The sequence below is a fragment of the Archocentrus centrarchus genome, chromosome 2, assembly GCF_007364275.1.
Source record: "Archocentrus centrarchus isolate MPI-CPG fArcCen1 chromosome 2, fArcCen1, whole genome shotgun sequence".
Classification (NCBI taxonomy): Eukaryota; Metazoa; Chordata; class Actinopteri; order Cichliformes; family Cichlidae; genus Archocentrus; species Archocentrus centrarchus.
Window position 1 is genome coordinate 9755115 of NC_044347.1, and position 131465 is coordinate 9886579.

Genomic DNA, 131465 nt, shown 5'->3' on the forward strand with positions numbered 1-131465 from the left:
GGTGGCTGTAATTAAACCGCTACTTAAAAAGCCATCACTGACCCAGCTGTCTTAGCTAATTATAGGCCAATCTCCAACCTCTGTTTTATGTTTGAAGTTTTTATCACTGCATCTTTCAGTGGCAGCTGCTGTATTTTCGTATGCTGTATGTAGCATTTTTTTAGTTAGGTTTTCACACAAAGTTTTATTTCATTAATCATAAATGTTCCTGGTTGAGCAGAAGGAGAGTCAGAGTGAGGATCAGTTCAGTTCAAGCTGTAGATGTGTTTTCTACTGAAAGCAGACAGCAGCAGAGTAGAAGACAGAGCTGAAAGTTTCTGCCTCTTTTATTTTTTATGCTGTTTATTAATGAAGCTCTGCTGAGTCAGTGTAGCTCAGCCAGTCTCTGTTTCTCTCAATTTATTTCATCTGGATCTCCGTGTTTAAGTGAATGGATAACACATGCTGATATTTACAATCAGCCCTGACCGGCAGCATGTTTGTATCAGCCGGTACTCGGTGCTATTTAAGCCGTTTCTGACGTGTGCTTCACAGCTGTGCTATCAAACACTGACAGGTCCAAACATCTTTGGCTCCACTTCCTGTTTGTTGCTTAAGACAGACATGCAGTTCTTTTCCTCATAGGTGAGCAGCTGTTCACCACCACATCAGCATGCGTTATTGGATCAGTCAGCTACAGCTACTGATGTAAATTATTTGGAGTATATCATGAAGTTTAAAAGAAGACCGGACTAAATACACGGATCGTTTTTAAACGAATGGAGATGCCGGGGATTGAACCCGGGACCTCATACATGCAAAGCATGCGCTCTACCACTGAGCTACATCCCCATTAAAATGTGTGTGACAGATCGGAAACGGAAACAGAAACTGTCAGGACGCATCAGCATCAATGTGAACGAGCTGGGCTGGATTGATCATAATGTGGAGCATAGAGCGGGTACAATAACGCAGACTCACAAAGATTCTTGTAAAACAGCTCATTTTAATTGATTTTATATATAAGCCCTTTATAAATCCTGCTGACCACAGTCTGTTTGCCGAAATAAACAAAGATATTAAACATAAATTACAAACAGAAATCAGATTTTGGAGCGACCCCGGCTCTGATAACAGGATGGCTTTCTGCCATCTAGCGGTCACAAGTGGGAACTACAAAAACAGAAAAGTTAGAATAGTTATACACGAACACTAGATGCTGTTAGCTCTTTAGCGCTAAATTACACTCAAGTTCATTGTTTCTGACCAAAGTATTACAGCTCGGCTTTATCTGACACTTAATGGCAATGTTTTCAATATTTATGTGTAATAAGGGAGGACATTTTATGTAGAAAAGTTCTCTCTCTGCAGGCTAAGTTAGCTCTGGCTAACTAGTGTAAGCTAACCCACAGAATAACAGTGGAAACTGAGCTGTAATTAGCACTAGCTTCACTGCTGACTCGGGTTCATTTCTGTAGCAGCGTTAGTTTAAAGGGTGAAACAGCCGATAATCACATGAATTACAGCAACAGCCTCACTGGCCAGAGCTGTCCTGCCCTCTTGTGGCCACAAGGTGGAACGACAACTGAACCGTCAAGCTGGAGAAATCACATATAGCAAGAACTTCCTGTGAGACCTTTCAAAATTAAAGGAAGCAGCTGTAGGTACGGGCAGTAACCACTAGAGGGGGTGTATCCTCGTGAGGAAACAGTTTTTCTAACAGCAGAAAAGTAATTCTCACTTCTCTTAATGCAGATCTCACGTGAGTGACGCATTCCCGCCCACATCCAACTTTCTCGTTGTTTTCATACACACTGCTATTGTTTCTAGGCTTCAGTGCTAATTGTTACTGTATTGTTGCATAAACTCACCAGTTTATACTTTTATGAGTCACAACTTTAGATTGCTCACTTTCAGTCTATTAAATGTCCGTCAGTTATCAGTCCCATAAGTATGGTTCAGACTGGCCCTCCTGCACCTACTAATAACGGCCATACAGACTGATAATGTTTGAAGCAGGTGATGCTGTCCAGCGTTGCATTAGTGTGTTCAGTCAAATTACTTGAAACTTTTTCACGCATGTGTGACAGCTGGGAAAGGCTCCCTTGATTGGCCGATTAGATGGTTACATTGTTAACGAATAGCTGAACAGGTGTACCTAATAAAGTGGCTGCTGCATGACTTCACAGCTTTGCTCTCAGATTGTTTCTATTTGTTTTGTCTGGTTTCTGATGCAGTTTCATGAGGATTATTTTTTTGCTTTTCTCCATTTCAGCAGTTTTGTAAAGTTTCAAATAAATTCTTCACATTTCATTTTTGTGTCTGAACACTTTTTTCTGCATCGGGCCTCATTTCTGCAGCTCTCTTTCCAAAGTCGGTCAGCTTTGATAAAAGTTCAAAACCATCTGATGTGTGAGTCTTAAAGCGGTGTTCACAGCTTTTATTCATTCATCAGTGACTGACTGACTCTTCATGTTCTGACATGTGAAATCTTGCATTGATCAACATGTAAACTCTTTGGTTTCGGTTGCCTCGGACATGTGGTTACTCATAATTTGGACTGTACAATACACTTTAAAAATGCATTGTATATGTAACAACTGGAGATGCCGGGGATTGAACCCGGGACCTCATACACGCGAAGCATGCGCGTAGTCAACCAAGTATAAAAAAAATAATCCAATAAGTATAAAATATAGAACAAAAGTATAGAAGCTTATGAAGCTTCTGTTGTCAGGCAGAATGTATTTTACTTCTTGTTTTAATCGTCCTGCTGCTACTCAACAGCGAGAACACTGCAAACAAATGACTTTCAAATAAATTCAGTGCTGTTGTTAGTGTGCTCTTTAAGTTAAAAGTGAAGAAAACTGAGAAATGGGACTCTCAGAGTTTTACTGAGGAGCAGCAGGCTGCTGTGAGCCTTCATTTCTGCAGGAAGACTTTGGTTTGTTTTTAGGTGATCAGCAAATTTAATTCATTAAACTACAAAACTAAAGATGCTGAGGAGCTGAAAGGAGGAGAAACATTTCATCTGACAGATTGAGTGCAGATCTCCTCACATTTACCTGCCAAATAATAAAGATTTCCTCTGGCATGAGTGAGGTCATCACTGAGAGTCTCCACTGTGTCTATTTTCTAGTTGGACTTCAAACCTGAAATAATCCAGCAGCACAAACAGCACAGCTGCTGCAGAAGAACTCACATGTTTTATATATTTATTTAAACAGAATCACAAAACATCTATTTCACTGTGTTGCATTACACAAACCAAAGTAAGATACCACTGAAGGTGACTTTTAATTTTGTAAAACAAACTTTTTACTGTTTTAGTTGATCAAAGAAGAGACATTCAGTCTGTTTTATTGTTGGTAAAATTATTCTACGGTCTCATGAAGACATTTACAAAATACACCAAAAACCTGATTAAAAGTAGTTTCATTTATGAGATAATTAATATACACAAAAAAGGAGATTATTAGGTTGCACTTACACCACTCAAAATGAGCTCACCATAAGAAACCCTTCGTATGTGCATGTGTGAAAACACAAACCCTTCAGAAACAATAATCCAAATCCAGTCATCAGTTTATAACTGTTCTTATTAAAAATTAAAATAAGAAAAATAACTCCAGTCAACTTATTTTTCTTGGAAAAAACATGAACAACTCAAATTAAGAGCAGTAAATAGTTAATCTAGGATTGCATGATTTATTTTTACTCATAACACTAACAGACATTCTCTTGCTGATTGTTATTTCATCTGGATTTTCTCTCTGGATTTCTTTGCTGTCTGTTCATTGACTTTCTCTTTCCTGTCTCACAGCCAGGCCATTGTACAGTTTCAGGAAAATGAGCTGCTAGCTTTGAGGAACCATCTGCAGGCTGTGGACAGAGAGGCTGAGAGGTTGAAGGATGATATGGAGGAGCAGGAGATTCTGCTTGGTGCCCTGAGGTCTGAGGAGGAAAAAGCCAAAGTCTGCCTGCAGGACATTTCCCTCATGGACTCAAACCTGTTATCCCTTTTTACCAAGAACGTGCAGCATGGGTGGAGGAAGGCGAGGATACCAGGATAATAATTAACACCAAGGTCACAGACTGCTGACCCCTTCATAAACAGGCTCCCTCCTCAGAGTCTGGAGAATATTTGGGGGGGAGGGGGGGCAGTGGGTTGGTTTTCTCCCTTTAGGTCTGGGTTGTTCAGAAAAAGGCCGACCCTGCTGACACACTGTTGACTCCTTTGGTGATTAAGCTGAAACACTTTGTCTCCAACCGAGTTTATTATAGTTAACGAAAACAAATGAAATAAAAACTGAAATTGAAAAAAACATTTAAAGTAACTGAAATAAATAAAAATGATAATTAAAAGGAAAAAACAATAACTAACTGAAATGAACTAAAACAAACTGAAATTACAGATAAAATGTTCATTTTTGTGTTTGTCAGTTTATTTAAAAGCCTTCTGGACTGATATGAAATAATTTTTTCCCACTCTAGCAGTTTTAGCTGGAAGCATGATATAGTACCTCACTCTGTGTGTGTGTGTCTGCTCACCGTACTGGTCCGCTTTCTCAGCAGCTGTCTCTACCGAGAAAGCAGCAGAGTCCCATGTGGGGTTTCTTTGAGTACAATAGTGAGACAGATATAAACGAGTGTCTTGTTGTGAATGATGAAAAAATGCCACAGCTGATGTCTGAGAGGTAAACTGGTTTTAATGGTAACAAAGATGCTGCTGCATTTTCACAGCACACCTCATTTCATGCTCTTGAGTGAAACCTTTGGACCTAAAGGGGACTGACACAGACGTTGTAAACTCAGTTGTTCATCAATGATACAATCCCACCATCTCTCTCAAACTGTCATTTTCTCTGCACAAAAATGAGGAAAATCTCATAACATTGTTGTAGAAAGAAAGAAAATGACCATTATCACCCATATCACTTAATATAAAATATGAACTAAAAATAAGAGACATGTTTATATATTTAGGATCATTTCTTCCAGTTGTAAACGTGGTTTTCTCCTGAGTGTTCACTTATTGCATCGTTACTCTGAGAAGTCTTTATAGAGTCTCTCTACTCTGTCCTGACTGAAACATGCAGAACAGAATAAACACAGTTATCACAAAAGTACTGAGAAAATAAATGAGGTCGGCTCACAGCACTGATAGGACAGTGATGGATTCTTTGTTTGGTCTCAATAAGAAAATCAGCATCATCACAGCAGCATCAGATCATCATCAAAGCTCCTCTGACCTAATGTCACTGTATCCTACACTGATGACTCCATGAACACAGCATCAGCGCTCACACTCCATCCAATACTTTAATGTAATGATGACGAGAAGAGAGGAAACCAACGACTCCCTGATGATGATGATGATGATGATGATGATGATGACGACTGCTTCAGATCTCAAACTGCTCGTGTTCCTTAAAGGCTGCTCTGTGCACGATGTTGTTGCTGAAGAGTCTAGAAAGAGACCAAAGCAGAGAGCAAAGGTCACTCATTCACACAGAACAACATGAATTCATGTGAGCTCAGACTGAGAATGATTCCTCTGAGAGTCTGAGGAGAAGCTTCTTCACTGATGGTGCACTGATTCATGTTGGCTCACCGCACACAGTTAATGGAGGGGTTGATGGAGAGCAGCTGGAGTAACACAGCAGTCGAAGCATCAGTGAGCAGATTGTGACTCAGACTGTAACACAAACACAACAAGTGACACTGATTTATCACCACACTTTATACTATTGTAATGTGTGTGTGTGTGAACAGGGCTGATGTTTATTTGTTCCTCCCAGAGAAGGATCAGTGTGTGACACTCACTCCAGGACTTGGACTTTGTGCAGATGTGTGATGAGAGTGAGCAACAGCTGGTCAGTGAGATAACAGTGACTGAGGTCCAGCTCTGTCAGACCTTCGCACGAGTCCAGCATCTGGACCAAAGCCCCACAGACCCTCTGATCCAGGGTGGTGTGGCTGAGATCCAGCTCTCCACCCAGAGCTTTGCACAGGGACACCGCCCGCCTCACTGTGTCCCTCTCACTGTTCACAGGAACCAGAGACAGCAGCTTGAGGAGGACAGTTTTACTGACTCTAAACAGGACAAACAGAGCAAAGAGAAACTGTCAGGATGCATCAGCAATAATGTGAACAAGCTTCTCTCTGGTTTAGGTTCTTCAGTGGTCTCTCCCACCTGAGGCGAACCCGGTGGAGGACAGGAAACAGCAGGTCCAGCACGCTGCCCTCCACCTCACAGTCTCGTAGGTCGAGCTGTGTGTCCTGGCTGCTGTGTCTCAGGATGGTGGAGATGGCCCTGCAGTCATCAGCTTTCAGACTCAGAGGCTCGGTCTGATCCTCCTCTGGTAGCTCCACACAGGAGGAGCAGGACAGATCCAAGCTGTGCTGCAGAGCTCTCAGCAGGCCTGGTGCTGCCTCCTGCTGGGCATCACAGGCAGCACAGCAGTGGATGAACCTCAGCAGCTGATTCCTGTCAACACTGCCAGGAAAACACATAGAGACATAAAACAAGCCACACTCGTATAGTATTATGATGTATATCTCAGCTGATCAGTTACTGATATGAGCTTCAAATACATCCATCCATTTACTTCCACTTATCCTGTTCAGGGTCACTGGAGCCTATCCCAGCTGTCATAGGGCGAGAGGCAGGGTACACCCTGAACAGGTCACCAGCCAGGGCTAACACAGAGACACAAACAACCTTTCACACTCACACCTATAGGCAATTTAAAGTAGCCAATTAACCTAACCCCATTAAGTGCATGTCTTTGGAATGTGGCAGGAAACCGGAGTACCCAGAAGAAACCCACGCAAACACGGGGAGAACATGCAAACTCCACACAGTTCAAAGGTGGAATCGAACCCAGGCCTTCCAGACGGTATTCTAACTGTGAGGCAGCAGTGCTAACCACTGCGCCACCGTACTGCCCACTTCAAATACAAATATTGTAAAGGATATTTAACATCCATAATTCTGTCCATTACAGTGAACTGCCACCACAGTAATGGCAGCTTGTTTGTAAACCAGTGTACTGTAAGAATATTAAAAACATGTAAGCAAAGGCCCGCAGCCACCACTAAAGAAAATATCAATAATACTGCTGTTTTGAAATGAAATAAGAAACACAATCATTAGATGGCTTCTGTCATCTGAAGAATTAATGTTGTGGCATCTAATACAGCCAAACACCGATGATCAGAAGTTTGCATCATTTGTTTCTGTAAAATCCAACATGGTCCAAGAACAGCTGAGTCATATCTGCATGTTGTACAACAATGATATACTTGCAGCACTGAGAAACAAGCACTGATATCTGACCTGAGATAAGAAACTTTGTGCAGTATGAAGAGGATGGACTCCATTCCCTCTGTTGGTATGGAGGTCCACAGGAGGTTCAGTTTAACTCTGTCTCCATGTTTGAGGATGAAGATCAGAGCAGCACAGTCCACTGAGTCCAGCTGTCTGCTGCTCAGGTTGATCACATGATCAAATGACCTCAGGAAACTGGGTACAGTATGACTGGCATGAGCTTTATGGAGCTCTCTGATGGAGGTCATCACAAAGCTGGGACTGGGCCTGAAAACATACAGTTTATTTCCAAGAACACTTTGTTTAAAGGATCCATAAACTGCTGATTAAAGATGAGACACAGCATTTCAAATCCTCATTTTTAAACAGGATAAACTGTGTATTTGGTAAAAGATCAAACTAAATTCACCACCTTTTAAACACAATCCTGTCCAGAAAGGGAAGCAGACGTGTGGTTTCCTCCTGTAAGAATAGGTTCTTCCTCAGGTTCACAGTGATGGTCTGAGCTGACGACTGCTGCAGCAGATAGAGAAGCAGCTCCCAGTTCAGACAGCAGGAGCTCAGGTCTCCACCAAGCTTACTCAAGAAGGACAAAGTCAAGTTCTTGTCCTGGATTTCATGGAGGAGGACCAGAAGCTGCTGGAAGTTCTTTTCACTCAGTCTGAAGAGATCAGAATAAAGAATATCATTTCTTAAATCTACTTTCTGTTTGGTTCATAAAGTTCAGGAAAGACATTTACTTGATTGTCAGAGGACCATCATGAAGCAGCAGTGTAATGAGACACTGAGCAGGGATGCAGGTCTCAGTCAGGTCTAACCGTCCGACTGTCCAGTATCTCAGCAGGGAAGCCAAACTACTGACAGCCTTCAGCAATACTCTCTCTGATGGTTGGACTTTCTCAGGCACGAGAGAAAGCTCTTCAACAGCCAGTGGACAGACCACTCTGCCTCTTCTTACCCACTGAGACAGGAGCAAGGACATGCCAATGGAAAGCCTGAAGATCAAAGAGAGAAAAGAGCAGAAATGAGCAATAACTAAGGTTTGAAAATGGACAGAAGATAAAAAAATTGTTATATGAATAAGTTAATTATTTTGATTCCTGCCTCAGACTGTGCAGCTGTGTTGTGTGTCTAAAGAGGACAGCGGCCCCTCTGACAGACATCTTGCTGGGTGTGAGGATGAGATCCACTTTAGAGCCACACAGTTTGAGAACTCTGCCCACAGAGCAGCAGGTTCTCCTGTGTAACTGTCCTGTTAACAGCAGCTGGAACCCCAGGAGCTGCAGCAGAGACTCCAGCTGCTGGGCCTCCTCTCTGGATCTGACAGAGATGGATGTACACACTCTCTGGAAGAACTCTGGACCAGAGCTAAAACACAGAGAAGATAAAATGTGAAAACAGAGGCTGAGCTCCTCACATTAATGCAAACAATATTATGTGGATTTTTTTAAATTCATGGATGGACAAGCTGATAAAGCAGAATGAAAACAGTCCATCTGTATGTAAACTATTTGTTCTTGGAATGACCCCAAAACTAAGTAAAATTTCACCTTTATACTTTTAATATTTTCAGTTACAGGCCCTCAGAATACACATGGATGGATTTATTCCTTTTTTTCATGATTTTTGATCCTTGTAATTAAATTAACGACATGAAAATTTGCAGTTCCCCACTCATTAAATGTTAGATTCTGTGTGAGTGAGCACTGTGCATGTATACAGCATGTACAAAAGTGTCGTTTTGAAGTCATTTTGACAGCTTTCTGATTTCGTGAGCAACTTGCCCATACTTCATAATCATGATGAATCAGTACTCTGTATGGGTTTATTAAATCTACTAAAATTACTATAGAAATATGACCTTTGCCCCTCTGTGTGCATCTGTCTGTTTTCAATTCAATTCAATTTAATTTATATAGTGCAAATCACAACAAACAGTTGCCTCAAGGTGCTTTGTATTGTGGGTAAAGACCCTACAATAATACAGAGAAAACTCAACAGTCAAAACGACCCCCTATGAACAGCACTTGGTGACAGTGGGAAGGGAAAACTCCCTTTTAACAGGAAGAAACCTCCAGCAGAACCAGGCTCAGGGAGGGGGGGGTCATCTGCTGTGACTGTTTGGGCTGAGGGGAGAGAAAAAAAGACATGCTACACAGAGATTAATAACAATTAATGATTAAATGCAGAGTGGAGTACAAACAAAGTAAATAAGGTGAATGAAATGAAAGTACATTATGGGAACCCTCCAGCAGCCTAGGCCTATATCAGCATAACTAAGGGGTGGTTCAGGGTCACCTGATTCAGCCCTAACTATAAGCTTGATCATAAAGCCTAATCTTAAAAATAGAGAGGGTGTCTGTCTCCTGAATCCAAGCTGGGAGCTGGTTCCACAGAAGAGAGGCCTGAAAGCTGAAGGCTCTGCCTCCCATTCTACTCTTAAGTATCCGAGGAACCACAAGTAAGCCAGCAGTCTGAGAGCGAAGTGCTCTGTTGGGGTGATATGGTACTATAAGGTCTTTAAGACAAGATGGGGCCTGATTATTCAGGCGAGTCTTCTTTCCTGTGCTTTTCCATGCTGGCGCACCTGTGGCTCATCCATCAGTAACTCACCTGCTGCAACACCAGCCAAAAACGTCAAAGTCATAAATGTCAAAAACGTGAAGTTGTATGGATCAATCCTGGGATGATTTCACAGCAATATATCATGAAATAATTACTCAATTTATATGTCATTTGTTTACATTTTAAAGCTGTAAATGAGAAGTTGCTCATTTCCAAAATAGTGGTGACTAAGTATTAGTTTCATGTACCTGAGTTGTGAGATATAAGGCAGACACTGAAGGAAACTCCTCACTTCACTCTCTTCATGTGAGCAGCCTCTCAGCTTCACTTGTTTCTTCTCTGGTTGGAGTTTCAGCACTTCCAGGAGGATGGAGGTCTTTCTCTCTGAGAGGTTTATGAACCAGACTGCAGGAGCTGACTGGAAAACTGACTGTAATGATGGAAGGACACTCAGACCTGTTTTAGTCTCATAGTCCTTCACATGGGAGCACAGATCTAGCAGGAAATTACACTTATATTGATCATCTATGTCTCTGTCCTTAAAAGGGAATGTTTCATATGTGCACACTGATGATAACATCTCCAGTATTTTCTCTCCTGTCTGCTGTTCTCTCTCTGCTGCTGCACAAAACAGACTCCCAAAGAACTTGGCTGCTTCATCTGACAACAGAGTAAAGAAACTGGTAAAAAAAAGAAGAAAGAAGAAAATATTTAGTGATGATTTGATCTCAGCTGCATAAATACAACCACACACTACTGATGGACTCCATCCTTCCAGTGGAACAACAACTAAACTTCATATCTCGTACAACAGCAGCTTCACCTGCTGCTCAGATGACACATTTGTAAATCACAGTTATTCTACATTACATCTGCAGGTGGAAGTGATGAAAACTCTCTGCTTTCTCTCATCATGTTCATTAAAGTTCACTGCAGTCAAAAAGACGGCTAAATACAAAATTCCGTGTTTAACAAAGTTTTTAGATGCTCAGCTATTTAAAGAGATGTTTTGTCAGTGCATTAACATGTTTATTATTTACATTTATTTTAATTTCAAAGCACCAGTGTTATGTAAAAAGCTGATTCCATTTTTAGATAAATTTGTATTATTCACATAATTTAATTATTCTCAATTTCTTTGAACTTTTCTTTTTCAAGGATGAAATGATTGTACAGCATAGATCTTTAATAACTTTAAAAACAAGAATTAGGTGCACAAGTTTTAATTTATTTTATATTTTCTCCAGTCCACACAGGATCAAATGTATACATGCATTCACTTAAATCATTTTATAAGCGGTGCTGAAGGTTCTGCAATTTCTTTTAACTTGGTGAGACCAAACTGCTTGTTAGTGATCATGATTGAGTACAACTGGTAGTTTGTCTTTGCCAGCATAAAAAGGGCCTGACAGCCTTCACTGGATTGACCAACACTCAGAACAATGGGAAAGTCCAAGGACGTCTGTGAAGATCTAAAAAGGAGAATTGTAGATTTGCACAAGTTGTGAACTCTCTTGGAGCCATTTCTAAACAACTGCAGATCCCAAGATCATCAGTTCAAACAAGTGCATGTAATTATAAGTTATTCAGATGTGTCACCACTTTGCAAAGGTCTGGAAGAAGACCCAAACTGCCACCCTCAGACAAGAGGAAATTAGTTAAGATGTTAAGAAACAACCCAGGAACCACCTAGACTCAAACTGCAAGAACACCAGTGTCACTGGCCAGTCTTACAGAGACCAAGAAAGAAGCTCCTGCTCCAAAACCAACTCTACCAATTCTGCCAAGAAAAGTGGTCAGATCTGCAGCCAGGATTATGCCAGAAACTTGTTAAAGGCTATCAAAACTGTCTGGTTGAGATGCACCTTGCTAAGGGACATGTAACCAAATATTAGTGTATGTATATATTTGAGCCTGTATGTAAAAAATATTAGTGTATGTATATATTTGAGCCTGTATGTATATTTTGACCCTGTGTGGATTTTTCTAAGTCATTAAAATGCTGTACAATCATTCCACTCTGGAAAAAGAACAGTTCAAAGAAATTATTAAAAGCTCAAAATTACCACGATGTTCATGTTCATGTTCAGTGTGTGCACATTTCAGACTCCTTCAGTCAAATACTTCAAATAATAAATTCTGTGTGCTCCACACTCTTCAGTGATTCAGTCTCACAGTGACCTTCATTAACTTAGACCAACAACTGACTGAAAACAGACTTGATTTAAATATTCAAAATTAATGAATTATTATACCTATGAAAAAACATTATGAGCATTTGAAATAATTACTTGTTTTAATTGATAAGGCATCAGTTTTATGAACTGATCACATCTATTTAAAATATCAGCCTTCAATGCAACAAAGAACTGAAAACAGAGCAAATAAACACAGTGAAGTACAGAGTACAATATTTCCCTCTGAAATTAAAGGCAAAGAAAATCCGTGAAGTAATGGCGTTAAATTTATTTTATTTGTTTATATATATTTAAGGGTTTATAAACCTTTCCCAGTCTCTTACTACAACGGTAATGATGAAGATGATGAATTATGTAGCTGTGCAGTACTGATGGCGATGAAGGTGATGACAGTGAGATGAATGTACAGCACTGCACAGCCAAGAAGAGCATTACAGCTCTTCTGAAGGCACCACCTCATCAGGCGGTGCAGGATCTTCAACCTCGGCCTTAACTTCTATTTCCGATAAAGGCGTAGGCATAACTGATCTCTTTGTCCGAGTGATGAACATAGTTATGGTGACTTATATCTATATACCAAAACATCACGTGATATAGTGAAAACTCCACAATTAAAAAAAAAAAAAATCAGATTTTATAAAATAGATAGATTTTTAAAAAACCCAGTGAAGCTGCAATAAGTGAATTGTGATATAGTGAGACATGACTGTATCAACATTTAAAATTGCTAAAAACTATAGTAAAAATTATGGAAATTAAAATATTTCTACTACTGATTGAACTCATTTACCTGAGCTGTGAGATATAAGGCAGACACTGAAGGAAATTCCTCACTTCACTCTCTTCATGTGAGCAGCCTGTCAGCTTCACTTGTTTCTTCACTGGTTGGAGTTTCAGCACTTCCAGGAGGATGGAGGTCTTTCTCTCTGAGAGGTTTATGGACCAGACTGCAGGAGCTGAAAGAACTGACTGTAATGATGGAAGGACACTCAGACCTGTTTAGTCTCACAGTCCTTCACATGGGACCACAGATCCAGCAGGAAACCACTCTGATAGTGATCATATAGGTATCTGTCATCAACAGGGAATGTTTGATATGTGCACACTGATGATAACAGCTCCAGTATCTTCTCTCCTGTCTGCTGTTCTCTCTCTGCTGCTGCACAGAACAGATTCACAAAGAACCTGACTGCTTTATGAAGATCTGACCTCTGAGGAACAACACTGGAACAATAAGAAGGAAACATTTAGTGATGATTTGATCTCAGCTGCATAAACACAACCACACACTACTGATGGACTCCATCTTGCCCATGTGTGTCCTGTATATAATGAAAGTCCATTTTAAAGCCATCTTCCATCAGAGCAGCTGAACATTGTTTTTAGACTGTTACTGACTCACAACACAAACACTAATCCTGTGTGTGAAATCACTGCGTACTGAACTGTAACTGTCATTTTATTTGCTGTCTGACTTTAGAGAGTCAAACACTAAATATCAACAATATAGAAACACACAGAGTGGAACAACAACATCTACACTTCATGTCTTGGACAACAGCAGCTTCACCTGCTGCTGAGATCACACACGTGTAAATCACACTTATTCTAAACATATTCAATCTGATTGAAATAAATTGCTAAATGTTAGTTCATCTGTATACTAACAAATGTTGGGGGGGCTCCAGTTCGTTAGTACTTCCCAGAAGTACATTTTTACTAGCAAACAGGAAACATGCATTTGCTACAATGATTATAGTAAATGATGAGGACGCTTCAACATGATTGTGTTGTTGTTACTGACATACAGTGTTCTTATTATTCACATTTCATTGTTTTCATGGAGGGAACAGATTATCACATGTTTTCAGACTCCTTCAGTCAAATACTTCAAATAATAAATTCTGTGTGCTCCACACTCTTCAGTGATTCAGTCTCACAGTGACCTTCATTAACTTAGACCAACAACTGACTGAAAACAGACTTGATTTAAATATTCAAAATTAATGAATTATTATACCTATGAAAAAACATTATGAGCATTTTGAAATAATTACTTGTTTTAATTGATAAGGCATCAGTTTTATGAACTGATCACATCTATTTAAAATATCAGCCTTCAATGCAACAAAGAACTGAAACAGAGCAAATAAACACAGTGAAGTACAGAGTACAATATTTCCCTCTGAAATTAAAGGCAAAGAAAATCCGTGAAGTAATGGCGTTAAATTTATTTTATTTGTTTATATATATTTAAGGGTTTATAAACCTTTCCCAGTCTCTTACTACAACGGTAATGATGAAGATGATGAATTATGTAGCTGTGCAGTACTGATGGCGATGAAGGTGATGACAGTGAGATGAATGTACAGCACTGCACAGCCAAGAAGAGCATTACAGCTCTTCTGAAGGCACCACCTCATCAGGCGGTGCAGGATCTTCAACCTCGGCCTTAACTTCTATTTCCGATAAAGGCGTAGGCATAGCTCATCTCTTTGTCCGAGTGATGAACATAGTTATGGTGACTTATATAAATATCTATATACCACAACATCACGCGATATAGCGAAAACTCCACAATTAAAAAAAAAAAAATCTGATGTTATAATACAGTTAGATTTTTAAAAACCCAGTGAAGCTGCAATAAGTGAATTGTGATATAGTGAGACATGACTGTATCAACATTTAAAATTGCTAAAAACTATAGTAAAAATTATGGAAATTAAAATATTTCTACTACTGATTGAACTCATTTACCTGAGCTGTGAGATATAAGGCAGACACTGAAGGAAACTCCTCACTTCACTCTCTTCATGTGAGCAGCCTGTCAGCTTCACTTGTTTCTTCACTGGTTGGAGTTTCAGCACTTCCAGGAGGATGGAGGTCTTTCTCTCTGAGAGGTTTATGGACCAGACTGCAGGAGCTGAAAGAACTGACTGTAATGATGGAAGGACACTCAGGCCTGTTTTAGTCTCACAGTCCTTCACATGGGAGTACAGATCCAGTAGGAAATCCCTCTGATATTCATCATCCATGTATCTCTCATTAACAGGGAATGTTTGATATGTGCACGCTGATGATAACAGCTCCAGTATCTTCTCTCCTGTCTGCTGTTCTCTCTCTGCTGCTGCACAGAACAGATTCACAAAGAACCTGACTGCTTCATGAAGATCTGACCTCTGAGGAACAACACTGGAACAATAAGAAGGAAACATTAGTGATGATTTGATCTCAGCTGCATAAACACAACCACACACTACTGATGGACTCCATCTTGCCCATGTGTGTCCTGTATATAATGAAAGTCCATTTTAAAACCATCTTCCATCAGAGCAGCTGAACATTGTTTTTAGACTGTTACTGACTCACAACACAAACACTAATCCTGTGTGTGAAATCACTGCGTACTGAACTGTAACTGTCATTTTATTTGCTGTCTGACTTTAGAGAGTCAAACACTAAATATCAACAATATAGAAACACACAGAGTGGAACAACAACATCTACACTTCATGTCTTGGACAACAGCAGCTTCACCTGCTGCTGAGATCACACACGTGTAAATCAAACTTATTCTAAACATTTTCAATCTGATTGAAATAAATTGCTAAATGTTAGTTCATCTGTATACTAACAGATGTTTGGGGGGCTCCAGTTTGTTAGTACTTCCTAGAAGTACATTTTTACTAGCAAACAGGAAACATTGCTACAATGATTACTGTAAATGATCAGGACGCTTCAACATGATTGTGTTGTTGTTACTGAGCTACAGTGTTCTTCAGGGAGCAGATTATCACATATTTTCAGACTCCTTTATTCAAATACTTCAAATAATAAAATCTGTGTGCTCCACACTCTTCAGTGATTCACTTGTTCAGTTTCACAGTGACCTTCATTAACTTAGACCAACTGATAATAACTGACTGAAAACAGACTTGATTTAAATATTCAAAATTAATGATTTGTTACACCTATGAAAAAACATCATGAACATTCTGAAATAATTACTTGTTTTAATTGATAAGGCATCAGTTTTATGAACTGATCACATCTATTTAAAATATCAGCCTTCAATGCAACAAAGAACTGAAACAGAGCAAATAAACACAGTGAAGTACAGAGTACAATATTTCCCTCTGAAATTAAAGGCAAAGAAAATCCGTGAAGTAATGGCGTTAAATTTATTTTATTTGTTTATATATATTTAAGGGTTTATAAACCTTTCCCAGTCTCTTACTACAACGGTAATGATGAAGATGATGAATTATGTAGCTGTGCAGTACTGATGGCGATGAAGGTGATGACAGTGAGATGAATGTACAGCACTGCACAGCCAAGAAGAGCATTACAGCTCTTCTGAAGGCACCACCTCATCAGGCGGTGCAGGATCTTCAACCTCGGCCTTAACTTCTATTTCCGATAAAGGCGTAGGCATAGCTGATCTCTTTGTCCGAGTGATGAACATAGTTATGGTGACTTATATCTATATACCAAAACATCACGTGATATAGTGAAAACTCCACAATTAAAAAAAAAAAAAATCAGATTTTATAAAATAGATAGATTTTTAAAAAACCCAGTGAAGCTGCAATAAGTGAATTGTGATATAGTGAGACATGACTGTATCAACATTTAAAGTTGCTAAAAACTATAGTAAAGTTTATGGAAATTAAAATATTTCTCTTACTGATTTAATTCATGTACCTGAGCTGTGAGATATAAGGCAGACACTGAAGGAAACTCAGCACTTCACTCTCTTCATGTGAACAGACTGTCAGCTCCACTTGTTTCTTCTCTGGTTGCAGTTTCAGCACTTCCAGGAGGATGGAGGTCTTTCTCTCTGAGAGGTTTATGGACCAGACTGAAGGAGCTGAAAGAACTGACTGTAATGATGGAAGGACACTCAGGCCTGTTTTAGTCTCACAGTCCTTCACATGGGACCACAGATCCAGCAGGAAACCACTCTGATAGTGATCATATAGGTATCTGTCCTCAAAAGGGACTGTTTCATATCTGCACATTGATGATAACAGCTCCAGTATCTTCTCTCCTGTCTGCTGTTCTCTCTCTGTTGCTGCACAGAACAGATTCACAAAGAACCTGACTGCTTCATCTCGCATCTCATGAATAACCCTGGAACAATAAGAAGGAAACATTTAGTGATGGTTTGATCTCAGCTGCATAAACACAACCACACACTACTGATGGACTCCATCTTGTCCATGTGTGTCCTGTATATAATGTAACATCTCAGACCTTTTCACCTTGGGTTTGTGGACCTAAAGTGCTTTCTTCTTTTCAAGATTCAATTAACATCTCCTTCCATGTAATTAGGAAGCGGCTTCACCTGTTTGGGAGCCCAAGATGGTGGCCCCCCCTCACATGGCTGACACCTTTCAGGCATCCAACTTATGTTTCCTTTTACTTTGGTTTGATTGTGTTGTAGTATTTCAAAGTTCAGTCACATGTTGGGTATAGGTTAGCACTCAGTTTTCTTTTGTTCTCCTTTGTCTGAGTTTATGATTAATAAATGGGACTGATGAAAACTGTTGCTGTGTGGATCTCCCTTCTTTGTTAACGTCCTGAATGAGTCGAGCATAACAAATGGAGGCTCGTTCATTCCTAAGTCTTTAAAATCCTCGAATGTTTAACTCTGTGATACTGGCTTGGGAAAACCCTAGTGACAGTCTTCTGATTGACTCAGATCTGGTAGGGTGGTTATTTTAGTGTTAAACTCCTATCAGGCTGCATGTCCAAAACTGATTTGTAAGTGTTGGTCATGCATTATACAGCCTTGGTGGCAGGATAACTGCATCTTTTTGCTGTCTAGCTGGAGCTTTTTTTATGTCCCTTGGAGAGTTAATGGCAGCAACTGTTTCATAAAGAAACATTGCTGCAGCTGTTTTTTCAAGGCTGTTTGTTGTTTTTGTGTGTTGTCTGTGCAGTTGAAGCATTTTGGTTGGGAGCATCCCAGAGAATTGGCTGGAACATTTTTGTCTTCCCCAGTAAAGACAGTTTGCAGGTGCATAAATACCCACCACCAGTACACACATGAAGATGTTAGAGCTGCACAGACAGGGGGGATGCTCTTGGATATTTAATTTTTATTTTTATTTTATTTTTTTGTGTGTCTGTATATTTTTTTGGCTTAACTTCTTGTTGCATGGTGCAAGGAAACTTGCCAGTTTGGATACTGCCCATGGTAATGCATTGGTCTCTGAGTTTCTTAAGAGGCCCTCTTGCACCACTTTGTCTCAGTTTACAAAGGTTAATTTGGGAGATTTAGCAGTACACACAGGCTAGTCACAACCTGGAAAGATCCCCAAAAAGGCTGAATTGAGGAGTATTGTTAAAGGACTTTAAACTTCTGTCAAGCAAACTTTTGCAGGCAATTCAGGCTCCAGTGACATCAGGTTTAGAACTCATTATATTTTGATGGGGACATGCAAACAGAGAATTAAAAAGGTAAAAACTGAGGAGCAGGGATTTCAGTTTGAGTTGGAGCACGAAAGGCTTGGGGTTGAAGCAGTGTTAGAGATGGGAAAAAGTAAAAGTGGAACAATTAATACTGGAACTGCTAAAGGAGGAAAAGACAGATGATTCATTCATTTTTGGAAACAAGACTCAGTGCAGTGGTTTCAGTTCTGAGTTTAGTGTCAGAGGAGGCTTGAGAACTAATATGAAGTTGTGCATATATAAGTGAAACTTTGCAAATTTTAAAGTGTTTTGGTTACGTTCTTTCTCGCCTACGCTCCTTCCTGTTTTTACCATGTGCTCTTATGTATAAAATGGCACCAAGAAAGCTGTTCAGGGAGCTTATGCTGATATTATTTGCTCCTTAATTTCTTGCAAGAAATTAAAAGATCTTTGACGGAGACTGATCGTGTGAAGTCTGGTCCTTGATAACTTTTTGAATTTATCCAACAGCTGAGTCTGTGGTAATTCAAGCATCTGAAACACACACTACTCCTGTGTTGGATCTTTCTGTGTGAGAGATCTATAGTAATGCCGCTTTTCACTAGTAACGACTCAGCTCTGCTCGACTTGACTCAGATTACCAGGTACTTTTTTTTAGTACCCACTCAGCCAGGGTTCCACACAATCTGAGTTGAGCCAAAAATGTGACTCAACAGAATGCATGCCACTGATTGGCCAGGCAGTGAAATCAGTAGATGAGTCATGAGAGCAACTCTTTCACAAGAATAAAACCTGCCATTTTTTAAAAGCCTGGCAATGAGAGAAATGATCAAATTCAGTCTGAAGGTGAGCTCACTAGTGTTCCTATTTTATTTATTTATTTTTTTTACATGATGCGTTGCTCTTAAGAATGTGGGCCACCATAGTTAATGGGGTACAGGTGGACAGAGTCATTCAGGTAATGGTGCCCTCAAAGTTATTTATGTCCTGAATGGGCAAGGCATAACAATAATGAAAGTCCATTTTAAAGCCATCTTCCATCAGAGCAGCTGAACATTGTTTTTAGACTGTTACTGACTCACAACACAAACACTAATCCTGTGTGTGAAATCACTGCGTACTGAACTGTAACTGTCATTTTATTTACTGTCTGACTTTAGAGAGTCAAACACTAAATATCAACAATATAGAAACACACAGAGTGGAACAACAACATCTACACTTCATATCTTGGACAACAGCAGCTTTACCTGCTGCTGAGATCACACACGTGTAAATCACACTTATTCTACACATTTTCAAATCTGATAGAAGAAAATTCATCTATATACAAACAGATGTTTGTTTATTTTTTATTTCTTTATTTTTTTTAACTTAATGCTAGTGAATTATTTAAAAAATCAGTTTGGACCTCCAGTTTGTTAGTACTTCCTAGAAGTACATTTTTACTAGCAAAAAAGAAACATGCATTTGCTACAATCATTATAGCAAATGATGAGGACGCTTCAACATGATTGTGTTGTTGTTACTGAGCTACAGTGTTCTTATTATTGACATTTCATTGTTTTCATACATGGAAAAGATTGAGACTCTTTCAAATAATAAAATCTGTGTGCTCCACACTCCTCAGTGTTTCACTTGTTCAGTCTCACAGTGACCTTCATTAATTTAGACCAACTGATAACAACTGACTGAAAACAGACTTGATTTCAAAATTCAAAATTAATGAATTACTACACTTATGAAAAAGCATTATGAGCATTTTGAAACAAACAAATTACTTGTTTTAATTGATAATAAGGCATGTATTTAAAATAACAGCCTTTAATGCAACAAAGAACTGAAACAGATCAAATAAATACAGTGAAGTACAGAGAACAATGTTTCCCTCTGAAATTAGACAGAATGTAACTGCAATTTGACCCCATAACAATGTGTGAAATCTATACTGAAGACAAGAAATATAATAAACATTTAAAATGAGTAAAAATTATGGTAAAATGTATGGAAATTAAAATATTTATTATCCTGATTTAATTCATTTACCTGAGCTGTGAGATATAAGGCAGACACTGAAGGAAACTCCTCACTTCACTCTCTTCATGTGAGCAGCCTGTCAGCTTCACTTGTTTCTTCTCTGGTTGGAGTTTCAGCACTTCCAGGAGGATGGAGGTCTTTCTCTCTGAGAGGTTTATGGACCAGACTGCAGGAGCTGAAAGAACTGACTCTAATGATGGAAGGACACTCAGGCCTGTTTTAGTCTCACAGTGCTTCACATGTACAGAGTACAGATCCTGCAGGAAATCACACTGATATGTCTTTGCTTCATAATCATCCATGCATCTCTCATTAACAGGGAATGTTTGATATGTGCACACTGATGATAACAGCTCCAGTATCTTCTCTCCTGTCTGCTGTTCTCTCTCTGCTGCTGCACAGAACAGATTCCCAATGATCCTGACTGCTTCATGAAGATCTGACCTCCAAGGTTCAACACTGGAACAATAAGAAGGAAACATTTAATGATGATTTGATCTCAGCTGCATAAACACAACCACACACTACTGATGGACTCCATCTTGTCCATGTGTGTCCTGTATATAATGTGACATCTCAGACCTTTTCATCTTGGGTTTGTGGACCTAAAGTGCTTTCTTCTTTCCAAGATTCAATTAACACCTCCTTCCATGTAATTAGGAAGCGGCTTCACCTGTTTGGGAGCCCAAGATGGTGGCCCCCCCCCTCACATGGCTGACATCTATCAGACCTCCATCTTATGTTTCCTTTTACTTTGGTTTGATTGTGTTGTAGTATTTCAAAGTTCAATCACATGTTGGGTATGGGTTAGCACTCAGTTTCTTTTGTTCTCCTTTGTCTGAGTTTATGATTAATAAATGGGTCTGATGAAAACTGTTGCTGTGTGGATCTCCCTTCTTTGTTACGTCCTGAATGAGTCGAGCATAACAAATGGAGGCTCGTTCATTCCTAAGTCTTTAAAATCCTCGAATGTTTAACTCTGTAATACTGGCTTGGGAAAACCCTAGTGACAGACTTCTGATTGGCTCAGATCTGGTAGGGTGGTTATTTTAGTGTTAAACTCCTATCAGGCTGCATGTCCAAAACTGATTTGTAAGTGTTGGTCATGCATTATACAGCCTTGGTGGCTGGATAACTGCATCTTTTTGCTGTCTAGCTGGAGCTTTTTTTATGTCCCTTGGAGAGTTAATGGCAGCAACTGTTTCATAAAGAAACATTGCTGCAGCTGTTTTTTCAAGGCTGTTTGTTGTTTTTGTGTGTTGTCTGTGCAGTTGAAGCATTTTGGTTGGTAGCATCCCAGAGAATTGGCTGGAACATTTTTGTCTTCCCCAGTAAAGACAGTTTGCAGGTGCATAAATACCCACCACCAGTACACCAGGGAAAGCTTGAAAATGAATATGAAGTTGTGTATATGCAAGTGGATCCTGTAGTGTCTAAACTGCTATGTTAAACTGCATCTATGTATGGGTTGTTTCCTTTAGAATGAATGCCTTGAGTTCAGGCCTGCTTTGACCTTGTCCAAAAAAGGATAGCTCAGAATCAGCATATAGTCTCCATCAGTTAAATGGTATGAGAGATTGTAACCCCTTGTTGGTCTTTCTGTCCAAAAAAAGGGAACGACCTTACATACATACAGGTAACAAGCTAAACCTGGTTCTCCATAAAATACTATATGTGATACAATGTCAAGGGTCAAGAATGTGGGTGCTGGCTATATAACACTTGCCATTCCCTTTGTCTTACGAGTTAGAGCGATTGGAATTCCATGAACATAGAGCTTAAAGAGAAAAAGTGTAGAGTCTGACCAGAGAGATAGATTACTGAGGTTAAAAGTGATAAGTACGGAAAAGAGCATATGCAGCAGATTAAAGAGCCAATAGAAATAGCTGCATAACTGGGTTAAGCCTTCTGTAAGAAGCTGCATTAGGCAGGCCTAAATCCTGATTTAACAATAGAAATGTTTTGTTAGATGGGTTTGTCTAAGGGAAAAGCTAGAAATGTAGACAAAATTCTATAGAAAAGGTTTCCACTGACACTGCTGACGAGCTGTGTATGATACAGCCTTTTGCTTGAATTTTACACTTCAATAGAGGTAGCACAAACTGAGATGTCGATAGACAGATGAGAAAAAGCGGCATTAGTAAGTCATGCAGAAAAGAAAAACAGTCGACTAGTTTGTGTATGTGGTTAGGAGTTTGTGTATTTTATTTTATGTCTGTTTCAGCATCCATGTAGGGCTACCTTTATGTGATGTTTGTGTAAGTGTGTGTGTAGCAACGTTCCTGTTCTTGTGTGTGTATGTGGCGGCCCCTCACTTGTCCAGTGAGCAGGAGCTGAATGTGCTGTGTGACTTGTCTTGCTTTTATGAGAAGAAAGAGGGATATGTGTGTGTGTGCATGTGTTAAGTAATGTGCCTTTGTGAACCTTTGAGAGAGAGTGTTGGATTAGTGATTAAAAACAGAGGTTTACAAATGTTATATTATTAATAATAATGGAGTACACAATACATGAGCTGCCCTTTATTGTTAAAGGTTAAGAGCTCCTGATGCAGAACAAATTCATGAGCATTCACAAGGGAGAAGTTTTATACCATTTTCCTTTCTTGGGGACTTTGTTAAATTCACAACCCACAAAAGCAAAAAAAAAAAAAAAAGGTGAGGAGAAGTCCTTTAAAGCATTTTTGTTGAGTAATAAGTTTATGAGCCCCAAAGGAATAGGACTGATATGTAACAAAGCATGAACACTTTGAGTGTGTGAGGTGATTTAAGGGTGAAATAAACTCTTTTTGTTCAAGAAATTAATTTTTGTTGTTGATGAAGTAATAAAATGTCATGTGGAAAAAGAACCTTATTATGAAGAATGTATGTGTGAGTGATTAGGAAATTATGGAAGGAGATAACTGTTGAAGGGACTGAGTTAACGAAATAACATTCAAAAGTGATAGTGGTTAAAGGTAAAGCTGAAAAATGGAATAGAATAAGTGCTTAAAATAAAAATAAATTAGACAATGGGGTAATTTTGGTGAAATGAGCTTGAAAAGACTTTAGGATAGACTTTCAGAAATTAAATTAAATAATATAAGAATGATAGTAAAATAGCTTGGGAATAATCTGAGCATAGAATAAATAAACCAAACTACAATATATTCAAAATTTTGCTGTAAATGTAGTGGAGGTGTGGAGTGTGAGATAGTGAGGAGGAGAAAAGAGCTGCTGCAGCTGCAAGACTTCAGTTACAGAGCCCTCACACTGATAAAAATGATTCTGCGGTGACATAAATCTAACATAACTGAATCTGTGAAATCAACAATAAAAAATCAAGTTAGTATCTTTACACAAATATACATAGTAATGAGGTCAAAAACATTTGTTCAAGACACAAGACATTGTAAGGTTTTTCAGAAAATAAATTGTTTAAGTACTAGGAGCCAATCTTTTTAAGTTCATCCACACAACAAAAAATAATCTTGTTATCTTTACTGCGTTTCATCTGCGTTGTTAATTTGATATAGACCCTTTTCACATGACGTCACACAACTTTCGTGTGGTCTCGATGCTGGGGATCTTTACTTCCGGTGGATGGAGTTTACACAGTCTAACACATTTGCCACAAATACGGTTTTAGGATATACTATGACATGCAGACAACACGTTCAAAGGCTACAAATTCTTCATTGAACGTCTTTGAGGTACGTGTTTTTGTCTTTCTCTACCTAATAATTAATATGCTAGGATAGCATTAGTCAATTTGTTAGCTAGCTAACATTGCGTGACCTTTCTGCTTTGCAAATAGAACATCTTTAGCCCCCAGCTATTTAAAGATGGTAATGCATTTCTAAAATAAACATAAGAGTGAATAGTAGGTATTGCTTTCCATATATGCTTTGTATACTGTCTTTGCCAATTTATAATAAAATTTTACTATTAAAATTTGCTGCTAACTAACTAACTATTAAACGAGTAATTTTGCATTACAAACATGTACAGGGAGGTGATTAGTGTGACTGTCATAGTATGAAAGGTCACATGACATAATGAAATCTCTGTTGAAATTGACATGTCTCACTTTGCAGGTCCTCTTCCAGATCCTCACATCATGGCCAGCAGGAAAAAACACGTCCACTACCAGGGATATGCAAGTTGCTGCATGGACTTGAAGGGGATGAGGAGCATATCCTCTCAATGAGACAGAGGCTTGATCATTTCTATCATGACTTTTACATGGATGTTGTAAACCCTGAGGAATTTAGGTTAATATTGAAATGCAACTGATATGCCTTTCGTAAATACATTTTCTCTGCCAATGCAAAATGGACTTAAATTGTGTATGTACTTCACACACACATATATAGTTTTTTTTTTTTAAACAATCATTGCTTCATGTACAGTGTTTAATAGAATTATTAAATGTTTGCAATAAACTGCCACAGACCTTTTTTCTGCTCACAGTTGTTTTTGAGCCTGATTGGTTGTATTTTATGTTTCCTCTGTTCTACCAGTGGAAACCACTTTAATCTCAGTGCTTTTATTTAGCTTGTATTTTGTATAATAGCTTGAGCTAGCTACTTGATTCATGGAACCCATGTTGAAGCCAGGGAGCAGAACTGAACACATGAGTCAACAGTTCTTTACTCTGTTGCCTGTTTTACTTGTCAAATGTTTCTAGAAGATTCAAATGATTCATTCTCCTTTGATAGGAGAAAGTTTGGAAAAAAGCATCTTTATTTTATACGTGCTGTTTTGATTTGCTGTAGTATGTGTTTCTAATCTGATACAGAAAAAAGATTGTGATGGCTTGGAAGCCTTTCCTCTTTTTGTTTGTTACCCTTCTTTTTGCTTTCATACTACACATCTTTGTCAATTGGTCTGGCACTTCTAGGGGAGACAAAATTTCTGTTTTTTTGGTGTGTTGTTCACATATTTGCATATTCAAAATAAAACAAGTGGCACAAAAAAGTGATAATTTCTGACATGAGAAATGCCCCCCCCCCCCCCCCCCCCCCCCCCCCCCCACCCCCCCCCCCCCCCCCCCCCCCCCCCCCCCCCCCCCCCCCCCCCCCCCCCCCCCCCCCCCCCCAATATCACTTATGAAGTTTTTGTCATTGTCAGGCATGCAATTCAGATAAGATTGAATACATGTTCGATATGAAATGCTACTTTAAAATAACAACTCTCATTTTATGTTAGGAAAAATAAAATAGTGAATAGAATCTGTATTTCTGCTCAATCTGTTATAAATTCAATAAATTTCACTTTCATATCAATAATTTTAGATATCTAAAAAATATATATGAATACAAATGAAATTAGCTGTAGCTCAGGAGGTAGAGCAGGTCACCTACTGATCGGTAGGTCAGTGGTTTGATTCCTGGCTGCTCCGGGCTGCATGCCAAAGTATCCTTGGGCAAGATACTGAACCCTAAGTTGCTCTCCGACGCAAGCACTGGAGTGTGAATGTTAGACAATAACTCATGGAAGTGCTTGTGTGAATTGGTAAATGTGTTGTATAAGAGCTCAGAGTAGAAAAACGCAATATAAGAACTAGTCCATTTACCAAATAGTTTTGCTTTACATGTACATGCAAAAATCAAGTTAATTCTACTTAAGAAAAAATCATTAAATACATTTAACAAAATTAAGTAATTTATACAAACGTTTATTTGTTTGATCTACATAATGAAATGAAGTTGCTTTTACTTGCTAATTTAATTTACTACATTGAATAAGTTGAGTGATTTATACAAAGTTTAGTTTTGCTCAATCTACTTGACAAAATTAAGTTCACTTTACTTGGTTTTTATATTTAATGTAAAGAAATAAGTAAGTACTTTAAACATAGAACAGTCTTGCTTGATCAACATAAATAAATTATACAAATAGTTGCCTTAATTTTATTATGTAGATAGGGCAGGATATTTTTTATCAGTGCAGGTATAGGAGTTCTAGAGATACTATTACTGATAAAACAAAGTATATAGTACATGAGTTGTCCTTTATGGCTACAAAACTATGAGCTTCTCTCTTTTTCAGAGGATGTTGAGGTTGTTAAAGATTCCATGGGATCTGAGAAGGAGACTTTGATAAAAGAAACCCATGAATCCTTTGTGGGGACTTTATTTGTAGTCAAAATAAGTAAGGTTGTTGAAAAGAGGATCTTATGAGTATGAGAAAATACATGAGCCTCTCGTGAGGGGGACTTTTTTAAAGTAAGAATTTCATGAGTTCAATAAAGAATGCTGGCCAGAGAGGTGAAGACTCTGAGTGTGGCCTGATGTAAAGATGAAATAAACTTTCGTTATTGATGAAAAAGTTTGTTGAAGAAATAATAAAGTGATATTTGGTAGAAGAAATTTATTATGAATACAATGACTTTAAATGTTGATAATGAATTCACTGCCTTTACCCATTTTCTTCTGCTCTCTATGAGACAGACAAGAGCTGGAGAGGAAAAACTCAGAGAAGCTGGCAGCTGCTGGCCAAGGATTGGAAGCCTGCTGACATCTGACCCCAGTCTGAAAAGGCTATTGTGTTTTTATCCACAGATTCCTTTGATAAATACCTGCTTTCTAAAATTATATGGGTACAAGTTTAATTTGTTTTCACTGATGGGCTCATAAAGGCCTATACCTAAATTTTGGGGTTCATAAAGTACATCCATTAGGTGTAACTCTGCAGAAAATACTTTACAACAGACTGACCATTTAAATATGTAAGGGGATACAATTATTGGGTGTATTAAACTCAGTTAAAGTTGACAAAAATGAGAGCATATGGGGTTTGCATTAGTAGGTTTAGATTTTCTCTGTGGCAAATTCCTTTTTACTGATAGGGATATAATAGTGGGCAGTAACTTAAATAGCTTGAAGTAGTCTTAGTCTTAATGATTAGTTTATTTTACAATAAGGAAAAAAAAATAGATGGAGTGCTGTCACCCTGAATCCTCTATACCTTTTGGGTGGCCCTAATCCTGTACAGGAGGGCAAGATCATGAAGCCTTATACCTGCTACATGGTTCCATGGTTTCATAATGTTCTCTAACCTCCTTTTGTTCTTGAGACTCAAAGGTCAGAATCAACAGATTAATGAAAGAGCTAAAGCAGACTCAGTAAAAGAAGGATAAAACATTTTTATGAAACTATTATCCACATGAAAACCCTAAGTTTCTGATATGAATGAATACACTGATGAGACTTTCCACAAATAGCATCTGTATTTGCATTAAATGACAGCTTGTTGTCCAAATATAGTGCTCAAATATTTGTATTACTCCGCTACTTCAATTTCCTTTGTTTTTGATGCATTTAACTTCAGAAAGGAATGCTACAAAATCATCTATGACCAGGCCATGGTCATGATTCACATCGTGGAACAGAGAGATGATCACTGAGTCGTCTGCATATTTAATTATATATCTGTTCTGATAGTGGCTCTGACACTCATTTGTGTAGAGAATAAATAAAAGTGGAGAGAAGATACATCCCTGAGGGGAACCAGATGAGGATAAAAGCAAATCTGATAAAAGGCAGTTGACGGGCACTCTCTGTGGTCTATTTCTTAAGTTCCATGAGCCAAGAAACCAGACCAAGGTTATATATACTGTGGAGATCCATCCATCCATCCATCCATCCATTTTCTTCCGCTTATCCAGAGCCGGGTCGCGGGGGCAGGAGCCTAAGCAGAGAAGCCCAGGCTTCCCTCTCCCCAGCCACCTCCTCTAGCTCATCCGGGGGGACCCCAAGACATTCCCAGGCCAGCCGAGAGATAAAATCTCTCCAGCATGTCCTGGGTCTGCCGCGGGGCCTCCTCCCGCTGGGACATGCCCGGAACACCTCACCCAAGAGGCGGCCAGGAGGCATCCTAATCAGATGCCCGAGCCACCTCAACTGGCTCCTTTCGATGTGGAGGAGCAGCGGCTCTACTCTGAGCCCCTCCCGGATAGCTGCACTCCTCACCTTATCTCTAAGGGAAAGGCCAGCCACCCTTCGAAGGAAACTCATTTCTGCCGCTTGTATTCGATGATCTTATTCTTTCGGTCACTACCCAAAGCTCGTGACCATAGGTGAGGGTAGGAACGTAGATCGACCAGAGAGCTTCGCTTTTACACTAAGCTCCCTCTTCACCACGACAGACCGGTGCAGCGTCCGCATCACTGCAGAAGCAGCCCCGATCCGTCTGTCGATCTCCCGCTCCCCTCTCCCGTCACTCGTGAACAAGACCCCGAGATACTTGAACTCCTCCACTTGGGGCAAGAACTCGTTCCTGAGCCGGAGAGGGTACTCCACCCTTTTCCGGCTGAGGACCATGGCCTCAGACTTAGAGGTGCTGATTCTCATGTCGGCCGCTTCACACTCGGCTGCGAACCGTTCCACTGCGAGCTGGAGGCCACCCCCTGATGAAGCCAACAGGACCGCATCATCTGCAAAGAGCAGAGATGAGACTCTGTGGCCACCAAGGAATAAGCCTTCCGCCACCTGGCTACGCCTAGAAATTCTGTCCATAAAAATTATGAACAGAATCGGTGACAAAGGGCAGCCCTGACGGAGTCCAACACCCACAGGAAACGAATCCGACCGGCTATACGGACCAAGCTCTCACTGCGGTTGTACAGAGACTGAATGGCCCGCAACAACGGGCCAGACACTCCATACTCCCGCAGGACCTCCCAGAGGATACCCCGAGGGACACGGTCGAATGCCTTCTCCAAGTCCACAAAGCACATGTAGACTGGTTGGGCAAACTCCCATGCGCACTCGAATATCCTTGAGAGGATAAAGAGCTGGTCCAGCGTTCCGCGACCAGGACGAAAACCGCATTGTTCCTCCTGGATCCGAGGTTCGACTAACAGACGGACCCTCCTTTCCAGCACCCTGGCGTAGACCTTTCCCGGGAGGCTGAGAAGTGTGATCCCTTGAAAGTTTGAGCACACCCTCCGGTCTCCCTTCTTAAAGATGGGGACCATGACCCCGGTCTGCCAATCCAGTGGCACTGCCCCAGATCTCCACGCGATATTGCAGAGGCGTGTCAACCAAGACAGCCCTACAACATCCAGAGCCTTCAGGAACTCAGGGCAAATCTCGTCCACCCCAGGGGCCTTGCCACCAAGGAGTTGTTTAACTGCCTCAGTGACCTCACCCCCAGTGATGGCCAGGTCATCCCCCTCGTCCCCAGACTCTGCTTCCACTACAGAAGGCGTGTCAGTGGGATTCAGGAGGTCCTCGAAGTATTCCTTCCACCGCCCGACTATAGCCTCAGTTGAGGTCAGCAGCACCCCACCCGCACTATAAACCGTGTGAGTGGAGCACTGCTTTCCCCTCCTGAGTCGCCTGATGGTTTGCCAGAATCGCTTCGATGCCAAAAGTCTTGTTCCATAGCCTCACCGAACTCCTCCCACACCCGAGTTTTTGCGTCGGCCACTGCCCGAGCTGCGTTCCGCTTGGCCTGTCGATACCTGTCAGCTGCCTCCGGAGTCCCACAGGCTAACCAAGCCCGATAGGACTCTTTCTTCAGCTTGATGGCTCCCTTCACCTCCGGTGACCACCATCTGGTTCGGGGGTTACCACCACGACAGGCACCAACCACCTTGCAGCCACAGCTCTGAGCAGCAGCCTCAACAATGGAGGTGTGGAACATGGTCCATTCGGACTCAATGTCCTCAGCCTCCCTCGGAATGCTGTCGAAGTTCTGCCGGAGGTGGGAGTTGAAGATCTCCCGGACTGGGGCTTCTGCCAGGCGTTCCCAGCGCACCCTCACAATACGTTTAGGTGCACCAGGTCTGTCCAGCATCTTCCCCCGCCACCTGATCCAACTCACCACCAGGTGGTGATCAGTTGACAGCTCAGCTCCTCTCTTCACCCGAGTGTCCAAAACATACGGCCGCAGATCTGATGATACGATTACAAAATCGATCACCGACCTGCGACCTAGGGTGTCCTGGTGCCATGTGGACTTATGGACATCCTTATATTCGAACATGGTGTTTGTTATGGACAAACTGTTGTTTGCACAGAAGTCCAATAACAAGACACCCTTCGGGTTCAGATCGGGCAGGCCGTTCCTCCCAATCACACCCCTCCAGGTCTCACTGTCATTGCCCACGTGAGTGTTGAAGTCTCTCAGCAAGACTATGGGGTCACCAGACGTAGCACTCTCCAGCACCCCGCCCAGTGACTCCAAAAAGGGTGGGTACTCTGAACTGTCATTCGGCGCATAAGCGCAAACAACAGTCAGGACCCGTTCCCCGGCCCGAAGGCGCAGGGAAACTACCCTCTCATCCACCGGTGAAAACTCTGACGTACAGGCAGCAAGCCGAGGGGGTACAAGAATACCCACCCCAGCTCGCCGCCTCTCACCGAGGGCAACTCCAGACTGGAACAGAGTCCAGCCCTTCTCCAGGAGACTGGTTCCAGAGCCCAGGCCATGCGTTGAGGTGAGCCCAACTATATCTAGCTGGTATCTCTCAACCTCACACACTAGCTCAGGCTCCTTCCCCACCAGAGAGGTGACATTCCATGTCCCAATAGCCAGTTTCGATAGCCGGGGATCAGTCCGCCAGGGCCTCCGCCCTCGGCCACCGCCCGACACACACTGCACCCGACCCCTACGACACCTCCTGCGGGTGGTGGGCCTACAGGAGGGTACTGTGGAGATGTCTTGCTAAAATATGAGGCTTAATGCAATTAAAAGCAGATGGCAAATCTATAAAAAGCAAAGGAGGAAACAATTACATGCACCATTCAGATGCTCCAAAACTTTGTGAAGCAAAGTGCACACAGCAGCCTCCACACCCCCACCTGTTCTATAGGCAAATTGAAGGGGATCTAACTTTGCCTGGGCAGCACAAAAAAATTTCATTTCTCACGAGTTTCAGTACAAGAGAATTTCACACTACAGAATGATAATCATTTAAGGATTTGGATACTTTAACTTTGGGCACTGGAACAATAATAGAGTTTTTCCAGATACAGGTAACTTTATGAAACTCAAGAGACTTTGGGAAAAGAAATGAAAAATTCCAGCCAATTGCTGAGCACAATTTTTAAGGAGACGTCCATTTATTTTATCTGGGTTTGGACTTTTCTGCTCTTTCACCTGGCCTGGAGTGGTGGCCTAGGGGAGAAGAAGAGGGTTCGTCACTGAGAGGACCCTGGTTCAAATCCTCGGGCTGGCATCACTGTGGGTCCCTGAGCAAGCCCACCCCCCCAGGTTGCTCCCCGGGCGCCCTTTGGCTGCCCCCTGCTCCATGCTGTGCTGTGTGTACTACATACTCCATGTGTGTGATGGGTTAAATGCAGAGAATGAATTTCACTGCATGTAAAATGTATGTGACAAATAAAGCTCTTTCTTAAATAATGTGAGCAACAAATAACTGACTGTTTTGGGGACACTGTACACATCCAGTCCTTTATTAAAATTTTGGATATTAAAATGGATGTAAAAATGTTTCAAATTGGATATACCGCCCACGTCTGCATTGATCAAAATCACCAATGACAAAATGGGGTGCATCGGGTGTGATGCACTGCGGTCTGTGTACCGTATCCACTATGCTCCGAGTGGCAGCTTTCACACTAGCCCTTGGGTGAATGTACACAACAGTGACAAACATCTGTGGAAATTCTCTTGTTAAATAAAAGGGATGAAGGGAGACAGATAAGAGTTCAACATCAAGAAAACACAGCGATTCCCTCACCACCATGTTATAACACCAGTTCTTATTAACATAAAGACAGAGGCAGTTGGAGGTAAAAGATAGACGCTCGTAGTGGTAGACAGATTTTCAAGATGGCCTGAGGCCTGTCCAACTAAGCATAAAGATGCTCAATCTGTTGTGAAATTTTTGTGTGGAGAAGTTATAAGTAGGTAGGGACATCCTGAACGTCTCTCCTCAGACAAAGGAAAGGAATTTTTGAATAAGACAATGAAGTTGATTTTAATATTCTAATCTTACTGTAATCCTAACATTTAGTGTCATTATAATCTCAATATTTACTCACATTATCAATTTTCATCACTGATGCTTACTATAGGAGGGATTTGTTTCCAGGGGGGAATAGAATAGAAAAAGTAACATAAATTGGAAATAATATAATTTCACATTTATGAAAAAGAAGATAATCAACATTTGATGTTTCAAATTGCATCTGTTGTCTTTACAAAGATACTGCTGGGTGTTTTCTTTCTTTCAGAAGTATATTCAGGAACCCACTGAGCTGAGGGGTTTCATACAACAATAATGGAGAATAAATGGACTGAAAGATTCTGAACAAGGACACTGTGATAAAATGCATAGAATCAACATGACACATCACACGAAGAGTCAATGCTGCTGAAGAACTGCAGTGTGATATATTCTTATGTTTGGTTATATTCTGACATGATACTGAAGATTGATCCATTATTCTGAAATGTGTTAATTGTAGTAGACATAATAGTTTGGTTCAGTCTTTGAGAATTCTTCATGTGTGAGAAGCACTCATGTGTATAACATGTGTCGGTTAATCAATTTGAGAATAATATTTTCCTGATATTGGGTGAGTACATTGGAACCTCAGATGTTTTTCCTTTGCGTGATTTTAGGGAAAGTGATGAATAGGTAAGGAAAGGTCCACAGCGAGGTCCGATGGGTCGACCAGCTGAGCGTATGGACATTTTTGATTTTATTTACAGGGTTCTAGCCAGAAATGTTTTTCTGCACAGGTGAGCTGACAGTGAATCACTGCTTCACAGAGCAGGAAACGCTGCGCAGCAAAGTCCTGAAGACAGAACGCGCCATAAACACTGAAACACAGACATGGATCTTTATAAGAGGCAAAGGTTTAAATCACGGCAGTTTCAGTCTTTTCTGGAGTAAATAGCTTCTGAATTTGGTGACGTGCCTTATTACACAGGTGTGATGAGCTGTCTGAGGAAATCTGTCAGTTCATAGAAAGTGAAGGAAAAGCCTCAGAAGGGCTCTGGGATGAAAGGTGGTTATGAGATTCGCTTTTCTCATGAAGCATCATAATGCGTCCCTGCAACTTTGGTGACTGGACCGCGTGATTACGAGTCTCCACCGCTGTGTTTGCAGCTGGACACACTGCGCAGTTTATGCAGCGTTTTTCCGACTGTGAAGCGCAGAAATTCACATCACAGTTTTTACCTGAAAAATTTGCAACTTTTCATCAGTTTGAAATGTTTTCATTTTTTCCTGATGTGATTTTTGAAGAATAATATAATTTGATATTTTATTTAATGTGTTGAGGAAAAAGCTGCTGTATTTCGGCCATTAAAATTCATTTTACTGATTTTAATAATTATTTTTAATCAAGTTCGGCCTACGACTCAGAATGTGTCTTCACTTTTGGCCCATCCTGTGACTGAGTTTGACAACCCTGCTCTATGTCACCACCCTGACTGTGGTTAAAGTGATCGTTCTGGTGGCTACAGCTGACGTAAAGAAAAAATAACAGCTGTCATTCTGTGCACAGTGAGCGAAACGCGTGTGCAGCCACACAAATAACGGAGGCATGGAAAAAACTTGACAGCGGTGATGCACTCGTGTAAAATCATGCCTGAAATTTTCATTTGATCTTCGTTTTTCCTCTTACTTCTCCTCGCGTTCATGCCAGTTGTCATTTCGATTTCTGTAGCCGCGAAATCAAGCGCGCACGACCGTAGGGAGATCAAATGTGCACATTATGAACTGTCCGTACTCTGTGGTAGATTGTAAATTGCTCATGCAGCAATCTAGCCGAGGCAGAGTCCGTGGGGCGGGCTCGTGTTTGCTAAATGCAGTAAAAGCAGAGCTCCGAAAGTGAAATGGTGAAATCCTCAGCCCGGCGCAGCGCCTTGCGTTCAACCGCTAGCTAGAACACTGTATTTATTGAGGCTTCCTATGCATTTGCTTAAAGTCTGTTAGGGATTATTTTTTACTCAATGAATAAAGTACAAATGTTTAAAGGTAAACTCCAGTAAATTATTTGGATCAACCAAATAAACAATTAAATAATACATTAGCCATAGAGCAACAGATCAGAAAGAACTAGACTAACTTCTCTGTCTCAGTGCATCTTATCTTGAGGCTGCTGTGCCCTCTTGACCAGTGACGTGGTGTTTACAGACCAGGTGAGGTTGTCTGTGATGTGCACCCCCAGGAACTTTATGCTGCTGACCACCTCCACAGCCTTGGTGTTAATGCAAAGTGGAGCATGTCTGGGTTGGTTCTTCCTGAAGTCGATGATGATCTCTTTTGTTTTATCCATGTTCAGGATCAAGTTGTTGGCACTACACCAACCTGCCAACAGCTCGACTTCTTCTCTGTATGCCAGGTCATTGTCATCCTTGATGAGGCCCACCACTGTAGTGTCATCCGCGTACTTCACGATGTGGTTGGTGGCAGACCTAGGGACACAGTCGTGTGTCATCAAGGTGAACAGCAGGGGGCTCAGTACACATCCTTGAGGGGATCCTGTGCTGAGGGTGATGACACTGGAGATGTTCTGTCCAACCCTTACTGACTGTGATTGTTCAGTGAGGAAGTCTAGCAACCAGTTCTGCAGGGGGGTGCTGAAGCCCAGGGATTCCAGTTTGTTCACCAAATGCTGTGGAATTATGGTGTCAAATGCCAAACTGAAGTCCAGGAACAGCATCCGCACATGACTGTTTCCCTCCTCCAGATGTGCACGGCTCAGGTGAAGAGCAGAGGAGATGGCGTCCTCAGTGGAGCAGTTTGGCTGTAGGCAAACTGGAAGAGGTCAAATGGGATGGGTAGTCAAATCGACGGATATTCAAGAAAAATAGCTGCCGGACAGGTTTTTTTTTTTTTCGCTCTCACACCTCAAAAAAAAGTTACAAATCTTTGTTAAAGCTAAAATTATGCTATGGGAGAAACTGTTGATTGATGCAATGGTAAACATTCTTGTGTTCTTTGTCTTTCTCGAGGCTCTTCAAGCCTCGAAGGGGGAATATGTAGTGTCTAAACTGCTATGTTAAACTGCATCTATGTATGGGTTTTTCCTTTAGGATGAAGGCCTTGAGTTCAGGCCTGCTTTGACCTTGTCCAAAAAAGGATAGCTCAGAATGAGCATATAGTTTCCATCAGTTAAATGGTATGAGAGATTGCAACCCCTTGTTGGTCTCTCTGTCCAAAAAAGGGAACAACCTTACATGACAAATTGTGGTTTGTCATGGGACAACAGATGAAAAATAGCATTTTGGCTAATTCTGGCACATTTACAGGATTGTTCATTAATGTGCATTGTCCCTACTAAATAAATAAACTCAAACATGCATACAGGTAACAAGCTAAACCTCATTCTCCATAAAATACTATATGTGGTACAATGTCAAGGGTCAAGAATGTGGGTGCTGGCTATATAACACTTGCCATTCCCTTTGTCTTACGAGTTAGAGCGATTGGAATTCCCTCTCCCAGACAGCTAAAGAAGAAGCTTCTGTTTTGCCATTATCTCTTTTGCAATAAACTCTGTATATGCATTAAGATTTTGTCAGCGAAGGTCTTTTCTTCAAGAACACACCCATCAAAGATACAGCAATCCTCTCTCGCTTATGCTCCTTCCTGTTTTTACCATGTATAAAATGGCACTACGAAAGCTGTTCAGGGGGCTTATGCTGATATTATTTGCTCCTTAATTTCTTGCAAGAAATCAAAAGATCTTTGACGGAGACTGATCGTGTGAAGCCTGGTGTTTGATAAGTTTTTGAATTTATCCAACAGCTGAGTCTGTGGTAATTCAAGCATCTGAAACACACACTACTCCTGTGTTGGATCTTTCTGTGTGAGAGATCTATAGTAATGCCGCTTTTCCACTATTAACTTCTCAGCTCATCTCGCCTCGACTCGGATTACCAGGTACTTTTTTAGTACCCCCTCAGCCAGGGTTCCAGGCAATCTGAGTTGAGCCGAAAATGTGATGTCAACAGAATGCATGCCACTGATTGGCCAGACAATGACATCACTGGATGAGTCATGAAAGCAACTCTTTCACAAGAATAAAAACTGCCATTTTTTTAAAAGCCTGGCAGCGAAGGAAATGATCAAATTCAGTCTGAAGGTGAGCTCACTAGTGTTCCTAGTTTTTTTTACATATGCGTTGCTCTTAAGAATGTGGGCCACCATAGTTAATGGGGTACAGGTGGACAGAGTCATTCAGGTAATGGTGCCCTCAACGTTATTTATGTCCTGAATGAGCAATAATGAAAGTCCATTTTAAAGCCATCTTCCATCAGAGCAGCTGAACATTGTTTTTAGACTGTTACTGACTCACAACACAAACACTAATCCTTTGTGTGAAATCGGCAGTGGAGGGAGACAGGAAATGGGGGAAAGATAAGGGGACAGACATGAAGGCAAGCTGGTGACAGGCTGGGACTCGAGCCTACGCTGCCTGCACCGCCCGCACTGCACCGCGGCATGTGTATGTGTTCTCCAGCTTCACCACTAAGCCACCTGGGTGCCCAAATCGTTACTAATATTTACTGAGTAATTTAGATTTTGATTAAATTACTTTTGGAAGTTCTTTAAAATTGAATTAAAAAGAATGGTTTCTGATCCAACAGAGGGGTGGAAGACATATTCATGGATAAGTGATCTATGTTGAGCCTACAGTTAGAGTTTTCAGTGTCACAAATTAGCTCTCTTTTTCTGGGCTAGATCACCATGGTACCTGATGCTGAACACAGAGCCTGGTCTGAATCAGGTGATGTTCAGAGTTTCAGTTTAAAATCAGCTTTAGAAGTTTACATGTATTCAATTGGTGATGCAGTGTGAAACAAATCAGGCAGCCTAATCTGCTGCCAAACATCAGTCTGTTATTAGTCCAGTTATCACTGAGAATATCCTTCTAATAACATTAATTTGACTTTGATCTGCTGAGAAACTGAAGTGATTTCCTCGTCTCCTTCATTAGATTATGTGTCAGACCTGAATGCACTGAGTAACCTTTAATGTTTAAATGCATCAGGGTTAAAGTGTCAGAGCTCTAATGTGCAGCTGTCAGCTTAGAAACAAACTGCAGCACAGAGCAGTAACAGAAATATGTTCATTCATCAATTCACAAGGTTAATGATTTTTACCAGCATTGCTCTGTTGTCTTGGTTGCAACAACACTGTTGATTTTGTTGTCATAGATAAATGTTCTTCATAGATCTTTATCATCATTCATGTGATCATGTTTCTGACTGAAGAAGGCAGCATTCAGTGTGTCCATTTTGTGTGGAAAGAAATAGCAGATCAAAGTGAAAGTGAAGCTGCAGACCTGAGATCAGAGAGAAACTTTGTAACTGTTTCCATGGTTGTGATAACTCTGCAGTTTTAGGTTTCATCAATCTAATGCTAAGAAAGCAAAGATACGATGAACCTGCTGCATTGATCTGCCCTCTGTGCAGAAACAGCTAATTGATGCTGCTTTGATTTTGAAGCTGATGAAAAACTGAAACCTACAATAGCAGTTTAATGTCTTTCTCGTGGCTTGAACTGTCACTGAGCTACAGTTTTCCTGTTGGAATTAGTGCACATCACTTCATTATTCTCATAAACTGTCACATTTCCATATACACACACACACACACACACACACACACACACACACACACACACACACACACACACACACACACACACACACACACACACAGCAGTGTGTTGATTACAGTATTTGACTCTGACATATCGGGAAAGTTAAAATATATAATGTGATGATAATTGATAGCAAATTATATCTTAAGAATAGTTAAGTTTTAGATTTTAGTGGGCTTAAAATATTTTCATGAATTATGTTCAGCACAGTTTTTTTGTATGCAGAATAAATCATGTAAAGTCCAATTCCTGTACCTGAGCTGTGAGATATAAGGCAGACACTGCAGGAAACTCCTCACTTCACTCTCTTCACGTGAGCAGCCTCTCAGCTCCACTTGTTTCTTCTCTGGTTGGAGTTTCAGCACTTCCAGGAGGATGGAGGTCTTTCTCTCTGAGAGGTTTATGGACCAGAATGCAGGAGTTGACTGGATAACTGACTGTAATGATGGACGGACACTCAGACCTGTTTTAGTCTCACAGTCCTTCACATGGGAGTACAGATCCAGCAGGAAATCACACTCATAGTCATCATCCATGTCTCCATCATTAAAAGGGAATGTTCCATATCTGCATACTGATGATAACAGCTTCAGTATCTTCTCTCCTGGCTGCAGTTCTCTCTTTGCTTTTTCCAGCATGAACTTGGTCTCAGTGGAGTGTGAAAATGAATGCGAGAACCTGGAACAAAATTTTGATGTCAGAAACAGAGATGTCTATTATCATTTACACATACAAGTTAAATTTGATTATTATTTCATGCAGGGACATGCTGATTATACGTGACAAACACAGTAAAAAGTTGTAGAGGAGTAAAAAGAAAACAACTGTTACATCACTGCTTCTGGTGAGAACTAGAAGTGCATTTTTTCTTTAAGTGTGATCTGCTGATACCTTTGCTGATTCTGATTTTCTAAGCACACTAACTGACAGCATGTACAAACACACTTTTCTTTAATGCAACAGTTTAGTTTCATCATAAAGGAAATGATTAAACTTTACAATGTTCATCAAACTGCACTGAGTTACAGGATCTTCTCTCACTTTCAAATAAAAAAAAAACAAAACAAGTAAAAGCAAAGTGCTCTGCTGGTGGAAAAGAGGTTCAAATAACAATGAACTGAAAATGAGTTGCTGTAGTATTACACCCACTTTGACCTGACATATTTGACCTCACCAAACAAAAGCAGGTGTAACAAATTTATATACGAAACAAATGTCAGTTAATCATTTTTCACAATGGTTATAACTTAGAAAAAGTTATAACCATTGTATATATATATATATATATATATATATATATATATATATATATATATATATATATATATATATATATATATATATATATATATATATATATATATATATATATATATATATATATACTTGCAGTGAAGAACTTCCACACTAACAGCATGTGACTGTAACATTATTGTCTCACAAATTATGTGATGTGCATGGATAATGTGGAATTTATGGTCCTGTGATAATGTCCATCTGCATATGGATTTCCATACGGACAACAGAGGCAGAGGAGTTTTCACTCACTCCAAATAAACGCCCCCTATAGTCCTCCAAAATCCAAACTACATGTTGCTGGACATGGATGACCTGTGCATCGATTGAATGCTGAGTGGGTGACAAGTGGGCCAGGACAGGGAAGAGGGCGACAGCGGAGTTCACCCGAGAGAAATGTGAGAAAAATAACACATCATAAATACAACATAAAAAGCACAGACAGTGACTGCAGTCATGTTTCCTTGTTTTTAACACTCGGTTTCACTTCAGCTCATTGTATCTTATAACTCCACTGTTTTACAAGTCTGGCTGATGAACCAACAGCACAAGCAAGAGTGACCCACAGACCAGCCGAACCACATTTATTTGATACTGCCTCCATCAGACAACAAACACTCTCTTCGGGTAGATGAGAGGTCCGTGAATAACCACAGAATGCCTTTGTGCTGCCCCCACCCAAGCATAAAATAAGCGTAAAGTGGACGGCCCTGAAATGGAAATATGTCAGACTGACTCACTGGTCTCCATTCCAGGCAACGTGTGCTCATCCATCCATCCATGTCAGTGATATCTACACACAGGTGATGGTGTCTACTACTTTCAGTGCTAATGCTTGTTCAAATGTATTGCAGATAAGTAACAAGTTCTTTTTTACTGAGTATGCAGAAAACTAACATCAGCCCAAGTTACATGAGCCTTGATAAAGAATTTTTCACTGTAAACAGGAGAATTAATCTTTTCTGTTATCTCTCTACCCAACATGACTTCTAAGGTTAGTTACACATAAGTACACTGTGCATGGAGTGAAGACAAAAACAGTAACCAATCATTAAATCTCTACATCATTACGTGTATGTATGTAGACAATAAAATTACATTATTTTCACCTCAGAAAATGTGTTGTAAGATGGTGTAAGTCTGTGTAGAGTCTCAGTCATCCAGGTCATAGTAGTCTCTGGAGCTTGAAAAAGGCGACTGGACTTCTTTTTGTTTCTTGAAGACGTTTCACCTCTCATCCGAAAGGCTTCTTCAGTTCTCAACCAAATGGTGGAGAGACCCAGGTATTTAAACCCCTGTGGGCGTAGTCCCCTGGAGGTGGTTATGACCCTCTATTGATCATGTGCGTGAACACATGTGCCCAGGTGTGAAGGGGGCGTGGGTCATATTTAATCAGTGGTTTCAGTTGAAACCAATTTAGGACTCCGCTCTATTGTTTCCTGTGGCCTATTGAGGTCACTGGAACAAAGGTGTGAATGGGGGTTGAGACGTCTGGGAAGGGAGCTCAGGACAGCACTGTAAGCGGGGGAAAGTTGGTGACGTAATCCACCTCCTCTGTTCAATGATGGTTGTTCACAGTGGACATAGATGGCTTCTTTCACTCCTCTTTCAAACCATCTGTTTTCCCTGTCCAAAATGTGAACGTTGGCATCCTCAAAAGAGTGCCCTTTTTCCTTCAGATGCAGATGTACTGCTGAATCTTGTCCTGTCGAGGTGGCTCTTCTATGTTGTGCCATTCGCTTGTGAAGAGGCTGTTTGGTTTCACCAATGTAGAGGTCCGAGCACTCTTCACTGCACTGAACAGCATCAAAACCCAAGAAGTAGAAGCCTTCACTCGTCACATTAACTCAGTGGATAAATACATACGTTTTACCAGGGAGGACACCAGAGATAACAAGTTACCATTCCTGGACTGTGCGGTGCTTATCGAGGAAGATGGAAGCCTCAACATTGAAGTTTACCGGAAGCCCACACACACAGACCAGTATCTCCTCTTTGACTCCCACCACCCTCTGGAACACAAACTTGGGGTGATCAGGACCCTACAACACCGTGCGGAAAGTGTTCCCTCTAAGGCAGAAGGGAAGCATAAGGAACACACACACATTAAGAAAGCCCTCAAAACATGCGGTTACCCCAACTGGGCCTTCGTCAAATCAGCTAAGATGCACAGGAATGAAGGCCAAACACAATCTACAGAGAATAGGAAGGACAAGAGGAACAACATTGTTATCCCATATGTGTCAGGCTTGTCAGAGAAACTCAGAAGAATTTTCTCCAAGCATGACATCTCAGTATACTTCAAACCAAGTCACACCCTAAGACAAAAACTGGTTCATCCCAAGGACAAACCCGCCAAACACAAGATCAGCGATGTAGTGTATGCTGTTCAGTGCAGTGAAGAGTGCTCGGACCTCTACATTGGTGAAACCAAACAGCCTCTTCACAAACGAATGGCACAACATAGAAGAGCCACCTCGACAGGACAAGATTCAGCAGTACATCTGCATCTGAAGGAAAAAGGGCACTCTTTTGAGGATGCCAATGTTCACATTTTGGACAGGGAAAACAGATGGTTTGAAAGAGGAGTGAAAGAAGCCATCTATGTCCACTGTGAACAACCATCATTGAACAGAGGAGGTGGATTACGTCACCAACTTTCCCCCGCTTACAGTGCTGTCCTGAGCTCCCTTCCCAGACGTCTCAACCCCCATTCACACCTTTGTTCCAGTGACCTCAATAGGCCACAGGAAACAATGGAGCGGAGTCCTAAATTGGTTTCAACTGAAACCACTGATTAAATATGACCCACGCCCCCTTCACACCTGGGCACATGTGTTCACGCACATGATCAATAGAGGGTCATAACCACCTCCAGGGGACTACGCCCACAGGGGTTTAAATACCTGGGTCTCTCCACCATTTGGTTGAGAACTGAAGAAGCCTTTCGGATGAGAGGTGAAACGTCTTCAAGAAACAAAAAGAAGTCCAGTCGCCTTTTTCAAGCTCCAGAGACTAAGATGGTGTAAATTCATAATCTAAAGAGTAAACTGATATCAGGAATTAACTGTGAAACATGTAAAGGAAAACATATTTACCTGAGCTGTGAGATATAAGGCAGACACTGCAGGAAACTCAGCACTTCACTCTCTTCATGTGAGCAGCCAGTCAGCTCCACTTGTTTCTTCTCTGGTTGGAGTTTCAGCACTTCCAGGAGGATGGAGGTCTTTCTCTCTGAGAGGTTTATGGACCAGTCTGCAGGAGCTGAAAGAACTGACTGTAATGTTGGAAGGACACTCAGACCTGTTTTAGTCTCATAGTCCTTCACATGGGAGTACAGATCTAGCAGGAAATCACAACATTTCAATTTCAGAGGGAATCCTTGGTATGTGCAGACTAATGATAACAGCTCCAGTATCTTCTCTCCTGTCTGCTGTTCTCTCTCTGCTGCTGCACAGAACAGATTCACTAAGAACCTCGTTTCTTCTGAAGGCTCAACACTGAAATCATGAGCAATCATGAGAAATCATGAGTGACAATGTTTTAACTAAAGGACATACAAATTTTAAACTGAGAAATTGAATTTCTAATAAATAAACCGATAAATTTGCATGTGGATAAATTTAAATAAGCAGCCCCTACAGTGACAATTCAATTCAAATTTATTTAACTTGCACCAAATCACAACAGTCGCCTCAAGGCACTTAAATGGAAATAATAAAAATAGCATTTGATTTACCTGAGCTGTGAGATATAAGGCAGACACTGAAGGAAACTCCTCACTTCACTCTCTTCATGTGAGCAGCCTGTCAGCTCCACTTGTTTCTTCTCTGGTTGGAGTTTCAGCACTTCCAGGAGGATGGAGGTCTTTCTCTCTGAGAGGTTTATGGACCAGACTGCAGGAGTTGACTGGAAAACTGACTGTAATGATGGAAGGACACTCAGACCTGTTTTAGTCTCACAGCCCTTCAGATGGGAGTACAGATCCAGCAGGATATCACACTGATATTCATCATCCATGTATTTCTCATTAACAGGGAATGTTTGATATGTGCACACTGATGATAACAGCTCCAATATCTTCTCTCCTGTCTGCTGTTCTCTCTCTGCTGCTGCACAGAACAGATTCCCAATGAACCTGATTTCTTCATCTGACCTCTCAGGATCAACACTGGAACAATAAGAACGAAACATTTAGTGATGATTTGATCTCAGCTGCATAAACACAACCACACACTACTGATGGACTCCATCTTGCCCATGTGTGTCCTGTATATAATGAAAGTCCATTTTAAAGCCATCTTCCATCAGAGCAGCTGAACATTGTTTTTAGACTGTTACTGACTCACAACACAAACACTAATCCTGTGTGTGAAATCACTGTGTACTGAACTGTAACTGTCATTTTATTTGCTGTCTGACTTTAGAGAGTCAAACACTAAATATCAACAATATAGAAACACACAGATTGGAACAAAAACATCTACACTTCATATCTTGGACAACAGCAGCTTCACCTGCTGCTGACATCACACACGTGCAAATCACACTTATTCTACAGGTGGAGACACAGATGTGAAGACTCTGCTGTCTGAACTCTTCATTTGTTCCTCACAGTAGAGCTGCTACAACTTTCATCATCATCATCACTAAAATTTTAAATGGAACAAAGCAGCCATTTAAATGTGATAATTACTTTAACTAATTAAAATGTATTTACTGAGTAACTAATTAATTTAGATTTTGATTAATTTTCTTCCAGAACTGCTTTAAGATCAAAGTGAAAAGTATGTTTCCTGATCCAGCAGAGTGACTGAACACAAACAAATTGATGGGTTAGTGAACTATGTTGATCCTACAGTAAAAGTTTTCAGTGTCACCAAACTAGTACTCTTTTCACCTGGTTAGATCACCATGGTAACTGATGCTGCACACAGAGCCTGGTCTGGATCAGGTGATGTTCAGAGTTTCAGGTTAAAATCAGCTGTAAGTGCCACATTTTCCCTTTTATTTACAGTCTGCTCTGAGTGTGATGGAGAGTCTCTGCTGAATCAGTGTGTGTTATATCTGCAACCTGTTGAGCTCAATCAGTCTAACTAACAGCACTGAATGAAGCCCAGCTGTAAAGTTACAGCAGCAGTCTGTGAGCCTCATTGTCACAGAGGTTTACATGTATTCAGTTGGTGATGCAGTGTGAAACAGATCTGGGAGCCTGATCTGCTGCCAAACATCAGTCTGTTATTAGTCCAGTTATCACTGAGAATATCCCTCCAATAACATTAATTTCACTTTGATCTGCTGAGAAACTAAAGTGATTTCCTCGTCTCCTTCATTAGATGATGTGTCAGACCTGAATGCACTGAGTAACCTTTAATGTTTAAATGCATCAAGGTTAAAGTGTCAGAGCTCTAACGTGCAGCTGTCAGCTTAGAAACAAACTGCAGCACAGAGCAGTAACAGAAATATATTCATTCATCAATTCACAAGGTTAATGATTGTTACCAGCATTGCTCTGTTGTCTCAGTTGCAGCAACAGTGTTGCTTTTGTTGTCATAGATGCAGGTTCTTCATAGATCTTTATCATCATTCATGTGATCATGTTTCTGAGTGATGAAGGCAGCATTCAGTGTGTCCATTTTGTGTGGAAGAAATAGCAGATCAAACTCCCCCTTTTTTGTGAGTGTGGACAGAGACTGAAGCAGAAAGCTTTTAACTCACCCGTAACCTCTGACTGGCGTTTAGGTTTAGTCACGCCAGCTAACACAAAGAAAGCCTGAATATGATGAACCTGCTTCATTGTTCAGCTCTTTGTGCACCAGCAGATCATTGATGTTTTATTTAAAGTTGATGATATTGTTGCTGTTCTTATTCTTATTAAGCATTATTTCATTGTTCTCATACAGACAGAAGACTGTCACGTGTTTACAAACTGTTGCAGGTAAACAGAAAAACAGTAAACATCTGTTTTCTAATTTTTTTTTTTAAATAATCATACATGTTTATAAAATCAACAAGTATCTAAAAAGTCAAATGAATACAGTGATGCACAGGGTGCAGAGTTTCCCTCTGAAATGGAGGAAAACTACATTTAATGTGATGATTACTCTTGACAAGGAAATATCACATGAATATTTTAAATTGTGCAATTGTATTAGAATTTACTGGGTTTAAATATTTCCATAAATTATTTTATATATTTTATTCTTTAACTGAATTTATCATGTAAAGTAGAACTCATGTACCTGAGCTGTGAGATATAAGGCAGACAATGAAGGAAACTCCTCACTTCACTCTCTTCATGTGAGCAGTCTGTCAGCTCCACTTGTTTCTTCTCTGGTTGGAGTTTCAGCACTTCCAGGAGGATGGAGGTCTTTCTCTCTGAGAGGTTTATGAACCAGACTGCAGGAGCTGAAAGAACTGACCGTAATGATGGAAGGACACTCAGGCCTGTTTTAGTCTCACAGTCCTTCACATGGGAGTACAGATCCAGCAGGAAATCACTCTGATAGTGATCATATAGGTATCTGTCCTCAACAGGGAATGTTTGATATGTGCACACTGATGATAACAGCTCCAGTATCTTCTCTCCTGTCTGCTGTTCTCTCTCTGCTGCTGCACAGAACAGATTCACAGTGATCCTGACTGCTTCATGAAGATCTGACCTCTGAGGATCAACACTGGAACAATAAGAAGGAAACATTTAGTGATTATTTGATCTCAGCTGCATAAACACAACCACACACTACTGATGGACTCCATCTTGCCCATGTGTGTCCTGTATATAATGAAAGTCCATTTTAAAACCATCTTCCATCAGAGCAGCTGAACATTGTTTTTAGACTGTTACTGACTCACAACACAAACACTAATCCTGTGTGTGAAATCACTGCGTACTGAACTGTAACTGTCATTTTATTTGCTGTCTGACTTTAGAGAGTCAAACACTAAATATCAACAATATAGAAACACACAGAGTGGAACAACAACATCTACACTTCATATCTTGGACAACAGCAGCTTCACCTGCTGCTGACATCACACATGTGTAAATCAAACTTATCCTACAGATGAAGACACTCTGCTGTCTGAAATCGTCATTTGTAGCTCACAGCAGAGCTGTTACAACTTTTTTTTATCATGGCCAGGAATAAGATGTTGAAGATATTTTATAAAAATATTTGAGATATTAAAAAAATACTTCTAGTTTTAGTTTTAGATTTTATATTAAGTACTTTCATGTTTTATGATGAGGTTCTATCATGGCGTTTTTATTCTTATTAATCATTAGTTAATTGTTCTCATATAGACAGAAAACTGTGACATCATTCAAATCTGTTGCAGGTCAATATTTGTAATGAAATCAGTGTGCTCTCTCACACTTCTCTGATTTGTTTATTCAATCACATGATGACCTTTAATGAGGCAGGTAAACCGACTTCTTAACATCTCACTGAATTAAAAAAAGGGCAAAATAAATTAATTCTAATCATAATGCAATATTAGCTCTTTCAAAAAGTAAAATTAACAGCTTTAGTTTATTTTCTGTTTATTTGCTGAATCTACACAATTGAGACCATAGAATTTAATAAAGACTCACTGGTCACACATGTATATGAAACATCAGATTTCAAGGCACCAAGCAACTTTAAAAGTTCAATAACTACAATGATGTACAGAGTAAAATGATTTCCTCTGAAATCAAAATGAAGAGTTTAAATGTAATGGCAATACGACCTCTTTTTGGCAAAAGCTCATTCATCCATTTTCTACTCTTTATCCAGTTTGGCAACTAACTAACTAACTAACAACAAAGGCCAGGCAAAGGACTAAAGCACCAAATAACAAAACTCAAAAGCACAAGGGAAAAAACACAACACAAGCTACAGAAAATAACAGTTACCACATTAAACATCAAACAGGAGTTAATCTGACAAAGAACAGAGGACAGAAGGACTAGACTGTGGAGAACATGGAAAGACAAAGGACAAAAGCAGACAAGGCTGGGACACCTTCTTCATCCAGTGTTCATCCAGTAACTGACTTCATTAGAAACATCCTGGGGAACTGACTAAAAACTAACAAGAAGTAACCTGCATGTAAACAGAACTAAGACTAAAGAGAACTGAAAATCATTGGAATACACTGTAAACCCAGATTCTGAGTCCACTTAAAAATACTGAGTTCATATTACTTAAAATTACCTAGAATGTGAACATTACTTGTTAATGCTGATTAGACTGTACTTTTTGATGGTCTATCTTATTGTAATCATGTGTTTGAGTTCAAACAACCTAATATCATCAAGTTTAACACAAGTTTTACAAAAATCTGGGAGGTCTGGGTTCAATTCCAGCTTGGCCCAGGCCTCTCACGGTTTGGACTCGAAGACATTTGGTGTTTTTGTTTGGTTTTTGTTCACAACGCTTTCTCGTATAATTTTTTTATTGTTCCATGGACGAATGTTATTTGTAAATGTTAATGTACCAGCATTCAGCAGGGCTGAGTTTTATCATGTTTATTTACCAGCTGTCAAGGTGGTGCAGTGAGAATAACTTGATCCTGAACACCACTAAGACAAAGGAGATGGTAGTAGACTTTAGGAGGACAACACATGTCATTCAACCTCTGTTCATCGAGGGGGATGAAGTGGAGCTGGTTTCAGATTTTAGGTTCCTGGGAGTACATCTGCAGGATGATTGACCTGGAGTATCAATACGACCAGCATTTACAGGAAGGCCCAACAGAGACTGCATTTCCTGAGGGTTCTTAGGAGCAACTATCTGACCCAGAATCTGCTGGTGTCCTTCTACCGTTGCTGTGTAGAGAGCATCCTGACCTACTTCTGTGCGTGTGGTTCAACAGCTGCACAGCAGCAGACAGGAAAACACTCAGCGAATCATCAACACGGCTCAAAAGATCATAGGCTGTCCCCTGCCCTCCCTCCAGGAACTGTTCAATGCCCGCTGCCAGAGGAGGGCACAGAACATCCTCCAGGACCCCTCACACCCTGGACACTCCTTGTTTCAGCTACTGCCATCAGGCAGACGTTTCAGGACAATGAAGGCCAGAACAAACAGACTGAGGAACAGCTTTTATGCCAGGGCTATCATTGAACTGAACTCTGTGTGGTTTGGACAGTGATGTGGGGTGGTAGTGCTGACTGTGTGCGTGCGTTGGTGTGTGTATTGGGGCTAGATTCATCTTAATTTACTATTGTGCACTGTATTTTAGTAATCATTTTTATCACTCATATTTTTATTATTTTATTATTTATTGTCTGAGGCACCTAGAAAGGAATGCATTTTAAATTTCGTTGTGCAACTTCTGTGTACAATGACAATAAAGATTCTGATTCTGATTCTGATTCAAATTTAAACAGACACAGTTCAACACTGTAAAAAATATTTGTGCTGCTGGGCAGCATGGTGGCGTGGTGGTTAGCACTGCTACTTCACAGCTAGAATAGCTATCTGATAGTCTGGGTTCAATTCCACCTTAGCCTGGGACTCTTGCTGTGTGTAGTTTGCATGTTCTCCTGTGTCTGTATGGGTTTCCTCCCACAATCTGAAGACATGCAGTTACTGGGGTTAGGTTAATTGGTCTCTCTAAATTGCCCACAGGTGTGAATGGTTGTCTGTGTCAGCCCTGCAACAGGCTGGTGACCTGTACGGGGTGTACCCTGCATCTTACTGCCTTGTCAGCTGGGATAGGCTCCAGCCCCCACCACCCCCCCACACAACCATGAAAAGGATAGGGGGAAATGATTGATCAAAAGACATTTTATTTTTTCATGAACTATAAAAGGTAAGTTTGGTCAATTAGAACATAAAATTTAGTTCAATTGGATATGGGAGTAGTGCTTACTTAACAGGCTGAGTTAAATGAACTGTTTCATTACTAAAAATTTAAGGCAACGAGTTACCTTGGTTTTTTTAAGTAGATTCAATTTATCCGTGTTTACAGTGTATACCAGATCCATAAAGTGACACAAACAAGAGACAAAATTTCTAACCTCAAAGCATGAAACAAACTAAATACTCACAAACTAACATTAACAACATTAATGCCACAATAACTCAAAACTCAGGGTCCAAGAACTATGGACGATTACAGAAACAGGTTTAGGCTGCTGGGGGGTTCCATGATGCACTGAGTGTTTCTTCTTGTGAGTGTTTATCCACCATTCTGCATTTAATCAGTAGTAATTATGCAGCTCTGGCTCTCTCTCTCCCATAGTGAGTCTTGTCCATCTCTCTTTGTTTCTCACCCCTCTTTTCCCCTCACCCCCATGGTCACAGCAGATGGCTTACCCTCCCTGAGCCTGGTTCTGCCCAAGGTTTCGTCCTGTTAAAAGGGAGATTTTCCTTCCCACTGTCACCAAGTGCTTGCTCATGGGGTGCGGGGGTGGGGGGTGTCATCTGATGGTTGGGATTTCTTTCTAGTATTGTATGGTCTTTAACGTCCATTAAAGTCTGCTTCCAATCACCAATCTCTCCTCCCTGTGGACACTCTCTACCACTTCATCCACTTACTGCAGAGTTACACTTTCACTTCTAACTGGCATCCAACTTGTGGAGCATATGTACTAACAACATTCAACATCTAGTATTCAAATTGTACAGATTTAAATTTACATATTGCATCAATTTATTCAGGGCATGTTTTTTCTTATGTAGTTAATCATGTAAATAACATTTCATTTACCTGAGCTGTGAGATATAAGGCAGACACAGCAGGAAACTCCTCACTTCACTCTCTTCATGTGAGCAGCCTGTGAGATTCACTTGTTTCTTCTCTGGTTGGAGTTTCAGCACTTCCAGGAGGATGGAGGTCTTTCTCTCTGAGAGGTTTATGGACCAGACTGCAGGAGCTGAAAGACTGACTGTAATGATGGAAGGACACTCAGACCTGTTTAGTCTCATAGTCCTTCACATGGGAGCACAGATCCAACAGGAAATTACACTGAAATTCCCTGTCATTGTTATTAGCCATGAATATGTAATTGAAAGGGAATGTTTGATATCTGCACACTGATGATAACAGCTCCAGTATCTTCTCTCCTGGTTGCTGTTCTTTCTCTTCCAACATGAACTTGTTTTGAGTTGAGGGTAAAAATGAAGGCGAGAAACTGGAAGGAAAATTAAACATTTGTTATGATGTCAGTTGTGCTATAGAGATGTACGTTACCATTTATGCATAAACTGTTACGTGACTATTATATGATGCAGGGATTTCCTGGTTCATCCCAGAGATGTGGATGTGCATAGACAGAGTAACAAACTGTAGAGGAGTAAACATGATAAAACAGACCTGTTACATTACTGTGTGGAGGTGATGGAATTTTTATCACTTTTATATTGGTATTTACTGTTAGTAATTTTATATCACATATTGAAGTATATTAGTCACACAGGCTGGATTAATTAACATTGAGTATGTTAAGGTTACTGGGGTAAAGGTAAGGCCTTCTAATATCTATTACTTATATATGCTTGAGGCCTTGATGGGATGCAGGAACATCTCTGGTTCACATGACTTTTGTAACCCCAGGTTATATTTTAGTAAGTCTTATGACAGATAAGCTGCAAAAGTGGAGTTCTGCAGCCACATCTGTGTTTTTGTAACATAGATTAGAAGGAGATACACTCTAGCTAAGTGGGGATTGTCATAGAGGTGTTTTCATAGCAGAGGACTTATTGAAAGAAAATCCTTCATTATGACACCTGTCAGAGGTGTTGTAAATCATTGAGGTAACCCTGCTGACGTTTGTTTCTTTAGCCCAGTGGTTCTCAAATCCAGGCCTCATGGCCCAGTGTCCTGCAGGTTTTAGATGTGTCCCTGATCCAACACACCTGAATCAAATGGCTGAATTACCTTCTCAGTATGCAGTCAAGTTCTCCAGAGTCCTGCTAATGACGTCTATATTTGACTCAGGTGTGTTGAATCAGGGACACATCTAAAACCTGCAGGACACTGGGCCATGAGGCCTGGATTTGAGAACCACTGCTTTAGCCCATGTGGGACGAGAGTTGGCAGAGCCTCAACAGGTGATTGGTTGGGCTTCAAGTTTCAGGGGTTGAGACTTTATATAAATTGGGGGGGGTCAAAGACAAGTGGCAGTTCCCAGCTTTAAGATATAAATGTCATGGTTCTGGGTCCTCTTGACCCAGTGTGTTTGGTTTATGCTTTGTGTTGTATTGCATTTATCTTTTCTGGGTTTCTTCTGTTGTGGGGTTTAGTTATGTTTGGATTTCTAGTTCCTTGTGTTTCCAGGTGTTCTGTGTCTACTCCATGTCTTTGTTTTCTCATCTCACTTCCTGTTTTATTTTGATAATCTTCTGGTCCCTGCGCGTGTTATGCTGTTTGCTTCCCCTGATCATTGTGTTATTTCGCTCACATGTGTTCCCGGCTGTTTCCACTCCCCTCATCAGCCCTCTTGTATATTTAAGTCCCATCTTTTCTCTGCCTGTGGTTGCATCCTCATCATTGATTTTCCCTGCTGTGTGCCTCTCCGTCCGAGTCCAGTTTCAAGTGTGTCTTTCAAATTTTTACTGCTAGATTCCATCCAGGCTTCCTGTGTTTGACTCAACAAATAAAGCTTTAATTTACAGTAAGCCTTCTGCCTTGTGTATCCTGCGTTGGGGTCCTCTATCCTGCCTGCCAAGATGGTTCATGACAATAAATGTTGGCCCGCTCTTTGTCTCATGTGCTTACTTCTTGCTCTGACCTTTCCGGTCCTCTTTTTCTTCTCTCCCTGTCTCTCTCCATTTCTTTGTTTCTCTCTTCTCTTCAGTCTGTCTCTCTGTGTGTATCTTATTCTATACTATGTAACTGTTTTGTGTAACCAAGATGTCTAAATAAACAGGCTGCACCAGAAGCTGCTCATCCCAGTGATTTTTTTTTTTTTGGAAACTTTGGCCAAAAGGAACAAGGGGATCCCTAAAATTACAACTGACTGAGGTGAGAACTAGAGATGCACTGATTGCAGCTCTCTTGGCTGAATCTGATTTTTTTTTAAAAATAGTGTCCTAATGATGGGAATCGATTTTATTTCTAAGAACTGTGGCTCAAAGCATGCACCCCCCCCAAAAAAAAAAAATTAAAGAAATTATGAAACACTCATAAATAAATGCTCTGGTTTTAGAAAGAGGTAAAAAAAAATAATAAATAAATACGAGTAAAGTAAAATTCATGTACCTGAGCTGTGAGATATAAGGCAGACACTGCAGGAAACTCAGCACTTCACTCTCTTCATGTGAGCAGCCTGTCAGCTCCACTTGTTTCTTCTCTGGTTGGAGTTTCAGCACTTCCAGGAGGATGGAGGTCTTTCTCTCTGAGAGGTTTATGGACCAGACTGCAGGAGCTGAAAGAACTGACTGTAATGTTGGAAGGACACTCAGACCTGTTTTAGTCTCATAGTCCTTCACATGGGAGTACAGATCTAGCAGGAAATCACAACATTTCAATTTCAGAGGGAATCCTTGGTATGTGCAGACTAATGATAACAGCTCCAGTATCTTCTCTCCTGTCTGCTGTTCTCTCTCTGCTGCTGCACAGAACAGATTCACTAAGAACCCTCGTTTCTTCTGAAGGCTCAACACTGAAATCATGAGCAATCATGAGAAATCATGAGTGACAATGTTTTAACTAAAGGACATACAAATTTTAAACTGAGAAATTGAATTTCTAATAAATAAACCGATAAATTTGCATGTGGATAAATTTAAATAAGCAGCCCCTACAGTGACAATTCAATTCAAATTTATTTAACTTGCACCAAATCACAACAGTCGCCTCAAGGCACTTAAATGGAAATAATAAAAATAGCATTTGATTTACCTGAGCTGTGAGATATAAGGCAGACACTGCAGGAAACTCCTCACTTCACTCTCTTCATGTGAGCAGCCTGTCAGCTCCACTTGTTTCTTCTCTGGTTGGAGTTTCAGCACTTCCAGGAGGATGGAGGTCTTTCTCTCTGAGAGGTTTATGGACCAGACTGCAGGAGTTGACTGGAAAACTGACTGTAACCATCCAAGGACTCTTAAAGCCATTTGAAAATCACTGGTGTAAAGGTCCAGCAGGAAATCACACCATATTTCTGTAAGAGTGAATCCTTTGTATGTGCACACTGATAATAACAGCACCAGTATCTTCTCTCCTGTCTGCTGTTCTCTCTCTGCTGCGGCACAGATCAGATTCCCAAAGAACCTGATTTCTTCTGAAAGACCTGCTAATTGAGTAACAACGCTGAAAAATAAAAAAGGAAACAGAATGTAAGGATTTTACCAAACAGGGCAAAGCTTTTGCTTAAACAGCATGAAAATGTGTTGGATTATTTTAATTTAAATGTAGAAACATAATATTGCAATATTAAGTGAAATCAGAAACCACCACAATAAGACAATAGTTTACCTGAGCTGTGAGATATAAGGCAGACACTGCAGGAAACTCCTCACTTCACTCTCTTCATGTGAGCAGCCTGTGAGATTCACTTGTTTCCTCTCTGGTTGGAGTTTCAGCACTTCCAGGAGGATGGAGGTCTTTCTCTCTGAGAGGTTTATGAACCAGACTGCAGGAGTTGACTGGAAAACTGACTGTAATGATGGAAGGACACTCAAGCCAGCTTGAGTCTTGTAATAGCACAGGTCCATTATGAAATCACACCATATCTCCTTCATAGGGAAAGTTTTGTATCTGCACACTGATGATAACAGCTCCAGTATCTTCTCTCCTGTCTGCTGTTCTCTCTCTGCTGCTGCACTGAACAGTTCCCCAAAGAACCTGGTTTCTTCATGAGCTTCTGATAATGTAGTCACAATACTGAAATCACGAAGATTTAAAAACATGTTATTGTTTTTCATTTGTAAAATGTAGTATGAACTGTTCTATTTTGATCTACAACTAACACACTGCAAAAGATTGAGGATTTCCTCATTAGAAAACCAACATAAAAATAATAATTTACCTGAGCTGTGAGATATAAGGCAGACACTGAAGGAAACTCCTCACTTCACTCTCTTCATGTGAGCAGCCTGTGAGATTCACTTGTTTCTTCTCTGGTTGAAGTTTCAGCACTTCCAGGAGGATGGGGGTCTTTCTCTCTGAGAGGTTTATGGACCAGACTGCAGGAGTTGACTGGAAAACTGACTGTAATGATGGAAGGACACTCAGGCCTGTTTGATTCTTATAGGAAAAAAGGTACAATAGGAAATCACACCATTTCTCACTAAGAGTGAATCCTTTGTATCTGCACACTGATGATAACAGCTGCAGTATCTTCTCTCCTGTCTGGTGTTCTCTCTCTGCTGCTGCACAGAACAGATTCACAAAGAACCTGATTTCTTCAGAGGGTTGTGATGATTGAGGCTTGAAACTGAAATCAGCACAACAGATTTTAACTTGATCTTTTGTCTTGTTTTATGAGGCTTGCAATATTTTAATCTCCATACAGAACTCAAAATCCAAGAGAAACAGAAATCACAACAATGATAACCATGTACCTGAGCTGTGAGATATAAGGCAGACACTGAAGGAAACTCCTCACTTCACTCTCTTCATGTGAGCAGCCTGTCAGCTCCACTTGTTTCTTCTCTGGTTGGAGTTTCAGCACTTCCAGGAGGATGGAGGTCTTTCTCTCTGAGAGGTTTATGGACCAGACTGCAGGATCTGAAAGAACTGACTGTAAAGATGGAAGGACACTCAGACCTGTTTTAGACTCATAGGAGTACAGGTCCAGTAGGAAATCACACCATTTCTCTTCCAGAGTGAATCCTTTATATCTGCACACTGATGATAACAGCTCCAGTATCTTCTCTCCTCTCTGCTGTTCTCTCTCTGCTGCTGCACAGATCAGATTCCCAAAGAACCTGATTTCTTCTGAAGGTTCAGATAACTGAGGAACGGCACTGAAATTATATGGATTAAAATTAAAAAATATAATATTCATGAAGATACACAAAATTAGATTGAGTGGATGCTAATGAAAACAGATACTGAACACATTTACCTGAGCTGTGAGATATAAGGTAGGCACGTAAGTAATTTCTTTACTTCATTTTTTTCATAAGACCAGCCTCTCAGCTCCACTTGTTTCTTCTCTGGTTGGAGTTTCAGCACTTCCAGGAGGATGGAGGTCTTTCTCTCTGAGAGGTCTATGTACCAGACTGCAGGAAGTGACATAAAAAGTTGCCTCCGATCTTGATCGTCACCTGAAAACTCTTTGCTCTTCACATATTGAAACAAGTCAAGAAGGATATTATTTAAGTCACTTTTAGCAGGAAACAATGGGAGGAGAGTCTTTGCTACATTGTAGAAGTTTGGTCCATCATGAAGCGCTGCTTTCGCGCATAAATCCATGAGCAGCCTCTTCTGCTCCCTCTCCAGTGTCCCATGGTATTTATCCTGGCTACATGAAACTGGACCTCTGAAGCTGAAAAACAGAAGTTCAGATGATCAAACACTTTTCTGTTACATGTTCTGTAAAACCTGATCTTATTGAGATCAAAGCTCAGACTGTACAATGGTAAAAAAAACACAGGGATAATGTCATGCTGAATACGTCCAAAGTAAAACTGCAAAAAGTTTTTGACATTTTGTGCCAAATGTTTTTGAGTCTAGAGCAGAAAAATGAAAACAAGCTAGAAGTTCAGTCTCCCACAAACACAATGAGCATCAGCCTGAAGTGTATCTACTAATCACATTGTTCTGCCATTCTTTTAACAGTCCTCTACAGTTGTTTAAAAAGACACAAAACAGAGATTTTTTTTTAACATCAAGAGACTGAATACAAATCAAGCAGGTTGATTATACAAAAGCCAAAGCTCCAAAGCTTCATACCTGAGTGAGCTGATGAACAACAAAGCCTCTAACAGAGACTCACACAGACTCTGACAGGCAGGAGTTTCTCTGTCCCAGTAGAGGCAGACATTAACCTTTGTATCCATCCTCTGGATCACTTTCACAGCTCTTTCAAACAGCTGTTTTTCACCTTCAACTGGAAGGTGTAACTGATTTCCATCAAGGCTGAGTAAGGTCACAAAGTTCATCTGCTCCTCACTGAGAAGGAAAATCTTCCACAGCTGTCGAGGCAGAGGGTCACACCTATGATTGAAAGAAGAGGTCATTACTTCATTGTGAAATTAATCAACAGTATTGTTCTCATTCTTTAACATAATCAGTAACATGTTACTAAAATATGTTCATTCATACCATTCAACATGTTTAAGGCATCCAAACAGCTGTCTCATTCCTTGTTCTGATATCATCACGTCTTCAAGGTTCAGCCATATTTTCCTTTCCTGTGACTGAGTGAGCACATAGGCCACAGCACAGCAAGGGTAAGGATCCAGACTCTTTCCACTGAGGTCAAGATGGTAGTTCAGTTTGTCTAGAAGGTAGATGCATGCTTCAGGGCTCTGGGACTCAAACACGCACTGGAATAAGAACAGTATGTCAGCATGGAGCCCACTGTCCTCAGTATCAGCCTCAGCTTGCTCACACACACGAGGAAGAAATGTGTCTATCAGCTCCTTGAAGAACCAGTTAGATGTATTCTTCAGGTCCTGATCTGGAATCAGATGCTTCATCAAACTCGGGCTCTTCTCATTCAACAATCGACACATGAAAGGGATCAGATGTTTCATGTGCTTCTTCTCCTCTGTGAGGCACTGCTGAAGAACATCCCTGATTTTATCAGGATTCTTCAGGAGCCACAGAGCTGCAAAGAACTCCTGCACTGTGTAATGGAGAAATGCGTATGTGGTTATTGTTTCTGTAGGAGCCGCCTTGATGAGAAGAGGTTTCAGGAAGGAGAGGACACAGCTGTCTTCACAGCGCAGGTCTGTCAGGTTCACAGTTTTTCTTTCAGTTGAAAGAAAAGCATCCTCAGCCAGAGACAGAATTTCTTCTCTCTTGGTGCTGATGAAGGAATTTAGATCTTTGTTCCTTGTTTTGCTGTTTATCTGAAGGCATAAACGAACCATATTGATGTATATCTCAGTTATTGTACATGGCTGTGGAGAGACTTCTGATGAAAAGCAGGCAGCCACCATCAGTGCATACATGGGGACATGACAGAGAGTTACCAACTCCAAGTTACTCAAAACCTTCTTCTGTTCTTCACCGACTGTTGCAGATAAGTATGTTTTTATAGTCTGCTCACTAAAGCCTTTCACCTCCACTCTGTCAAAATCTCCAGAAAACAAGTCTTCATCTTCATCATCTGGTCTGCATGTTATGATGATCTTTGCAAGAGGAAGTAGATCTTTCTTTAGAAGCTTCTCCACCACTGATGAAGAGAGATCTGTGAGTCCATCAAAAATGATTGTAACATTCTCAGAGTATCTCTTTATATCCTGTAAGACCTCATCTTTGCCTTCATCTGGTTCACTGAACACACCAAAAAGAAGATCCTCCAAGTTTTTGGCATTCATAATCTGTGAGGTTTTCCTAGTGTCAAAGTAAAACATGTAATTAAGCTCATTGGTTTCTCTTTCTGCCCAGAGTCTCAGCATTTCATGAGTCAGTGCTGTCTTTCCAATTCCAGGCTTTCCAACCAAGAGGATGTTTCTATCTGTTTTCAGCAGGTCACTGGGAGACAAGTCTGCTTTCTCCTCAGGGATGTATGTCCTCAGCTTTTTAGGGTGACTCAGTTTGCCTTTCTTTTTCTTCACTTTCTTTATTTTAGATGGAGGAACGCTCTCCTCTGTGTCTAGTACAAGTGAAGTGTACGACAGATCAGGCTTCTTGTTTTCTTCAAACAGGTTTTTACTTGCTGTCCAAAACTCATTTGACAGCTTTTTGGCTTTTGACTTTAACTTTTCCTGATATCTGTGGCACGAACTTGGTCCTAAAAATAGTGAGGAAAAAAGTCACAATGAATTAAATGTAGTTTTCCTGAACACAAATAGATACATTTGTAAAGGGGCATTTTTTAGAATCAGCGGATCAAAGATCATCAGTTAAAAAACTGTCACAAAATTTTCAGTGAGAATTTTGTCCTAACATACCTTGTAAATAGTTTACATCCAAAGAGGACGTTTGTGTGTCCTCTTTGAAAGAAAAGCAGCTGATCCAGTGGTGCAGATCAAACTTCTCTTTCTCAGGATGAAGAGGAGGCCTCTCTAAAGTTCTCTTTCTCATCATGTCAATAATCTTGAGTAACTCATAGCAGGCAGCTTCCCCTTTGTTTGTGACTGAGTCCAGTATTTTTCTGGTTTTATCGTAGTCATCCTTCTCTGCCTGTATTTTGCTGACCTCTTCATCACCAAGAACGCCTTGCTGATACAAGTTCTCCACAATCACAGAGAGATTTCTTAATTCTCTCACGAGGTGGACTCTGGCACTCCTGACATAGTCTTTGGCGGACTGTGTAGTACAGGCCATGTTTCCTGACGTCTGCGTGTCCTGCACAACTTCACTGATCTGGAGAACAAGACACCAGGTTAGAAATGTTAATTTAAATTGTGATTATGCCTCTGATGGATTTCAGTTAATTTAAACTTAAACTGAAATAAATATTGTATAGGGGAATGGAAAATAAATCAATAAATGAATATAAACAATTATGTCAGGTGTACAATATTACTACATTAATTATTAATATAACACTCACTGGAAACGAGTTCGACTTAATGCCGGCAATACGGACCAAGCTCTCGCTATGGTTGTACAGGGATTGAATGGCCCGCAAGAACGGACCAGACACCCCATACTCCCATTGACACCCCCCCACCCCCCCCCCCCCGCCACACACACACACACAGACACACACACACACTAACAGGATACCCCAAGGAATGTGGTCAAACGCCTTCTCCGAGTCCACAAAACACATGTAGACTGGATGGGAAAACTCCCACACACACTCAAATATCCTTAAGAGGACGAAGGGCTGGTCCAGCAATATTGTTCACCTAACCAGATTGAACATTAATGGCACGTTAATTCTCTTCTACCTGTCAGTATACACAGTTTTTGCACCTATAAATAAATAACTCCTCCGTGAATTTCCACCTTATCCTGGTGGAGGGGTTTGTGGGGCTATGTTCTCCGGGGGGCTTTGCTCCCTCGTAGGGTCTCCCATGGCACATTGGTCCTGGGTTAGGGGCCAGACAAAGAATGATTCCAACAACCCCTATGGATGATACACTAAGGGAACTGTTTTCCGGAGCCCCATCCTGACGATAGACAATAACAAATAAAACAGGTTTTTGAATTTCCCAATTAGGGTGGACAAGAATCAGAGTCAGGCTTTCAAAAGAATTAAAACGTTGTCTGGGTCTTTAATTACTAAGCTGGAGTGGAAGATTGCAGCTACGCCTCCTCCTCGACCTGTGCTTCGAGCATTGTGACAGTTACTGTGACTCGGGGGTGTTGAGTCATTTAAACTAACATATTCATCCAACTGTAACCAGGTTTCTGTAAGGCAGAATAAATCAATATGTTGATCAGTTATTAAATCATTTAAAAACAGGGACTTGGAAGAGAGAGACCTAATGTTTAATAATCCACTTTGGTGCAAGAGAACACCGGACTATCAAAGCTGGCTCTTCTGAGAAATCTGCTGCATCATTATAGCCATGAAGGTCGCGATCCCCACCACTCACTATAGTGTTTAATGATGATTAACATATGAAACCTTTAATTACAAAAAAAAAAAAAAAATTAAGACCATGGCAGGTTTTAAGGCTGTCGCTTTAAGGCTATCATGCATGTGTGTCATGTGTATGTGCTTTGTCTTACTTGGAGCCATTTAAACCTCTCATGTTCTAAATAGAACTGTTTTCTTATGGAGTGCTTCTTTGTTACAGGCGAAATGACATCTATACAGATTCTGAAAGTGAGGCTGAAGAAAGATGCTGATCCCTCACCTATGGCAGGGGTTATGTTCCAGAGACCCCCGCCACAGGTGAACATCTGCGAAGTAGCGGAGTTTATTTATTTTAATATTTATATATATTTAAAAGACTTTATAAACCCTCCCCACACTCTTATAAACCTTTCCCACTCTCTTACGACAACTTGAATGATGACGATGATGAATTATGTAGCATTACAGCTCTAAGAATTATAGAGCATTTTTAGTTTTTATGTGTCTAATTTTTTTTTTATAGTTTTTCATTCTTGCCGGTAAGGGTGCAGCTTTACAGTAAACTTACATTCAAGGAACATTGCTGCCATGTTGGAATTCCCCAAAGTTGTTGATTTACTTTCAGTGAACGTTCACCAGACGCGAAAAAGGGCAAGGGAACACTTCCCTCCTTATCACACACGAGAGAAGAGGTAACAAGTGAAAACACCTGGAAGGACCGAGTCCCGAACCAGGACCGAGTCCTGAACCAGGACCGCACTCACGACATCTGAAAGCTTTCGCGCTATCTACTCGTTTTCATCATGAATTATTGATGCTAGCTGCTGTATCTGTTGACACTTCCCATGGGTACTGTCACCTCTTCATAATATTAGATAACGAAAAGAGTGAAGAGAGGGATCTGCAATTTTTCTTTTAAAAGTGCCGTCTCCGGCTGTCTAATATCTTTTTTTTAAGTGTGCTGTCTATCTCCTCTACTGCCTCTTGTACTAACGAAGCAAAGGCAAAGCCTGTCACGAAAAATGAAAAAGGGTAGTGTACGGTTCAATACGTGGACGGAAATCATGGTGCCTTTAGGTGCACCTCGTAAACTCAGCAATCTATACTCCAAAAGACAAGTTGTTTAAAAGTTGAACCCTACATAGTGAATAAGAGTAGATAGCGCGACCGTTTCTCTCCGAAGCTTTGATGACGTGACTGCGGTGAACCAGAGGCCTACACTATGAAGCGAGTTCAACATACCCACGGTATCTCCGATATCTGGATGCTCTTACCCTAACATTGGTGATCAGGATAAACGGAAAAACTAAACTGGTCATCAACTCTCTTGGGGTTTTCCTGCGCATTCACATTGTTTAATGTGAATACGCAGGAAAGATGTGGTCAGATGTTGGCAGCATCTGTCTAAAGGGGCGTTTCACGGGTGATATGACTGTTCTTCCACAGAAAATGATCCCTAATCATGGTGATTTAACGCACAGAGCGTAAATAAACCTTTAAATTCCAGTAAATAATTGTATCAGTAAGTTCGCAGTGCTGCTGTTTATTTCTAAGGTGACGGCGGCACATTAGGGTCTGAAACTTTAAACTGGATGCATTCAAACATTAAAGCACATAGACTGATAAAGGAGACGTGGAAATCACTTTAGTGTGCAGATCAAAATGAAATTGTGAAAGTGAAAGTGTTTTCGGTGCGAGTTCTGTGTTTCCAGCATAGCGGCAAAGACTCAGCGGCAGATCAGAATCAAGTAGAACAACATTTATACATTTTCTAAATCACCAAATTAATACATGCACATTCCCGTGACATTGCGCCACACAGTTTGCGCTTCATTCAGCGGTTTCAGTAACAAGCTGCACATATAAAACGTATTCTCCCAGCAGAGAATCTAAACTGCACTTAAAACATGCTGTAACTAAAAATCTCTTGAAGATTTGAAACTGAAACTCTGAACATAACCTGCAGTTTTAGTTTTTATTCTCTCAAGTGCAGACCCGGTGCTGTTTAATACTGTAGCGATTCTCTTAGTTAGAGAGCGTGTTGATGTTGTGGGATTTCGGACTGTTCGGGAGGTTCGTGAAGGCAGCATGGAGAGAGAGAAAAGACCGAGAGCTTGCCTGTGTGTGTGTGTTGCTGTTCCGTTGTTGTAGTTGTGGTTGGCGTGGCTGTGGCCTACAGCAGCCGTTTTTCTGCTAATAAAGACGACCTTTGTTGTGAACATCGCCGACTGTGGAAGTGTGTTTACAACGTTACATTGGTGTCAGAAGTCAAACTGCTAACCGTCGGCTAGCCCTGCTTCGGCTACCTCAGTTGACAGCCTGCGCTAACTATGGCAGCGCAGCGAGATGTGGCCGGGGCCCGCCCGAAGATCAAGAGAGAGGCTATGGACAGTGACTTTGGGGGCACGCTGGGTCCTGAGGGAGCGGACAGTGCCGGAGAGCGTTTGGCCCGCCTCAGACGGACTGCCAGAGGCCTGGCGGCTGCCGCTGACTTTAGCCCATCGACTGCAGGAATATACGCGGGCGCGGAGACGCCCGCCCCGAACAGCGCGGGGCCCGTGCTTGGCGATAGTGGCGCCCGGCCCTGCCAGGCAAATGTGAAAACCCCCAAGTACTCCGGTAAGGCTGACTGGGAGGCCTTCCATGCTCAATTTGAACTGTTAGCGCATGCTGCGGCCTGGTCCACAGACACTAAAGCACTCCAGCTAGCCTTGTGCCTCACTGACAACGCTTTGGCATGCCTGCTGCTGCTTAGCCCAGCGGAGAGGGGTGACTACAGGGCTCTGGTTGGTGCTCTGCAGCGGCGGTTTGGGCAGTGTGGCCAGCCTGCTGTCCTGCGGTCCGAACTGACGAGTAGACGGAGACAACCGGGTGAGCCGCTTCGCGCTTTGGCTAATGACATTGAGATGCTAGCGAAGAAAGCATATGCCCACATGCCCATCGACGTGCAGAACGAGCTGGCCAGAGACCAGTTCATCCGCGCCATTATCCCTGGTGAGCTGCGCATCCAGACTCAACTTTCCCACCCCCGCAATCTGCACGAGGCCCTGGAGATGGCCTTGGAGAGGGAGGCCGTGGTGGCTTCTGCGGGGTGCGACCATAGCGAGTATGACCCGGTGGTGAGGGCTGCGGTGCCGGAGGCCCCGGGCCAGGGGGTGCCAGCTTGGGCGGCCGAATTGACCGAACTGGTTCGAGGCGTGTCTCTACAATCTTCACGCCGCGGTGCTCGTCCTCGCCGAGACCCTCCTGTTTGCTGGACGTGCGGACAGCTGGGCCACATCAGCGTGCGATGCCCAGACCGTGCCGGTGTTCAGGGAAACGCCTCAGGGCCTGCGTAGGCGGGACGGCGCAGGCCCCTTCTTCTGTGTCCCAATCCGCCGGGGCGCCGGTGGACAGAGCCCAACGGTACAGCTGGGGGTGCGGGGCTCAGCTCCCCCCAGAAGCAGACGACAGCACGGAGTCCGCGAGGGTGGTGGGCTGGACGCGTGCAGGGGATTTTTGTCACATCCCCATCACCCTGGCAGGGGCTCCGTGCACAGCTCTGGTCGACACTGGCTCCACTGCGACCTTGATGAGACCTGACGTGGTGCCGGTAGGAACCCAGTTGGAACCAACTACAGTAAAACTGCGTACAGTGACTGGTGAGTTAGCCCCGATGTTGGGAAAAGGACTGGTCCCTATTCAGGTGGGGGGCCTGGGAGTGAACTTGGAGGTGTGGGTGGCAGCGGTGCAGGACGTTTGCATATTAGGCCTGGACTTTCTGCGGGCCTCACAGAGTGTCTTAGACCTGGGGAATAACACGCTGACCTTTCCAGGGGGCCCCATGGTTGACCTGGTGCGCCCCGCACAGGCCCCGAACCTACACCCGCCAAAGTCGAGAGCAGCGGGGGTGCACCATGAGGCACACCTTCCGCCCCCGATCTACCCCCCTGCACCCCTGTCCCCTGACCCTGATTTAGCCACCGTGGTGGGTTCTCCTGCCTCAGACCAGCACACTGTAATGGGGGAGGGGGATAGACTGGCAGTAGTGAGGGACATATGGACACGTAGCTGCCAAGATTTAGATCATCCACAGCGGGAGGAGCTGTGGCAGGTGCTGCTGGAGTTCAAGGACATTTTTGCTCTGTCAGAAGACGAGGTAGGCTTAACTCACCTCCTGCAGCACGACATTGACACGGGAGATGCACGGCCTGTGAAGTCACGCCCTCGCCGCCTCCCCCTGGCGCATCAGGCTGCGGCTGATAGTGCGATCGGGGAGATGCTCAGGGCTGGCGTCATTGAACCCTCCGACAGCCCCTGGGCCTCGGGGGTTGTGATGGTTAAAAAGAAGAAGAGCCCCAAAATGAGATTCTGTGTCGATTTTAGGCCGTTGAACAGTGTGACTAAGAAAGACTCATACCCGCTGCCCCGCATCGATGAGTGCCTGGATTTGGTTTCCGGCTCTTCCTGGTTCTCCTCGCTGGACCTGCGTAGCGGGTATTGGCAAGTGCCCCTCAGCCCCGCAGCCAGACCAAAGACTGCTTTCAGCACAGGCAGGGGGCTGTGGCAATTCCGTGTTCTCTGCTTCGGCCTATGCAATGCGCCGGCCACGTTTGAAAGGTTGATGGAAAAGGTGCTGGCCGATATTCCCCGACAGGAATGTTTGGTCTACTTGGACGACATCCTGGTCCACGGAAGTTCCTTCGAGGCAGCTCTGGCATCCCTGCGGCAGATTCTACAGCGGATAGCGGCAGCGGGCCTGAAACTCCACCCTGATAAGTGCTGCTTTATGAGGAAAGAGCTGGAGTTCCTGGGACACAAAATCGGGGGTGAGGGTATCAGTACGCTGGAGGAGAAAGTGCAGGCGGTGAAGGACTGGCCAACCCCCACAAACTTGAAGGACTTAAAGAGCTTCCTTGGTCTGGCGTCCTACTACAGGCGGTTTGTAAGGGGGTTCTCCTGTATTGCTGCGCCCCTGTTCCGCCTGCAGAAAAAGGATAGTGACTTTGACTGGTCAGCAGGATGTGAACAGGCTTTTGAGCGGCTGAAAAACGCCCTAACAGAATCTCCCACCCTCGCCACCCCGGACCCCAGTCTGCCGTTTATTCTAGACACAGATGCCAGCGATGTCGGAATGGGGGCAGTGTTGAGCCAGGTGGGGCCAGCGGGGGAGAGAGTGGTGGCGTACTTCAGCAGAACCTTTAATAAGGCTGAACGACGCTACTGTGTGACGCGAAGGGAGCTCCTGGCCATAGTACGGGCAATAAGTCACTTCAGGTACTACCTTTGTGGCCTGCCCTTCACTGTCCGGTCAGACCATTCAGCCTTGCAGTGGCTAATGGCGTTTAAGGAGCCAGAGGGGCAGATTGCACGCTGGCTGGAGGAATTAGCGCCATACGTCTTCGAAGTGAAGTACCGAGCGGGGGCTCACCACGCCAACGCAGATGCCATGTCCCGCCGCCCCTGTGCTCCAGCTGGTTGCCGGTACTGCGAAAAGCGGGAAGCCCGGGAGGAGGAGCTCCGGGCTGGGGGAGAGCATGATTCCGGGTGTAGCGGAGGTGAGCTGGCCTGCAGAGTGGCACAGGTGATTGACCCGCTCGAGTGGAGAGCGCAACAGGAGCAGGATGTTGACCTCCGGCCAGTGCTACAATGGGTGGAGTCTGGTCAAAGACCGCAGTGGAGCGGAGTGGCTGGATACTCACCTGCAACTAAAGGACTGTTTGTGAAATTTTCAGCTCTCCGAGTAAAGGACGGAGTGCTGCAGAGAGCCTGGAAGGAGCCAGCTACGGGGGAGGAGAGGTGGCAGGTGGTGGTCCCCAGGGCCCTGAGGGAGGCAGTTTTGAAGGCCTCCCACGGAACCGCCGGGGTGGGGCATTTTGGAGTTTCCAAAACCCTTCGGCGGCTCCGGCAGAGTTTCTACTGGGGGCAGCTCAGGAGGGATGTTGAGGACTTTTGCCGCCGGTGTGACCTCTGTGTAGCGCACAAGGGTCCCTCAGACCAGTCCCGGGCCCAGCTACAGCAGTTAGCAGTGGGAGCCCCGATGGAGAGAGTAGCAGTGGACGTGATGGGGCCTTTTCCACGCACAGACAGAGGAAATCGTTATGTCTTAGTTGCCATGGACTACTTCACAAAATGGCCGGAGGCATATGCCATACCCGACCAGGAGGCGGAGACGGTGGTCGACAGGCTGGTGGAGGGCATGTTTGCCAGGTTCGGGATGGCAGAAACCATTCACAGTGACCAGGGAAGGAACTTTGAGTCGGCTGTTTTCTCTGTCATGTGTGAGCGCTTAGGGATGCGAAAGACCCGGACGACACCGTTACACCCGCAGAGTGATGGGCTCGTCGAGCGCTTCAACAGGACCCTGGCGAAACAGCTGGCCATCCTCACTGCAGAGCACCAGCGTGATTGGGACATGCATCTCCCCCTTGTTTTGTTGGCGTATAGGTCCGCTGTGCAGGATTCCACCTTGTGTACGCCTGCCCTGCTCATGCTGGAACGAGAGCTACGGACGCCAGCGGAGATGGCACTGGGGAGGCCTCCGGACGCTCCGGTAGTCGTACCGGGTCCGGAATACGCCAGGAGACTGCAGGACCGGCTGGAGTCGGCCCATGCTTTTGCCCGTGATCAGCTGGAGAAAGCGGGAATGAGACAGAAAAGGAATTATGACTTGAGGGTAAAAGGGAAAGACTTCAGGGCCGGTGACCTTGTGTGGGTGTACAGCCCGAGGAGGAAGAAAGGCCGGTGCCCTAAGCTGGACTGCCACTGGGTGGGGCCTTGTGTAGTGGTAGAGAAGCTGGGGGAAGTGGTGTACAGGGTTCAGCTGCCGACTAGGGGGAGACGAGTGGCCCTTCATAGAGACAGGCTGGCTCCATATAAGGGTGATGTGCGCCCGGTCCAGTCGACCCCCCTGAGAAATGAAACAGCCACAGCCCCAGACTCACTGACTGTGCCCCCTTCTACTGCCCCACAGCTTCCTCCACTTTTGCACCCCATCCCAGATCAAAAGCAGGGTGCTGCAGGACAGCAGACACAGCCCCAAGTGTCGTCTACAAGGGGGCTGCAGAGGCAGAGAAGACCCCCAGGTCACCTCAGAGACTTTGTACGGGATCCCTCGGGGCGAGGGATTTAGTGAGGGGGGGCAATGTAGCGATTCTCTTAGTTAGAGAGCGTGTTGATGTTGTGGGATTTCGGACTGTTCGGGAGGTTCGTGAAGGCAGCATGGAGAGAGAGAAAAGACCGAGAGCTTGCCTGTGTGTGTGTGTTGCTGTTCCGTTGTTGTAGTTGTGGTTGGCGTGGCTGTGGCCTACAGCAGCCGTTTTTCTGCTAATAAAGACGACCTTTGTTGTGAACATCGCCGACTGTGGAAGTGTGTTTACAACGTTACAATACTGAACCCCGCAAGGGACATTGGGGGGGGGGGGGGGGGGGGGGGGGGGCATCGGTGGGAACAAAAAGGACATGCGCTTCAGCGTTAACCTTGATATGTCAGCGTCCGTCAGGAGTTTAAAAGATCAGCGAGACAATGCCAGCAAAAGTCGCCTTTAATTTATAATTCAGCGGTTACTGTTGGCTGTACCCACGCCATAACTGTACAGGTAGGAAGGAATGAACCTGGCTGACTGTCTCGCTCATGCCATGACTACTTCACCCGATCGCCACAAACACACACAGCGCTGCCCCGTCCTCTCAGCCACTCAGCTCATAAACAACCACAGTGATGGACACATACCCGTTGGAGATTTATATTCATATATATTCATAAAATAAATCCATTCATGCCTGTACAGTTTTGGCGTGGTTACTGGCAACAGTGAGTGAGCCACCTTCCTAGTACAGAACCACGGTTAACCCTTAAGGTTACCTGGATAAGCTAAAACCCTGCTTCGTAGTATAGATCCCTGCACTGAAACTAATCGAGAAAATCTTAAAAACAAAATAAAACCCAACACTAGAAACAGAGAAAAACGACTCCGAAAACAAAACCGGAAGCGAGACACAACTGAATGAGCAAACAAACTTGATACAAAAAGAGAAACAGACAGGACAGAATAGAAACACAAAAAGAAACTAACCAACGTCAACTAAAGCTAAACTATTACTCATAAGCACAAAGAAATACAAAATAACACAAAGCGTCGGCCTGTGCTGTTTCTTTACCTATAGATCACACATAGAGAAAGCTGAAGTTTCTGCAGTTTAAAAATTGTCCAACTCTTCGTCATTAATCTTACTTGTCTGATACGAGTTCACTTCGTCCGGACATCACAGAGACCGGTTCTTTGTGGATTTTTTCGCTCTGTGTGCATCCATAACTCGTGGATCGGAGGACAAAAGCTGCCTGCTGACTTTCACTTTCACTTTGCTGCAGGAAGTGCTTGTAGGAGGCACTAAATGCCAACGTGGGACCAGAAAACATCATCTAAGAGGCAAACGTCTGATGTCTACCTGCCGATGCATGTACTCCTTTTAATAACAATATATAATCAGCAGAAATAAATAGACGTGTTTCAGCACGTGGATGTCTTGAGTCTGCCAATTTTTAACTGCTGATCTGTTTTCTTTCTGTACACCTGTCTTCACTGTTGTGCTACATAAAACTCTCCGGCTGTTTTCTTTTTGAAAAAAAAAGAAAGAAAGACGTTTATTTGACCCAACTAACTTAGTGGGGTACTCAAGGTTCATGTATGCAGATCTCACTTATTCATGCACTTATAAAATACAAGACTTCTAATACAGCCCAAGCACAGCACAAAAGAATAGTACATTATACAGTGTGTCACAAAAGTGAGTACACCCCTCACATGTCTGCATATATTTAAGTGTATCTTTTCATGGGACAACACTGACAAAATGACACTTTGACACAGTGATAAGATAAGATAAGATAGATAAGATAGTGTTTATTTGTCACATGCACAGTTATACACAGTACAATGCACCGTGAAATGTATTGTAATGATCCATGATGGACGTTATTGCTAAATGTGTGTCACAGTTATTGTTCTCTTTAAGTTAGGTTGTTTTGGGGTTGAACCGGAAGGAGATGTGTGGGGTCGCTCTTGGGAGGGAGGTCTCTTTTTTTTCTTGTGAGAGTTAGAGTTGGCTGTATCCGGCGAGAGCTGTTCTGTGTGTGTCCGGCCTGATTAAATGGTGTTAGTAACGAAACCTCTGCCTGGTGCTTGGGTGACATAACGGAACGTTACACTGGTGTCAGAAGCTTAAACTACGAACTACCACGCCTGGATCTATTACCAGCGGCTCTGCTCACGGCTCAGGGACACAACTCCCGATTATGCGGAGGAACACTGTTAAGAAGGAGGAGCAGGAGATGGATATCCGACCCGCTCGCAGCGTGAGGGAAGCGGCGCTCCAGCTGGCTGCTGAGGCTGGGTTCTCCCCAGGTTTGTCTCGGCTGGAGGGCCGTTCGCGCCATGATCGCCATTTCGGCGGGACGGAGCGGAGGTCATGTGATGTAAACAATGATGGCAGCGCCCATGCACAGCCGGCTACGGTAAACATAAAGACACCCAAGTTCAGCGGTAAGACGCCGTGGGAAGTGTTTATTGCTCAGTTTGAACTATTAGCTGCTGCAGCTGGCTGGTCTGTCGAACATAAAGCATTGCAATTAGCTCTGTGCCTGTGTGAGGATGCAGCAGCATGCCTGCTGCTGCTGAGTGAAAGAGAGAGGGGAGACTATACTGCTCTAGTTGGGGCACTCCAGAGACGGTTTGGGCAGTATAACCAGCCTGTGCTACTGAGGTCAGAGTTTCACAACAGACGGAGACTGCCTGGAGAACCGCTGCGTATCCTGGCCCATGACATTGAGTGCCTCTGCAGGCGGGCCTATGACAACATGCCCCTTGCAGTGCAGACAGAGCTCGCCCGTGATCAGTTCCTACAGGCCCTCAGTCCCAAAGAGCTCCGTGTTCAGACACAGCTTGCTCGTCCAACCACACTCAGTGCAGCTCTGGAGTTGGCGTTGGAGAGGGAGATGCTGACAGGACCTCCTGGAGGGGCTGAGGATTCACCAGTGGTCAGAGCAACATCTGCACCTGCTGAGCGGACGGAGAGGCAGGGGGGACCACACAGCATGACCCAGGCGGCTGCTCTTCAGTCACCTTCTCCCCGTGCTGGCACACGCCGCCGACCACAAAGCTGCTGGGGATGTGGACAAGCTGGACATCTCATCAGGCAGTGCCCCAGGTTTGCAGCGGCGCAGGGAAACGGTCAGGGGCCCGTGTAGGTGGGAGTACACGGGCCGTCGTGACCAACACCCCCACACCACCCACATTGTCACCTGGCATGGTCATTACTGTAGGCTGGACCCAAGTTGGTGACTTTTGCCACATTCCGGTGGTGGTTGATGGGGTATCCTGCACAGCACTCCTCGACACAGGGTCCAACACAACACTGGTCCGACCTGACATCATTCCAGCTGGGACTGCCATGCAAACAACCAATGTGCAGCTTAAGACAGTGACTGGTGACCTGGCCCCCCTAAAAGGGAGGGGGATGTTTCAGTTTAAGGTTGGAGACCTAACCATGCCTTTTGCTGCCTGGGTGGCTGACGTCCAGGATGCCTGCATCCTGGGGCTGGACTTTTTACGAGCCATTGATGGTGTGCTGGACCTCGGGGAAGGCTGTCTGTTACTCCCGGGAGGAGAGAGGGTGCAGCTTAAACCCCCACCTTTAAACCCATCCCCTGCTGTAATAGCGGCTTGCACCTCAGAGTCCCCTGTATTACCACTAGTTGAACAGCGAACTGATGAAGAGGAGAGGCTGTCAGCAGTGAGAAACGTCTGGTCCAGGAACTGTGAGGGCCTGACTCAGCAGCAGCAAGGAAGTCTATGGCAGGTGCTCTTGGACTTTAAAGACATTTTTGCCCTCACAGAGTGTGATGTAGGCCTGACACACTTGGTGGAACACGTTATTGACACTGGGGATGCTCGTCCTGTTAAAATGCGTCCTCGTCGCCTTCCTCTGGCTCATCAGGAGGCGGCTGACAAAGAACTGCGTGAGATGCTAAAGATGGGCATCATAGAGCCATCTGAAAGTCCCTGGGCATCTGCTGTGGTGATGGTGCCCAAGAAGAACAGTCCACGAATGCGCTTCTGCGTGGACTACAGGCCACTTAATAAAGTTACTAAAAAGGACTCTTATCCCCTTCCCAGAATTGATGAGTCTCTCGACCTGGTGGCAGGGTCTTCCTGGTTCTCCACCCTGGACCTGCGAAGTGGTTACTGGCAGGTGCCTCTGTCCCCAGATTCTAGACCAAAGACGGCCTTTTGCACGAACAGGGGACTGTGGCAGTTCAGAGTCCTGAGCTTTGGCCTGTGCAACGCCCCAGCCACCTTTGAGAGACTTATGGACGGTGTGCTGGCTGGTGTCCCAAGACAGCAGTGTCTGGTCTACCTGGACGACCTCCTGGTGCATGGGACCTTTTTGAAACCACCATGGATACCCTGAGACAGGTAATGGAGAGAGTAAGGGCCGCAGGCCTTAAGCTGCACCCGGACAAGTGTCACTTCATGAGGAAGGAGGTGGAGTTCCTTGGTCACAAGTTGGGTCGGGAGGGCATCAGCACTTTGGAGGAAAAAGTGCAGACCATTAGGGACTGGCCCACTCCCGCAGACCAGGTGCAACTAAAAAGCTTCCTGGGACTGGCGTCATATTACAGGAGGTTTGTAAAAGGCTTCTCCTCCATAGCTGCACCACTCTTTCGCCTGCTGCAGAAGGATCACGACTTCAGCTGGACCCAAGACTGTCAGCAGGCATTCGACACCCTGCGCAGATCCCTGACGGAGTCTCCGATCCTTGCCCCACCTGACCCCGCACTACCATTTGTCCTGGACACAGATGCAAGTAGTGTGGGACTGGGAGCCGTGCTGTCGCAGGTCGGACCTGAAGGTGAGAAGGTGGTGGCATACTTCAGCCGGGTCCTGAATAAGAGTGAGCGACGCTATTGTGTCACACGGCGAGAGCTCCTGGCTGTGGTGATGGCAGTGAGACACTTTAAGTACTACCTATGTGGCATGCCTTTTATCATCAGGACTGATCATGCCGCCCTCCAGTGGCTTATGTCTTTCAGAGAACCAGAGGGGCAGGTGGCTCGTTGGCTGGAGGAGCTCCAGGCCTTTAATTTCACTGTGGAGAACAGAGCAGGGGCACACCACTCCAATGCGGATGCACTATCCCGCCGCCCATGTGCCGCGACAGGCTGCCGCTATTGTGGGAAGCGGGAGGAGAAGGAGAGGGAACTCACAGCAACAGATAATCCTGCACAGCTCTCCTGCAGGGCACTCCTAGTGGTGGACATGGCAGAATGGAGGGCCCAGCAGGAGCAAGACACCGACCTGCTACCAGTACTACGATGGCTTGAGAACGAGCAGCGACCTAACTGGGATGAGGTTACCGGGCTCTCTATCGCCACCAAAGGGCTGTGGGCCAAGTTCAATGCTCTAAGGTTGGACAAGGGAGTGCTGCAGCGCGGCTGGAAAGATCCTGCTACAGGTGAGGAAAGGTGGCAAGTTGTGGTACCCAAGTCGCTAAGGCCAGCGGTGCTGGAAGCCTGCCATGGGAGTAGAGGCGCTGGCCACTTTGGCGTGTCAAAGACCCTTCGCCGCCTGCGCCAGGGTTACTATTGGGGCCAGCAGCGTAGAGATGTGGAGGGCTTCTGCCGAAGCTGTGACTCCTGTGCCGCCCACAAAGGTCCGCTGGACCAGTCCCGTGCTCAACTTCAACAGCAACCGGCAGGTGCACCGATGGAGCGAGTGGCTGTGGACATCATGGGGCCATTTCCCCGGACTGATAGGGGAAACCGCTATGTGGTTGCTGCTATGGACTATTTTACCAAATGGCCAGAAGCATACGCCATCCCGGACCAGGAGGCGGAGACAGTGGCTGACACATTAGTGGAGGGAATGCTCAGCAGATTTGGAACGGCAGGGGTTCTTCACAGTGACCAAGGCCGTAACTTTGAGTCCAGGGTGTTTGCTGCCATGTGCGAACGCCTTGGAATTCAGAAGACCCGCACCACGCCACTCCACCCCCAGAGTGATGGCCTGGTGGAAAGGTTTAATAGGACACTGGCCCAGCAGTTAGCCATCATCACGTCAGAACACCAGCGTGACTGGGACACTCACCTCCCACTCATCCTAATGGCCTACAGGTCGGCCGTCCAGGACTCCACCCAGTGCACACCCGCCCTGCTCATGTTAGGGAGAGAACTAAGGACCCCTGCTGAACTGGCTTTTGGGAAACCTCCTGATGCTCCGGATGCGCCACCGGGTCAAAGCTATGCCAGGAAGCTGCAGGACCGACTGGAGTCGGCGCATTCCTATGCTCGGGACCAGCTGGCAAAGGCGGGACTGCGGCAAAAGAGAAACTACGACCTGACTACTAAAGGGAGGCACTTCCGTGCTGGAGAGCTGGTGTGGGTCTACAGCCCGAAGAGAAAAAAAGGACGGTGTCCTAAACTGGACAGCAACTGGGTTGGACCCTGCAGTGTCCTGGAACGAGTTGGGGAAGTGGTTTATAGAGTACAGTTACCACCTAGAGGCAGGAAAGTGGTCCTGCACAGAGACAGGATGGCCCCTTATAAGGGTCGTTCTCCTTCCCCTTTCTCTGAGGGATGCGTGCAAATCCCCCACACTCCAGCTCAGCTGGACTCCCAGCTGGACTCCCAGCTGGACATGGCTCCCTCCCCATCCCCTTGTTCTCCCCCTCAGTTTCCTGTAGTTCATGCCACCCCTCGGAAGCCAAGGAGGCGACGTCAACTGCCTCCCCGCCTCAGAGACTGTGTTTTTCCCTCGAGGACGAGGAACTTTTTGTTGGGGGAGCAGTGTAATGATCCATGATGGACGTTATTGCTAAATGTGTGTCACAGTTATTGTTCTCTTTAAGTTAGGTTGTTTTGGGGTTGAACCGGAAGGAGATGTGGGGGGTCGCTCTTGGTAGGGAGGTCTCTTTTTTTTCTTGTGTGAGTTAGAGTTGGCTGTATCCGGCGAGAGCTGTTCTGTGTGTGTCCGGCCTGATTAAATGGTGTTAGTAACGAAACCTCTGCCTGGTGCTTGGGTGACATAACGGAACGTTACAGTATTTTGTACCTGCAACCATATATACACACACATATAAATAAGAATAAAAATAAAAATAAGTAATTCACACTGTAAGGGAGGAATTGGAATGCTGATTCTCTGGTGGCTGTTTGACGCTCGCCTCTGAGTGCCGGTCAGGACACAAACTGGAGATCGCTCGGTCGGTTATAGCGCTTTATTGCAGGTTTGGGGTAGGGGTGCGTGGGTGTGTGGTTCTACAAATCAGCAAACATTACAATAAGGTCAGTACACTGCCTCAGGTAATTGTCAGAATGAAAGTAATTTCCACACATGCATACCATGTCAAGCAACATATACATACACAAGAAACAATAATAGTTAAACAGATATAACCCAGCTACACGTATAAAATAAAGGAGTAACTCTGTCCACCTTAGCTCAAACCTACTAATGAAAGGTCACAGGGGCCATCTAGTGGCGTTAACTGAAAATGGCATCCCCGCCTTGCTAGTGCAAAAGGTAACATTATTCACCAAAAGCCCCTGGCACACAAGCTACAAATGGGTAATTTACAAATTGTCATAACACAGAGTATAATGAAGCATGCTGTAATACTAGTACCTTGTGTCTAAACAAGCTACACGGCAGGCTATCTTATCAGCTACAATGGCAAAGGAGCTAACAGTGGTGGCTAATGAGCTATTGCTCCTACCGAAACTCAGTCAGAATAACTCAAACATTCAAACATACATGATACATCAATAAGCCGTCAAGAACCAGTCAAACATTACAGATAGGAACTACTCACTTTAGGTCAAGAACACCACCACACGAACTGGACTGGACTGGTTTGCTCGGCATCCCCACTCCCATGCTCAACATACCTGCAAGTGAGTGAGGAGCATCACTTCCCCCACCAGTCCAGTAGGTGGGGCGTTACTACACAACAAACGTCGTAAACAGAAGACACTAAATAGGTCCGGGGCCTTTCTAACACACACTATACACTATACTCTATATACTGTACACTATACACACTTTTACATGGAATTATAGATTATAAATTATAATATTTACATTGTGCAATAAAAGTCCAGTTAGGGCTCAGAGTTGAGCAGACGGATGGCTTGTGGGTAAAAACTCTTCTTCAACCTTTCAGTCTTAGCCCTCAGGCAGCGGTAACGCCGGCCTGATGGGAGCAGGGAGAAGAGAGAGTGTCCGGGGTGGCTGGGCTGTTTTAGGATCTTCATGGCCCTCAGCCTGCACTGCTTGGTGTAAATGTCCTGCAGGTTGGGGAGGGTGGTTCTGATGGTCCGTTCAGCTGAACGAAACACCCTTTTTAGGGCCATGAAGTCCTGCTTGGTGCAGTTTCCCATCCAGGTGGTGATGCTCCCACGCATGATGCTCTCGATGGTGCAGGTGTAAAAGTTCCTGAGCACCTTGAGTGGGAGCTTGAAGTCTCTCAGCCGCCTGAGGAGGTAGAGACGCTGTCTGGCCTTCTTCACAGTGATGTTTATGTGATGAGTCCAGGACAGGTCCTGTGAGATGGTCACTCCCAGGTATTTGAAAGTGTCCACTCTTTCCACCTCAGCACCACTGATGACAAGTGGATGTTAGTCCCTCTGCTGCTTCCTGCTGAAGTCCACGATTAGTTCCTTTGTTTTGCTGACGTTGAGCAGGAGGTGGTTCTCCTGGCACCAGTTCTCCAGGCGGGAGACCTCTCTCCTGTAGGCTGTCTCCTCATTGTGAGAGATTAGTCCCACAACAGCAGTGTCGTCAGCAAACTTGATGATGACGTTGGACTCTGACGTGGCCTCGCAGTCATGGGTGTACAGTGAGTACAGCAGAGGGCTGAGCACACAGCCGTGGGGGGATCCAGTGTTGAGGGTGAGGGAGGATGAGGTGAGGTGACCCACTCGTACCACCTGTGGTCTGCTGGTCAGGAAGCTGTGAACCCACCTGCACAGGGATGGGCCTGGGCCCAGGTCCAGCAGCTTAGAGACCAGCCTGGAGGGAACTATGGTGTTGAATGCTGAGCTGTAATCTACAAACAGCACTCTCACATAGTTCCCCTTACCAGTGTCTATGTGTGAAAGGGTCTTGTGGAGGAGGAAGGATATGGCGTCATCTGTGGATCTGTCTGGCCGGTATGCAAACTGTAGTGGGTCGAGGGTGGTGGGCAGTGAGGAGGTGATGAATGTCTTGATGAGTCTCTCAAAACACTTCATCACCACTGATGTGAGCGCTATGGGCCTGAAGTCATTGGGGCTGCTGGGGTGTGGTGTCTTTGGGACAGGGACTATGATGGACTTTTTAAAGCAGGTGGGAATCACACACAGTTTCAGTGAGAGGTTGAATATCAGTGTAAACACAGGTGCCAGCTGGTCAGCGCAGGTCTTAAGGACACGTCCATTAATGCCGTCTGGTCCAGCCGCTTTCCTGGTGTTTACACGTCTAAACGCCCTCCTCACGTCGCGCTCCGTCACAGTGAGTGTCTCCGCCCCTCCGGCCGGGAGCGCAGCGGGCTGTCGGCTTCCCGACTCGAAGCGCGCAAAGAAATTGTTGAGTTCATCAGCCAGAGAAGCGTCGGCACTCACCGGGGGTGTGTGTGGTGCTTTGTAGTCCGTGATGGTGCGTAGTCCCTGCCACAGTCCCCTGGGGTCAGACTGTTGTAGTTTCTGTTCCAGTCTGCGGCTGTAGCGATGTTTAGCCTCGTTCACCGCTCTGCGGACGTTGTATGATGCAGCCTTGTAGTCCTCCATGTTCCCAGAGGCGAGGCCGGAGTTGTAGGCAACGGTGCGGGACCTCAGGGCATCGCGGACAGATTTATCCACCCATGGCTTCTGGTTGGGAAAAGTCCTGATGGTCCTCCTAAGTGAAGTGTCATCAACAACTTTCCCAATAAATCCCACAACAGTTTCCGTAAACTCCTCGATGTCTCCGCCCGCGCTGCTGCGAAACATGTCCCAGTCGGTTGAATCCAACGCACCCTGCAGAGCGGCCTCTGTTTGATCAGACCACCGTGTCACTTCTCTCACAGCAGGGGGTTCCTGCCTGAGCCTTTGTTTGTATTTCGGCATGAGAAAGACAGAGGTGTGATCGGACTTCCCAAAAGGCGGAAGAGGCTTTGCTTTGTAGCCCTCTTTGAATGGAGAGTAGCAGTGGTCTAGGGTCCTCTCTCCTCTGGTGGGGCAGTCTATGTGCTGAGTAAACTCCGGTATCGCCTTTTTCAAGTTTGCACTGTTAAAGTCCCCGGCTTCGATGAGAGCCGCATCACGCTGGTTAGCCTGATAGGTGGAAATAGCCTCATGTAGCTCGGATAGTGCAGTGTTTGTGTCCGCCTGAGGTGGAATATAGACGGCGCTGAAGATGACCGAAGTGAACTCGCGGGGCAGGTAGTGGGGGCGGCATTCTAGGGTTAGGAGCTCCAGGTTAGGCGAACATGATTGTTTCAGAGGGACAACATTCCTACTGTCACACCAGTTGTTATTAATCATTAGGCACACACCTCCTCCTCGTGATTTTCCAGACTCACTCGTTCTGTCCGTGCGATGAACACTGAAGAACTCCGACGGCTGTACGGCGTGGTCCGGTATGAGGGGGTCAGCCTCTGTCTCCGTGAGACAGATGATGTTGCAGTCCCTTATGTCCCTCTGAAACTGTATCCTGGCCCTGAGTTCGTCCAGCTTGTTATCCAGTGACTGGACATTAGCCAACAGGATGCTCGGCAGTGGCGTTTGGTGCGCTCTACGCCTCAGCCTCTCTCTTACGCCGGCTCTTTTCCCTCGGGGCCTTGTCCGTGACCTGGGTGCTCCGCGCCCTCCTTTGTTTGAGCTGGCCCACTGGCGCAGGATCTCCTGGGGCCAAGCCAGGTCGGGAGAAAAAGGTGTCAGAATACAGCCAGAGTGCTGTATTCTGATATTAAAAGAGTCTGTCTGTCATACGTGATATGACACAGAGCAGGCGGAATTATAAAGTCCAGAATTAAAGCTAAACCTAATATAGACAAACAAAGTGTAGGAGCAGGTACGACGGCTGCTGACCTCACCGGCGCCATCTTGAGGCTATTATTATTATTAAAGTAGTCTGTGTGCAGCTTATATAACAGTCTTCATGTAGAGCAACAATTCGTCTTTTAAGATCCTCAGAGAGTTCTTTGCCATGAGGTGCCATGTTGGAACTTTCAGTGACCAGTATGAGAGAGTGTGAGAGCTGTACTACAAAACTGAACACACCTGCTCCCTATGCACACCTGAGACCTAGTAACACTAATGAGTCACATGACATTTTGGAGGGGAAATGACAAGCAGTGCTCAATTTGGACATTTACAGGTGTAGTCTCTTAGGGGTGTACTCACTTTTGTTGCCGCTGGTTTAGACATTAATGGCTGTATATTGAGTTATTTTGAGGGAAGAATAAATTTACACTGTTATATAAGCTGCACACAGAATACTTTTCATTGTGTTATTTTGTCAGTGTTGTCCCATGAAAAGATATTAAATATCTGCAGAAATGTGAGGGGTGTACTCACTTTTGTGATACACTGTAAAGGCACAGAAGTTCTCTAGATAGCCTAGCCAGTGCATCCTGCTATCATACGATTGTTACAGCACTCCACAACTGCAATAATGCACTTAAGGTCTTGTTGTTAGCAGTTACATCATTTATAGTGATCATACGCTTCAAATAATGGCTAGACAGATGTTAATAAGTAGGATGAGTTCTATCCAAGCTGTGTCTCTGCACATCCTGGATCACAGCAGTGTTGGAGGGTTTGACCACGGTGCTTCAGCAGTCCTGCAGCAGCCCCAGACAAATACAGAGAAGCCTGATGTTTGTTCAGCCTGAAGCTGAACCTCTGACTTTATGACTTCACTGAAGCAGATGGTCTAAATAAACACACACGTTTAAAAGCACAAACTGATGATAAAAGCATTAAAGATATTAAAGATAACCTGAAATGACAAATATTAAACAAATGTAGTGTTTCTTGAACTTATTGTTGCAACTGTAGCTTCATCTGCTGCATTATTCAGGCTATGAATTCTCTCCGTCTCCTCCACCCTCTCCAGAATCATCAGGACTCGCTCTCAGCAGCGTCACTTCCAGCTGCTGATCATCACTCATGACGAGAACTTTGTGGAGCTGCTGGTTCGGTCCAGGTGCATCCAGGACTTCTACCGCATCAGTAAGAACCAGGACCAGAACTCAGAGATCACAAAGTGCAGCATCTCCTCCCACTCTGTATGACACCTTCTACCTCAGCAGCTCTGAAATCACTTCATTTTTCACCCTTTCACACGCTGCCGTGGAAGCTGCTCGCCTGTCATCAGGAGGAACTTTGGATTTGGTGTCTTAGCTGATCACACTTCAGCAGGTGAAAGAGGATCTGCCAGCTGCTTTAGTTTTAAAATAGATTCATTTTTTAAAATCTCCTCTGGTTCCTCTAAAGGGTACCCAGGACTTTTCAGAGCTTGGCAGAAGAGCATTCTCATATTTTGCATCTTGGTCACTGAAAAACTTTGAAGACCATACCAAACCAAACTTCATTTATAAAGCACTTTAAAGGAGCCACAACAAATACAAAGTGCTGTACACCAAACGAGTATTTAAAAATAAATAAATGGTAAATGGACTAGTTCTTATATAGCGCTTTTCTACTCAGTATGGGCACTCAAAACGCTTATACAACACGTTTTACATTTACCCATGCACACAAGCACTTCCATGTTTACTAAGCTAAGTGCTTTTAATTATCTAACATTCATACACATTCATACTCGGACGGTTGCGTCGGAGAGCAACTTGGGGTTAAGTATCTTGCCCAAGGATACATTGGCATGTAGCCTGGAGTAGCCAGGAATTGAACCGCTGACCTTCCGATCAGTAGGTGACCTGCTCCACCTACTGAGCTACAGCCACCCAAATAAAAACTATAATACATTAAAACAGGTAAAATCAGTGTCGCATGTGTTGCCCTCTTAAAAAGACAGGATTCCATCTTCAGTTCAGCAACTTTTTTTATTCCCGATTCTCTGAATGACTCCACAAAGCAGGCACAAACATGAGCACAGATGAACGAGAGAAGGTAACAAAAAAAAAAAACATTCACCAGAGGTCGCACCGCTCACCAACCTCGCGATAGTTGATGACATCACATCCTGAACTCTGACCCCATAGTAGCAACATTAATCACAGTAATATTTGGCATAACATCAAAATAAAATAGAAACGTAAAATATTTACCTATTGTTTAAATCTGTTACTGCCAACTAAATAATTGAAAATACAAATAAGATTAAAAGGGATATTTCAAGGTCGCAACACCCTCCCCCACTAAAAAAAATGTTGCAGAACATTTTCTTAATTTCTTAACTGAACATTTGATGCAAAGGTACATAAACAGGTGAGTATCATACACATCACATTTTTTCTCTTTTACAGGATGATGAGGCTGTGCTATCTTAACAGTCCATTCTTCATTTTTTTTTTCTTTCTAATGGTCTCTCATGGCCACAATACAGGATCAAATGTCTACAGTCCATAAGTATTGTAAGGTGCATAGTCCATAGAAGCATTGGTGGGCCCCCCAAATCTTCACAAATGGGACAAGGAAATTACCATTTACACCCAGAACTGTGTATTCACACATTTCATAGCCATGTGTTCTGCATGCCTATCAGTAAGTGTACACATTACTAGTTCTCACTTTACAGTATGTACCACACTACTGCCTTAACTCCAACATGTTAGCTTAGTTCCCCATTTTCTGTACTTATTATTGAAATAAATGTTCAGAAAACCTGTTTTTATATTCTGTGATGCATTTGAATTACCACATCCCCGTGAACTATAACTGTATAACAAATCACAAATAAACTAACTTGTAGTTGTCTTGTATATGTGTGTGTGAGCCTCTATTCAATGTAAAAAGGATACATGGATTATGGACTGGTTAGCAGGCCATGGCTGGTTCTGGAGGACTCCCTCATACTAACAGGGCAGGTTTCCAGCGGCTGAAAGGTCGGCTGCCCCAGCTGGTCATAGGTGTAGACACGCCTGGGCTGTCGGACTCTTTTAGGCCTTTCTCTCCCTGTTTCAGCATCACTCTGTTCATCCTCAAGTTCCATAGATGGCACTTCATGTTGTTCCTCCTCATGTTCCTCTTCAGAGTGCTCCTCAGGTATGAACACCTCCTCAGGTTCACCTCTGAGCATTTCACTCCGGGGGCAAAACTCTTTTGCTTCTATATTGAGGGGTGGATTTGCCCGCCTCACTGCTGCCCACATGTGATTTTCCTCATCACTGGAACTGCTTGCATCAGTGGGGTAAGTGTGCTTGGCTTTATGCTGTCTCCTTGTTCTCTGCTTTGTTTTGTCTCCATTGCTTTTCTCTTTCAGGCTGGGCTCCTCTTGCGCCTCAACCAGGTAAGGACACGGCAGGAGTAGGTTTCGGTGTAACACCCGTTGTCTCCCTGTTCCTTGCAATGGCTCAACTACATACACAGGGCTATCAGGTCCTTTCCTTCCCTTGACAACATAAATCAGATCTTCCCAGTAGCTGCGTAGTTTTCCAGTGCCACCTCTAGGCGTCAGGTTTCTCACCAGGACATGGTCACCTGACCCCAGGGTAGAACTCCATGCGTTCTGATTGTAGGTTTTCTGTCCTTTTCGTGCATTTTTTTTCATATTCTGCATCGCAATTGCATAGGCCTCCTGCATGGCTTCTCTCCACTTCTCTGCATAGCCAGTCTGTGACTGGTTTCTTTCCCTTCCCTTCATGTGGAACATCAGGTCCACTGGTAGTGTTGGTTCACGACCAAAGAGAATAAAGAATGGAGAAAACCCTGTTGCCTCATGCACAGTTGAATTATAAGCATGAACCACTTTGTTCAGGTGCTCCTTCCACCTTGCCTTCTGAGACTCTTCCAGTGTGCGCAGCATTCCTAGCAGCGTCCTATTGAAGCGCTCTGCAGGATTAGCCTGGGGGTGATATGGAGAAGTGCGGGAGTGGCGGATACCACAGTAGCTTTGGAGTTTGTGAAAGAGAGTGTTTTCAAACTCTTTTCCCTGGTCGTGGTGTATCTTGGATGGGAAACCAAAACGCATGATAAAGTCATCAAAAAGCTTTTTGGCTGCAGTCTTCCCAGACTTGTCTCTCGTTGCATATGCCTGTGCATATTTTGTAAAATGATCAACAACGACCAGTATGTATTCTTCACCTCCCTTACACCTGTCCAGATGTAAGTAGTCAATGCAGATCATCTCAAACGGTGCGGAGGTCTCTATGCTCTGTATAGCTGTTCTGGTTATTCTGTGAGGCTTCTTTCTCTTTATGCAGCAACACACATTTGTGACATAGTGCTCCATCTCCTGTCTCATCTTAGGCCAGAAGAAGCGTTCTCTTGCCAGTGCTACCATTTTATCTGCACCTAAGTGTCCCATCTCCTCATGCAGGAGTTTGTACACAACTGGCTTCAGACAATCAGGAACAACTAGCTGTTTTCGTGTCGCCGTCTCCCTTCTGAGGATACCATCACCATCCATGTGTAGGCGGGGCCACTCTCTGAGAAGCTGTCTGACACCTTCATTCTCTGCCAGTTTGTCTTTATGTTTCATGTGGGCGTGTGTCCTTTTTAAGGCCACCACTCTGTTTATGATGAGGTCTGTGTTTTGAGCTGTCCTCATGTCCTCTGCTGCAAGAGGCTGAAGTGGCTCAGTGATGCTGCACCCTTCTGACAGCACATCTTCGTTACAGGTAACAGCTGATATCCAATTCACCTCACCTATTTTGTCCAGGTGCGGAGCTTTCGTGATGCATTCAGCAGCTTCCTGTGGGCATTCCTCCGTACATTCTTGGATGAGCTCCTCGATGGGCTTTGGTCTGCGTGACAAGAAGTCTGCATCTCTATTTGCTGTTCCAGGCCTGTATTTCAATGTGAACCTATAGTCTGCCAACTCTGCAACCCAGCGATGTCCTGCTGCATTGAGTTTTGCTGACTTGGTGACATAGGTCAGAGGGTTATTGTCACTGTAGACTGTAAAGTGAGGTGCGTGGAAGAGGTAGTCACGGAACCGTTCTGTGATAGCCCATTTCAGCGCGAGGAATTCCAGTTTACCAGAATGTAGCTTGTAATTTCTTTCTGCTGCTGTTAAGGTTCTTGATCCATATGCTATCACTCTGAGTACCCCCTCTTGCCGTTGGTACAAAACCGCACCTAAGCCATCTTCAGAAGCATCTACGTGAAGCAAAAAGGGCTTCTCCAAATCTGGGTATGCCATAACAGGTGGGTTGGTCAGCTGATCCACAATTTGGTTCTCTTTGTGGGAGGAGGTCCACTGAACTGGATGGGAAGGTGGTAACTGGGCTGATTTGCGGCTACACCCCTTTTTCTTTTGGTTTTGCTTCACCTCAGATTTTGGCTTGGCTAACAGTTCATAAAGGGGCTTGGCTGTCCTGGAGAAATCTGGGATGTAGGATCTATAATAGCTAAGGAAACCCATTAGTTTTCTCACCTCTCGCACAGTGGTTGGTGTCTCGTGCTTCAGTGCTTGAACTGCTTCTGTTTCCTTAGGATTCATCCTGTATCCCTCTGCAGAAATCACACGACCCACATAACAGACCTCACTTTTGAAAAAGTCACATTTTTTGGTCTCAGCTTTATGCCACACTCTCGCTGCCTCCTGAGCACCTGTCTTACATTTTGGATGTGTTGATCGAAGTCAGGACTAAAGACCAATACATCATCCAAATACGGGACACACACTTCATCTCTGAGGTCTCCCAAGCATCCTTCCATATAGCGTTGGAAACAGGCAGGGGCATTCGTAAGCCCGAATGGGATCCTCACCCACTCGTAGAGTCCCCATGGCGTTATGAATGCAGTGCAGGGTCTGCTTTTCTCACTCATGAAGCCCTGATGGTATGCTTTTCCCTGGTCCAGCACCGTGAACCAGGAGTTTCCTCCCAGGTTTTCCAGAATCTCTTGTATCCTCGGGATGGGATGACGGTCAGGCAGTGTTTTCCCATTCAGTAGCCTGTAGTCTATACATAGCCGCAGACTCCCATCCTTCTTCCTGACACATACCACAGGTGAAGAGTATGAAGAACAGGATTTCTGGATCCAGCCTCGGTGGAGTAGGTCCTGTATGTGCGCTTTAACTTCCTGATAGAGATGTCTGGGGATCGCATTATATGTTCTTTGAACAGGCACATTGTCTTTTAGCTGTATCTCCATCTCCAAATCTTTAATGCACCCTGTATCCCAGTCATCCTTAGCAAAAACATCACACTCTTCCCTGAGCATCTGCTGTACCTGCTGTCGTTGGTCCTCAGATAGATGGCTCAGGTCCACGGGTGGGTCCCATGGCTCACCTCGTAGCTCTCCACTTGACTGCTGTGTGGGTGGAGCAGCACAGCTGTGTGGTGTCTGCGAAGTCTGTTCATCAGCCAGTTTTGTCTGCAATGGGTAGATGGCATCCACACTGTACAACAGGCCAAGTGTGGTGCGACTGTGTAGCACAATGTCATTATCAGTCACATTCTCAACAGTCACTTCAATGTTTTCATGATCTCCTGGAGGGAGCTTAATCAGCTGTGCTCTAATGGCAAGACCAGATGGCCAGGGTGCTTCAAGGTTTGGCTCTAGCACTACGTGTGCACCCACCATACTCTTGTTTAGTCGGCCGCACTGCACCCCCATCACTTTGTTACGGGGGATGGTCACTGGTTGTCTACCCACTCTGGCTACATGGGGCTGATTTTCAAGCTTTGGCTTTTTCAAAACAGATAAAACAGCCTTTGCAGTTCTGTGACCTACCTCCAGTGCTGAGCAAAGTCTCTTAACCATATGACCGGATCGCATGCAGTCTTCATGTGTGTCATTGGTCAGGGCTAATTCTTCAATCACATTAAAGCCGATTATTGGGCGTTCCATATCGTGGCTTGCCACCAGGATGGGGACCAGGACAGGTTTGTCGCTCATTCCAGCTACAGCATCTTTAGCTAAAGTCACTTCAATCCCCATCCATCCCTGATATGGGATGTCAGTTCCATTTGCCGCTGAAAGCTCTAACGATCCATCTTCAAGCAGCTCAGTCACCGGTCTGACTTCCACATCTGGCAAATGTTTTCTTTTCCAGCCCATTCCCACTACTGATACCTGTGAGCCCGTGTCCCACAGTATTGTAGTGTCCACTCCTCCTAGGGAGGCTCGAACTAGACACCTCCTCCCCACCAGTTTTGCAGTTTGCAATTGTTTACCAGTGAGAGGTGCTCCTAGACTGAGAAGATCTGCTTTCTCTGCGCTTTCAGTGGGACAGTGCAGGATTTCAATTTTGCTTGTGCTGGCTCTTACGTTTTTCATTCGGCAACCTGCTGCCCAGTGCTCAGTACTGCCGCACTTGTAGCAATGAGCACACCTTCCATCAGGATTGGACTGTTGACATTTTTGACATTTTCGGCTGTTCCCAGTCTTAGGTTGGGTTCTGTATTTTCCGTTTGGCTCTCCATTCGCTCTTTGTTGAGACTGCGGGCTCTGCTGAAGGGTTGCAATGTGTGTTGTGAGGTTCTGAATAGCTTCACATATGGCTCTGTTACCTTGATCCACTTTGTCCATGAGTGTATCACGTCTGTTTGCTTCCCCACCTTTGTTCTTGTTGGGTTTAGACACATGTTCGCATTCAGCTCCTTCATTTTCCTCATTAATTGCTGCCACACTGATCATTTTGGTTTTCGGTGTGGTTAACAGCTTGTTTCTCCTTTCCATTTCCAGACTGTATGCAGCAGTCATTTTCTCCAGAAGAGCTTCATCAGTCACTTTGGGGGTTTGTAAGTGTGGTTTCATGTCTGTTCGAATGGTGTCATCACGAAGACCAGTCATCACTGTTTGAAGGAACTGGTTTTGAATTAGTTCTGCACTGTACTTCAGACCAGACTTGACTCTTTCTGAGGCAAGGACAGTTGTTGTCTCATGTCCATGGCTCGCATCAGAAACTGTATGGGCGTCTCTTTAGGTTCCTGAACTGCACGTGTGAGGGAATGATACAGCTCAGTGGAATCTTTTTCAATGTAGTGGGTCCGCAGGATTTGTCTGAGGGCTTGCAGCGTCAGGTCTATCCTACTCTCTAAATAACTTTTTAGCTTTGTTCCAGGAGCTATTGCTTGAATAACAGCTTCGACAACTTCTCCCTCATCATATCCTTTTTTCAGTGCCTTTTGAATCTGTCTTTCCAGACTTGAGTATGTTAATTTGTCCCTTTGATTTGGTTCCCCAATCTGTCCAGTTATTTTTAACTCTCTTCTATACAGCGGGTGGACAAAAGAGACATTTTGGCTAGCTATAGCAGCTGTTGCATTCATGGTCAAGTCACTCTCCCTTTGTCCCTCTACATCACTGGGTGCAATTTCATTTTCGGCCACAGGGTGGCGCTTCTGGATGACATTTTGAGGCAAGGGTACTTCACTGTACTCACATTTCTCTTTTAATTCGTCGATTTGGTCATTGAGTTTCAGCAAAACAGACATTCCTTCATCTTCTCTTGAGGTAATATCTTCTCCCTCTATATACTGAAGAATACACCTTCTCAACTTACGTGCTACGTTGCTGTCACGTTCATCTACAGTTAGGCTGAGGGCTGTACACACATCCTTCAGGTCCTGTGCTTTCAGACTCAACAACTTTTCTTCTATCTCAGCCACCAGGCTTTCCCAGTCAGATGACATCTGTTGCACTTCGGCCATGATCAAAACGTTTTACCTTCTTCCTCGGGGCTCTTGGAGTCTGTAGCCTTGGTTAGCAGCTAGTGCTAGCTCGCACCGAGTCCGCATCTGTCGCTCTCTCTCGTCTTGCTTCGCGGTGAAGAAAACACTTCAACCGGGCGGAAACACCAAGTTTATGTTGCCCTCTTAAAAAGACAGGATTCCATCTTCAGTTCAGCAACTTTTTTTATTCCCGATTCTCTGAATGACTCCACAAAGCAGGCACAAACATGAGCACAGATGAACGAGAGAAAGTAACAAAAAAAAAAAAACATTCACCAGAGGTCGCACCGCTCACCAACCTCGCGATAGTTGATGACATCACATCCTGAACTCTGACCCCATAGTAGCAACATTAATCACAGTAATATTTGGCATAACATCAAATAAAATAGAAACGTAAAATATTTACCTATTGTTTAAATCTGTTACTGCCAACTAAATAATTGAAAATACAAATAAGATTAAAGGGATATTTCAAGGTCGCAACACATGCTGGGTTGAAGGCCAAAGATTATAAATGAGTTTTAATATGAGTTTTAAAGAATGTCTAACATTCAAAGGCAATTCATTCCACAACTTAGGGGCAGCAATGGGAAATGCTCTGTCCCCTCTGAGCTTCCACCTAGATCTCTGTATATGTAAGAGCATCTGGTCAGATGACCTGAGATCTCAGACAGGAGCGTAGGGAGAAAGCAGTTCAGAAAGGTGAGGTGGAGCAAGGCCATATAAGGATTTAAAAACAAATACAAGAACCATAAAATGTATTCTAAAGTGCACAGGCAGCCAGTGGAGTGGTGTAATAAGCTGTCGCTTACGTGTTCCAGTCAAAAGATGCTCAGCAGCATTTTGAACCAACTGGAGACGTAAAAGAGAAGGATGGCTGACTCCAACATAGAGTGCATTACAGTAATCAAGCTGTGATGTAATAAAGGCATGCATCGCTGTCTCTAGATGCTGACTAGAAAGGATAGGTTTTAGGACAGGTGAAAGCACAGTGACTTCCTGGCTATTATTATTTTTTTTTTAAGATTAATTACTGAGATACAGTTCTGATCTGCTGTTGTGACCCCCAAAGGGAGCAGCCAAAAGAAGAAGAAGAAAAAGAAGAGGACTAAAAGAGTCCTAAACATAATTTAATTAATATTTTTGGTTATTTGTTTATTTATATATTTTTTTGGTTAATAGAAAAGGCCGTTTAATACAGACAGATAATCATGTTTGAGTATTTGCCTTGAGATCATTTGAAATGTAAATTCTGATTTAATTTGAGAATCAGAATTTGGAATATGACAGCCTATCCCAGCTGTCATAGGGAGAGAGGCAGGGTACACCCTGTACAGGTCGCCAGCCTGTCGCAGGGCCAACACAGAGAGACAGACAACCATACACATTCACACCTATGTGCAATTTAGAATCACCAATTAACCTAACCCCAGTAACTGCATGTAACTGCATGTGTCTGTACTGTGGGCAGAAACCGACAAAAAACCCCACACACAGGCATGAGGGGAACATGCAAACTCCACGTGTATTTATGTGATATTTTTATGATCACAAATATCAAGATTTAGATGTTGGAGATGCCCTCTCCTGGACACAAGCTGTAACTACAGGTGAAGTGAATACTGATGCATGCAGGAAATCTCAGAGCTGACAGATGAGAAATGTGATGTGGAGATTTTAGTGCTTACAGTACTTTATGGGGAAGTGATCACACACAGAGGAATGGAGCAGTGACTCACTGCTCTTATTGATTTAATTCCATTAAATCCTTCAATTATTTGATTATTTGAGTAATTTATGTAAATGATACCAACACGGAGTGATGCATTTCCTGAGTCATCTTCATATATTTTGATTGGTGTTTGCAGGCAGGTCAGTGGTGGAAAGGTTTTCCTAAAGCTGGAAAAATTAGAGAAATTATAACTGAAGCTGAAGAGATTTGACCTGAAGCCACAAATTGCTGCCTGTGACTGTTTTTCTTCTTCTTTAAAATCCTCCAGAAAAATGTCACATCATAATTGAACAAAGCTGATCTGGAAGTTTTGTAAACAGGAAAGGTGTTCAGTGTTAGGAGGCCAGACCTTGAAGCTGCCACACCAGGTTACAGCTCCATTAGATGTGACAGAGCAAGAGCACAAAGCTGAGGATGAGAAATTTACTGAAGATCATTTAGATTTTAGAGGACTAAAGGTCCTAAACAACAATGAATGTCAGTCTGTTTTTGAATATATGCACAGTTGTAACCGATCTCAGGTCAGCAGGCAGCTTGTTCCAAAGAACAGGACCACAACAGCTGAAAGCACCTTCAGCACAGTTCAAAGATCTGCAGCTGATGGCCTGTGAGGTCTGACTGGGTTATAGACACTGAGCAAGTCAGAGATGTACTGTAGGTCAAACCTGAGAGCTTTTTGAACTAATAAAGTATTTTAAAAGTAATTCTGTAAATGGATTAGTTCTTATATAGTGCTTTTCTACTCTAGCTGAACACTCAAAGCACTTTATTTACCCTTTCATACAAGCACTTCCTTCTGTAGCTTAGTGCTTATTATCTAACATTGACATATGTACTTGGACAGTTGCATCAGGGAGCAACTTGGGGTTCAGTAAAATATGTTTATGTGTATCCTGGAGCAGCCAGGAATCAAACCACCAACCTTCCAATTAGTAGATGACCTGCTCTACCTCCTGAGTCACACCCACCCCCAGTACTGCACTGGGAGCAAATGAAGTGACTTTAGTACTGGGGTAATATGGTCAAATTTCTGCATAGCTGTAAGGACTCTGGCTGCTGCATTTTGAATGAGTTGAACTCGTCCTGCTGATGATTTGGAGAGTCCTGTAAATACAGCGTTACAATAATCAAAGCTGCTTGATATGAAAGCATGGACCAATGTCTCAGAGTCAGTTTGAGATGGGAATGCTCTAAACTTAGATATATATATATATAGGGATATAGGGATGTTTATGATGATTTCTTCCAGTTATGTCAAAGTACCAAACATGGTTTTCTCCTGATGGTTCACTTATTGCATCATGACTCTGAGAAGCCTTTATAAAGTCTCTCTACTCTGTCCTGACTGAAAGATGCAGACCAGAATAAACTGTCACAGTTAGGCTGTGTGGCAGGCAGAGGTGGACCCAAATGCAGGATGTATGAGACAAAACTAAAGGTTTAAGTCAGCTTTAATGCTGCAACTGATTAAAGTCCAGAATACAAAATCCAAGGTCAGGCTTAAACCATTCTGTGACAGTCAGAAAACTAAAGGGGAGGTACACACAGAGAGGTGGATACTCAGCCAACAACACAACAATGAACAGAAGAAAACTGGGGGCTTAAATCCACACAAGGTAATTGGGAGAGTGGAGACAGAGGGAACAACAGGTGAACCAAATCAAACTAATAACAAAGGAAGCAAAACCAAACAAAACACAGGACTGTCAAAATAAAACAGGAAATGATCAACCATGACGCACACGCAGACTTGATAAAACACGAGGAAATGCATACACACTGGAGAAACCAGACATAAGGGACTCCACACAACAACACTAAGGGGAAACCCACAAGGATAACTAAACTCTAAAGCTATGGGAAGGGAAACCAAACAAAGAAAAGGGCCAAGACACGAGGACAAAATAGACACAGGAACACAGACACGGGGAAGACAAGAACAAAAGGGGAACCAGAATGAAATACAAAGTACTATAATAACTATAAACAAAAACAGAATACAAAACTACTACAAACCGAGAAGCTAAGATATAAGAAAAACTAGTAAAACACAACCAGAAATATAACAAAAAAAACAAAACTTCACTAACAGGACTCAAAACACAGTTTAGGACCATGACATAAACACAGTTATGACAAAAGTACTGAGAAAATAAATGAGTTCGGCTCACAGCACTGATAGGACAGTGATGGATTCTTTGTTTGGTCTCAATGAGAAAATCTGCATCATTACAGCAGCAACAGATCATCATCAAAGCTCCTCTGACCTAATGTCACTGTATCCTACACTGATGACTCCATGAACACAGCATCAGCGCTCACACTCCACCCAATACTTTAATGTAATGATGACGAGAAGAGAGGAAACCAACGACTCCCTGATGATGATGACGACTGCTTCAGATCTCAAACTGCTCGTGTTCCTTAAAGGCTGCTCTGTGCACGATGTTGTTGCTGAAGAGTCTAGAAAGAGACCAAAGCAGAGAGCAAAGGTCACTCATTCACACAGAACAACATGAATTCATGTGAGCTCAGACTGAGAATGATTCCTCTGAGAGTCTGAGGAGAAGCTTCTTCACTGATGGTGCACTGATTCATGTTGGCTCACCGCACACAGTTAATGGAGGGGTTGATGGAGAGCAGCTGGAGCAACACAGCAGTCGACGCATCAGTGAGCAGATTGTGACTCAGACTGTAACACAAACACAACAAGTGACACTGATTTATCACCACACTTTCTATTATTGTAGTGTGTGTGTGAACAGGGCTGATGTTTATTTGTGCCTCCCAGAGAAGGATCAGTGTGTGACACTCACTCCAGGACTTGGACTTTGTGCAGATGTGTGATGAGAGGGAGCAACAGCTGGTCAGTGAGATAACAGTGGCTGAGGTCCAGCTCTGTCAGACCTTCGCACGAGTCCAGCATCTGGACCAAAGCCCCACAGACCCTCTGATCCAGGGTGGTGTGGCTGAGATCCAGCTCTCCACCCAGAGCTCTGCACAGGGACACCGCCCGCCTCACTGTGTCCCTCTCACTGTTCACAGGAACCAGAGACAGCAGCTTGAGGAGGACAGTTTTACTGACTCTAAACAGGACAAACAGAGCAAAGAGAAACTGTCAAGATGCCTCAGCATTAATGTGAACAAGCTTCTCTCTGGTTTAGGTTCTTCAGTGGTCTCTCCCACCTGAGGTTGACCAAGTGGAGGAAAGGAAACAGCAGGTCCAGCACGCTGCCCTCCACCTCACAGTCTCGCAGGTCGAGCTGTGTGTCTGTGTGTCTGTGGCTGCTGTGTCTCAGGATGGTGGAGATGGCCCTGCAGTCATCAGCAGTCAGACTCAGAGGCTCAGTCTGATCCTCCTCTGGTAGCTCTACACAGGAGGAGAAGGACAGATCCAAGCTGTGCTGCAGAGCTCTCAGCAGGCCTGATGCTGCCTCCTGCTGGGCATCACAGGCAGCACAGCAGTGGATGAACCTCAGCAGCTGATTCCTGTCAACACTGCAGGAAAAACGCATGCAGAAATATCAGATGATGAAGAGGACACTGGAGATTATTTTAACAGGTCTAATTAGGATTGTGAATTTCCCTTTCAGCTTAATGTTGGAGGATCTGATCAGCAGCAGCTGTTAATGTGGCAGGTAGAAAGTTAAATGCTGACTTTTCTAGGAAAGTGGACTTCATACGCTCATGTTACATAAAGTTTACCACTGATATCTGACCTGAGATGAGAAACTTTGTGCAGTATGAAGAGGATGGACTCCATTCCCTCTGTTGGTATGGAGGTCCGCAGGAGGTTCAGTTTAACTTTGTCTCCATGTTTGAGGATGAAGATCAGAGCAGCACAGTCCACTGAGTCCAGCTGTCTGCTGCTCAGGTCGATCACATGATCAAATGACCTCAGGAACCTGGGTACAGCGTGACTGGCATGAGCTTTATGGAGCTCTCTGATGGAGGTCATCACAAAGCTGGGACTGGGCCGGAAAACATACATTTTATTTCCAGGAACATTTTGTTTAATGGAGCCATAAACTGCTGATTAAAGATGAGACACAGCATTTCAAATCCTCATTTTTAAACAGGATAAACTGTGTATTTGGTAAAAGATCAAACTAAATTCACCACCTTTTAAACACAATCCTGTCCAGAAAGGGAAGCAGACGTGTGGTTTCCTCCTGTAAGAAGAGGTTCTTCCTCAGGTCCACAGTGATGGTCTGAGCTGACGACTGCTGCAGCAGATAGAGAAGAAGCTCCCAGTTCAGACAGCAGGAGCTCAGGTCTCCACCAAGCTTACTCAAGAAGGACAAAGTCAAGTTCTTGTCCTGGATTTCATGGAGGAGGACCAGAAGCTGCTGGAAGTTCTTTTCACTCAGTCTGCAGATGAATAAATGAACAATAATTTATCTGATTTTTAAATAGTTTTCTACATTATGCCTTTTCAAGTTCAGGAAAGACATTTACCTGATTGTTAGAGGACCATCATGAAGCAGCAGTGTAATGAGACACTGAGCAGGGATGCAGGTCTCAGTCAGGTCTAACCGTCCGATGGTCCAGTATCTCAGCAGGGAAGCCAAACCACTGACAGCCCTCAGCAATACTCTCTCTGATGGTTGGACTTTCTCAGGCACCAGAGAAAGCTCTTCAACAGCCAGTGGACAGACCACTCTGCCTCTTCTTACCCACTGAGACAGGAGCAAGGACATGCCGATGGAAAGCCTGAAGATCAAAGAGAGAAAAGAGCAGAAATGATGAACAGCAATAACTAAAGATTCAAACTGGACAGCAGATAAATGGTGTTATAAGAACAACAGAGAGTCATGATTTAAATTCCTGCCTCAGACTGTGCAGCGGTGTTGTGTGTCTAAAGAGGACAGCGGCTCCTCTGACAGACATCTTGCTGGGTGTGAGGATGAGATCCACTTTAGAGCCACACAGTTTGAGAACTCTGCCCACAGAGCAGCAGGTTCTCCTGTGTAACTGTCCTGTTAACAGCAGCTGGAACCCCAGGAGCTGCAGCAGAGACTCCAGCTGCTGGGCCTCCTCTCTGGATCTGACAGAGATGGATGTACACACTCTCTGGAAGAACTCTGGACCAGCGCTAAAACACAGAGAAGATGAAATGTGAAAAAAGAGGCTGAGCTACATTATTACCAAAATATTATACAGATTTTTGTGAACAAAATAGCATTTTATTTTTTAATTAATTAATTAATTTTTTTATTTAACCTTTATTTATACAAGTCGTTCCATTGAGACTCAGTGTCTCATTTACAAGAGAGACCTGTTTCTAACATAATACATTTACAACAATAAAATAAAAATTTATGTGCTTAGCAGTGATGGTTTTAAACTGCATTAAAACAACATCCTGTTGAAATAGATTATGAATTAAAAAAAAAAAATTCCTCGACATTATTACGCTGTATATGAAAAGTTGCTTCCATCCAAATCATTGGTGACTGAGCGTTGGTTTCATGTACCTGAGCTGTGAGATATAAGGCAGACACTGAAGGAAACTCTTCACTTCACTCTCTTCATGTGGGCAGCCTGTCAGGTCCACTTCTTTCTTCTCTGTTTGGAGTTTCAGCACTTCCAGGAGGATGGAGGGCTTTCTCTCTGGGAGGCATATGAACCAGACTGCAGGAGCTGACTGGAAAACTGACTGGAATAATGGAAGGACACTCAGACCAGTTTCAGTCTTATAGTCCTTCACATGGTAGTACAGATCCAGCAGGAAATCACACTGATATTGCTTTTGTTCACCATCATCCAGGGATTTCTCATTCAAAGGGAATGTTTGATATGTGCACACTGATGATAACAGCTTCAGCATCTTCTCTCCTGTCTGCTGTTCTCTGTCTGCTGCTGCACAGAACAGACTCACAAAGAACCTGACTGCTTTATGAAGATGTGACTTCTGAGGATGAACACTGCAACAATAAGAAGGAAACATTTAGTGATGCGTGGAACAACAGTGATACGCTCTGTGTTGACCAGCTGTGGCAATCACCGCTGTTAAAGGGTTAACTAGACCTGAATGTGAGGCAGTTTTCCAATCCTTAGTAAATGACATGCTTTGTGATTTTCTTAAATCAATTTGTTTTGTTTGTCTTGATATTTTGTGACTCCCCCCCACCCCGTACCTTTCAGAGCACCAGTCTGGTGTCCAGTTTTTTTTTTGTGAAAGCAGAAAAATGTGAGTTTCACCTTGATTCAGTTTCATTTCTAATGAATTTATGAATGAATTTACAGCCGATATATTGATTTGTATTTTTATTTTCTGTTCTTTTTTTAAGCAATAAAGAGGAGGAACAGTAAGTCCCACCCTCTCTGTAGGCAGCTGTTTGAGAGAAGTCAGAGTGCAGCTGAGCTAGAACACCAAAGGGTGTTGGTTGGATAACTAGTGTGAAGCAGGTTTTGTGCACATTGAAAGATGAGACTCTGTAATGTGCATGCCAGGAGGAAATTCAGCAGTGTGTATGACAGGAGTGACTGTGTTTGAACTGTTTCATGGTGAGTTTAGCTCAGTTTAGCCTGACTAGCCTTGTAGCCATGTTATCTGTTGATGCATTAGCATGACAGCCTATTTCCTTTTGCTTAAATTTGAACTTGACTTTGCATGACATTTCCTGCTGGTACGGTTGTTTAAAACCTTTAGTTAAGGTAGTTTGTTTTTGCTTCAATAAAGTGAATGGAAATTTTAAATATGAATTATAGCTGTGATTCCTTTTGATACCAGATTACCTAAGTCCATGTACAGCTACAGGGGAATCCTTACAATGAACCATGAGTGATAATAATATTTAGGATGATTAATATAACTACTGCATACAGTAGAGAAAACAAGTAATGCATACACTGCCACTTTTCCAAGTTTCCCACCTACAAAGAATGAAGATGTCTGTGATTTTTATCATAGGTACACTTCAACTGTGAGAGACAGAATCTAAAAAAAAAAAATCCATAATATCACATTGTGTGATTTCCAAATAATTTGCACTTTACTGCATTAAATAAGTATTCTGGCTCTCATAGACCTGTTAGAGAAAAACTAAGTAGCCCTCCTATTCTGCATTCATTATCTGTATTAATTGCACCTGTTTGAACTTGCTACCTGTATAAAAGACACCTGTCCACACACTCAATCACACTCCAACCTCTCCACCATACCCAAGACCAAAGACCTGTCTAAGGACACCAGGGGCAGAATTGGTCCTGGTCAATGGCCTGAAGAGAGCTGGGACCACAGTCTCAAAGATGACCATTAGTAACACAATATGCCATCATGGATTAAAATCCTAAAGGGCACGCAAGGTCCCCCTGTACACACCAGCAAATGTCCAAGCTCGTTTGAAGTTCACCAGTGACCATCTGGATGATCCAGAGGAGGTATGGGAGAAGGTCATGTGGTCAGATGAGACCAAAATGGAGCTTTTTGGTATCAAATCCACTTCCCCTGTGTTTGGAGGACGAAGGATGAATACAACCCCAAGAACACGTTCCAAACTTGAAGCACAGGGGTGCAACTTTGGGGGTGCTTTTCTGCAAAGGTGACTGGACGACTGCCCTGTATTGCAGGGAGGATGGATGGGGTCATATATTGGGAGATTTTGGCCAACCACTTCCTTCCCTCAGTCAGAGCACTGAAGATGGGGCTGGGTCTTCCAGCATGACAAATACTTGAAACACACAGGCAGGGCAACTAAGGAGGGGCTCTGTAAGAAGGATTTTAAGATTCTGGAGTGGCCGAGCTGGTCTCCAGACCTGAACCCATAGAAAATCTCTGGAGGCAGCAGAAACTCAATAATACCGAGCGATTGCCCCAAAACCTGAAAGATCTGAAGAAGACCTGTATGGAGGAGTGGGCCAAAATCCAGCTGCAGCGTGTGCAAACTTGATCAATAACTACAGGAAATGTCTGATTTCTGTAATTGCAAACAAAGGTTTTTTTTGTTTGTTTTTTGTTTTTTTATTGTATCAAATACTTCAGTCTTGCAAAATAGTTGAAGTGTAACTATAATAAAAAAAATTATTATTGTAGCTAAAAAGAAGTCATGATGGATAAAAAAAAGGTAGAATACTGTGAAAAAAAATTGCTGTGCCAAAAATATTGTTGCAGCAGTATTTTAAGAGTTCTGGTTTCATTTTCATTGTGGGCATTAAATATTGGTGTTTCCTCATTTAATGCAGTAACATCCCTGTTTTACAGGCTGGGATTTTAATATCCAATGTAAATTCCACTGATTTTGGATTCTCCTTGATGACAGAGAGCCGCCTGTGCGCCTCCTTACTCTGAGGAGCTGCTCTGAGATTTCACTGTGCTGGAGTAGGAGACCATCCACTACTTTGTTCATTTCAGCTGAGTCACCTGTGTGAAATCACAGCATCAAACATCCTGACTAATTAGTTTAATTCAGGAGCACTCTGGAACTGAACCAGACTGGACGCTGACGTCTCTGACTACAAACAAAAGGAATGTTAAACCTGAGGAACAAACTAAAGAAATTCCAAATGCTTAAAAGTCCTGGAAACATTTTCCTGCATTAACAGTGCCCTATGATGGACACTTTGTTTATGTTTGTTTGTGAAGGTCTGTGAAATATTTACAGTTGTTTTGTGAAAACCTTATTCATGCGCATTTAAAAAGGCATTTAAAAAGGCATTTAAAAATGAAACACTAAAATTGTACAATAACAGTAAACTGCTGATTGAATTAATTTACCTGAGCTGTGAGATATAAGGCAGACACTGAAGTAAACTCCTCACTTCACTCTCTTCATTTGAGCACCTTGTCAGCTCCACTTGTTTCTTCTCTGCATGGAGTTTCAGCACTTCCAGGAGGATGGAGGTCTTTCTCTCTGAGAGGTTTATGAACCAGACTGCAGGAGCTAACTGGAAAACTGACTGTAATGATGGAAGGACACTCAGACCTGTTTCAGACTCACAGTCCTTCAAATGGGAGTACAGATCCAGCAGGAAATCACATTGGTATGTCTTGTCTTCATAATTGGTCAAGCATTCACCATTAATAGGGAATGTTTCATATGTGCACACTGATGACAACAGCTCCAGGAACTCGTCTTCTGCCTCTGCTGCTGCACAGAACAGATTCCCAAAGAACTTGATTTCTTCATGCAACTCCACAAAATCAACACTGGAACAATAAGAAGGAAACATTTAGTGATGATTTGATCTCAACCGCATAAACACAACCACACACTACTGATGGACTCCATCTGGTCCATGTGTGTCCTGTATATAATGAAAGTCCATTTTAAAGCCATCTTCCATCAGAGCAGCTGAACATTGTTTTTAGACTGTTACTGACTCACAACACAAACACTAATCCTGTGTGTGAAATCACTGCTTACTGAACTGTAACTGTCATTTTATTTGCTGTCTGACTTTAGAGAGTCAAACACTAAATATCAACAATATAGAAACACACAGAGTGGAACAACAACATCTACACTTCATATCTTGGACAACAGCAGCTTCACCTGCTGCTGAGATCACACACATGTAAATCAAACTTATTCTAAACATATTCAGGTGTTATTAACATAAACTGAAAGGGATGTTAGTTCATCTGTATAGTAACAGCTGCTAAATCACCCTTCAATGCAACAAAGAACTAAAACTGTTCAAATAAATACAGTGAAGTACTCTGTACTTCGCTGTATTGCCCTCTGAAATTAGACAGAATATAACTGAAATTTGACCATATGAATGAATTCAGTGTGTAAATAGACATGGTTAACCAAAAATAAAGAAAATTTACATTTTTAAATTGTACAATAACATTAAACTATATGGAACTTTAAATATTTCTTCTGATTGAATTTTTTTTTTACCTGAGCTGTGAGATATAAGGCAGACACTGAAGAATCATCATCCCTTCACTCTCTTTATATGAGAAGCCTGTCAGCTCCAAGTCTTTCTTCTGTGGTTGGAGTTCCAGCTCTTCCAGGAGGATGGAGGTCTTTCTCTCTGAGAGGTTTATGGACCAGAGTTCAGGATCTGAAAGACCTGACTGTAATGATGAAAGGATACTCAGACCTGTTCTTTCCTCATATTCCTTCACATGGGAGTACAGATCCAGCAGGAACTCAAAATCACTTTTCTCAGCCATGGTGCACCCATTAAAAGGGAATCTTAAATTTCTGCACACTGGTGATAACATATCCTGTAGCTCCATTCCTAAGAGGTATCCTCTCTCTGCTGCTGCACAGAACAGATTCCCAAAGAACCTGCCTGCTTCATGGATATCTGACCTCTGAGAATCAAGCCTGGAACAATAATAAAGAAACATTTAGTGATGATTTGATCTCAAAAATAAAATATGTGAGCATTTCATAACTAATAGAGTTAATAATAATAATAATAATAATAATAATAATAATAATAATACAGTTCATTAACTGATAATAAGACTGATCACAAATTTATTTAAAATATCAGCTTTCAAAGCAACAATAAGCAAATAAATACAGTGAAGTACAGACAGCAATGTTTCCCTCCCTTATGTTCTAACTGAAAATATGCCCCCATATAGTCACTGTGTTTAAATAAATATGGATGACCAAAAATAAAGAACATTTACATTTTTAAATTGTACAATTATGATAAAATTTATTTAACTTAAAATGTTCCTTTTACTGATTGACTTCATTTACCAGAGCTCTGAGATATAAGGCAGGCAAAAAAGGAAACTCATCATTTCACTCTCTTCATATGTGCAGACTGTCAGCTCCACTTCTTTCTTCTCTGGTTGGAGTCTCAGCACTTCCAGGAGGATGGAGGTCTTACTCTCTGAGAGGTTTATGAACCAGACTGTAGGAGTTGACTGGAAAAGTGACTGTAATGATGGAAGGACACTCAGACCTGTTTTAGTGTCATAGTCCTTCAAATGGGAGTACAGATCCAGCAGGAAATCACACTGAAATTCATCACGCGAGTATCTGCGATCAACAGGGAATGTTTTGTATCTGCACACTGATGATAACAGCTCCAGTATCTTCTCTCCTGTCTGCTGTTCTCTCTCTGCTGCTGCACAGATCAGATTCCCAAACAACCTGACTGCTTCATGAAGATGTGACCTGTCAGGATGAACACTGGAACAATAAGAAAGAAACATTTAGTGATGATTTGATCTCAGCTGCATAAACACAACCACACACTACTGATGGACTCCATCTTGTCCATGTGTGTCCTGTATATAATGAAAGTCCATTTTTTTTTTCATTATTTTTATTGAACTAAAATACATATAATTTGGCGATGTCATCAAGTAACACTTTTTAATATTTTCAACTGGTCTTTCAAAGTTCCTAATACAACTTCTTTTTCCTTTGTTGTTTCCTGTAATCTTATCTTACAGCCATATTTCCAGCTTAGTAGGATAAATAAAGAACTTAAAAATTACTTCTAATTGCAGTTTTAGAATCATGATCCAATTATTCACTTAGGAAAACTATCAATACTATAAAAATTAGGCATAATTTCAAAAAGAAAAGAGAAGTGTAATATGAAGAAAACAGTACATTAAAGCAACTTACAGAAATGAAGGTCTTTCTACACATTAAACCACAGAGGTAGTGAGTTCAGGCATGCACCAAATAAATGGGTTCCACAAAACCTTCATTTTCAGTTGTAATCTTGCTTTTCTCCACAGTGAATGCAGCTTTAACTCTCTGTGTGCTACGCTAGGTGCCTGTGGCCTTAACCGTGGTGCTGAAATTGTTTAATTTTCTATTAAAGATTCTTAATAATCAGCTCCTTATCATTGCCATCCTCAGGAACTACAGCCAATATAAAGAAAGGTGGATCCAGCTCTAATTTAAGGCCCCAAATCCTCTGAATTTTCTTTTGAAAATTTTTGCAAAAGAATATTTTTGGGCAATCCCAAAATATGTGTATAAAATCCTGAAATGGTCAGTCTCTCCAGCACAATGCAGATGTGTTTAGAAGTGATAGGAGGAGTGGTAAAGTCACATTTTCACTTTCCAGTCATATCAGCCATCCAGACTGCGCTTTTGGTCACTTTATATCCTGCTTTAAATGATTCCAGCTATCTGTCATCTGTTATCATAATGTTTGCTTCTAATTCCATGAAACTCCTTTCTGAAGCCATTTTCCATCAGAGCAACATTGTTTTTAGACTGTTAGATTTAGACTTCTTCAAGTTATTTCACAGAAAATCCCGTCTTAGATAGTTAATCATGTAAAGTCAAGTTCATTTACCTGAGCTGTGAGATATAAGGCAGACACTGCAGGAAAGTCCTCACGTCACTCTCTTCATGTGAGCAGACTCTCAGCTCCACTTCTTTCTTCTCTGGTTGGAGTTTCAGCACTTCCAGGAGGATGGAGATCTTTCGCTCTGACAGGTTTATGGACCAGACTGCAGGAGCTAAGAGAACTGACTGTAATGATGGAAGGACACTCAGACCTGTTTTAGTCTCACATTCCTTCAAATGGGAGTAAAGATCCAGCAGGAAATCACACTGATATTCATCACCCTTGTGTCTCATAATCAATGGGAATGTTTCATATGTGCACATTGATGATAACAGCTCCAGTATCTTCTCTCCTGTCTGCTGTTTTCTCTCTGCCGCTGCACAGAACAGATTCACAAAGAACCTGACTGTTTCATGAAGATCTGACCTCTTAGATTCAACCCTGGAACAATAAGAAGGAAACATTTAGTGATGATTTGATCTCAGCTGCATAAACACAATCACACACTACTTATGGACTCCGTCTTGTCCATGTGTGTCCTGGAGTTCTTCTACATTCCAGCTTGTATACCCGAATTTGGTATCCAAGTACTCTGGCAACTTCCAGATCTGCTATTCAACACAGGAGGCTACAACTGGTTGGCACCACCTTGAGACGAGCATTACCATGGGATGCAGAGGCTTTCCTATCCTCTTTACAGTGACCTTTGAGATTATCCAGATAGGCAGGAGACAGATGGTTCAAGGAGTAAGATCACAATCAGGCCAACGATTACCACAATGTAACAAACCTCTTACCAACTGGGGCTTGTACTGTCTGGTCCCTCAATAGGTCTGAAGAACTCTTTACCTGGGCCAGAATGAAAATCAAACCATCCAAGTCTCACAGTTGCTCAATCTGCAACAGAGGCATCTACCAGGGAAACTCAAGGTTTAGTGCTATAAATTTACCCTTTACCATTGTTTGATGTGGCCTCTCAAACTGTGCACGATAACAACTACAGTGTCAAAGATGGATGCCAAGGCCAGTAGTTTCATCCGCAAGTGGCTGGGCCTGTCACCTACCCTCTCCAGCACAGCTCTCTTTGATCGAAACACGCTTCAGCTGCCACTGAGATCTATCACCCTCGGCTACAGACAGGAGAAGGTCAGGCTCGTGCTAGAGCAACTCATCAGAGCCATCTGTAAGAGATGTCAAAGCACCAGTCCAAACACATTCTGGTCTAAAGCCTCTAGGAAGGAGAGGAAAGAACTCAGTATCAGAAGTGGTCAGGGCAGAGGAAGAGCATTATAAGATCAGGGCGCTCAGCCAACGGTAGCAGGAATATTGGAAGACCTGGGAATGAGTGATCAACAGGTGCATAAGTTGGTTAGACATGTGGAGGATGCCCCAAGCTAGATTAAGCTTCCCCATTAAGTCCACCTAGCCCCAGATACCTCCGGCTATGGTTTGGCTCTGAACAAATCTGCCAGCTCTGCAATGCTCCAGGCCCAAGCCTGCAGCACATCCTCTCCAGCTGTAAAACATCCTTGGCAAAGAGTCAGTAATGGTGGTGCCATGACAGAGTACTGCACAAACTGGCAAAGGTGCTGGAAGCATGCAGGCTTGAAGCAAACAGACCAGCAAGCAACATTCAAGCAGCTGATTCTCTTCATAAGACAAGCAGCCAAAGTGAAAGATCACTGCTAAAGCCTTGGTGTGATTAGAACTTGAGAGTGGACCTCAACTTACAGCTCAAATTCCCGACAGAGATCACAACAACTTATCTACGACCAGAAAACATCATGTGGTCCACCTCAGCACAGAGGGAGGGATGGAGGCAGCCTTCGAGAGGAAGAAAGATAAATACTCAGAGCCGGCAGCTGACTGCAGAGAGGCAGGGTGGTCAGCTGTAACTTACCCTGTTGAAGTCGGCTGCAGAGGCTTCATGGGAAAATCAACCCAGCGATTTCTTAAAGAGTGTCAAAGTCACTGGCTACAAGCTGAAGAAGCCCTTCAAAGAGCAGGCGGAAAAGGCAGAGCAGGGGAGGTTTAGGCTGTGGCTAAGAAGAAAAGACAGGGCTTGGGGGAAGCAAGGATCCTAGGGTGAGTTGCGGGGACAGTAGGGAGACGTCCCTGTCCTTTGCTCTGCCACCACGAGATGTTCCGGGATTAATAGAGCAAAACGTCGATGAGTGGAGGTTTTCGGCTGATGACCCTGCAATCGACCCATTGGCACCATCAGAGGTGCGCCAGGCAGCAATGCCCAGCAGGCATGCCAGCACCTGTGCCTATATGTAAACTCAATGTTAAAGCCATCTTCCATCAGAGCAGCTGAACATTGTTTTTAGACTGTTACTGACTCACAACACAAACACTAATCCTGTGTGTGAAATCACTGCGTACTGAACTGTAACAGTCATTTTACTTGCTGTCTGACTTTAGAGAGTCAAACACTAAATATCAACAATATAGAAACACACAGAGCGGAACAACAACATCTACACTTCATATGTTGGACAACAGCAGCTTCACCTGCTGCTGAGATCCCACGCTGTAAATCAAACTACAGGTGGAGACACAAAGTGATGAAGACTCTGTAACTACAAACTCTTTGGGTTGACGTTTGAGAACCCAAGTGCAGAACTCAGAAGACAGAGGGGAACATAAGCTGAATCTTTAATGCTGATTTGTTCAAAGGAAAAAAAAAAAAAAACATGGTCCAAGAAATAGAAAAGAAAACCAGGAGCCCCAAGAAATGGCTTTCTTATCAGGTAAATACTGGCAAAACCTGTCCAAACTCCTTGTGGGGTCTTGTGGGTTTTATTTATTCAGTCACATGGTGAATTTCATGACAACAATCAAGATAGAGTATTGATGACTAAATAGCAACTGATTTTCCAAGAATAAAAATAGAAAATGTAAAAACATAAAACTGATGACAAAGAAATACATCAATATTTAATAAAGTACCAAACTCTTGGAATTTATGGAACTTAAAAGATTTCTTCAGATTATTTCACAGAAAATCCCTTCTTAGATAGTTAATCATGTAAAGTCAAGTTCATTTACCTGAGCTGTGAGATATAAGGCAGACACTGAAGGAAACTCCTCACTTCACTCTCTTCATGTGAGCAGCCTGTCAGCTCCACTTGTTTCTTCTCTGGTTGGAGTTTCAGCACTTCCAGGAGGATGGAGGTCTTTCTCTCTGAGAGGTTTATGGACCAGACTGCAGGAGCTAAAAGAACTGACTGTAATGATGGAAGGACACTCAGGCCTGTTTTAGTCTCATAGTCCTTCAAATGGGAGTAAAGATCCAACAGGAAATCACACTGATATTTATCACCCATGTATCTCTTAATCAAAGGGAATGTTTCATATCTGCACACCGATGATAACAGCTCCAGTATCTTCTCTCCTGTCTGCTGTTTTCTCTCTGCTGCTGCACAGAACAGATTCACAGTGATCCTGACTGTTTCATGAAGATCTGAACTCCAAAGATCAAGACTGGAACAATAAGAAGGAAACATTTAGTGATGCGATGAACAACAGTGATGATTTAATATCAGCTACATAAATATAACAACACACTACTGATGGACTCCAGAGCAGCTGAACATTATTTTTAGACTGTTACTATCGTGGGCGTGTTGTGTTTGGTTTTTTTTTAAGACATTTTTATTAGTGACAAACCAGACAACAAATGTATAATTCTTATTCAGCATATGCACCTATTCACACATTTAACAATACTGACAAAATGGTGCATCAAAAGGTGCCATACAATGTACACGTGACATCCCCCCTCCCTTTTTTTTGCCTCCCCTCCCATTTTACCTTCTCTTCGCCCCCTTTATAGGGAAAAAAAGTACCCCCAACCCTATTCACATCTCAGTTCTTTTGGTTTTGGGCAGTGATTTAGGTTTGTTATGTGCCCTGCCTAGCCCCCACATAAACCTGCATCTGCCCACACTAAGTCTCCTGAACTTATCTTCACTGCGCATAAATGACTGTATACTTGAGTCTCAGCAAGCTATCCCACAGTCAGAGGTTTTGATTTCTGAATTTCACAAGAATGAGATGACTGTTTTCTGCTTTTGAGTTGGCTAAAGTTACGTGAATTGAGGCTGCACCTGAGCTGTTATTGACCAGGCTGGAAACTAATTTAAACCCTAGGTTTTTGGTTCTTGAGCTGGCAATTTTGAGACTGAGAGTTCTGTTTCTGATTCAGCCACTTCTAAAAATTGGTTGTGTGTTTCTGAGCTGGCACATTCAGAAACTGTTGTGTTTCTTAGTTAGCCTCACCGGAAACTAAAGCACTGCTTGGGGTCTCCCCAGAGACTGTTGTTTTATTCCTGCTCAGAGGGTGAGGGCATCTGGGCCACAGCCCGTCCCTGTATCAGTTCCCTTTCTGAGAGTGAGAGCAGCCTGGCCACAGCCTTATCCAGAGATGGCTGCATGCCTTGCATCTCCTGAGTATCCTGGATTTTCAGTTCTGGTGGACTCAGAACCTCCTGAGCCAACAGAGTATTACCTGATCTCAAGCCCAAGTTTCCTTCAGTGCCAGCCTTCAGAGGGTTTCCTTGGATGCTGTCACTGGCTTCCAGTCAAACCACAAGTAGGTCTTGACTGGCCTGCACAGAGTCCTGATCTCAGCCCAACAGAACACCACTGACTGCCCTACATACAATGCTGGTGTTCCTACACCATGTACAAACAGACTTCTGAAGACCCACAAATAAGGAGTCCCACTCAGGCCCATGGTTAACAGTATAAGTTCAGCCACCTACACCATTTCCCAGCACTTAACCATTTTAACACAGCTTGTGGGTAACACATTTCATCACATCAACAACTCCACGGATTTCATCAACAAAGTCCACAAAACTACACTGAATGCAGCTGAAACCATAATGTCCTTTGGTGTGGGTTCACTTTGCACTTGTGTACCATTGTATGTTAATATGCATGAATGCACACTATAAAGTTGGAACATCTACTAATGAAAACAGATATTGAACACATTTACCTGAGCTGTGAGATATAAGGTAGGCACTGAAGTAAAAGATTTACTTCACTCTCTTCATGTGAGCAGCCTGTCAGCTTCACTCGTTTCTTTTCTGTTTGGAGTTTCAGCACTTCCAGGAGGATGGAGGTCTTTCTCTCTGAGAGGTCTATGTACCAGACTGCAGGAAGTGACTGAAAAAGTCGCCTCCGATCTTGAACGTCACCTGAAAACTCTTTGCTCTTCACATATTGAAACAAGTCAAGAAGGATATTATTAAAGTCGGTTTTAACAGGAAACAATCGGAGGAGCTTCTCCACTACTTTGTAGAATTCTGGTCCATCATGAAGCGCTGCTTTCACACATAAATCCATGAACAGCTTCTTCTGCTCCCTCTCCAGTGTCCCATGGTATTTATCCTGGCTCCATGAAACTGGACCTCTGAAGCTGGAAAACAGAAGCTCAAATCATCAAACACATTTCTGTTGCATGTTCTATAAAACCTCATCTTATTAACCTTACCTTATCTATACTATATAATGATAAAGGAAAAAAGTCAGTGCCATGCTGCATTACATCAAATGCAGCCAAAGCTTCATACCTGAGTGAGCTGATGAACGGCAAAGCCTCTAACAGAGACTCACACAGACTCTGACAGGCAGGAGTTTCTCTGTCCCAGTAGAGGCAGACATTAACCTTTGTATCCATCCTCAAGATCACTTCCACAGCTCGTTCAAACAGCTGTGTTTCACCTTCAACTGGAAGGTGTAACTGATTTCCATCAAGGCTGAGTAAGGTTACAAAGTCCATCTGCTCTTCACTGAGAAGGAAAATCTTCCACAGCTGTCGAGGCAGAGGGTCACACCTATGATTGAAAGAAGAGGTCATTACTTCATTGTGAAATTAATCAACAGTATTGTTCTCATTCTTTAACATAATCAGTAACATGTTACTAAAATATGTTCATTCATACCATTCAACATTTTCAAGGCATCCAAACAGCTGTCTCATTCCTTGTTCTGATATCATCCCGTCTTCAAGGTTCAGCCATATTTTCCTTTCCTGTGACTGAGTGAGCACATAGGCCACAACACAGCAAGGGTAAGGATCCAGACTCTTTCCACTGAGGTCAAGATGGTAGTTCAGTTTGTCTAGAAGGTAGATGCATGCTTCAGGACTCTGGGACTCAAAGAAGCACTGGCATAAGAACAGTATGTCAGCATGGAGCCCACTGTCCTCAGTATCAGCCTCAGCTTGCTCACACACACGAGGAAGAAATGTGTCTATCAGCTCCTTGAAGAACCAGTTAGATGTATTCTTCAGGTCCTGATCTGGAATCAGATGCTTCATCAAACTCGGGCTCTTCTCATTCAACAATCGACACATGAAAGGGATCAGATGTTTCATGTGTTTCTTCTCCTCTGTGAGGCACTGCTGAAGAACATCCCTGATTTTATCAGGATTCTTCAGGAGCCACAGAGCTGCAAAGAACTCCTGCACTGTGTAATGGAGAAATGCGTATGTGGTTATTGTTTCTGTAGGAGCCGCCTTGATGAGAAGAGGTTTCAGGAAGGAGAGGACACAGCTGTCTTCACAGCGCAGGTCTGTCAGGTTCACAGTTTTTCTTTCAGCTGAAAGAAAAGCAACCTCAGCCAGAGACAGAATTTCTTCTCTCTTGGTGCTGATGAAGGAATTTAGATCTTTGTTCCTTGTTTTGCTGTTTATCTGAAGGCATAAACGAACAATATTGATGTATATCTCAGTTATTGTACATGGCTGTGGAGAGACTTCTGATGAAAAGCAGACAGCCACCATCAGTGCATACATGGGGACATGACAGAGAGTTACCAACTCCAAGTTACTCAAAACCTTCTTCTGTTCTTCACCGACTGTTGCAGATAAGTATGTTTTTATAGTCTGCTCACTAAAGCCTTTCACCTCCACTCTGTCAAAGTCTCCAGAAAACAAGTCTTCATCATCTGGTCTGCATGTTATGATGATCTTTGCAAGAGGAAGTAGATCTTTCTTTAGAAGCTTCTCCACCACTGATGAAAAGAGATCTGTGAGTCCATCAAAAATGATTGTAACATTCTCAGAGTGTCTCTTAATTTCCTGTAAGACCTCATCTTTGTCTTCATCTGGTTCACTGAAAACACAAAAAAGAAGATCCTCCAAGTTTTTGGCATTCATGATCTGTGAGGTTTCCCTCATGTCAAAGTAAAACATGTAATTAAGCTCATTGGTTTCTCTTCCTGCCCAGAGTCTCAGCATTTCATGAGTCAGTGCTGTCTTTCCAATTCCAGGCTTTCCAACCAAGAGGACGTTTCTATCTGTTTTCAGCAGGTCACTGGGAGACACGCCTGCTTTCTCCTCAGGGATGTATGTCCTCAGGTTGCTTTTCTTTTTTTTCTGTTTCTTTATTTTAGATGGAGGAACGCTCTCCTCTGTGTCTAATACAAGTGAAATGTATGACAGATCAGGCTTCTGGTTTTCTTCAAACAGGTTTTTACTTGCTGTCCAAAACTCATTTGACATCTGTTTTATTTTTGACTTTAACTTTTCCTGATATCTGTGGCATGACCTTGGTCCTAAAAACAGAGAGAAAACAAATTTACTATGAATTGAATGGTGTTTTATTGCACATTAATGGATCCATAATTGTACCAATATGTTAAAGTGTATTATATACAATCAGTACATTGTGCTTCAAGATACCTTGTAAGTCATTTGCATCCATTTGTGGTGCCGGTCAAACTTTTTTCAGGATGAAGAAGAGGCTGAGTCACTGTTCAGGACTGATGATTCAATATGGCAAACAATCTGCAAGCAGAGATAATATTGAGCATATATGAGAATGTAATGGTCAGTCTAAAAACTTGACTAATAAGCTGCAGCTTGATTTGAACCCCCTGCGAATTCAGAAAAGTTATAAAGTTAACACTGGATCTGTGGGACAAGCCCATCGCAGTGTTGTGAGCAGGCCTAAGAGGCGTGGCCCTGCCCACTTCAACAACGGGTGACAACAACCTGTGAGAAGTAACCAATAGTTCACCTGTGATTAATGGATGCATTTTTTTTTTTATTTATTTATGCTTTCACACAAGTTTTGATTTTATTAGGAATGCTCCGTTATTTTCTGGCTGGGCAGAAGGCCAGTCAGAGCGAGGATGAAGTCACTTCATGCTGCAAATATATTTTCTACTGAAAGCAGAGAAACATTGACAGACTAGACGGAGCTGAAAGTTTCTGCCTGTTTTATTTACTCCTTGAAAGCAGAGGCGATTTATATAGACAGAAGTTAATGAAGCTCTGCTGAGTCAGTGAGGCTCATCCAGTCTCTGTTTCTCACAATTTATTTCATCACACTTTGGATCTCCGTGTTTAAGTGAATGATCATTAACATATCGATCTTTACAATAGACAGTTTTCTTAATTAATACAGCACTAAAAAGAATTAATAACACCAACTTCTGTAATTACAATCCAACCCAAATTACTCAGGCTCATCTAAAACCTGAATTTTAAACTTTAATTGCAATAGGGCTTTCGCACGGTTCGTGCTCGGGCCCTAAAAATATCAAATCAGAAATAAAGATATTTAGCTCCGCGGCTACGAAAAAAAACATGGTATTTCATGATATTTCCAGTTCCCACTAGGTGGCGCAGTGACTGGTAATAAATATTGTCATATGTCAGTGTTCAGGGTAGGACCCTCATCTTACTGAAGAATTTTGGTCCAGATTGGATTATGTAGGTATGAATGAGAGCCCACCAAAATTTCCTGGCAAAATTCTCCATGGCGTCACGGCCACGCCCCCCGGGGATAGGTTTTTAGATTTTGATCTCCCCCCCGGTGTGTAGATTGCACTGATCAAATATTAAGTTGATAACATCCAAAACCTAGGAGTAGTTAGAGAAAGAATTGAGGGCAGGAAATCACTAAAATCGCCCATTTAATTCAAAATGACGGACTTCCTTTTGCATGTTTAGGCCCTCAAAAGAAACCGTTCATTTGCCTGAATAATCAAGAGCAGATACAATAGGGCCTTCCCATAGGTTGAGCTCGGGCCCTAAAACAACATCGTGTAAAAGGAAACAATAGGGGCACCATCAAATCAAGTGAAATTAATTTCAAGGCGTTCCGGGTTTTCTTTAAATTAAGTGATTTACTAAAGAGCTTTAGCTCATTCCTCCAGTGACTTAAAGTGGGTTTAGCTTTCAGGCCCTTTCATTTATGATTTTAAGGAGAAAAAAAAAAAAACACGTTTATGTCTATGTTTAGTCACAACCATACACGCATAGCACACTCGTGTTCTCCTATTCTGTGTTGCTTTCACTTAGTTTTTTTTTAATCTTTATTGAAATATATTCAACATACAAAATTATTAATATACATTTGAGCAGAAGGAAAGAAACAGACATTATCCAGGGGTTACAAAGAAATATATCAAATAAGGAGCACAAATTATAGGTTTTAACAGCTTTCTCATTAGTTGAATCCCGAAACACTATTTATGTATTGTTCAGTTTCCTTTTGAAATGCAAAAAAAAAAAAAAGTGAGTGACTAAATTTCGCTTTATGTATATGATATTTCCCTGTAATTATGTTCCCACACTAACAAAAGTAGGAAAATAGCAGGGGACACACAGAAGAGACATTTTCTTCGTGCAGAAGAGGACCAGTGAACTCGCCACACACTAGGACAGCAGACTGAGCGCACAATATCCGCAACACACTTACGTTTGTTTCGCAATTGTGGCTTTAAAATTGCAGCGACACAAGCTGACGAAGACCTGTTTTTAATACACGCGAGGAGTGCTGAGGATGACCTGCGTAGACTCGCTCAGTGTCCTCATTTAACCCGATGCTAAAGATTCGCTTGTTTCACTAAAGCTCAGATCACACAGAGAAAGCCTAAAAGTGTCCATCTCTCCACGAGTCTTACCTCTGTGGCGCTGCGTTCACGGTGTGCAGGAATCACAGTGACCGTTTTTGTGCGCGAGGACTTCAGCTGCTGTGGGTACTTCCACGTTTCTCCAAAAGGACGCGTCCCGTACACAGCGGAGCTCTTCGTGCTACTTAATGATGCCACTGACTCTGAGACTTGGAACCACTTCACCGCTGATTGAATCAACAGGCGGAGCTTTGAAACTTTGGCGCGATGCTCACGTCTTTCACGTCTTGCACCAAACCTGCTGTGCGTCAGTAATAGTTGGTTTGTGTGAATTTTGAAGTCGAAGTTTTCCGAAGTGTGGGAATATTTTCATTTGGTGACACCAAATAAGGTAAAATAAGTAGGTGTCCATCCATCCATTTCTTTCCGATTATATTGTAAACTAGTGCAAAGAGGACGGAAAAAGAAAAATGTTGACGTTTAAACCAAATCAATAAAAGAATGTAAAAAATATATATAAACATAAGCAAACCTTTCCTGCACACCAAGCACAATAAAAATAAATAAATGTAGACCCCAAAAAAGAGGGGAAAACATCTCACCGACTGCCTCATTATTATTGAACATCTTCCCTTTCCGGTATGTAACTTAGAATCAATAATACACCAAAAGATTTTCCATCCATCCATCCATCCATTTTCTTCCGCTTATCCGGGGCCGGGTCGCGGGGGCAGAAGCCTAAGCAGAGAAGCCCAAGCTTCCCTCTCCCCAGCCACCTCCTCCAGCTCATCCGGAGGGACCCCAAGGCGTTCCCAGGCCAGCCGAGATACATAATCTCTCCAGCGTGTCCTGGGTCTACCACGGGGCCTCTTCCCGGTGGGACATGCCCGGAACACCTCACCCAGGAGGCGGCCAGGAGGCATCCTAATCAGAAAAGATTTTCCAAATGTATTTATTTATTTCATAGATGGAATTACTCAGGCAGACAGTTTTTATATACAGGATACAAAAAACAAACACATGAAACACAGTTGGACTGCAGGTCATTTGAGGAATGGTCCCAACACACGTGAAGAAGTGTTTTTATACACGTGAAAGGTGCGCCACACCTGCAGGGCTTCATTTGGCTGTGCAGCAACCTTTGTGTCCACCAACAGTACTGAATGAACCTTTGAGTAGTGTTGAATTGTACATTTTTGCTAACAACGACAAGGCTGCACCATGTTATGAAGGCGTTAATGTAAATAGTCCCTGGAGGCCACCAGGAAGCTTCCCACATTTCTGAAGTGTGAATACCTGTTCCTGTTCCTGTGACCATTTGATCTTGTGTGACACCTTTGACTGTCACCAGGACACTCCCCATCTCCTGGAGAGTGACCTCCTGTTCCCATCACCATTCAGTCTCTTTGTTTTCTTGCTGTTGTAGTAGCCTGATGAGCCTTTGATGTCTCACCTTTGTTCTTTGTATGTAATTAACAACCCTTTCTCCAGTTTCTGTCACCTCCCCACTCTCCCTTGTAGTCTCCTGTATAAATATCATTCTTGTCGATGGCTCTGGGTCAGTTTACCTACTCAGACCCACCCTCTGTGTCTGTAAGCCCACCGTATACTTTAATAAATACACCACTACAGCAAACTCAAGGAAACCAGGGTCTGGAGACAGGTTTTCCTTCAACAGTAGAGAACAACTTTGAACACGTTGGGACTGTCATTTTGTAAAAAACGATGTCACTCTGAGCAACTTATCACGTGTGTTAATAAGTTACCCTGATAAGCCAAAATCCTGCTTTGTAGTACAGGGCCCTACTTTTTACTTACTTTTTTAATCAATTAGGACATCAAATAAGGAAGCCTAATTGATATTGTCTATTGAAGTACTTGCCACATTTTACAGTGTAATGTATACTGCCTTATTTAGACTTTAAAGTCACACCAGACATGAAACATTTTAACTGAACTTGGAAATGCCGGGGATGGAACCTGAGACCTCATGCATACAAAGCATACTCACTATACACTGAGATAGGCACTGGATCCTCTATGAAGAGCTGGGTCATTTGTATCTAATGTGAAGCTTCTGCTGTCACAGTGAGTCCAATCAGACAGATTTCTTTAACGTGCTTTTAACAGCAAAGCTTTCTTTTTGTTGTAATCCTCCTGCTGCCGCTGCAAAGATGCTCTCTGCTAGCAACACTGTAAATGGAGCAGTTACACCTGAGAGGACTCACTCACACACACACATATTTGCACAAACTGACTGTGTGGATTAAAACACAAAGAGGACGTTAAAGCTTTTTCAGTCCTGTCAGTAATAACAGTGGAAACTGTTTGTCCTCCTTTTTGTTTCAGCTCTTCCTGCTGCTCTCCTGCTCAGGCTTGTTTCATTGTTTTTCAGCTTGATGAAATAAGCAGTAAATATTCTGCCCCCCCCCCCCCCCCCCCCCCAAAAAAAAAAAAAAACCACACGCAGACACACAACAGGTATGTGTGGTACTTTCCAACCCCACAAACCACTACCTACCCTCCACCCCCACTTCAAAACACCCCCACGCTCTCTCAAACTGTCACTTTCTGAACTCCACATACACACCAAGCCTAAAAAAACAATATCTACCCCCCCCCCCCCCCCACACACACACACACACACACATCCCCATCCACCCAACAGATGTGTGAGTACATGTAACCTCCTTCAGACCCTCTCTTCCCTCAAAAGACATTACCTACCCCCACAACCCTCCCCAACAGATAGTGTGGCACCTTCCAGCCCCCACAAATACAATAAGCATCCCTCAAAAACTGCTACCTAGAACCACAGGATGATATGGGTAAATATTTCTTATAACTTTGTGTGTGTGAGATCCAGCACACTTTCGCATATCAAATTAGGAGTGTTTACAGTTACATGCTATGTCCAAGCAAATCTGTGGTTAAAAGTCTTGGGCTTGTATTTTCCTATCTGAGGGGAGAAAAAAGAAGAGTTTCTAGAGAGTTGTTGCGGCTCTCCTGTATCTCTGTGCACACGTTTGTGAGCAGTCTTTTAACAGCAGCAGTCTCCACTGTATGCATAGTGAGACAAAGAGGGCAGCAGGAGAGATTTATATTTTTCACATTTTTAAACCATCTGGTTGCAAAAAAAATAACCAAAAACCAAAAACATACAGTTTTTAGATCATGGATCTCCAGGAACTGAATCTTACACATTTTAGTTTTTGCTATATGGATCCATGTGTTTGTGAGACCAATGCAATCACACTTGTGCATTTCAAATAGGTATGCTTACAGTTGCCCCCCCACCACCACATCACATCTTCCTAGTGGGGCCTGTGTCTGATCAAAAATGTATTTCATCAGCTTTTCTTTCATAACATCAGTCACACTTCATGTCCATTTTTCTTCAGCAGAACTGTTCTGTTACAGTTCTTCACTAACTCAGTTCCATCCTCCTCACATCTGCAGAAAAAACATATCTCTGAATCTGTGTGTATATTACTGTTTTATTTGACCAGAATAAAGCCTGTGGGCTCTGTGAAAACATTACTGCTGCAGGCTCTTAAGATCCTCTCTAATCACGTTATGAGTTTGGCTCAATAAATTCAGAACATAAAGTAAAATACTTTGAAATATTGTAGGTTAAGAATAGTATTACCTATATTGTGTACATCCTAATAATCAACTAAAAACAAAGGATGCTACTTTGCCATGTGAGCTGTAAACTGTTTTTATTTATAACTTCAAACATTACAAATCAGTATTTTATAATGGTTTTTCTCACTGTAAGCCCTGCAGACAGTTAACAACACGAGCACTGCCATCTTCCTAAACGCCAGAAACCCTTTAACCATTAAAGATGTGTACAGCTATCACACACTTCCATCACTTTGTACACTGAATGAGACGTGTTCAATAGCACAAGTTTCTTTATCGTCCCAACTTCCAGCCGAATCTCCTGTTTGATTTACAGCTAAGCCTGGCTTTGCTCTGGATGAATAAACTACCTTTTTTTACTAAATTTGTATAGTCATCCAAAAGTGACGGCTTTGCGGGTGCACGGCAGTGAATGTCCAGGCATGTCCCACTAACAGATCTAATGTAATGAAAATAATATCTAATACTAGTGTGGTTTTTAATTAAAGCAGGTTTTTTAAGTGTAGCGCTTACATCTCCAAAGCTGTCATTTCAAAAGTAACTCTTTGGCTGGAAGTTTCCCCCTGTTCCCGAGACAGCAGGGTTGCTTTTGCGGATTTCTCTCTATCAGGATCTTCCCATATTCTGTGTAAGGTTGTGTGATGAGCAACACAATGCCCTGTTTGTTTCTTAGCAGTGAACACGTGGTTTTCCATGTTAATGTGATCAGCTGACACGGGCAGACCGAGGAGTTTGGATTCACTGTTAGAAACCTGGCTGGTAAGAAAGCGTCCCAGTGAGCCATAACGCTTCTTTTTCAAACAAACCCTTTTTATTCAAAACAACAGCTGATGGCTCTTTATTCAGAGTGTTTCACTCCAGCCTGTTAGGAGACTCATACAATGACCAATCATTAGAAACAACAGCAGCAGTTGGTTTGTCTTTATTATGTATGTTTCACGGTAGCTGCTAGACTTGTAGTCTATCACACACAGCAGCCATCCTCTTGACTTTCTTATGTGTAGCGCAGCTACACAATCAGCTGTTTATTCACATAAACACTTACTGTGTGAGTCTGACAGTTTTAAGCAGATTTGGAAACTAAACGTGTAATATTAGTTTCTGTTTTAGTGCCGACGCTGCTTCACTGAGTGTGATAAAAGTGTGCATAATGCAATAAACAAAAAGTTATTACGAGCCGTCAGATGAATAACTTTACTTTTTTGTATATTGTAATAAACAAATTTTCCTAACAAGAAAAGGAAAGACATTTGTCTCTGTAATGGCACAGCACGACCACTGGTAGCGGTTGTTGGAAATGAGTTTTTATGCAGTTTCATGAGGTTCATGGTATATGTTTGTTTTTACTAAATGTACATTTTATTTCCCTGAGAAATTGGTCTGGAAATAACATAACTGATTAAAATACACAAGTACATAATGTTTTAGGTCAGACTGTTCCTGCTATGTCGCCATTGTATCAATAACAGAAGCAAGGACTCCTGAGCGGAGTGGTCAACGAGACTAAACATGATGAAGGAACCCTTGGAGGGAGAAGCAGCTGTGGAATCCTTTTTCTCTGTCTTGCACATTTGTTGTTTTGTATAATGATGTAACCAAGACTGATAAGCTGTGACTATATGAAACTGTACGTTGAATTAGAATGTGCCAGTACTTCATGCATCTCATGGCATGCAGTCTGACCCAGATATCTGTAAACTGTTTGAAATGGTTTTATTAAATTCAATAATTGGACTCCTTATTCCGTTGTTTGGTGTCAATTCCTGTTTAATCAACAAACATGCCGTAACCTGGGGGGATAGGCTGGTTTTTCAGGTTCCTTCATGGTCTCAAACTTACTACTGAAATATTTTAACTTATTAACCACATGCTTCAGATTTTTAACTGAGTCGCTCTCTTTTCTTTTAGGTTTCTTTGGTCTGTTTCTGTGAGTCTGTCAGTAGGCAGAGGCCCATGCTGCTGGGAGGCTGGGCACTCAGGTCCCGTTGCCACATGTGTGTGTGTGTGAATGAATGAAAGCACTGGCACATTGCTTAGTTTGCAGTGAGTAGCTGGTAGCAATCCTGGACACTCCTCCCTGTAGATTAACTCCCTAAGTGGCTCTTTGTTGTATTAGTCTGTTACTTGTCTGGGCTGCTAATTTGATCACTCCTGCAGTTTATCATCAATTAGTTAAACTGCAGGAATGTCTTAAAGACATTAAGGCCTGGATGACCTCTAATTTCCTGCTTCTAAATTCAGATAAAACTGACGTTCTTGTACTCGGCCCCACAAATCTTAGAAACATGGTGTCTAACCAGACACTTACTCTGGATGGCATTACTTTGGCCTCCAGTAACACTGTGAGAAATCTTGGAGTCATTTTTGACCAGGATTTGTCCTTCAATGCACATATTAAACAAATATGTAGGACCGCTTTTTTGCATTTGTGCAATATTTCTAAAATTAGAAACATCCTTTCTCAGAGTGATGCTGAAAAGCTAATTCATGCATTTATTACTTCTAGGCTGGACTATTGTAATTCATTATTATCAGGCTGTCCTAAAAGCTCCCTGAAAAGCCTTCAGCTGATCCAAAATGCTGCAGCTAGAGTACTGACAGGGACTAGAAAGAGAGAGCATATCTCTCCCATATTGGCTTCTCTTCATTGGCTCCCTGTTAAATCTAGAATAGAATTTAAAATCCTTCTCCTCACATACAAGGTCTTGAATACTCAGGCACCATCTTATCTCAAAGACCTCATAGTACCATATCACCCCAACAGAGCACTTTGGTCTCAGACTGCTGGCTTACTTGTGGTTCCTAGGATACTTAAGAGCAGAATGGGAGGCAGAGCCTTCAGCTTTCAGGCGCCTCTTCTGTGGAACCAGCTTCCAGCTTGGATTCGGGAGACAGACACCCTCTCTATTTTTAAGATTAGGCTTAAAACTTTCCTTTTTGATCAAGCTTATAGTTAGGGCTGGATCAGCTGACCCTGAACCACCCCTTAGTTATGCTGCTGTAGGCCTAGGCTGCTGGGGGAGGGGGGGGGGGGGTTCCTCTGATGCACTGTTTCTTTTCATTCACCTCATTTACTGTGTTTATACTCCACTCTGCATTTAATCATTAATTGTTATTAATCTCTGGCTCTCTTCCACAGCATGTCTTTCTCTCCCCTCAGCCCCAACTTGTCACAGCAGATGACTGCCCCTCCCTGAGCCTGGTTCTGCTGGAGGTTTCTTCCTGTTAAAAGGGAGTTTTTCCTTCCCACTGTCACCAAGTGCTGCTCATAGGGCGTTGTTTTGACTGTTGGTTTTTCTCTGTATTATTGTAGGGTCTTTACCCACAATACAAAGCACCTTGAGGTGACTGTTGTGATTTGGCGCTATATAAATAAAATTGAATTGAATTGAAATCACTGAACCTTTTTAGAAATATACTCTAATAAAGACTCAGATTCTGAGTTTTACCAGCTGATGTGTACCTAGATATACTCCTTCTACCACTGCTTCTTATAATAATATAACTGCTTTGGTTCATGGACCAAACCTCTAATACAAACATGTTTGGATATTTGTCTTGTCAGATTTAATAAAATAAAGCACACTTGTAAGTAGTGCCTCACGCAGACCTGGAGAAACAGAGTAAAGAAAAACTGTCAGGATGCATCAACACTAATGTGAGTGAGCTCGGCCTTCTGCCATCTAGTGGTCACAACTGGGAACTACAAAAACAGTAAAGTTTGAACAGTTACACCCAAACACTACTTCCTGTTAACGCTTCAGCACTAAATTAACTCAGACAAGTTCATTGTTTCTGACCAAAGTACTACACCTCAGCTTTATCTGACGCTTGATGGCAGTGTTGTCAACATTTATGCGGGACGATGAGCTGAAGATGCTTAAGAAGGTAGGCCATTTTGTGTGGATAAGCTAGCATTGGCTAATTAGTGTAAGCTAACCCGCAGACTCACAGAACAACAGTGGAGACTGAGCTGTAATTAACCCCTGTAATTCATTGCTGCCTCAGGTTCTTTTCTGTAGCAGCGTTAGTAAAGCTTAAAGGGTGAAACAGCCGATAATCAGATTAATTACAGCGGTACAGCCTCATTGACCGGAACTGTGCCTCCCTTTAGTGGCCCGAAGCTAAAACGGCAACTGAACCATCAAGCCGGAGAATTCACATATAGAAAGGACTTCCTGGCAGACCTTTCAAAATAATATAAATATAAATATAATAATATAAAAAAAATAAATATGATTTTCATTTCTCCAGTCAGTAACGCCCACATCAGCCTTTATCGTTGTTTCTTTCCACATTGTTGCTGTTTCTATGCTTCACTGCTAAAGATATTTGTTACTGTGTTGATGCACAACTCATCAAACAGTTTGTGCCTTTGTGAGTCACAGCTCTAAATCACTCACTTTCCTGAATGCTGTCCAGCGTTGCATTAGTGTGTTCGATTAAATCAGACTTTGTCACACATGTGTAACAGCTGGGATAGGCTTTATGTGTTGTGCTTTCAGAGACATTGTTCTGCAGACCTTGTTTGTAATTAGTTGTTGAGTTACTGTTGCTTTCCTATAAGCTCAGAGCAGTCTGGTCATTCCCCTCTGACCTCTGACATCAACAAGACATTTTGCCTCAGAGAACTGCTGCTCACTAGGATGAGCTTTTTCAGACCATCCTCTGGGAACTCTAGAGGTGATTGTGTGTGAAAATCCCAGCAGATCAGCAGTTTGTGTAACACTCAGACCAATGCTACTTTTACTCACCTTTCTTTTTGATGCTCAGTTTGGGTTTCAGCAGTTTTGTAAAGTTTCAAATAAATTCTTCACATTTCATTTTTGTATCTGAGCCTGTGTGATGGAAAATGCCGTAACTGTTCTGAAATCTGCATGAAGAGTGGTGAGAACGACTTTTCTGAGAATTTCACCAAACTGTAAACAGTGTGTGCATTCAAGCAACACCATAAATGATGGACTGAGTTTATAAAGACACGCGAGAACAGCAAAATCAAGCAGAATGACTTAAACTTGTAAAAAAAAAAGTCACACATTAAACATGTAGTTTTGTTGAACACAATATGACAAATGCAGCTGCAGCGTTAAGAAGCAGCAGGTTTCAGCTGATCTGTAAACAGGAGAAGTCTTTCAAAGCTGCTCTCTTAGATGTGAACGAGCTGGAGAACAAGGCTGAAGATAAACGATGTTTATTAAAGATCTTTGAGCATTAATGGGAGCATCCGAAACATTAAAAAGAAGCACTTAGAGGGGGTCACAAATTTGTGTGAATATATTGTGAAAAAAAAATCATTCATTGATTAAAACGTATACTGAAAGCTAATATTTGAAAAAATGTGTAGATTTATGAAAGCAGATGTAACAATGCATAAAAATTTATAAAATATAAGTCTGCGTTTTCTAAATTGTACACATCTTGGGTTAGAGATTGAAGTGTCTTCTGCCCTCTTGTGGCCACAAGCTGCAATTACAACGGTTTATTTTGACTACGCTGGAAAAATGAAATTGATGCAGAGTTCTGGCTCATTCACGCTTTGACTGATCTGTGGACAAACACCTGTAGGACTGACACCCCCCTAAGGTCCCGCTCATCTCTCTGACAGAGTCACCGTTCACTCTCCAGCCTTGAAGCTGCTCTCACTTCCCTCCACAGCTGTTTCCCCAATCCTGCAATTTCTAATAAATCACTTAAACTTGCGATCTATTGTTTGGGTCTGCTCGCTGGGTCTGGTTTAAATCTTATTATGACAAATTGTTTCTCTGTTCACAGCTCACTTTTCTCAAAAACGTGACTTTTTTGAATTTTCATTTCCAGCTGCACTATCTTTGACATTTTTAGACATTTATAATTTCTTATGCCCTCTTCAAAAAGCAGAGGACATAAAAGTATCCTGCTCTGGAGCATCAGTGCTGAAAGTGGCCTCTATTTGTATTTTAATCCCTTAAACGCAACTAATGATTCGTAATATTAATAAACTGGTGCAGCTTTGTCCTCTCTTTCCATCAGATGCCTGAAGTCATATCAGGCTGCAGATCTGCGCACAGAAAGCCTGATCAGTCGCACAACGACACAAATGTGGCGCTGGTGGACGAGCAGCCACGTCCTGATTAGCCAGAGAGATTTGACCGCTGGTGTCAAGTGCTGGTAGTAAAGGGCAGACTGGTCGCTGAACAGCGCAGAACAGAACAGCGCTGCACCCTCCTCCTTTCAGGACCATGGACAGCGCACGGTTTTCACCGTGATCTCGTGAGCTTTGATCTAACGCGTTTTAAATGGTGGACCCACACACACTCAGCTGCATGCACTATGACAACGTGTGAGATATAGATTACCCACAGCTGAATATCATCTCTTAGTTTGCGACCTTCCGCTAAATTGCACAGATTTTGGCAGATTGGACGCATCATATTGAAATGAACTGACCGCCTGTGCTTAGTAAATAGCGCAACTTTTGTAAATCACTCACAAAACTAACCACACCTATCAGCGCTCTTTGGGCACTGCGCTCACACGCTCTCATTTGCAGTGGTGGCCAAAGTACTGACATTCTGTACTTAAGTAAAAGTACAAGTACTTGTGTTAAAAACTACTCTGGTAAAAGTTGAAGTACTGGTTCAACTTCTGTACTCAAGTAAAATTAAAAAAGTACAGGCTCTGAAATGTACTCAAAGTAAGAAAGTAAAAGTAGCTCCTTGGAGGACGTTTCTACCTCTTTCTTACATCTTTCTCCATCTGAGTGACGTTATCGCTCATTCTTTGCTGTCCCTTAAAATACAGCAGCTGTTCTTTTAGCTAACAGACACACTGTGTGACAAACTGCAGACACTTTTTTTTTGTCTTCTACGTTTTCTGTCATTTCTTTTCCTCACCGTTCCAGCGTGTAGCCTCTATGTAAAGTGCAACTCCTTCTGGCTCTTTCCGGTCTCCGAGCGAGCATTGCAGGAGCCTCTCCCTTTACCGTGTGGGGTGTCTGTTCCCTCCCACCCTGTTGTTGCGACTTCCAAGAAAAAACCGCTTACAATCAAAAGCCGGCTCCCGCACTGACCGGAAATGCAAACGTTTCTCAGACGCATTAAAGCTAAAGTAATGAGCTTGTTTTGAAAATGTAATCAGTAGAAAGTACAGATACTTGTGTAAAAATGTAGTTAGTAAAAGTAAAAAGTTGTCAGAAAAATAAATACTCAAGTAAAGTACAGATACCTTAAAAATCTACTTAAGTACAGTAACGAAGTATTTGTACTTCGTTACTGTCCACCACTGCTCATTTGTGATGCCTTAGTGTTTGCATGAAGCCTTTGAGGTCTCTGACACTGAAACTCTGCTCTGTAGAAGGAAAGTTTTCAGGCTGAATGACACTCTGGAAACAGAAAGGATGAAATGTTTTTATTTTTTCTTTCAACACTCAAACTCGACAGGGAAATAAATAAAATTCTCTTTATTATTTCAAATATTTACAGACCATACTTCATAGGAACCACGTTGTTCTTTGACACCAGTGTCAGTTCTGCCTTGGTGCGGTTTGAGAACCAGTTCACATTTCAGCAGGTTTGCGTAGTTTGGAGAAAAGAATAAAGTTGTGTCGAAGACTCTGTGTTTATTACTGCTCATTAATGCTCATCAGGGAAACACAAACTTCGGAGCCTCCTGCTCTCCTCGCAGAGGTCTGAGGGATCTTCCAGGAATGTGAAGCTGTTTTCTGGAGAGCTGATCGCTCAGTGGACGGTGATTTAATCCTTGTTGATCTCTCATCTGGAACACGACCTTTACACAGCAGCAAGTTACCATGGTGATGTACCCCATACTATACAGTAAACCCAGATGCTGACTTTACCTGGATAAGCTGAAAATTCTGCTTTTGTTTAAATTCAGTTGCTAAAACTAACAAAGAAGCCTAATTGACACTGTTATTTATGTATTTCATGTCGTCTGATCATATGTATTATGTATTTGATGCCCCTCCACACACGCACACACACACACACACACACACACACACGCACACACACACACACACACACACACACACACACACACACACACCGGAGATGGTTTTGCAGTTTAGCCGATTGTCGCTCAATCGATCTCAAATTTTAACAAAATGTGCAGGTTGAAGTCGTTCACTAGAAATGAAACAAAACTGTGTTTGTGAGAATTTGCTCAGACACAGTCAAACAGGAAGGTGCAGCGTAAATCTTGCCTTGATCAACATGTAAACTCTTTAGTTTCGGTTGCCTTGGACATGTGGTTACTCAGATATTCACATTATGTCATTACTTGGGCTACATGATACATTTCAAAAAGGCACCAGATAAGTAACAACTGGAGATGCCAGGGATTGAACCTGGGACCGCATACATGCGAAGCATGCGCTCTACCACTGAGCTACATCCCCTATGAAACTTTGAGGACTTTATGTCTAATGTGAAGCTTTTGTTGTCAAGCAGATTTCTTTAATGTGTTTTACTTTTTGTTGTAATCCTTCTGCTGCAGCTCAACAGCAACAACACTGCTCTCTGCTAAAAACACTGTAAACGCAGCAGTTACACCTGAGAGGACTCAGACACACATTCAATACATGCACAAAATGACTGTGTGGATAATCTGGATCACCCACATTTAAAACACAACTGAAGAGGATGCTATAAGAGAGAAAGAATAATTCGCTGCACTGTTGTGTTGAGACAGGAGTGAGAAATGAGTAAAAGTGGGTCTTCTGCTTGGCGGAAGGTTGTGAGCACATTTCAGATGAAGACAATAAACATTTTTCTTGGATTTTTATATTTTAATGGATGTATTTTGCTTTGGCTCACACTCCCAGCAGTTCATGGGAGATTCAATGACAGACCAAAACCTCTACTCCCATCTAGTGGCAAACCTAATATTACTGTACAGCTAGGCGGCTCTAAGTGAAAGCAGGTCTACACTGACTCAGACTCCTCTTTTTCTGAGCTTTAATAATAATTTAACTGCTTTTGGTTCTTGGACCAAGCCTCTAATACAAACATGTCTGAACATTTAGACAAACAACACAAAGAAAAACTGTCAGGATGAATCAGGACCAATGTGAACGAGCTGGACTGAATTGATTATAACGTGGAATAACGCAGACTCACAAAGATTCTTGTAAAACAGCTCATTTTTTAGTTTATCTATAAACCCTTTATAAATCCTGCTGACCACAGTCTGTTTGCCAATATAAGCAAAGATATTAAACATAAAATACAAACAGAAATCAGATTTTGGAGCGACCTGATAACAGGATGCCTTTCTGCCATCTAGCGGCCACAAGCGGGAACTACTAAAACAGTAAAGTTAGAATAGTTACACAGGAGCACTAGATGCTGTTAGCTCTTTAACGCTAAATTACACTCAAGTTCATTGTTTCTGACCAAAGTACTACAGCTCGGCTTTATCTGACACTTAATGGCAGTGTTTTCAATATTTATGTGTAATAAGGGAGGACATTTTATGTAGAAAAGTTCTCTCTCGGCAGGCTAAGTTAGCTCTGGCTAACTAGCGTAAGCTAACCCACAGAATAACAGTGGAAACTGAGCTGTAATTAGCACTAGCTTCACTGCTGACTCAGGTTCATTTCTGTAGCCGCGTTTGTAAAGTTTAGAGGGTGAAACAGCCGATAATCACATGAATTACAGCACAAACAGCCTCACTGGCCAGAGCTGTCCTGCCCTCTTGTGGCCACAAGGTGGAACGACAACTGAACCGTCAAGCCGGAGAAATCACATATAGCAAGAACTTCCGGTGAGACCTTTCAAAATACAACGAAGCAGCTGTAGTTACAGGCAGTAACCACTACAGGGGGTGTATCCTCGTGAGTAAACAATTTTCTAACAGCAGAAAAGTCATTCTCACTTCTCTTAATGCAGTTCTTACATGAGTGACGCATTCCCCGCCCACATCCGCCTTTCTCGTTGTTTTTATACACTGCTGTTGTTTCCAGGCTTGACTGCTAAAGATATTTGTTACTGTATTGTTGTATAAACTCACCAGTTTGTACTTTTATGAGTCACAACTCTAGATTGTTCACTTTCAGTCTATTAAATGTCCGTCATTAGCAGTTATCAGTCCCATAAGTATGGTTCAGACTGGCCCTCCTGCACCTACTAATAACGGCCATACAGACTGATAATGTTTGAAGCAGGTGATGCTGTCCAGCGTTGCATTAGTGTGTTCAGTCAAATTACTTCAAACTTTTTCACGCATGTGTAACAGCTGGGAAAGGCTCTTGTGATTGGCCGATTAGATGGTTACATTATTAACGAGCAGTTGAACAGATGTACCTAATAAAGTGGCTGCTGTATGTATGTAGTGTGACTTAAGTGGACTTCACAGCTTTGCTCTCAGATTGTTTCTATTTGTTTTGTCTGGTTTCTGATGCAGTTTCATGAGGATTATTTTATTGCTTTTCTCCATTTCAGCAGTTTCACATGAATTCTTCACATTTCATTTTTGTGTCTGAACCCTTTTTTTTTTCTGCATCAGGCCACATTTCTGCAGTTCTCTTTCTGAAGTCAGTCAGCTTTGATAAAAGTTCTTAAAGGGTTGTTGAAAACTTTTATTCATTCATCAGAGTTGACTGACTGACTCTTCATGTTCTGAAATGTGAAATCTTGCATTGATCAACATGTAAGCTGTCGCACATGTGGTTACTAACATTATGTCACATTATGTCATAATTTGGACTGTGTGATGCACTTTAAAAGATTTGCAATAAGTAGAGTTGCCAGTAATTGAACCTGGGACCTCATACATGCGAAGCATGCACTCTACCACTGAGCTACATCCCCGAAGGAAAAGGAATTTATATCTAATGTGAAACTTTTGTTGTCAAGCAGATTTCTTTAACGTGTTTTACTCTTTGTTGTAATCCTCCTGCTGCAGCTCAACAGCTACAACACTGCTCTCTGCTAAAAACACTGTAAACGCAGCAGTTACACCTGAGAGGACTCAGACACACATTCAATACATATTTGCACAAACTGACTGTGTGGATAAACTGGATCACCCACATTTAAAACACAATTGAAAAGGATGTTTGAAGAGAGAATGAATTATTGACCGCAGTGTTGTGTTGAGACAGGAGTGAGAAATGAATAAATGCGGGTCTTCAGCTTGGTGTAAGTTTGTGAGCACATTTTAGATGAAGACAGAAGATCTTTCATGGATTTTAATATTTAATGGATGTATTTTGCTTTGGCTCACACTGCCAGCAGTTCATCGGAGATTAAACGACAGACCAAAACCTCTACTCCCATCTAGTGGTGAACCTAATATTACTGTACAGCTAGGCGGCTCTAAGTGAAAGCTGGTCTACACTGACTCAGACTCCTCTTTTTCTGAGCTTTAACTGATGTGTAGAGTACATAGATGTGCTCCTCCACTGCTTCTAATAATAATTTAACTGCTTTCAGTTCTTGGACCAAGCCTCTAATACAAACATGTCTGAACATTCAGACAAACAGAGCAAAGAGAACCTGTCAGGAATCAATGCCAGTGTGAACGAGCTGAGCTTAACTGATTATAATGTGGAGCATAGACAATAACACAGATAACTCTTGACATTGGATTGGATGTGTCATATTGAAATGAACTGACCGCCTGTGTTTAGAAAACAGCACAACTTTTGTAAATAGCCCGCAAAACTGACCACACCTATCAGCGCTCTTTGGGCACTGCGCTCGCGCGCTCCGGTTTGTGATGTCTTTGTGTTTGGATGAAGCCTTTTAGGTCTCTGACACTGAAACTCTGCTTTGTGGAAGAAAAGTTTTCAGGCTGAATGACACTCAGAAAGGATGAAATGTTTTTATTCTTTCTTTCAAGGGGGAAGAAGAAGAAGATTGTGGTGTGAGGTCGTAAGAAAACCTCTGGATTTCTTGTGTTTACTCAGCACGCAAGTCGTTGAATAAAATTCTCATTATTATTTCAAATATTTACAGACCATACTTCATAGGAATCAAGTGTTCTCTGACACCAGCGTCAGTTCTGCCTTGCTGCAGTTTGAGAAGCAATGCACATTTCAGCAGGTTTGTGTATTTTGGAGAAAGTCATGGCAGACAGAGGGCTGCAGTTGTTGGTGAATTTCTTCTGGTGGTTCTAACTGTGAGCCCAGCAGCTCTGTGGTGCTGTGCTGGGAGTAGGTTGTTGAAATAAGTCCATATTTGATGGAAACCAGTTTTTGATTGGGCACCAGTGCCAGATCAGTGGAAACATGGGTGAGAGAGAGCTGGACCTGAGAAAGTCTTCCCTTCAGCTCTTTAGTTCACAGGCATGACTGAATCAGCTGTTCGTGCAGTTATTGAACTTAAGATAATTTTACTGATGACTTCCGTCAACTTTAAATATTATTTCACTTTAAAACAATGGAAAATAAGGGTGAGGGTCGTGGGGATAACAGGGTCATCTAGTGGGGAGTTAGGCTCTGATTAGTGTTTCTGGTCTTAAAGTCCCTCTTGGCCTGCCGCCACAGTGGGATGTCTGCAGGTGCAGATAGAGGTGAAGACAGAGGGCAGGTGGAGACCTTCACAGCAACTCCAATTCGAAGTTTACAGCTCACACGCTGCTCAAAGTAGACCCGAAGGCTCTGCGAAACCCGGAGACAAAGAGGATCCTTCCACAGCTTCACCTTCAGAAATCTAGTGTGCTTTTCCTCCTGCAGGCTGAGCTTTGACTGAGGGCTCTCTTTCAGTCATCTTGGCTGCAGCTGAACTAAACAGAAACTTTGAGCTTTTATGGACAGGTGAAAACACACAGATGTAAAGGAAAGGTAGAGACTGACAGAGACAACACTGCATGATCAACGCTCATTTGTACTTTTAATATCTGTGTTGTTTTAACCTGAAAATCTAAACAGTAAAATAACCGAGACTAAAATGAATTCAACTCTGTTTGTACTTCACATTTGTGGAGAATAAATTCACTGATTGTGTCTTTGAATTGAGAAGATTTAAGGTCAGAGGAAAAGAAACAGAAAGGATCCAGCAGCCCAGAGCTTCTCATAAGACTTCAGATTCTGCCCATCTTTGATTTTGAAAGTCAAAATCTGGAATTAAAAAAACAAAATTAGTTTAAAATAAAATGAGTGCTGTTGTTAGGGTGCTCTTTAAGTGAGTTTAATTTAGATCTTTTTTTTTTTTTAAATTAAAAAATTCATTTGGAGCTGGAGGTTTAACTCTCAGCCTGTTTTAAAGTCACAGTTTAAAACAATCCAGGAAATCTGCCTGAGACAATCTCACAAACGTAGAATTTAAAGAGTTTAAACTTTGAAGCTCACCCAGAAGAAAAAACTGACAAGCTTTCAGAGAGAGTTTTCCATCAACTGCTCTGAGTTAAACTTCTGTGATGGATGCACTGCTCATTTGGGCGTGTTGTAAAGCTTTGAGGCTGCAGTTGTGGGACTCAAACATCTGTGGCCTGGTAGCTCAGTAAGTCAGTTTTACTGAGCAGGAGGAGCAAAAGGCTGCTGTGAGCCTTCATCACTGCAGGAAGTGAAGACTTCATTCTGTTTTTAGGTGATAAGCCAAATCAGTTCATTAAATCACAAAACTAAAGATTCAGAGGAGCTAAAAAACAGAAAGAGGGGAAACATTTCATCTGCCAAATATGACAGATTGAGTGCAGATCTCCTCACATTTACCTGCCAAATAAAGATTTCCTCTGGCATGAGTGAGGTCATCACTGAGAGTCTCCACTGCATTTATTTTCTAGTTAGACGTCAAACCTGAAATAATCCAGCAGCACAAACAGCACAGCTGCTGAAGAACAACTCACATGTTTTATATATTTATTTAAACAGAATCACAAATCATCCATTTCACTGTGTTGCATTACACAAAGCAAAATATGGTATTTATTGTTTAGTTGAGACATTCAATCTGTTTTATTGTTGGTAAAATTATTCTACAGTCTCAAGAAGACATTTACAAAATACACCAAAAACCTGATTAAAAGTTGTTTCATTTATGAGATTAATACACACAAAAAGGAGATCATTAGGTTAAACTTACAACACTTAGAGCTCACCATGTATGTGCATGTATGAAAACACAAACCCTTCAGAAACAATAATCCAAATCCAGTCATCAGTTTATAACTGTTCTTATTAAAAATTAAAATAAGAAAAAGACCGCCAGTCAACTTAGTTTTGTTGGAAAAAATGTGCGCAACTCAAAATAGGAGCAGTAAATAGTTAATCTAGGATTGCATAACTGGAGTGGGAAACTTTTATTTTTACAGTTTATTGTTTGCATCCTTCACACAAACTTTTATTAAGTTATATTAAAAGTTATTTTCACTCATAACACGAACATACAGTCTCTTGCTGATTATTATCTCATCTAGATTTCTCTGCTGTCGGTTTATTCTGCAGCCTGTGGACAGAGAGGTTGAAGGATGATATGGAGGAGCAGGAGATTCTGCTTGGTGCCCTGAGGTCTGAGGAGGAAAAAGCCAAAGTCTGCCTGCAGGACATTTCCCTCATGGACTCAAACCTGTTATCCCTTTTTACTAAGAACGTCCAGCATGGGTGGAGGAAGGTGAGGATAGTAGGATAATAATTAACACCAAGATCACAGACTGCTGACCCCTTTATAAACAGACTCCCTCCTCAGAGTCTGGAGAATACTTTTTTTGGGGGGGGGGGGGGGGGGGGGGGGCTACAGTGGGTTGGTTTTGTCCTTTCAGGTCTGGGTTGTTCATAAAAAGGCTGACCCTGCTGACACACTGTTGACCCCTTTGGTGATTAAGCTGAAACAACAGAGTCTCCAACAGAGGTTATTATAGTTAATGTAAACACATGAAATAAAAACTGAAATTGAAAAAACATTTTCATTAACTGAAATAAATAAAAACGATAATTAAAAGGAAAAAAATAATAACTGAAACTAAATAAAACAAACTGAAATTACAGATAAAATGACCTTTGTTTTTGTGTTTGTCAGTTTATTTAAAAACTTTCTGGACTGATATGAAAGTCACAATATTGGATGGAGTGTGAGTGCTGATGCTGTGTTCATGGAGTCATCAGTGTAGGATACAGTGACATTAGGTCAGAGGAGCTTTGATGATGATCTGTTGCTGCTGTAATGATGATGATTTTCTCATTGAGACCAAACAAAGAATCCATCACTGTCCTATCAGTGCTGTGAGCCGAACTCATTTATTTTCTCAGTACTTTTGTCATAACTGTGTTTATTCTGTTCTGCATGTTTCAGTCAGGACAGAGTAGAGAGACTCTATAAAGACTTCTCAGAGTAACGATGCAATAAGTGAACACTCAGGATAAAACCACGTTTACAACTGGAAGAAATGATCCTAAATATATAAACATGTCTCTCATTTTTGTTTATGTTTTATATTAACATAAACAAAAATATAGTAATATAGTATACCACTCTGTGTGTGTGTGTGTGTGTGTGTGTGTGTGCGCTCACCATACTGGTCCGCTTTCTCAGCAGCTGTCTCTGCCGAGAAAGCAGCAGAGTCCTATGTGGGGTTTCTTTGAGTACAATAGTGAGACAGATATAAACGAGTGTCTTGTTGTGAATGATGAAAAAATGCCACAGCTGATGTCTGAGAGGTAGACTGTGTTAATGGTAACAAAGATGCTGCTGCATTTTCACAGCACACCTCATTTCATGCTCTTGAGTGAAACCTTTGGATCTAAAGGGGACTGACACAGACGTTGTAAACTCAGTTGTTCATCAATGATACAATACCACCTTCTCTCTCAAACTGACATTTATTCTGCACATAAAAATGAGATAAATCTCACAACATTGTTGTAGAAAGAAAGAAAATGACCATTATCACCCAAATCACTTATATAAAACATAAACAAAAATGAGAGACATGTTTATATATTTAGGATCATTTCTTCCAGTTGTAAACGTGGTTTTCTCCTGAGTGTTCACTTATTGCATCGTTACTCTGAGAAGTCTTTATAGAGTCTCTCTACTCTGTCCTGACTGAAACATGCAGAACAGAATAAAAACAGTTATCACAAAAGTGATAGACTGTTCAAAGAAGTCTTTCCAATTATTGATGCTTCAATCCTAAAAATGATCAATCAGTCTTTATTAGTTGGCTATGTACCACAGACCTTCAAGGTGGCTGTAATTAAACCTCTGCTTAAAAAGCCATCACTTGACCCAGCTGTGTTAGCTAATTATAGGCCAATCTCCAACCTTCCTTTTCTCTCAAAGATTCTTGAAAGAGTAGTTGTAAAACAGCTTACTGATCATCTGCAGAGGAACGGTTTATTTGAAGTTTCAGTCAGGTTTCAGAATTCATCACAGTACAGAAACAGCATTAGTGAAGGTTACAAATGATCTTCTTAGAGCCTCTGACAGTGTACTCATCTCTGTTCTTGTCCTGTTGGACCTCAGTGCAGCTTTTGATACTGTTGACCATAACATTTTATTACAGAGATTAGAGCTTGCTATAGGTATTAAAGGTACTGCACTGCAGTGGTTTGAATCATATTTATCTCATAGACTCCAATTTGTTCATGTAAATGGGGAGTCTTCTTCACACACTAAGGTTAATTATGGAGTTCCACAGGGTTCTGTGCTAGGACCAATTTTATTTACATTATACATGCTTCCCTTAGGCAGTATTATTAGAAAGCACTGCATCAATTTTCATTGTTATGCAGATGATACTCAGCTTTACCTATCAATGAAGCCAGATGACACACATCAATTAATTAAACTGCAGGAATGTCTTAAAGACATTAAGGCCTGGATGACCTCTAATTTCCTGCTTCTAAATTCAGATAAAACTGAAATTCTTGTTCTCGGCCCCACAAATCTTAGAAACATTGTGTCTAACCAGATACTTACTCTGGATGGCATTACTTTGGCCTCCAGTAACACTGTGAGAAATCTTGGAGTCATTTTTGACCAGGATATGTCCTTCAATGCACATATTAAACAAATATGTAGGACCGCTTTTTTGCATTTGCGCAATATTTCTAAAATTAGAAACATCCTTTCTCAGAGTGATGCTGAAAAGCTCATTCATGCATTTATTACTTCTAGGCTGGATTATTGTAATTCATTATTATCAGGCTGTCCTAAAAGCTCCCTGAAAAGCCTTCAGCTGATCCAAAATGCTGCAGCTAGAGTACTGACAGGGACTAGAAAGAGAGAGCAGATTTCT

The 131465-nt window shown here is 42.6% G+C and overlaps 5 protein-coding genes, 1 long non-coding RNA gene and 3 other non-coding genes across 9 annotated transcripts; all 9 read right to left on the reverse strand.

Annotated features, from left to right (window-relative positions):
* Positions 1–759: 759 nt before the first annotated feature.
* Positions 760–831, reverse strand: trnaa-ugc (transfer RNA alanine (anticodon UGC)). The gene has a single exon. It is a non-coding gene; the product is annotated as a tRNA-Ala (tRNA).
* A 3637-nt stretch (positions 832–4468) lies between these two features.
* On the reverse strand, positions 4469–68239 carry LOC115798040 (uncharacterized). The gene is made up of 16 exons (XM_030754713.1): positions 68203–68239; positions 58407–58821; positions 56608–58246; positions 56236–56499; positions 55596–55828; positions 53239–53428; positions 14833–15267; positions 10126–10557; positions 8417–8680; positions 8053–8307; positions 7725–7973; positions 7322–7579; positions 6176–6478; positions 5806–6075; positions 5594–5677; positions 4469–5448 (listed from the first exon to the last, which is right to left on the reverse strand). Exons 2-16 carry the CDS (start codon positions 58780–58782, stop codon positions 5385–5387), a joined length of 5316 nt encoding a protein of 1771 aa, XP_030610573.1. The 5' UTR covers positions 58783–58821; positions 68203–68239; the 3' UTR covers positions 4469–5384.
* LOC115797956 (uncharacterized) lies at positions 20545–52892 on the reverse strand. Its single transcript, XM_030754568.1, has 8 exons — positions 52597–52892; positions 50104–50527; positions 45642–46076; positions 43139–43570; positions 42498–42899; positions 38359–38781; positions 20871–20988; positions 20545–20695 (listed from the first exon to the last, which is right to left on the reverse strand). Exons 2-8 carry the CDS (start codon positions 50319–50321, stop codon positions 20684–20686), a joined length of 2040 nt encoding a protein of 679 aa, XP_030610428.1. The 5' UTR covers positions 50322–50527; positions 52597–52892; the 3' UTR covers positions 20545–20683.
* On the reverse strand, positions 53451–54508 carry LOC115798062 (uncharacterized). Its single transcript, XR_004021473.1, has 3 exons — positions 54365–54508; positions 53812–54219; positions 53451–53646 (listed from the first exon to the last, which is right to left on the reverse strand). It is a non-coding gene; the product is annotated as an uncharacterized LOC115798062 (long non-coding RNA).
* A 21620-nt stretch (positions 68240–89859) lies between the features above and the next one.
* Positions 89860–92490, reverse strand: LOC115798029 (uncharacterized). The gene is made up of 5 exons (XM_030754688.1): positions 92246–92490; positions 91713–92024; positions 91343–91612; positions 91135–91218; positions 89860–90989 (listed from the first exon to the last, which is right to left on the reverse strand). The coding sequence occupies exons 1-5, from the start codon at positions 92482–92484 to the stop codon at positions 90926–90928; spliced, it is 969 nt and encodes a 322-aa protein (XP_030610548.1). The 5' UTR covers positions 92485–92490; the 3' UTR covers positions 89860–90925.
* Positions 92491–92641: 151 nt separating this feature from the next.
* LOC115798567 (uncharacterized) lies at positions 92642–104089 on the reverse strand. The gene is made up of 4 exons (XM_030755457.1): positions 103812–104089; positions 93358–93621; positions 92985–93239; positions 92642–92897 (listed from the first exon to the last, which is right to left on the reverse strand). The coding sequence occupies exons 1-4, from the start codon at positions 104087–104089 to the stop codon at positions 92642–92644; spliced, it is 1053 nt and encodes a 350-aa protein (XP_030611317.1).
* A 1675-nt stretch (positions 104090–105764) lies between these two features.
* On the reverse strand, positions 105765–110518 carry LOC115797944 (protein NLRC5-like). The gene is made up of 5 exons (XM_030754543.1): positions 110486–110518; positions 108460–108564; positions 106718–108332; positions 106346–106609; positions 105765–106191 (listed from the first exon to the last, which is right to left on the reverse strand). Exons 2-5 carry the CDS (start codon positions 108479–108481, stop codon positions 105765–105767), a joined length of 2328 nt encoding a protein of 775 aa, XP_030610403.1. The 5' UTR covers positions 108482–108564; positions 110486–110518.
* A 12092-nt stretch (positions 110519–122610) lies between these two features.
* On the reverse strand, positions 122611–122682 carry trnaa-cgc (transfer RNA alanine (anticodon CGC)). The gene has a single exon. It is a non-coding gene; the product is annotated as a tRNA-Ala (tRNA).
* Positions 122683–125023: 2341 nt separating this feature from the next.
* trnaa-cgc (transfer RNA alanine (anticodon CGC)) lies at positions 125024–125095 on the reverse strand. Its single transcript has one exon. It is a non-coding gene; the product is annotated as a tRNA-Ala (tRNA).
* Between the last annotated feature and the right edge of the window lie 6370 nt (positions 125096–131465).

Coding starts and splice junctions, on each gene's coding strand:
- LOC115797956 (XM_030754568.1), bottom strand. CDS start 50,321: ATGAGACTAAACAGGTCTGAGTGTCCTTCCATCATTACAGTCAGTCTT. Junction 46,077..50,103: donor CCTTATATCTCACAGCTCAG/GTAAATGAAATG, acceptor TTATTGTTCCAG/TGTTGATCCTCAGAGGTCAG. Junction 42,900..43,138: donor CCTTATATCTCACAGCTCAG/GTAAATCAAATG, acceptor TCATGATTTCAG/TGTTGAGCCTTCAGAAGAAA.
- LOC115798040 (XM_030754713.1), bottom strand. CDS start 58,782: ATGGCCTGTACTACACAGTCCGCCAAAGACTATGTCAGGAGTGCCAGA. Junction 56,500..56,607: donor TGCCTTAAACATGTTGAATG/GTATGAATGAAC, acceptor TTTCAATCATAG/GTGTGACCCTCTGCCTCGAC. Junction 8,681..10,125: donor CCTTATATCTCACAACTCAG/GTACATGAAACT, acceptor TCTGTGTTTTAG/CTCTGGTCCAGAGTTCTTCC.
- LOC115798029 (XM_030754688.1), bottom strand. CDS start 92,484: ATGACCTCCATCAGAGAGCTCCATAAAGCTCATGCCAGTCACGCTGTA. Junction 91,613..91,712: donor CTCCACTTGGTCAACCTCAG/GTGGGAGAGACC, acceptor TGTCCTGTTTAG/AGTCAGTAAAACTGTCCTCC. Junction 90,990..91,134: donor CCCTCCATTAACTGTGTGCG/GTGAGCCAACAT, acceptor GTCTCTTTCTAG/ACTCTTCAGCAACAACATCG.
- LOC115798567 (XM_030755457.1), bottom strand. CDS start 104,089: ATGGGTGATAAATATCAGTGTGATTTCCTGTTGGATCTTTACTCCCAT. Junction 93,622..103,811: donor CCTTATATCTCACAGCTCAG/GTAAATGAACTT, acceptor TCTGTGTTTTAG/CGCTGGTCCAGAGTTCTTCC. Junction 93,240..93,357: donor ACACCGCTGCACAGTCTGAG/GCAGGAATTTAA, acceptor TTTGATCTTCAG/GCTTTCCATCGGCATGTCCT.
- LOC115797944 (XM_030754543.1), bottom strand. CDS start 108,481: ATGGATGCAAATGACTTACAAG. Junction 106,610..106,717: donor TGCCTTGAAAATGTTGAATG/GTATGAATGAAC, acceptor TTTCAATCATAG/GTGTGACCCTCTGCCTCGAC. Junction 106,192..106,345: donor CCGTTCATCAGCTCACTCAG/GTATGAAGCTTT, acceptor TCTGTTTTCCAG/CTTCAGAGGTCCAGTTTCAT.